Source organism: Ranitomeya imitator, chromosome 9 (assembly GCF_032444005.1).
Source record: "Ranitomeya imitator isolate aRanImi1 chromosome 9, aRanImi1.pri, whole genome shotgun sequence".
NCBI classification, from domain to species: Eukaryota; Metazoa; Chordata; class Amphibia; order Anura; family Dendrobatidae; genus Ranitomeya; species Ranitomeya imitator.
In genome coordinates this window covers 134071342-134215520 of record NC_091290.1, presented here as the reverse complement: position 1 = coordinate 134215520, position 144179 = coordinate 134071342, and the positions used below count along the sequence as shown (strand labels likewise).

At 44.7% G+C, this 144179-nt stretch overlaps 4 protein-coding genes across 4 annotated transcripts; 3 read left to right on the top strand and 1 right to left on the bottom strand.

The window, feature by feature from the left end:
• Window positions 1–37684: 37684 nt before the first annotated feature.
• PSMD7 (proteasome 26S subunit, non-ATPase 7) lies at window positions 37685–46682 on the top strand. Its single transcript, XM_069739100.1, has 7 exons — window positions 37685–37836; window positions 42519–42610; window positions 43567–43659; window positions 43735–43832; window positions 44382–44462; window positions 44758–44849; window positions 45775–46682. The coding sequence occupies exons 1-7, from the start codon at window positions 37763–37765 to the stop codon at window positions 46199–46201; spliced, it is 957 nt and encodes a 318-aa protein (XP_069595201.1). The 5' UTR covers window positions 37685–37762; the 3' UTR covers window positions 46202–46682.
• Window positions 46683–55804: 9122 nt separating this feature from the next.
• On the bottom strand, window positions 55805–102573 carry WWP2 (WW domain containing E3 ubiquitin protein ligase 2). The gene is made up of 22 exons (XM_069739099.1): window positions 102527–102573; window positions 100984–101055; window positions 88286–88411; window positions 88145–88202; window positions 85569–85657; window positions 84442–84634; window positions 79695–79784; window positions 79417–79591; window positions 77239–77293; window positions 71049–71130; window positions 70808–70936; window positions 70556–70640; window positions 68369–68440; window positions 66100–66188; window positions 64720–64879; window positions 64505–64638; window positions 63486–63626; window positions 63272–63392; window positions 63086–63190; window positions 62419–62515; window positions 61865–61937; window positions 55805–61359 (listed from the first exon to the last, which is right to left on the bottom strand). The coding sequence occupies exons 2-22, from the start codon at window positions 101042–101044 to the stop codon at window positions 61260–61262; spliced, it is 2235 nt and encodes a 744-aa protein (XP_069595200.1). The 5' UTR covers window positions 101045–101055; window positions 102527–102573; the 3' UTR covers window positions 55805–61259.
• A 9389-nt stretch (window positions 102574–111962) lies between these two features.
• NOB1 (NIN1 (RPN12) binding protein 1 homolog) lies at window positions 111963–124820 on the top strand. The gene is made up of 9 exons (XM_069739097.1): window positions 111963–112057; window positions 112128–112260; window positions 113249–113382; window positions 119677–119748; window positions 120584–120715; window positions 121622–121870; window positions 122179–122276; window positions 123469–123613; window positions 124260–124820. Exons 1-9 carry the CDS (start codon window positions 111989–111991, stop codon window positions 124527–124529), a joined length of 1302 nt encoding a protein of 433 aa, XP_069595198.1. The 5' UTR covers window positions 111963–111988; the 3' UTR covers window positions 124530–124820.
• Window positions 124821–129258: 4438 nt separating this feature from the next.
• On the top strand, window positions 129259–134244 carry LOC138649015 (NAD(P)H dehydrogenase [quinone] 1-like). The gene is made up of 6 exons (XM_069739093.1): window positions 129259–129352; window positions 129649–129813; window positions 130475–130605; window positions 130891–131007; window positions 131709–131810; window positions 133801–134244. Exons 1-6 carry the CDS (start codon window positions 129346–129348, stop codon window positions 134110–134112), a joined length of 834 nt encoding a protein of 277 aa, XP_069595194.1. The 5' UTR covers window positions 129259–129345; the 3' UTR covers window positions 134113–134244.
• The last annotated feature ends 9935 nt before the right edge of the window (window positions 134245–144179 follow it).

Below are 144179 nucleotides of genomic sequence, written 5' to 3'. Positions count from 1 at the left end.
TTATCTGTTATCTATCTATCTGTTATCTATTATCTATCATTTATCTATTATTTATCATCGATTTATCTATTAAGGTACCGTTACACTAAAAGACTTATCAACGATCACGACCCGAGATACGACCTGGCCGTGATCGTTGGTAAGTCGTTGTGTGGTCGCTGGGGAGCTGTCACACAGACAGCTCTCTCCAGCGACCAACGATCAGGGGAACGACTTCGGCATCGTTGAAACTGTCCTCAACGATGCCGAAGTCCCCGGGTAACCAGGGTAAACATCGAGTTACTAAGCGCAGGGCCACGCTTAGTAACCCGATATTTACCCTGGTTACCATTGTAAAAGTTAAAAAAAAAAAAAAAACACTACATACTTACATTCCGATGTCTGTCACGTCCCCCGGCGTCAGCTTCCCGCACTGACTGTCAGCGCAGGCTGGTTACAATTGAACACATCGCTTGATCGGCGTCACACACGCCGATCCAGCGATGACAGCGGGTGGTCAGCGACCAAAAAAAGGTCCTGATCATTCCCAGCAACCAACGATCTCCCAGCAGGGGCCTGATCATTGGTCACTGTCACACATAACAAGATCATTAGCGGGATCGTTGCTAAGTCACAAAAAGCGTGACGTTGCAACGATATCGTTAACAAAATCGTTATGTGTGAAGGTACCTTTATCTATCACCTATCCATTATCTATTTTCTATCATCTATCTATCATCTGTCTATACATTATCTATCTATCATCTATTTATCTATCAATTATATATCTCTTTTATCTATCTATTATCTGTCATCTATTATCTGTCATCTATCTATTATCTATCTATCTGTTATCTATCTATATCTATCTATCTGTTATCTATCTATCTATTACCCAGTCATATCTATCTGCCTGACTCATATCTCTAATCTATCCGTCCATTCATCCTTGTCCTAATTTTTACCTCAGGGAAAGTTGTTAATATGAGCCAGCAGTGTGAGGGAGCTTACATATCACAGGTTATTCCATTTCTGCACAATCCTGTATCATATTAATATTACTCGCCATTAATGCCCCTTAGGGTATGTTTCCACGTGGAGTATTTTCTGCGGATTGGACGCTGTGTACAGCCGCAGCGTCCAGATGTTACAGCATAGTGGATGGGATTTTATGAAATCCCATTTCCACTATGTGTTCAAAGACGCAGGTGGCAAACCTGCATATACGCACATCAGGCGCGTCTTTATAGACCGCAGCATGTCTATTTATCTTGCGGAGACGCACAGTCTCCACAAGATAAATATCTCAGTCTATGTATAGGATGCGGTGATTCCGCACAGTTCAATGAACGCATGCGGAATCACCGCGCGTACAAAAGCAGGCAGCGCTTTGGATGGAGCGGGTATCTGCTGTGTCCAAAGCGCTGCCTTTACGGAACGTGGAAACATACCCTTAGACCCAAAGAGAAAGGACTTTTACCTCAGACTTTTCCCAAAAGTCAGTCAGAGAAGCCATTACAGCCAGTGACACACACGCATCTGTTCTCTGCTCTGCTCCCTGATGGTCACAATGGCTCCATGGTATCCCAGGCTGATGAGGGCAGGAACAAAATGCCACCAGTCAGCTGTGGGCCACTGCTTTACTTCTCCTGATCATCTGTCTTTATGTGTATCACTAGATTTTACATACTCCCCCTAAAGCGCCCAGTAACTGAATAAATAATCCTATAATCATTATTCTTCATTAATATAACATAATTATGATCCACACAGGTGCACAACCAGGAAATGCAAAATATATGGAAAATAAAGTCGATTTCTGTCACATGTTGCAGTAAAAAATTAAGGACACGACGTGTCTCCGAAAATGGAGAAAAGGCAAAATAAATTTGACACCACTTTTCAGTCACGATTTTGCTTCCATACGTTTACCTCACAGATGGCCGACACAGTATGGGGCCTAGTGTTCTGTATGAAGCAATATATGGTGCTCATTATTCTGCATGGAGCACTATATGGGGCCCAATGTTCTGTATGAAGCAATATATGGTGCTCATTACTCTGCATGGAGCACTATATGGGGCTCATTATTCTGAATGAGCATTATATGGGGCTTATTATTCTGTATGGAGCACTATGTGGTGTCCATGATACTGTATGGAGCAATATATGGAGCTTATTCTGTATGAAGCATTATATGGGGCTCATTATTCTGTATGAAGCATTATATGGGGATCATTATTCTGTTTGAAGCAATATGTGGGGCTCATTATTCTGTATAAAGCATTATATGGGGCTCATTATGCTGTATGGAGCATTATATTGGGCCCAATATTCTGTATGAAGCAATATATAGGGCTCATTATCCTGTATGGAGCAATATATGGGGCTCATTATTCTGTATAAGACACTATGTGGTGCCCATAATACTGTATGGAGCAATATATGGAGCTCATTATTCTGTATGAAGCATTATATGGGACTCATTATGCTGTATGGAGCATTATATTGGGCCCAATATTCTGTACGAAGCAATATATAGGGCTCATTATCCTGCATGGAGCAATATATGGGGCTCATTATTCTGTATAAGACACTATGTGGTGCCCATAATACTGTATGGAGCAATATATGGAGCTCATTATTCTGTATGAAGCAATATATGGGGCTCATTATTCTGTATGAAGCAATATATGGGGCTCATTATTCCGTATGAAGCATTATATGGGACTCATTATGCTGTATGGAGCATTATATTGGGCCCAATATTCTGTACGAAGCAATATATGGAGCGCATTATCCTGTATGGAGCAATATATGGGGCTCATTATTCCGTATAAGGCAATATATGGAGCTCATTATTCTGTATGGAGCACTATGTGGTGCCTATAATATTGTATGAGCAATATATGGGGCACTATATGGGGCTCATTATTCTGTATGAAGCAATATATGGGGCTCATTATTCTGTATGGAGCACTATGTGGTGCCCATACCTATAATACTGTATGGAGCAATATATGGGGCTCATTATTCTGTATGGAGCAATATATGGGGCTCATTATTCTGTGTGGAGAACTATATGGGGGCTCATTATTCTGTATGAAGCAATATATGGAGCTCATTATTCTGAATGGAGCACTATGTGGTGGCTATAATAATACTGTATGGAGCATTATATGGGGCTCATTATTCTGTATGAAGCAATATATGGGGCTCATTATTCTGTATGAAGTATTATATGGGGCTCATTATGCTGTATGGAGCATTATATTGAGCCCAATATTCTGTATGAAGCAATATATGGGGCTCATTATCCTGTATGGAGCAATATATGGGTCTCATTATTCAGTATAAGGCACTATGTGGTGCCCATAATACTGTATGGAGCAATATATGGGGCTCATTATTCTGTATGGAGCACTATGTGGTACCCATAATACTGTATGGAGCACTATATGGGGGCTCATTATTCTGTATGAACCAATATATGGAGCTCATTATTCTGTATGGAGCACTATGTGGTGCCCATACCCATAATACGGTATGGAGCAATATATGGGGCTCATTGTTCTGTATGAAGCACTATATGGGGGCTCATTATTCTGTTTTAAGCAATATATGGAGCTCATTATTCTGTATGGAGCACTATGAGGTGCCTATAATACTGTATGAGCAATATATGGGGCTCATTATTCTGTATGGAGCACTATACAGGGCTCATTATTCTGTATGGAGCACTACATGGGGGCACATTATTCTGTTTTAAGCAATATATGGAGCTCAATATTCTGTATGGAGCACTATGTGGTGCCTATAATACTGTATGAGCAATATATGGGGCTCATTATTCTGTATGGAGCACTATGTGGTGCCCATACCCATAATACTGTATGGAACAATATATGGGGCTCATAATTCTGTATGGAGCAATATATGGGGCTCATTATTCCGTATGAAGCAATATATGGGGCTCATTATTCTGTATGATGCAATATATGGAGCTCATTATTCTGAATGGAGCACTATATGGGGCTCATTATTCCGTATGAAGCAATATATGGGGCTCATTATTCTGTATGGAGCAATATATGGGGCTCATTATTTTGTATGGAGAACTATATGGGGGCTCATTATTCTGTATGATGCAATATATGGAGCTCATTATTCAGAATGGAGCACTATATGGGGCTCATTATTCCGTATGAAGCAATATATGGGGCTCATTATTCTGTATGGAGCAATATATGGGGCTCATTATTTTGTATGGAGCACTATATGGGGGCTCATTATTCTGTATGATGCAATATATGGAGCTCATTATTCAGAATGGAGCACTATATTGGGCTCAGTATTCTGTATGGAACACTATATTGGGGTTCATTATTCTGTATGAAGCAATATATGGAACTCATTATTCTGTACTAGATGGTGGCCCGATTCTAACGCATCGGGTATTCTAGAATATGCATGTCCACGTAGTATATTGCACAGCCCACATAGTAGATTGCCCAGTCACATAGTAGATTGCCCAGTCACATAGTAGATTGCCCAGTCACATAGTATATTGCCCAACCACGTAGTATATTGCCCAGTCACGTAGTATATTGCCCAGCCACGTAGTATATTGCCCAGTCACGTAGTATATTGCCCAACCATGTAGTATATTGCCCAACCACGTAGTATATTGCCCAGCCACGTAGTATATTGCCCAGTCACGTAGTATATTGCCCAGTCACATAGTATATTGCCCAGTCACGTAGTATATTGCCCAGCCACATAGTATATTGCCCAGTCACGTAGTATATTGCCCAACCACATAGTATATTGCCCAGCCACGTAGCAGCCACGCGGTATATAACACAGCCCACGTAGTATACAGGAGTGTGGGCACCATATCCCTGTTAAAAAAAATTATTAAAATAAAAAATACAGTGCCGGCAAAAAAAATCTTTACATTTGCGCAGCAAAAAAAAACTTTACATATAAAATCCACATCATAATTTCACTTTTTAAAAGTGTACACAATGGGGGAGATAATAAAAAACTGTCTAATATTAAAGCTGGATTTGTTGCAAATATAAACCAATCAACGCTCAGTTTTCACTTCTCTGGTAAAGCGAAAGTTGCCCTCTGATTGGTTGCTATGTGCAGCTCAGCCGGTTTTGCTATTTGGCAGTCTTGTAAAGATTTTTTTTGCCGGCACTGTAGTTATATACTCATCCCCTGGGATCCACCGAAGCTCCGGCGATATGCGCGCGGCTGCCGCCATCTTCCGTTCCCAGGATGCATTGCGAAATTACCCACATGATTTAGCGGTCTCGCGAGACCGCTAAGTCTTCTGGGTAATTTCGCAATGCATCGCCGGGAACGGAAGATGGCAGCCGGCGCGAGCGGCTCGTCGGACTACGGAGGGTGAGAATAGCAGGTTTTTTTGTTTTTTTTTACTTTTAACATTACATTTTTTTTACTATTGATGCCGCATAGGCAGCATCAATAGTAAAAAGTTGGGGACACACAGGGTTAATAGCAGCGGTAACGGAGTGCGTTACCCGTGGCATAACACGGTCGGTTACTGCCGGCATTAACCCTGTGTGAGCGGTGACCGGAGGGGAGCATGCGGGCGCCGGGCACTGACTGCGGGGAGTAAGGAGCGGCCATTTTCTTCCGGACTGTGGCTGTTGCTGATTGGTCGCGGCAAAACAGCCACGACCAATCAGCGACTTGGATTTCCATGACAGACAGAGGCCGCGACCAATGAATATCCATGACAGACAGACAGACGGAAGTGACCCTTAGACAATTATATAGTAGATGGAGCACTATGTGGTGCCCATAATAATGTATGGAGCAATATATGGGGCTCATTATTCTGTATGGAGCACTATATGGGGCTCTTTATTTTGTATGGAGCACTATGTGGTGCCCATAATATTGTATGGAGCAAAATATGGGGCTCATTATTCTGTACTAGATGGTGGCCCAATTCTAACACATCGGGTATTCTAGAATATGTATGTAGTTTATATATGAAGTTTTCAGAATAATGCAATTTATACACAGGATTTGGCCGGCTGGGCGTGACCAATTAGTGAAGCGTGGTTCAAATCCTGCGCCAATTCGCGGCCGTACTGCGCCTGTCGCTGATTGTTCGCGGCCCGCCGGGCGTGACCAATCAGTGAAGCCAGGGCCTGCTCCATGTTTTTGAGGGCCCCGGGCGAAAGAGTCTCAGTGGGCCCCCTTCTTTAACACATACCATGATTCATGATGCACAGATACAGCAGAGAAAAATAGCACAGCCACGTAGTATATAACAAAGCCCACGTAGTATATAACACAGCCCATGTAGCATATAACATAGGCCACAAAGTATATAGCACAGCCCACGTAGCATATAGCACAGCCACGTAGTATAAAACACAGCCACGTAGTATATAGCAAAGCCACGTAGTATATAGCACAGCCACGTAGTATATAGCACAGCCACGTAGTATATTGCACATCCACGTAGTTTATAGCACAGCCCACGTAGTATATAACACAGCCACGTAGTATATAACACAGCCACGCAGTATACAGCACAGCCCATGCAGTGTATAGCACAGCTCACGTAGTATATATCACAGCCCACGTAGTATATAGCACAGCCATGTAGTATATAACACTGCCCACGTAGTACATAACACAGCCACATAATATATTGCACAGTCACATAGTATATAGCACAGCCCACACAGTGTACAACACAGCCCACGCAGTGTATAACACAGCCCACGTAGTATATAGCACAGCCCACGCAGTGTATAACACAGCCCATGTAGTATATAGCACAGCCCACGTAGTATATAGCACCGCCCACGCAGTATATAACACAGCACACGTAGTACAAACATAACACAGGCCACGTAGTATATAACACAGCCCATGTAGTATATAACACAGCCACGTAGTATATTGCCCAGCCACGTATATTGCAAAGCCACGTATATTGCACAGCCACATAGTATATAGCACAGCCCACGTAGTATATAGCACAGCCCACGTAGTATATAGCACAGCCCACGTAGTATATAGCACATCTCATGTAGTATATAGCACAGCCCACGTAGTATATAGCACAGCCCACGCCGTATATAACACAGCCACATATTATATAGCACAGCCACGTAATATATTGCACAGCCACATAATATATTGCACAGCCACATAGTATATAACACAGCCACGTAGTATATAACACTGCCCATGTAGTACATAACACAGCCACGTAGTATATAGCAGCCACGTAGTATATAGCACAGCCACGTAGGACATAACACAGCCATGTAGTAAATAGCACAGCTAAGTAGTATATAGCAGCCACGTAGTATGTTGCACATCCATGCAGTATATAGCACAGCCCACGCAGTGTATAACTCAGCCCACGTAGTATATAGCAATGTGGGCACCAAATCCCTGTTAAGAATTAAAATAAAAAAATAGTTATATAACTCGTACTCACCTTCTGGCGGCCCCCGGATACAGGCCAGGCGTTTACCGATGCTCCGCGACGCTCCAGTCACATGTATGCATTGCGGTCTCGCGAGATGATGACGTAGCGATCTCGCTAGACCGCTACATCGTCATCTCGCGAGACTGCAATGCATTCTTAGGACCGCAGCGTATGAGGTGCGGGAAAGGCACCGGTAGGTGAGTATATAATGATTTTTTATTTTTTTAATTATTTTTAACATTAGATCTTTTTACTATTGAATGCTGCGTAGGCATGAGGTTCATTATTCTGTATGAAGCACTATATGAGGCTCATTATTCTGTATGGAACACTATATTGGGGTTCATTATTCTGTATGAAGCAATATATGGAACTCATGATTCTGTATGGAGCACTATGTGGTGCCCATAATACTGTATGGAGCAATATATGGGGCTCATTCTGTATGGAGCACTAAGTGGGGCTAATTATTCTGTATAGAGCACTATGTGGTGCCCATAATACTGTATGGAGCACTATATGGTGCCCATTATTCTGAATGGAGCACTATATGGGGCCCATTATTCTGTATGGAGCACTATATGGGGCCCATTATTCTGTATGGAGCACTATTTGGTGCCCATTATTCTGAATGGAGTACTATATGGGGCCCATTATTCTGTATGGAGCACTATTTGGTGCCCATTATTCTGTATGGAGCACTATATGGGCCTATTATTCTGTATGGAGCATTATATGGGGCTTTTTATTCTGTATGAAGCAATATATGGGGCTCATTATTCTGTATGGAGCACTATATGGGGCTCATTACTGTGTATGGAGCACTATTTGGGGCTCAATATTCTGTATGAAGAAATATATGGGGCTCATTATTCTGTATGGAGCACTATGTGGTGCCCATAATACTGTATGAAGCAATATATCGGGGTTCATTATTCTGTATGAAGCAATACTGTATATGGAACTCATGATTCTGTATAATTATAATAATAATAATAATTTTTATTTATATAGCGCCAACATATTCCGCAGCGCTTTACAAATTATATAGGGGACTTGTACAGAGAATAGACATTACAGCATAACAGAAATACAGTTCAAAACGGATACCAGGAGGAATGAGGGCCCTGCTCGCAAGCTTACAAACTATGAGGAAAAGGGGAGACACGAGAGGTGGATGGTAACAATTGCTTTAGTTATTCGGACCGGCCATAGTGTAAGGCTCAGGTGTTCATGTAAAGCTGCATGAACCAGTTAACTGCCTAAGTATGTAGCAGTACAGACACAGAGGGCTATTAACTGCATAAAGTGAATGAGAACATGATGCGAGGAACCTGATAGTTTTTTTTTTTTTTTTTATAAATAGGCCACACAGGGATTGTTAGGTTAATGCATTGAGGCGGTAGGCCAGTATGGAGCACTATGTGGTGCCCATAATACTGTATGGAGCAATATATGGGGCTCATTCTGTATGGAGCACTAAGTGGGGCTAATTATTCTGTATAGAGCACTATGTGGTGCCCATAATACTGTATGGAGCACTATATGGTGCCCATTATTCTGAATGGAGCACTATATGGGGCCCATTATTCTGTATGGAGCACTATATGGGCCTATTATTCTGTATGGAGCACTATATGGGGCTTTTTATTCTGTATGAAGCAATATATGGGGCTCATTATTCTGTATGGAGCACTATATGGGGCTCATTATTCTGTATGGAGCACTATATGGGACCCATTATTCTGTACAGAGCACTATATGGGGCTCATTATTCTGCCGGCTGCAACCAATCAGTGACGCGGGATTTCCGTTACAGAAAGACAATCAGACGGAAGTGACCCTTAGACGATTATATATATAGATGGAGCAATAAATGGGGCTCATTATTCTGTATGGAGCACTATATGGGGCTCATTATTCTGTATGGAACACTATATTGGGGTTCATTATTCTGTATGAAGCAATATATGGAACTCATGCTTCTGTATGGAGCACTATGTGGTGCCCATAATACTGTATGTAGCACTATATGGGGCCCATTATTCTGTATCGAGCACTATAAGGGGCTGATTATTCTGTATGGAGCACTATTTGGTGCCCATTATTCTGAATGAAGCACTATATGGGGCCCATTATTCTGTATGGAGCACTATATGGGGCCAATTATTCTGAATGGAGCACTATATGGGGCCCATTATTTTGTATGGAGCACTATATGGGGCCCATTATTCTGTATTGAGCACTATATGGGGCCCATTATTCTGTATGAAGCAATATATGGGGTTCATTATTCTGTATGGAGCACTATATGGGGCTCATTATTCTGTATGAAGCAATAAATGGGGCTCATTATTCTGTATGGAGCACTATGTGGTGCCCATAATAATGTATGGAGCAATATATGGGTCTCATTATTCTGTATGGAGCACTATATGGGGCTCATTACTGTGTATGGAGCACTATTTGGGGCTCATTATTCTGTATGAAGAAATATATGGGGCTCATTATTCTGTATGGAGCACTATGTGGTGCCCATAATACTGTATGAAGCAATATATGGGGCTCATGATTCTGTATGGAGCACTATGTGGTGCCCATACCCATAATACTGTATGTAGCACTATATGGGGCCCATTATTCTGTATCGAGCACTATATGGGGCTGATTATTCTGTATGGAGCACTATTTGGTGCCCATTATTCTGAATGAAGCACTATATGGGGCCCATTATTCTGTATGGAGCACTATATGGGGCCAATTATTCTGAATGGAGCACTATATGGGGCCCATTATTTTGTATGTAGCACTATATGGGGCCCATTATTCTGTATGAAGCAATATATGGGGTTTATTATTCTGTATGGAGCATTATATGAGGCTCATTATTCTGTATGGAGCAATATATGGGGCTCATTATTCTATATGGAGCTCATTATTCTGTATGGAGCACTATGTGGTGCCCATAATACTGTATGGAGGACTATACTGTCCGATTTCTGAGCTATTGATATCACTCATGTAATGTAAGAAGTGAAATATTTGGCATTGTACTACACTTATATTTCTCTGCAGTATCTGTGCATCATGAATTATGTGTTAAAGGGGCCACTGAGACTTTTTCGCCCGAGGCCCATGAAAACCTGGAGCCGGCCCAGTATAAAACACCAAACGTTACCAGGGTAGATCTTCACAATGACATTCGGGGGGGAAGGGGGGAGGTAGGAGGGAGTTTAAACCAAAATCATCTTGTGGCTTTAAAGGGTCTTGTTGAGGCTGCATCATTCAATAGCACATACGATAATTGAAGCTCAGTTGTGGCTCAGCAGGAAACCTCCCATATGTGTTCTTGTGTAACTGTTAACAAAGATGCATTACCGGGTGTGGGTGATGAGGTAGAAATCTGATAAGTATGAGCAGAATCTACAGCAATTAGGAGATAAAAACCCAGCCAATGTTATCGAGTCCCAAGCAATAGGAAAAATGTAGCAAGCAGATCCTGTTATCCATCACATGTACGTAGTTTCTTCATTATCACTTGTCACCGGATCCATGAAATTTTCGTATTTTATTCCTCATTACTCTTTATGTATTATGCTTAAGACCATAGGCTACAACTGATATCAAAACATGAAAGCAAAACAGTGTGTTTGTATCAATGGAAAGGACAAAACAATTGCACCAAAAATGCCACCAAGGGTCAGAAAATTGATTACAGCAAGCTCAAAAAGTTAGAAATTGGCTACAACACATTTAAAAACTAAACCCATGTCCTCTCCCCCCTTCAACTATAGACAAAAAGATTGTGCTAACCCTACCTCCAATTCCACCATTGGTTCCCTAGTAGTCACAGCAGCACTGCTTTATTTCTTCAGTAGCCAGAGTCATCTCCCCAATTCTCAATTCATCAATGTAGCACCTTCACCTTTCCAGTAGTCACAGCCAGAGTCGGCTCCAGGTTCATGAGACCTTTTGTTTTAAGGCTTATTTTTGTGGTGCGTGTTGTAGATTTTCTCATTACCAATGTGGGTCTCATACTAGTTTCTGATCATTTTATTCCATTTTTGGGGCGGTTAAATGAAAAATAATAGCAATTCTGAAATTTCAATTTTTTTTTCAGGTTCAATTTTGGTTCCAGTTCGGTTTCGTCACATGGAATAACTATTACACTGCTTGATTAGTTTGGACAGTCACACACTCTACAACACCAAATATACAAAATTTTTAATGTTTTGTATAGTTTAATTACATTCCAAGAAAAGGGGCCTAGCATGAACTGTGAGATCTTTTTATTTAAAATAATATTTTTAATTTTTTTAACTACTTTCTTTACTTGCCCTTATAGGGATTTCAACCAGGGATTACTTGATTCCTTGAACAATACACTGCAATATTGCAGTGTATTATACAAATACCACAGGCTTGGTTGCATAAGTGTACAAACATGGCAGAGAGGAAAGATTTCAGTAGTTCCCGACTGCAATGACCATGCCATCACCATCAATACCCCGGAATTATGATATGTGGGAGCCAATCGGGGTCCCCATTTCCACCTCTTAAATGCAGTGGTCACAATTGACAGCTGCATCTAAAAGGTTAAACTGCTGCGATCAGAGATGTTGGACTCGGGTTCCAGCTGTATAATACAGACTACAACTGCACTTTGTGGAGAGTTTAGATTGCAAAACACAGATATCGTAAATTAAAACCTGGGCAGGGTGGGCCCTCCAGATACCATGGACCCCGTTACTTAACTGGGTTTGGTTTCTGCTTCCGCTGTCTTGTGCACAGCAACAGTCCCTTAGTATTAACAGTTGTTCCTGCCCACTGACTCATGAGTTACAGTAGCACACCTCGGTACCCAGGGCCATATTTGGTGTTCATGCTGCCCTGGGCACTTTTAGTGGTCACACTCCCTACTGATAACATTTTCACGGTGATCTGCTGTGAAGACACTGAGCTTGAACTGCAGTGACCTCATCACTGGCATTTTCCCACGGTCCAGAGGTCACCGCAGATCAGCCCAGCTGGGAGCGTAGCCTCAGTGTATTTTGTAAAATGGGGTCACTTATGGGGTGTTCTACTGTTCTGGCACCTCAGGGTCTCTCCCAGTGGTTCATGGCACCCACAAACCATAATAGTAAAATCCGCAGTATAATATGGGGCTCCTTCCATTTTGAGCTTTGCACTGTGCCTCAAAATTATCAATACAATCTTAAATCACTTATTTTTTCGAACACATTTTGTGAGACAAAAAATTCCTCGGCAGACATATAGTACAGACCAAAAGTTTGGACCCACCTTCTCATTTTAATATTTTTCTGTATTTTCCCGATTATGAAAATTGTACATTCAGACTGAAGGCATCAAAACTATGAATTAACACATGTGGAATTATATATTTAACAAAAAAGTGTGAAACAACTAAAATTATGTCTTATATTCTAGGTTCTTCAAAGTAGCCACCTTTTGCTTTGATGACTGCTTTGCACACTATTGGCATTCTCTTGATGAGCTTCAAGAGGTAGTCACCAGGAATGGTCTTCCAACCATCTTGAAGGAGTTCCCCAAAAAATGGTAAAAATATGAATTTTATTTCAAAGTAAATGTGAAATAAAATTCATATTTTTACCATTTTTTTTTGCAATGGATCCTCTTTGCCCTATGACACAAATTTAGGGTTGTGGAGTCATCACTGTGCCTCAAAAGTAGTTTTCACCCACACATGGGGCATTGGCACACTCAGGAGCAATTGCACAACAATTTTGTCATCCATTTTCTCTTGCTACCTTTGAAAAAATGAAAAATATGGTGCTAAAAGATGATTCTTGTGGAAAAAAATTTGATTTTTAATTTTCTCGGCTCTACTTTATAAACTTATATGAAGCACCTGGGGGTTCAAGGTGCTCATCAAACATCTAGATAAGTCCCATGAGGAGTCCAATTTCCAAAATGGTGTCACTTGTCGGGGGTTTCCACAGTTTAGACACATCAGGGGCTCTCCAAATGCGACATGGGGTCCGCTCTCGATTCCAGCCAATTTTGCATTCAAAACACTTAACAGTGCTGCTTCCCTTCTGAGCTCAGCCGTGCACCCAAACAGTGGTTTTCCTCCACACATGGGGGGTCCATTTTCTCCTGCTACCTTTGTTAAAATAAAAAAATTTGATGCTAAAAGATGACTTTTGTGGAAAAAATTTGATTTTTAATTGTCATGGCTCTACGTTATAAACTTATGTGAAGCGCCTGGGGGTTCAAGGTACGCATCAAACATCTAGATAAGTCCCCTGAGGGGTCTAGTTTCCAAAATGGCATCACTTTTGGGGGGTTTCCACAGTTTAGGCACATCAGAAGCTCTCCAAACGCCACATGGCATCCAATCTTGATTCCAGACAATTTTGTGTTCAAAACATGAAACGGCGCTCCTTCCCTTCCGAGCCCTGCCATGCGCCCAAATAGTGGTTTTCCTCCATACATGGGGTACTCAGGAGAAATTGCACAACAAATATTGTGGTTCTTGTACTCCTGATACCCTTGAGAAAATAAAAAAATTGAGTCTGAATTAAAATTTTTGTGAAAAAAAGTTAAATATTCATGTTTTCCTTCCACATTGCTTCAGTTCAGTTCAGTGTTGTAAAAATAAGAAATCTTTGGTCAACTTTTAACCCTTATAACTTCCTAACAAAAAAATTATGTTTCAAAAATTGTGCTGATGTAAAGTAGACATGTGGGAAATGTTATTTATTAACTATATTGTGTGACATAACGCTTTGATTTAGGGGCATAAAAATTAAAACTTTGAAGATTGTTACATTTTTAAAAATTTTGCCAAATTTACATTTTTTTTCCATAAATAAATACAAGTCATATCAAAGAAATTTTACCACTATCATAAAGTACAATATGTCACGAAAAAAAATATCTCAGAATCACCGGGATCTGTTGAAGCGTTTCAGAGTTATAACCACATGAAGTGACAGTGGTTAGATTTCAAAATTAAGGCCTGGTCATTGACCTACAAAGTGGCATAGTCCTTAAGGGGTTAAAATCAACTTTTGCTAAATGTTTTTTATTTATCTGCAGGAAAAGGAGGATCAATGATCCTTACAGTTAAATTGTTCTCTCTGCATTAAAGGGAAATGTATGGTGTTTTAGATACACTACTACAGGGGTGCAGATGGGGGGCTTCCCAAACTTGTGCCCCTTGGTGATGAGTGCCAGAGGGGGCACAGAGAAGTCACTTTTCATTTGCCTGGGTATTTGGATGTGGCTAGACGCAGAAAAGCTTTCAAAGAAGGTCAAGCTACACTGGCTTATTACGATTTTTCGATTAAAAACAAATGTATGATCTATTGAGCTGAGGGTCCATGTCTATGGGAGAGTCAGAAGGACATGGACCCTCAGCTCAATAGATCATACATTTGTTTTTAATCGAAAAATCGTAATAAGCCAGTGTAGGTTCACTTTAATAAAGCTCCTGCATTGGAACAAGCAGTACTGTGGCACCTGTATGGTCTGCAGTTTCATGATGGCTGGTAACAACAACTTCAAGCATCTGCTTACCATTGTGAAGGGCATACTGGGAGTTGTGTGTGGGGCTGACCTGACATTGCAATTGATTGCTGTACTAAGCTTGGCAATGTATTCATTTACTGATGTAGGTTATGGTGATGTATTACTATACTGATGGTGATTGTGGTGATGTATTACTGTATTGACGGTGGTTCTGGTGATGTATTACTATATTGACAGTGGTTGTGGTGATGTAATACTGTATTGACAGTGGTTGTGGTGATGTAATACTGTATTGACAGTGGTTGTGGTGATGTAATACTGAATTGACGGTGGTTCTGGTGATGTTTTACTACACTGATGGTGGTTCTGGTCATGTATTACAGTATTGACGGTGGTTCTGGTGATATTTCCTGCAATGACAGTAGTTCTGGTGATGTATTACAGTATTGACAGTGGTTCTGGTAATCTACTGTTCTGACGGTGGTTCTGGTGATGTATTACTGTATTGTCAGTGGGTCTGGTGATGTTTTACAGCACTGACAGTGGTTCTAGTGACATATTACAGTATTGGAAGTGGTTGTGGTGATATATTACTGTATTGATGGTGGTTCTGGTGATATTTCCTACACTGACGGTAGTTCTGGTGATGTATTACAGTATTGACGGTGGTTCTGATGCTCTACTGTACTGACAGTGGTTCTGGTGATAAAGTCATGTAGATGTTGTAATCTTAAATTTATGAGACTTGATATAAAAACATTATAAGGTCAGTGTGCTGGAGTAAAAATACAGCTGTCTGAATGTTTGTCAGCTGAACAAGAAGTTGACTAAAGCCCCCATACACTATAGACAGCTGTTCGATTGTTCGGCCGGCAGGTATCTTGCCCTGCTCTCCCATATACAGGATCGCTTACTCTGCCATGTGTTCCTGTGTTCTCTATGAGAGCTGCTGTTGTACATCTCTGGCAGAATAGTATAATTTAAAGAACAAAAGGGTCTACAGTCCAAAAATCGGACATGCTAGATTCTTATCTCCCAATCATTAGTCAGAGCCAGCCATACACATTGGATTGTCAGTGGAACCTATTTATATCGGTGGATTTGGCCAAATTTAGTCTGATGTGTATGGGGGTCTTAACTAGAATCTGAAGGTTATGCGCACTGTCAGGATATGTGCACACATCTTCTTTTAGACATCTGCAAATGCCTAGAGTTTTTCAGACAGAAGTTGCTTTAAGACGCATAGTTGTCATTTTGTTCTGAATTACCTTTTCTTGCTTTTTACTGTTGGTCTTTTCAGACATCTTTTAGCAAACGTTTATTTGTTTTTTTTTTTTTGTTTTATTTAAATAAACTAGTAAGAGGCTTCCAAACAGAAGCCACCAATACAATGGACTGGTCACCACATCTTTTTGCCCCTTTATGCCTTAGGGAACCTAAAATTAATTTACAAAAAAACTCAAAAGGACTGAACATATGAACAGCAAGTTGAAGAATATGAGGTCATTGTTTTTACATATATTTGGCACTTTTTCAGGTGGGTTAAAGAGCATATCTGCTGAAAAAGAAGCCCTTAGTCTGACTGATCAGTAAGGAGCGTACCACTTAGAGTGCCTAGGGCAGCATGAATGCCCCCCGCAACCTGGCGCCCTAGGTTTACTTCCTGCGGATGAAAGATAGTCCATCAGCGGATTGGTGGAGGTGCCTTGGACCTTCACTGATCTGATAGTGATGACCTATCCTAAGGCTGGGGTCACAGGTCTGTATGTTCTCCAGAGTGTGATCTCTTCTCCATCTACTCCATTCTGTTAATCTGCGTAAATCAGACCGCACTTGAACGTCATCTGAGTGCGGTCCGATTTTTTTCCTCGGACCCGTAGACTTCAATAGCCGAGCGCGATTCTATTACCAGAGACAAATCGTCCATGGATGCTGCGATTTTTTTTTCTCAGTCCGAGGAAATAATCAGACATGTGCACAGCCTCATTGTTACATTGGTACAAGTGTGATTAGACATTTTGACTTGAACCAAAACTACTGTTGTCTGCACAGAGCCCTAAGAATAGGTCATCGATATCATAGTTCTGGAAACTTGTTTGTCGTGATTTTCTCCACATTACTGATAATTTTTTTTCCATCAATATTAGTAATATTTACTAACAATAGTAACTTCTATCTGATACATCGGCTACATAGCATTTTTTATTAATACATACAGTAGGAAGGTAGGTAAAGCTGGGATGTAACAGAGAGAAAGGCTTTTAAATGGAAGGAATAGGTCTTGGTTATAGAACAAAAGAACTCATTTTATCACTCAGCTTTACCGCTTTAGAATATAGCTTTTGGAGAGCTGAACCTCATGACAAATGAGAGCCATACCGTGTTTTATTGCCTCTGTAAATCACTGAACTGACAGCAGGTAATAAGAATGCTTTTGAGTGTTTTTTTTAAAGTTTGCTGGAACATATGAAATATCATGTTAGTTTACATTACAATTGGACTTTACCCAGTGTTTACGGCCAAGCCTGGAACGATATTAAACCAGGACACACGACTATATTAATTAGATTTTTTTTTTATTAATATGTCAAAATCTGTACATTTATAAATGACAAAAAAATAACATCAATACAATAACCATCAAACCCATCATCAGATAATTGTCATCAATAGGTCACCTTAATATTGAAAATGGGCCACATAGATCATCAGATGTTCATTTATTAGATATCTATAACATATGGCAGCTAAGGTATAAATAGTTATTTATTTCTTGCAATTAAAAAGGTAGAAATAAACTGATATGAAAAATTACAAATAACAATACTATATACAATATCTGCATACAATACAATATCTATAATCAGAGGCGTAGCTAGGGTTTGGCTCAGGGGGGGGCGAAGCTTCTGAGTGGGCCCTAACCAGGTAACCTTGATTACAACTCGGTGACGCACCCTAATATTGGAGGAGAACCTCAGCAGGTGACCGCGCTGTTACTGAAGATAATCTCTATACAAGACCAACATGGATATTACCGCCATATGGTCAGTGGTAGATACCAGCCCTACAGAACATGTAAGAGATCACAGCAGTTATTGCTAGTGACTTACCGCTGACGTCCTTTCTGATGGAGCCGTTCATTTTTCCCGTCTTTTCCATCTGGTCCAGCTACAACTCGTCTGCAGACAATACAACAAAGACACATTTCACTTCTCATATTCCAGCGCCATCACCATCTATTCCCAACCTGCACAACCTCCTCATCCTGATGATACCCCAATACTGAGCCGCTGCTGCCGTATGTCTCCCTATTACTGCCCCTGATACCCCAATACTGAGCCGCTGCTGCCGTATGTGTCCCTATTACTGCCCCTGATACCCCAATACTGAGCCGCTGCTGCCGTATGTCTCCCTATTACTGCCCCTGATACCCCAATACTGAGCCGCTGCTGCCGTATGTGTCCCTATTACTGCCCCTGATACCCCAATACTGAGCCGCTGCTGCCGTATGTCTCCCTATTACTGCCCCTGATACCCCAATACTGAGCCGCTGCTGCCGTATGTCTCCCTATTACTGCCCCTGATACCCCAATACTGAGCCGCTGCTGCCGTATGTCTCCCTATTACTGCCCCTGATACCCCAATACTGAGCCGCTGCTGCCGTATGTCTCCCTATTACTGCCCCTGATACCCCAATACTGAGCCGCTGCTGCCGTATGTGTCCCTATTACTGCCCCTGATACCCAAATACTGAGCCGCTGCTGCCGTATGTGTCCCTATTACTGCCCCTGATACCCCAATACTGAGCTGTTGCTGCCGTATGTGTTCCTATTACTGCCCCTGATACCCCAATACTGAGCCGCTGCTGCCGTATGTGTCCCTATTACTGCCCCTGATACCCCAATACTGAGCCGCTGCTGCCGTATGTCTCCCTATTACTGCCCCTGATACCCCAATACTGAGCCGCTGCTGCCGTATGTCTCCCTATTACTGCCCCTGATACCCCAATACTGAGCCGCTGCTGCCGTATGTGTCCCTATTACTGCCCTTGATACCCCAATACTGAGCCGCTGCTGCCGTATGTGTCCCTATTACTGCCCCTGATACCCCAATACTGAGCCGCTGCTGCCGTATGTCTCCCTATTACTGCCCCTGATACCCCAATACTGAGCCGCTGCTGCCGTATGTGTCCCTATTACTACACCTGATACCCCAATACTGAGCCGCTGCTGCCGTATGTGTCCCTATTACTGCACCTGATACCCCAATACTGAGCCGCTGCTGCCGTATGTGTCCCTATTACTGCCCCTGATACCCCAATACTGAGCCGCTGCTGCCGTATGTGTCCCTATTACTGCACATGATACCCCAATACTGAGCCGCTGCTGCCGTATGTGTCCCTATTACTGCCCCTGATACCCAAATACTGAGCCGCTGCTGCCGTATGTGTCCCTATTACTGCCCTTGATACCCCAATACTGAGCCGCTGCTGCCGTATGTGTCCCTATTACTGCCCCTGATACCCCAATACTGAGCCGCTGCTGCCGTATGTCTCCCTATTACTGCCCCTGATACCCCAATACTGAGCCGCTGCTGCCGTATGTCTCCCTATTACTGCCCCTGATACCCCAATACTGAGCCGCTGCTGCCGTATGTCTCCCTATTACTGCCCCTGATACCCCAATACTGAGCCGCTGCTGCCGTATGTGTCCCTATTACTGCACCCGATACCCCAATACTGAGCCGCAGCTGCCTTATGTGTCCCTATTACTGCACATGATACCCAATACTGAGCCGCTGCTGCCGTATGTGTCCCTATTACTGCCCCTGATACCCAAATACTGAGCCGCTGCTGCCGTATGTGTCCCTATTACTGCCCCTGATACCCCAATACTGAGCCGCTGCTGCCGTATGTGTCCCTATTACTGCCCCTGATACCCCAATACTGAGCCGCTGCTGCCTTATGTGTCCCTATTACTGCCCCTGATACCCCAATACTGAGCCGCTGCTGCCGTATGTCTCCCTATTACTGCCCCTGATACCCCAATACTGAGCCGCTGCTGCCGTATGTCTCCCTATTACTGCACCTGATACCCCAATACTGAGCCACTGCTGCCGTATGTGTCCCTATTACTGCCCCTGATACCCCAATACTGAGCTACTGCTGCCGTATGTGTCCCTATTACTGCACCTGATACCCCAATACTGAGCCGCTGCTGCCGTATGTGTCCCTATTACTGCACCTGATACCCCAATACTGAGCCGCTGCTGCCGTATGTGTCCCTATTACTGCTCCTGATACCCCAATACTGAGCCGCTGCTGCCGTATGTGTCCCTATTACTGCCCCTGATACCCCAATACTGAGCCGCTGCTGCCGTATGTCTCCCTATTACTGCCCCTGATACCCCAATACTGAGCCGCTGCTGCCGTATGTGACCCTATTACTGCCCCTGATACCCAAATACTGAGCCGCTGCTGCCGTATGTGTCCCTATTACTGCCCCTGATACCCCGATACTGAGCCGCTGCTGCCATATGTGTCCCTATTACTGCACGTGATACCCCAATACTGAGCTGCTGCTGCCGTATGTGTACCTATTACTGCACCTGATACCCCAATACTGAGCCGCTGCTGCCGTATGTGTCCCTATTACTACACCTGATACCCCAATACTGAGCCGCTGCTGCCGTATGTGTCCCTATTACTACACCTGATACCCCAATACTGAGCCGCTGCTGCCGTATGTGTCCCTGTTACTGCACCTGATACCCCAATACTGAGCCGCTGCTGCCGTATGTGTCCCTATTACTACACCTGATACCCCAATACTGAGCCGCTGCTGCCGTATGTGTCCCTATTACTACACCTGATACCCCAATACTGAGCCGCTGCTGCCGTGTGTGTCCCTATTACTGCCCCTGATACCCCAATACTGAGCCGCTGAACCTTGAGTTCCTCTATAACAATAAGTGCCCACTTTACATTTAATAAAGTCTGGAGTCTCCCCCTGTACAGCTCCTCTATACACAGCATGATGCTCTCTTATACACAGTATAATGCACCCACACAGTATACTGACTCCTTAGTAGCCCCCAAACTGGTTGATGGCTCCAACAATGTATAATGACCCCCACACTGTAATCTCCATACTGTATGATGGCCCGCTAGATAGCCTCCATATACAGTAGCATAATGCACCAAATAGTCACAATATAGTATAATGCACTCCCCATAGGCAGACACTGTAATAAGGCAGCACCCCCATATAGGCAGACCCTGTAATAAGGCAGTACCCCCATAGGCAGACCCTGTAATAAGGCAGTACCCCCATAGGCAGACCCTGTAATAAGGCAGTACCCCCATAGGCAGACTCTGTAGTATAAGGCAGCACCTCTATAGGCAGACCCTGTAATAAGGCAGCCCCCATAGTCAGACCCTGTAATAAGGCAGCCCCCATAGTCAGACACTGTAATAAGGCAGCACCCCCATATAGGCAGACCCTGTAATAAGGAAGCCCCCCCATAGTCAGACCCTGTAATAAGGCAGCCCCCATAGTCAGACCCTGTAATAAGGCAGCACCCCATAGTCAGACCCTGTAATAAGGCAGCCCCCATAGTCAGACCCTGTAATAAGGCAGCCCCCATAGTCAGACCCTGTAATAAGGCAGCCCCCATAGTCAGACCCTGTAATAAGGCAGCACCCCATAGTCAGACCATGTAATAAGGCAGCACCCCATAGTCAGACCCTGTAATAAGGCAGCACCCCCATAGTCAAACCCTGTAATAAGGCAGCCCCCATAGTCAGACCCTGTAATAAGGCAGCACCCCCATAGTCAAACCCTGTAATAAGGCAGCCCCCATAGTCAGACCCTGTAATAAGGCAGCACCCCATAGTCAGACCCTGTAATAAGGCAGCACCCCATAGTCAGACCCTGTAATAAGGCAGCCCCCATAGTCAGACCCTGTAATAAGGCAGCCCCCATAGTCAGACCCTGTAATAAGGCAGCCCCCATAGTCAGACCCTGTAATAAGGCAGCCCCCATAGTCAGACCCTGTAATGAGGCAGCACTCCTATAGTCAGACCCTGTAATAAGGCAGCACCCCATAGTCAGACCCTGTAATAAGGCAGCCCCCATAGTCAGACCCTGTAATAAGGCAGCCCCCATAGTCAGACCCTGTAATAAGGCAGCCCCCATAGTCAGACCCTGTAATAAGGCAGCCCCCATAGTCAGACCCTGTAATAAGGCAGCCCCCATAGTCAGACCCTGTAATAAGGCAGCACCCCATAGTCAGACCCTGTAATAAGGCAGCACCCCCATAGTCAAACCCTGTAATAAGGCAGCCCCCATAGTCAGACCCTGTAATAAGGCAGCACCCCCATAGTCAAACCCTGTAATAAGGCAGCCCCCATAGTCAGACCCTGTAATACGGCAGCACCCCATAGTCAGACCCTGTAATAAGGCAGCACCCCATAGTCAGACCCTGTAATAAGGCAGCCCCCATAGTCAGACCCGGTAATGAGGCAGCACCCCCATAGTCAGACCCTGTAATTAGGCAGCACCCCATAGTCAAACCCTGTAATAAGGCAGCCCCCATAGTCAGACCCTGTAATAAGGCAGCACCCCATAGTCAGACCCTGTAATAAGGCAGCACCCCCATAGTCAAACCCTGTAATAAGGCAGCCCCCATAGTCAGACCCTGTAATGAGGCAGCACTCCTATAGTCAGACCCTGTAATAAGGCAGCCCCCATAGTCAGACCCTGTAATAAGGCAGCCCCCATAGTCAGACCCTGTAATAAGGCAGCACCCCATAGTCAGACCCTGTAATAAGGCAGCCCCCATAGTCAGACCCTGTAATAAGGCAGCCCCCATAGTCAGACCCTGTAATAAGGCAGCCCCCATAGTCAGACCCTGTAATAAGGCAGCACCCCATAGTCAAACCCTGTAATAAGGCAGCCCCCATAGTCAGACCCTGTAATAAGTCAGCCCCCATAGTCAGACCCTGTAATGAGGCAGCCCCCCTATAGTCAGACCCTGTAATAAGGCAGCCCCATAGTCAGACCCTGTAATGAGGCAGCCCCCCTATAGTCAGACCCTGTAATAAGGCAGCCCCATAGTCAGACTCCGTAATAAGGCAGCCCCCATAGTCAGACCCTGTAATGAGGTAGCACCCCCATAGTCAGACCCTGTAATGAGGCAGCCCCAGTACAGTCAGACCCTGTAATGAGGCAGCACCCCCATAGTCAGACCCTGTAAAAAGCCAGCCCCCATAGGCAGACCCTGTAATGAGGCAGCACCCCCATAGTCAGACCCTGTAATGAGGCAGCCCCCATAGTCAGACCCTGTAAAAAGGCAGTCCCCATAGGCAGACCCTGCAATAAGGCAGCCCCCCCATAGTCAGACCCTGTAATAAGGCAGCCCCCCCATAGTCAGACCCTGTAATAAGGCACCCTCCCCACAGTCAGACCCTGTAATAAGGCAGCCCCCATAGTCAGACCCTGTAATAAGGCAGCCCCCCCAAAGGCAGACCCTGTAGTATTAGGCAGCACCCATTAAAAAAATAAATAAATACTCACCTCTCTTCTTCCTGGTTCCAGCGCTGCTCCCGTTGATCTCCTGACAGCGGGCGCCGGGCAGTGACGTCATCGCGCCCGCTGTCAGTGTCAGCGACGTCAGACGCCGACACTCACAGGGGGATGACGATTGTGGCCCAAGAGATTGCGGTATGTGTAAGCATTGAACCCATACCGCGATCTCCAACGGAGAAGCTGGGAAGTGGCAGGATATGTTCACCTGTCCCCGTTCCATCGCCGCGTGCAGCTCTGTCTTCTGCGTCGTCTGGCTGTGACGTTCAGGTCAGAGGGCGTGATGACGTGTTTAGTGCATGCCCTCTGCCTGAACAGTCACAGCCAAAAGACCCAGAAGACGGAGCGGCGCGCGACTATGGAACGGGGACACGTAAATATCCCAAGTTCCAGGGGCCTGAGGAAGCGGCGACTCCGGCACCTGACCCCCATAACACGCCGGTGTCCCCGACTGCTCAGGAGCCCGTCACTCGGCACCCAGCGACGAGAGGTGAGTATGTCATTTTTTTAATCGCAGCAGCAGCATACGGGGCATTTTATGCTATGGATCATTTTATGGAGCAGCATACGGGGCATATGGATGGGAGCAGCACATTACAGAATGGGGGCGCAGGATGGGAGCAGCACATTACAGAATGGGGGTGCAGGATGGGAGCAGCACATGACAGACTGGGGGTGCAGGGTGGGAGCAGCACATGACAGAATGGGGGTGCAAGATAGGAGCAGCACATGACAGCATGGGGGCACAGGATGGGAGCAGCACATGACAGGATGGGGGCGCAGGATGGGAGCAGCACATGACAGGATGGGGGCGCAGGATGGGAGCAGCACATGACAGGATGGGGGCGCAAGATGGGAGCAGCACATGACAGGATGGGGAGCAGGATGGGAGAAGCACATGACAGGATGGGGGCGCAGGATGGGAGCACCACATGACAGGATTGGGGCACAGGATGGGAGCACATGACAGGATTGGGGTGCAGGATGGGAGCACATGACAGGATTGGGGCGCAGGAAGAGAGTAGCACATGACAAGATGGAGGCGCACAAAACAGGATGAGGGCGCAGGATGGAGCAGCATATGACAGGTTAGAGACCATATACCAATATAAATGCTCGCCATCCAAGCGTAGAACCAGGTTCAATAGCTAGCGTGTGTGTATATATATATATATATATTTTTTTTTTATATATACATATACACTCTTCAACATTCTAATTGCAACACGAAGAAAAAAATGTTGTGGAGTTATGCAAATCACAGGATGGATTTACATGTTAATATAGAAACTAAGATAAATGGAAACATTTTATTTTATGTAGTGCAGAAATCCCCACACGTATGCACCTTGGCTGCTATTAATGATAGTATTAATGGTCGTCTGAGGAATGTTCTGCCGGCTGAATGCACTTGGGCAAATCATAAAAATCCACTGCTGTCAGCTCATTTTGCAATTATCAATTAATGTCATCCCAGATAAGATCGATGAGAGACAAGTCAGAAGAAGCTGCAGGCCATGGTAGCACACTGATGGCACACAGGCAACATGTGGCCTGGCGTCAAGTGTATATGTGTATGACCAGTACAGACCAAAAGTTTGGACACACCTTCTCATTTAATCCCTCAAGCCCCAAAGGTGATTTGCACGTTAATGACAGGGCCAATTTTTACAATTCTGACCACTGTCCCTTTATGAGGTTATAACTCTGGAACGCTTCAACGAAATTTGTCCTGAGTACGCTGATACCCCATATGTGGGGGGGGGGAACCACCGTTTGGGCACATGGCAGAGCTCGGAAGGGAAGGAGCGCCATCCAGCGGGGAGAACGGATGGACTCTACATGCCTGGTTCCCACCGTGAAGCATGGAGGAGGAGGTGTGATGGTGTGGGGGTGCTTTGCTGGTGACACTGTTGGGGATTTATTCAAAATTGAAGGCATACTGAACCAGCATGGCTACCACAGCATCTTGCAGCGGCATGCTATTCCATCCGGTTTGCGTTTAGTTGGACCATCATTTATTTTTCAACAGGACAATGACCCCAAACACACCTCCAGGCTGTGTAAGAGCTATTTGACCAAGAAGGAGAGTGATGGGGTGCTACGCCAGATGACCTGGCCTCCACAGTCACCAGACCTGAACCCAATCGAGATGGTTTGGGGTGAGCTAGACCGCAGAGTGAAGGCAAAAGGGCCAACAAGTGCTAAGCATCTCTGGGAACTCCTCCAAGATTGTTGGAAGACCATTCCCAGTGACTACCTCTTGAAGCTCATCAAGAGAATGGCAAGAGTGTGCAAAGCAGCAATCAAAGCAAAAGGTGGCTACTTTGAAGAACCTACAATATAAGACATAATTTCATTTGTTTCACACTTTTTTGTTAAGTATATAATTCCACATGTGTTAATTCATAGTTTTGATGCCTTCAGTGTGAATGTACAATTTTCATAGTCATGGAAATACAGAAAAATCTTTAAATGAGAAGGTGTGTCCAAACTATTGGTCTGTACTGTATATATATAAATCTATAATGTAAGGCTGGGAGCATCACTCTGCCTGAAGCCTTTATAGACTGCGCAAGCGCCGGCGCAGTCTGGACCCCACAGAGTGACGCTCCCAGGAGATCGCGGTATGCGTAAGCACTGAACACACACCGCGATCTCCAACGGAGAGGCAGGGACATGGCAGGAGGGTGAGTATAAGCTATATTCACCTGTCTGTCCCGTTTCAGCGCTGAGCGCCGCTCCATCTTCCGGGTCCTCTGCCTGTGACGTTCACAGTTCAGAGGGCGCGATGACGCGCTTAATGCACGCCGCCCTCTGACTGAACAGTCACAGCCAGAGGACCCGGAACACGGAGCGGCACGCAGCGCTGGAACGGGACGGGAGGGGCAGGATGGGTGCAGCACATGTGAGAATCGGGGCGCAGGATGGGTGCAGCACATTACAGAATGGGGGCGCAGGATGGAGCAGTGTTATGATCCGGTGACCTTGGAGCAGCATGAAAGCGTTCACTGGAGTAGGTGGTAACTTTACTGACCGCAAATCCTGATCTTAACACCGCAACTAGAAGTAGCCGTGGGGTGTACCTAACAAACCCTAGACACCTCGTCACAGCCGGAGGACTAGATACCCCTATAGGTAGAAATAGGAATACTACCTTGCCTCAGAGCAGAACCCCAAAGGATAGGCAGCCCCCCACAAATATTGGCTGTGAGTAGGAGAGGAAAGACAAACACAGGCAGAAAACAGGACTTAGCACAAGAGGCCACTCTAGCTAAAATAGGAAAGGATAGGACAGCGTGCTGTGCGGTCAGTATTAAAACCCTTCCAAAAATATCCACAGCAGATTATACAAAAAATTCCTCAATCTAACTAAAGACGTGGAATGTATATCTGCAACTCCAGAGACTCCTATACTCAGAGCAGGAATACAAACAAAAAACAAGCACACAGCTTGTGTGCCAAAGAAAAAGAAATATACACTTATCTTTGCTGAATTGGCAGCTAAGCAGGAGAAGCCAGGCAGAGATCCAACACTTCCCAAGAAACATTGACAACTGGCAAGGACTAAAGAGTCCTGCACACCTAAATACTCCAGTCAGAACTGCAATTAGCAGAAACACCTGTCCAGGACTGCAGCCCAGAGACAACTGCATTACCACCTACAACCACCGGAGGGAGCCCAAAAGCAGAATTCACAACAGAGCAGCACATGTCAGAATGGGGGCACAGGATGGGAGCAGCACATGACAGAATGGGGACGCAGGATGGGTACAGCACATGACAGGATGGGGGCGCAGGATGGAGCAGCACATGACAGGATGGGGGCGCAGGATGGAGCAGCTCATGACAGCATGGGGGCGCAGGATGGAGCAGCACATGACAGGATGGGGACGCAGGATGGAGCAGCACATGACAGGATGGGGACGCAGGATGGAGAAGCACATGACAGGATGGGGACGCAGGATGGAGCAGCACATACCAGGATGGAGACCATATACAGTCATGGCCAAATGTATTGACACCCTTGCAATTCTGTCAAATAATACTCATTTTCTTCCTGAAAATGATTGCAAACAAATTCTTTGGTATTATTATCTTCATTTAATTTGTCTTAAATGAAAAAGCGCAAAAGAGAATGAAGCAAAAAGCAAAACATTGATTATTTCACACAAAACTCCAAAAATGGGCCAGAGAAAAGTATTGCCACCCTCAGCCTAATACTTGGTTGCACAACCTTTAGCCAAAATAACTGCGACCAACCGTTACGGTAACCATCAATGAGTTTCTTACAATGCTCTGCTGGAATTTTAGACCATTCTTCTTTGGCAAACTGCTCCAGGTCCCTGATATTTGAAGGGTGCCTTCTCCAAACTGCCATTTTTAGATCTCTCCAGAGGTATTCTATGGGATTCAGGTCTGGACTCATTGCTGGCCACCTTAGAAGTCTCCAGTGCTTTCTCTCAAACCATTTTCTAGTGCTTTTTGAAGTGTGTTTTGGGTCATTGCCCTGCTGGAAGACCCATGACCTCTGAGGGAGACCCAGCTTTCTCACACTGGGCCCTGCATTATGCTGAAACATTTGTTGGTAGTCTTCAGACTTCATAATGCCATGCACACGGTCAAGTAGTCCAGAGCCAGAGGCAGCAAAGCAACCCCAAAACATCAGGGAACCTCTGCCATGTTTGACTGTAGGGACCGTGTTCTTTTCTTTGAATGCCTCTTTTTTTCTCCTGTAAACTCTATGTTGATGCCTTTGCCCAAAAAGCTCTACTTTTGTCTCATCTGACCAGAGAACATTCTTCCAAAACGTTTTAGGCTTTTTCAGGTAAGTTTTGGCAAACTCCAGCCTGGCTTTTTTATATCTCGGGGTAAGAAGTGGGGTCTTCCTGGGTCTCCTACCATACAGTCCCTTTTCATTCAGACGCCGACGGATAGTACGGTTGACACTGTTGTACCCTCGGACTGCAGGGCAGCTTAAACTTGTTTGGATGTTAGTCGAGGTTCTTTATCCAACATCCGCACAATCTTGCGTTGAAATCTCTTGTCAATTTTTATTTTCCGTCCACATCTAGGGAGGTTAGCCACAGTGTCATGGGCTTTATACTTCTTGATGACACTGCGCACGGTAGACACAGGAACATTCAGGTCTTTGGAGATGGACTTGTAGCCTTGAGGTTGCTCATGCTTCCTCACAATTTGGTTTCTCAAGTCCTCAGACAGTTCTTTGTTCTTCTTTCTTTTCTCCATGCTCAATGTGGTACACACAAGGACACAGGACAGAGGTTGAGTCAACTTTAATCCTTGTCAACTGGCTGCAAGTGTGATTTAGTTATTGCCAACACCTGTTAGGTGCCACAAGTAAGTTACAGGTGCTCTTATTTACACAAATTAGAGAAGCATCACATGATTTTTCGAACAGTGCCAATACTTTTGTCCACCCCCTTTTTTATGTTTGGTGTGGAATTATATCCAATTTGGCTTTAGGACAATTCTTTTTGTGTTTTTTTTATTTAAGACAAATTAAATGAAGATAATACCAAATAATTTGTGATTGCAATCATTTTCAGGAAGAAAATGAGTATTATCTGACAGAATTGCAGGGGTGTCAATACTTTTGGCCATGACTGTACCAATATAAATGCTCGCCACCCGGGCATAGAACGGGTTCAATAGCTAGTATATATATATACTGTAAATAAATATTTATACAGTATATATCTAAACCAGCTGCACTATTGAAAAAAAAAAAGAATAATATATCACAAAACAAGAAATAATATTCATGGCTAAAGTTAAATATTTTAGTATCGCTTCTCACTACAGCATGCAAAATAAATTGCACCTTCTATGCCCGCAGCTGTCATCGTACGCTGGGAGTTGTAGGCCTGCAGTAGATGAAAAGCCAAAAGTTGGTGACCATATCGATGTGCAAGTGAAAACCTTATTACAGATGGTACCTCTGTATACAAATTATATACATGGAAGGAATATGATCTGGGACCAAGTGTATGATTAATTGTCCGAGATATTTAAAATATACATAATGTATAATTACTAGGGAAAATGTAACAATGATGACTTCAGATATACTGTATGGACACTGAATAGAATTTAATTAACCTGAAAAATGCTGATTCTGGTGCCTTCACTATAGCCCCCTCCCATGCACGTGACCCTGACCTGTGACGTGCAATTGCGGCACTGTAATCCCGCGCATGCGCCGTACACTTGCGCGGTTATATCAACCTTATCCGCCCTTCTATGGGAAGAGTCTTCATCGATCATCTGCATAGGTGCCGGCGAGTCTCTGCTACTGCGCAGTGACCAATCTAGTTATATTAGCCAAGTAGGTGTAGTCATCAGGAAAGCGGTTAAGACCACGCCTTCTTGGACTAAAAGACTAGGTCTACATACAAGGAAAACGAAGCAATATCTCAGGAAAACAAAAACAATGCTGGATTAAGGAAAACAGTAACTTATACACCAGGTAAAAAAAGACATAATAAATACATAATTATGGCAAGTGACAGATATTCTTTAAATGTAAAGTTGTATGACGCCCAATAAAATAATTCATATATGGGACTTGTCTGCCAGAGTAAAAGATGGTCTTACTTAGCCGCAATCCACTCCTGCCAATAGGACCCCTCTCTCGTCCAGATGCCCTAATAGAGCAAACAGAATGGGGGAAGAGGGGGATGTAGCTGCAGTTTCTCTACCTTAGTGTATGCAACATTGTTTATGATGTGAGACAGGATGAAAGTAGTTAACATGTACAGATGTCCTTAAATTTTTTTTTTTATGTCCCATCTAATTAAAAAAAATAGTGTTTTAAATGAAAGTATATGAAAAGGGAAACAGAAAAGTAAATGGAGAAGTGTTAAACAAAAAAGCTGAGTTTAAAAAAACAACAAAAAAAAAACAACAACACAAAACCCTTAGTACATATGATAGGCGCTATATCTAGACTCGTTGGGCGCGTGGATTGCTTGGTTACTGGACTACACATCTCCAGCTGCTAAATTAAAGGTGTAACGGAGCAAGTCTGTGGAGTGGAAACACGTGAAGCGTTGTCGACTACAAATATTACTTGCATCACTGGGCTGAAAAATGTAAATGTCACGCAGAATAGCAGTAACAGTTTAGCAAATGCTGGAATTGTGCAAATATCAAGGAATGGAAAAATAAAACTTCTAGGATGGCATCAAGGATCAGAATATCCTCATGATAGGAAATATTTCACCAGGAAATAAGAGAGAAAGCTTATTAATATGATTGTTATTGTGCTTCTCACCATGTAAGTTCACCGCACATCTGTTCTCACGTCTTTAAGGAAACCACTGCTTTACCTATTTGCTGGACTGCGCTACCATAATGGCTACTTGCAAGCAGGACTTTATGAGTACATGAGTAAGCCAAAATTGTTCTGGGAAACGTCTTGTGGACAAATGAGTCCAAGATAGAGCTTTTCGGTAAAACATATTATTCTTCTTCTGTTAACCAAAAATGAAATGAGGCCTACAAAAACACAATACCTACAGTCAAATATGGTGGAGGTTCAAAGATGTTTAACGGTTGTGTTGCAGCCTCTGGCACTGGGTGGCTTGACTGTGTACAAGGCATCATGAAATCTGAAAATTACCAAAGGATTTTGGGTCTCAATATAGTCCCTAGGGTCAGAAATCTGAGTTTGCATCCTACGTCATGGGTCTTTCAGCAGGACAATGACCTGAAACATACTTCAAGAAGCCCCTAGAAATGGATGGAAAAAAAGTGCTGGGGAGTACTGAAGTGGCAGCAGTTAGTCCGGATCTAAATCCTATTGATCACTTGTGCAGAGATCTTAAAATTGCTGCTCGGAGAAGGGGCCCTTCAAATATGAGAGACCTGGAGCAGTTTGCAAAGGAAGACTGCTCCAAAAAGGTGTAAAAAGCTTGTTGATGGTTATAGAGAAGCGATTGATTGCAGTTATTTATTCCAAAGAGTTTACAACCAAATATTAAGTTGAGGGTGGCAATCATTTTGTCCGGCCCAATTTCGGGGTTTGTGTGAAATTATGTCCAATTTGCCATTTTTTTCTCTGGTTTTTTTTGTGCTGTTACAATACACAGAAAGGAAATAAGCGTGTGTTGTGTCATTGCAATAATTTTCTGGGAGAAATACTTCATTTTCTGGGATATATTACAAGATGTAACTCAGGATCAGTAATGTATGTACACAGTGACGTCACCAGCAGAATAGTGAGTGCAGCTCTGGGGTATAATACAGGATGTAACTCAGGATCAGTAATGTAAAGTATGTACACAGTGACTGCACCAGCAGAATAGTGAGTGCAGCTCTGGAGTATAATACAGGATGTAACTCAGGATCAGTAATGTAATGTGTGTACACAGTGACTGCACCAGCAGAATAGTGAGTGCAGCTCTGGGGTATAATACAGGATGTAACTCAGGATCAGTAATGTAATGTATGTACACAGTGACTGCACCAGCAGAATAGTGAGTGCAGCTCTGGGGTATAATACAGGATGTAACTCAGGATCAGTAATGTAAAGTATGTACACAGTGACTGCACCAGCAGAATAGTGAGTGCAGCTCTGGGGTATAATACAGGATGTAACTCAGAATCAGTAATGTAATGTATGTACACAGTGACTGCACCAGCAGAATAGTGAGTGCAGCTCTGGAGTATAATACAGGATGTAACTCAGGATCAGTAATGTAATGTACACAGTGACTGCACCAGCAGAATAGTGAGTGCAGCTCTGGGGTATAATACAGGAGGTGACTCAGGATCAGTAATGTAATGTATGTACACAGTGACTGCACCAGCAGAATAGTGAGTGCAGCTCTGGAGTATAATACAGGATGTAACTCAGGATCAGTAATGTAATGTATGTACACAGTGACTGCACCAGCAGAATAGTGAGTGCAGCTCTGGGGTATAATACAGGATGTAACTCAGGATCAGTAATGTAATGTATGTACACAGTGACTGCACCAGCAGGATAGTGAGTGCAGCTCTGGAGTATAATACAGGATGTAACTCAGGATCAGTAATGTAATGTATGTACACAGTGACTGCACCAGCAGAATAGTGAGCGCAGCTCTGGGGTATAATACAGGAGGTGACCCAGGATCAGTACAGGATAGGTAATGTACTTACAAATTTGCTTAATTTTTAATTTAAAAAAAACTTTATATATAGTGTATGATAGAAAGTGATACATCAAGGTGCTGAAATGTTATTCAAAGACAATTTAGGCTCCGTTTACATCTGAATTGGTTATTTCTGTTGTTCACGTCAAAGAAGAAAATAATATCAGTATCAGATCCCCGACATTTCCTAACTGACCCTCCAATGCAATTGTGAGCTAACTTTTAACAAATATGATCTTAGGGGGAAAAAAATTGAACATATTAGGGTAACGATATAGTAAGGGGGGGGAGGGATTTATCTGTATAACGAGACAGCAAGCCATTAGAACGAGAATGTTTATGAGAGTCTTTAACGTACTTCCTGGCATGCGAAGATAAAAAAAAAATGAAGTTAATCTGCAGTAAAAAGTAAGTAAAGAATTGAAGTTTGATTGCCATACGGAGGGACAAAGGTGAACACAATTTACGGGTACGGGTGTTGCTCATCCATTGTGCTAAATGTGAAATCTTTCAGTGCTACAGTTACTGTCTGACATGATTTAACAACAGTAATTCCTTGTTTAACGATGTCAAAGGTTTTCGGGGAATTGACTGTATTTCACCAACAATATATTTCTTCTTGATTACCAAGTGGTTAAAATGATTTTAAACCAAGACAGCAAAATAAAGCAGTAATAAAATCAATAAAAGGTGCTTAAAACATTCCTCCTATTAGGTAATGGCATTTAAAGTATCCGTAGCTTGTAATAGCACTTAGGGTATGCCCAAAAATCAATGTGCTAAATTACTTATTGAACTAGTTAATTTGAACATTGAGTTTTATACGTATATTGATAAAACAGACAAAAGAGATCGCCCCAGCCCTGCAATTCTCCGATATTAAGAGCGATGACGCCCTCTGCTGGACATCATCATCCCTCACTATCAAATGTGCCGCTTCATTTTCCTTCCTCCACATTTTATTCATGGTTTTTTTTTTTTCTTACATTTAATAAGATTTATACGAGAAAAAAAAAAAATACACAATCTCGAAAAAAATTCTAAATTTACCATTGACACTTCAGTGAGAAGATTTTAAACCTTAACAAGTAGATAAAAAAAAGTTTCAATAAATATTATAAAAAAAAAAAACATTTTCTTTATATTTTGTTGACTAGTTATCCAGTTTTTATAATGGCCAATATGGCCACCGAAACAGATCCCAGAAAATCTGTCACCAAAACGACAATTTTTCTTCCATTATTAATTTGTTTCTGCTGATCGAAAGGAGTCTGAGAAAGTGAGGTAACAAAAGTCACGGTCACATATCTGCATGAAAGGGGTAAAATTGCCTTTTAAAGTGTATTATGTCCAAACAGATCACAAAGATATAGAGAAATCCAGGAACTAGATGTCCTCTTTTTGGTAACGTTATTAGTGTAAAAAAAACACAACGTTAGTGTCCGGTGCTAAACTCCAAAAACGGACTTCTCCCGGAGGTCCGGTGTAATGTTCGGGATTCTGGGAGAACTCCGAGAGGAGAGAGAGACCCAAACTTTTGGAATAAAGTACCAGAATCTGAACTTCCATGGGTCTGCTCATCTCTAATCACAAGCATTTGCCAAAAAAGTGTGACCATTGGGATCCAAATTGCTGGACGCTGTCGCCACCATGCAGGGGACAGTAAGGGTATGTTTCCACGTTCAGGAAACGCTGCGTGTTTGACGCTGTATAGAGACGCAGCGTCAAACACGCAGCGTCCAGATGTTACAGCATAGTGGAGGGGATTTAATGAAATACCGTCTCCACTATGCGTGGTAACACGCATCCGGCGGCTCTGCGATTCCGGACATGCGGCGCGTCTTTTTAGATCGCAGCATGTCCGCTTACCTTGCGGCGTCGCAAGGTATAACACAGGGCCCTTTGTATGGGGTGCGGAGATTCCGGATGTGTGCACTGAACACATCCGGCATCATCGCGTCTCCAGAAGGGGGCGAAGCAAGTTTGCCGCTCCGTCAAAACCGCCGGCCATCCTGAACGTGGACACGTACCCTAACACAGCTCCAGTTAGGTGAATACGGTTGTGTGAAGGCGGCCATACATAGTAAGGTGGCCATAAACATAAGATTCGTTTGTCAGACAGGTTTGTCTTCTAACTTCTCTTACGCATGACGTTTCGGCTATGGGTTTGTGTGTTTTCAACAAGGAGAAAGCTGCTACTAGACTCCTTTATCTTCTCTACTAAAGATTCAGACTCCGAAATGTCAACTTCCTGACCCTTTTCTCACCTAACATCACCTGTCCGGGGAGAGTTGGGAGGCCTCCATACATATCAGCTGATGCTCATCCAATGTGTATGGGGAGCTATTGACCAAAAGCTATTCCTTCTGACTCTCCCATACACATGCACCCTCGGCTCAATAGAGTACGCATGTGTTTTTTTAATAAAAAAAGCCTAATATGCCACTGTAAGACGTCTCTCGTGGTAGCTTTGCTTCCTAAGAGAACAAAGAATCAGGAATGTTGAAATACAACATGCCCTACCCTTCAATATCCTAAAATCTGCCATTGGTGTAGAGTCAGAATTGGAAAGTGGTCAGATCTCATTAGTAGAGGTTTCTGACAAAGCAAATTAATGTTATATGATCACAACGACAACAATTTTCTTATGGTTTCGGCACTTCTTTATACTGGGTATCAAGGTTGTAGCTTGACTTCCCTTGAAAGCTTTTCTGTCTCTGGCCATTTCCAAATACCCTGGCAAATGAAAAGTGACTTTTCTGCACCCCCTCTGGCACTCATCACCAGGGGGCACAAGTTTGGGAAGCCCCCCAGCTGCACCCCTGTAGTAGTGTATCTAAAACACCATACATCTCCCTTTAAGGCAGAGAGAACAATTTAACTGTAAGGATCATTGATCCTCGTTTGCCTGCAGATAAATAAAAATATTGAGCAAAACATTTAGCAAAAGTCGATTTTAAATATATTTTTGTTGGTTTACACTTATAACGGTCTACAAAGTACAGAGTAATAGAATGATCATCACATTCAGGAAAATACAAGACGACGGCTTATCATTATTCAAGCCCAACACAGAACACATATGTCAATAGTACAAGTGATCTTAAGTCAATAGACGTTTACTGCTCCAGCAGACCTTTTTACAATGATTTGTCCTTACCTGAAAGTCTTATCGATTTCCCTGCCGGGCCAGGCCCTTGTTATCATTACCATATTTGAGCTGTAAATAAAAATATACATAAACTACATCAATGCAAAATTAATTACAGCAAATGGTTAGGATGTCAGCTAAACAACTAATTTACCATAACACAGATCTCCACCTCCCTCACCAGCTCCATTTGTGACATAGTCACTTCTCAGAATTGATCCAGTATTGAAGAACAGATACAGTAAATTCAGGGAAGGAAGGAAGGAAGGGAGCAAGGAATAAACTAAAAGAAAATGCTAGATAAATATGAAAGAAGAAAGGAAGAGAGAAAGAAAAAATGGAAGATAGAAGGAAGGAAATAGGTAAAATGATAGATAATTATGAAAGAAAAAAAGGAAAAGAGAAAAAATAGAAAGATAGAAAGAGGAAAGAAAGAGAATGCTAGAAAAAGATTAAAGGAGTGAAGGAATAGATAAAGAAAAAAGGAAAGATAGAAAAGAATAAGAAAGGAAGATGGAAGGAAAGAGATAAAATGATAATGATGAAAGAAAAAAGAAGGAAAAGAGAAAGAGAAAAAATAAAAGGTAGAAAGAGAATGCTAGATAAAGATGAAAGTAATGAAGGAATTGAGAGAGAAAGAAAAAGGAAATAAAAAAATAAGAAAGGAAGATAGAAGGAAAGAGATAAAATGATAGATAATTATGAAAGAAGTAAAGAAGGAAAAGAGAAAAAATAGAAAGAGGAAAGAAAGAGAATGCTAAATAAAGGTGAAAGGACTGAAGGAATAGAGAGAGAAATAAGAAGAAAAGGAAAAAATAAGAAAGGAAGACAGAAGGAAGGAAAGAGAAGGAATAGAGAAAAAATAGAAAAAGAAAGATAAATATGAATGGAAAAGAGGAGTGAAAGAAGGAAAGAAACATTAATACCATAGATAGAAAAGATTAAAAGGAAAGAAGGAGAAAGAAAAAAAAACAATTTATTAGATAGACGCAGTTTGGCTTTCCTGCCCCTCGCCCAATCCAAAAATCATTGCTAAGACAATGGAGGTTGATGATGCGCAGTGCAGCTCCATACATTCATTATGGAAGTGGCAGAACGCAGCCGCGCGCAGGACACATTCAATGTGCTGCAGAATGTGCTGCAGAACAGCTCCTAATCATAGGTCCCACAATGGGAAAACCAAAAAACACAGCTCAGCACACAGCTCCATTGACAAAAAAAAGTTACGAGTCTCGGAAAATGGCGACACCAACCCAAATATTGCTTTACAAAGTTCTGGATTCTTTTCGAGCCACAAAATAAAAAAAAAAGCTAAACAAGTTTGGTATCGGCCACAGTCGTACTGATCTGGAAACCACACTGTCCGGCGACTGTTACCTCACGATGAACGGTGTAAAAACGAACTAAAAAAACAATGGTGGGATTGCGTTTTCATTGATTTTTTTTCATACTTTTTCTGGTAATTAACTCTATCTGTATGATGACAAATACAAACTCTTGGAAGAAGGGGAGAAAAAAAAAAGAGAAAAAAAAGGACAATTTGTCACGTTCTGGTGGCAATAATGTGTGGTGCTGAAGGGATAAGGGCAGGGGTAATGTGTGCTATTCCAGACTTCAGGAAATCTGATTAGAACAGATGAAACGTGACTAGAATTCATCCTGTCAGGAATATATCAGCTCCACCATGAACACACCCTGTGCTAATGTGCTGGAGAGTGACTTCTACACGAGCTGCCTGCACAAACATGGCGACCGCCGCAGGACTGTACAGCGCTTCCGGTGCGCAGTGCACCCTGGGAGTGGTGTCTCCGGAAGTGGTAGGGAGGTGAGGTCAGTTGTGTTTCCGGCCGGTGTGTGAGAGTCATTGTAGCCGGGGAAGATGCCGGAGCTGGCGGTAGATAAGGTCGTGGTGCACCCGCTGGTGCTGCTCAGTGTTGTGGATCATTTCAACAGGTGAGTCCCGTACTTGTGACTGAAAAGCCGCTGAGTCACCGGCCGGGAAGGCCCCAGCACAGGCAGCTAGGCCTGCAGCCGCACAGTGACAGGGCACTTATCCTGTACGCTTACCATGTGCTGGGGATGGACGGATGACTCTGCAGGCACAGGACCTAGGAGAAAGCAGGGCGTGCTGGGACTTGTAGTTCCACAGCTGTTGTGCAGCCTCTGTCCTGGGATTGAGGACCTCTGTGGAGCAATTTTAGCAGCTGTGGTCCTATCATAGGTGACTGCCTGCTGTTAACCCCTTGGTGACAACAAGGGGGTACTTTTGTATATTTATACACTGAGCCATCCACAGCATAGCCCCATTATACACTGAGCCATCCACAGCATAGCCCCATTATACACTGAGCCATCCACAGCATAGCCCCATTATACACTGAGCCATCCACAGCATAGCCCCATTATACACTGAGCCATCCACAGCATAGCCCCATTATACACTGAGCCATCCACAGCATAGCCCCCTTATACACTGAGCCATCCACAGCATAGCCCCATTATACACTGAGCCATCCACAGCATAGCCCCATTATACACTGAGCCATCCACAGCATAACCCCATTATACACTGAGCCATCCACAGCATAACCCCCTTATACACTGAGCCATCCACAGCATAGCCCCATTATACACTGAGCCATCCACAGCATAACCCCATTATACACTGAGCCATCCACAGCATAGCCCCATTATACACTGAGCCATCCACAGCATAACCCCATTATACACTGAGCCATCCACAGCATAACCCCCTTATACACTGAGCCATCCACAGCATAACCCCATTATACACTGAGCCATCCACAGCATAGCCCCATTATACACTGAGCCATCCACAGCATAGCCCCATTATACACTGAGCCATCCACAGCATAACCCCCTTATACACTGAGCCATCCACAGCATAACCCCCTTATACACTGAGCCATCCACAGCATAACCCCCTTATACACTGAGCCATCCACAGCATAACCCCCTTATACACTGAGCCATCCACAGCATAACCCCCTTATACACTGAGCCATCCACAGCATAGCCCCATTATACACTGAGCCATCCACAGCATAGCCCCATTATACACTGAGCCATCCACAGCATAGCCCCATTATACACTGAGCCATCCACAGCATAACCCCATTATACACTGAGCCATCCACAGCATAACCCCCTTATACACTGAGCCATCCACAGCATAGCCCCATTATACACTGAGCCATCCACAGCATAACCCCATTATACACTGAGCCATCCACAGCATAGCCCCATTATACACTGAGCCATCCACAGCATAGCCCCATTATACACTGAGCCATCCACAGCATAGCCCCATTATACACTGAGCCATCCACAGCATAGCCCCATTATACACTGAACCATCCACAGCATAGCCCCATTATACACTGAGCCATCCACAGCATAGCCCCATTATACACTGAGCCATCCACAGCATAGCCCCATTATACACTGAGCCATCCACAGCATAGCCCCATTATACACTGAGCCATCCACAGCATAGCCCCATTATACACTGAGCCATCCACAGCATAGCCCCATTATACACTGAGCCATCCACAGCATAGCCCCATTATACACTGAGCCATCCACAGCATAGCCCCATTATACACTGAGCCATCCACAGCATAGCCCCATTATACACTGAGCCATCCACAGCATAACCCCATTATACACTGAGCCATCCACAGCATAACCCCATTATACACTGAGCCATCCACAGCATAACCCCATTATACACTGAGCCATCCACAGCATAACCCCATTATACACTGAGCCATCCACAGCATAACCCCATTATACACTGAGCCATCCACAGCATAGCCCCATTATACACTGAGCCATCCACAGCATAGCCCCATTATACACTGAGCCATCCACAGCATAGCCCCATTATACACTGAGCCATCCACAGCATAACCCCATTATACACTGAGCCATCCACAGCATAGCCCCATTATACACTGCAATGATATCGCACCGCTCTGAGGATACAAACATTGCAATAAAGAAAAATATATTTTTTTTTGTGTGTCTTTCCTTTGCTATTGGACGATACAAAATATATATAAAATTTGTTTTATTACTTCAGCACAGTATTAACACTTTAAGGATAGATGAGTGTGTGTGGGTGTATTTTCCTTGGGTAACAAAAAATACAAGCTGAAAGCTTTGTTTTTGTAATTATTAAAAATCCTTTTATGCTGGTAAAAAATAGTTACAGGTCCTTCTCAAAAAATTAGCATATAGTGTTAAATTTCATTATTTACCATAATGTAATGATTACAATTAAACTTTCATATATTATAGATTCATTATCCACCAACTGAAATTTGTCAGGTCTTTTATTGTTTTAATACTGATGATTTTGGCATACAACTCCTGATAACCCAAAAAACCTGTCTCAATAAATTAGCATATTTCACCCATCCAATCAAATAAAAGTGTTTTTTAATAACAAACAAAAAAACCAACAAATAATAATGTTCAGTTATGCACTCAATACTTGGTCGGGAATCCTTTGGCAGAAATGACTGCTTCAATGCGGCGTGGCATGGAGGCAATCAGCCTGTGACACTGCTGAGATGTTATGGAGGCCCAGGATGCTTCAATAGCGGCCTTAAGCTCATCCAGAGTGTTGGGTCTTGCGTCTCTCAACTTTCTCTTCACAATATCCCACAGATTCTCTATGGGGTTCAGGTCAGGAGAGTTGGCAGGCCAATTGAGCACAGTAATACCATGGTCAGTAAACCATTTACCAGTGGTTTTGGCACTGTGAGCAGGTGCCAGGTCGTGCTGAAAAATGAAATCTTCATCTCCATAAAGCATTTCAGCCGATGGAAGCATGAAGTGCTCCAAAATCTCCTGATAGCTAGCTGCATTGACCCTGCCCTTGATGAAACACAGTGGACCAACACCAGCAGCTGACATGGCACCCCACACCATCACTGACTGTGGGTACTTGACACTGGACTTCAGGCATTTTGGCATTTCCTTCTCCCCAGTCTTCCTCCAGACTCTGGCACCTTGATTTCCGAATGACATGCAAAATTTGCTTTCATCAGAAAAAAGTACTTGGGACCACTTAGCAACAGTCCAGTGCTGCTTCTCTGTAGCCCAGGTCAGGCGCCTCTGCCGCTGTTTATGGTTCAAAAGTGGCTTTACCTGGGGAATGCGGCACCTGTAGCCCATTTCCTGCACACGCCTGTGCACGGTGGCTCTGGATGTTTCCACACCAGACTCAGTCCACTGCTTCCTCAGGTTCCCCAAGGTCTGGAATCGGTCCTTCTCCACAATCTTCCTCAGGGTCCGGTCTCCTCTTCTTGTTGTACAGCGTTTTCTGCCACATTGTTTCCTTCCAACAGACTTACCATTGAGGTGCCTTTCTGGGTCTTACCCTCTTGCTTGAGGGTGTCAATGATGGCCTTCTTGACATCTGTCAGGTCGCTAGTCTTACCCATGATGGGGGTTTTGAGTAATGAACCAGGCAGGGAGTTTATAAAAGCCTCAGGTATCTTTTGCATGTGTTTAGAGTTAATCAGTTGATTCAGAAGATTAGGGTAATAGGTCGTTTAGAGAACCTTTTCTTGATATGCTAATTTATTGAGACAGGTTTTTTGGGTTATCAGGAGTTGTATGCCAAAATCATCAGTATTAAAACAATAAAAGACCTGACAAATTTCAGTTGGTGGATAATGAATCTATAATATATGAAAGTTTAATTGTAATCATTACATTATGGTAAATAATGAAATGTAACACTATATGCTAATTTTTTGAGAAGGACCTGTATGGCTTTCAGAAGGCAGGGATGGGGAAAAAACAACACATCTTGTTCTGAAGACCAGAACTAGTCCACATCCTCAAGGCGCCGGTCCAGGAATATAATGATGACCTATTGGTGGTGGGCCGAGAGTGACTGTGCCTGTATATTGGGATCATAAAGGTTCATCACCAGATATTTATAGAATGACCAATTAATATGAATATACAACCCCTTTAATATATCTGTTCAGTATCATTGAGGGTCACTATTGGGACATGCCATCACTTTCTGATTGTCGAGGGTCTAACCATTCGCACCGATACTGATCCTCATTATAGAGGACGGTGTTTGCAGTGCCGGTGTTTGCAGTGCCGGTGTTTGCAGTGCCGGTGTTTGCAGTGCCGGTGTTGCAGCGCCGGTGTTGCAGCGCCGGTGTTGCAGTGCCGTGACTTTTCGGTTTTCCCTGCACAGTATTGTCCCGGCCGCCCGCTGTGCAGTAGACTAGAGCTGACACCATTGCTTGAATTGCCCTGTGCTACCGCTCCCAGCACGGTCAGGACCTCTGTAGTGCAGGAAGAAAATGAAGTAGATAACATGATATATCTATTGCTTAGAAACGGATGTAATATCCGAGAGAGATGTCTTCACTTTAGTAGATAACACCCTTTAAATATGGACACGAGGGAGAAGTAAATAAAGGTATACATCCCTATCATGAAGAGGCAGCTTACTCCAAAAACACACACAAATGTAACATACAGAATCTAGCAAATTTTTTTAATGCTTATTGAATAGAAATAATAATTCTTCCCTCCGGTGATGTGCAGTTGTTGATATTTGCATTTTACACTTACAGAATTGGAAAAGTTGGAAACCAGAAGCGAGTGGTCGGTGTCCTGTTGGGGTCTTGGCACAAGAAGATTTTAGATGTTTCTAACAGTTTTGCCGGTAAGAAGCGTCCTGTAATTCTGTTTGTTTTCTTCAACAAGGAAATGAAATAAATAATGCTATCCTATCATGATCGATGTCCTCGTCGTGTGCCTTTTACTTTCACGAGTGCTGCATGTTCAATGATTCCATGTGACGGTGAATGTGGCCACATTGGGGAACAGTACTGACACGTCACTGAACAGGTACAGAGGAGTCCAGGTGAGACCTGGCTGCTAACTTGATTTTTGGGGATTAACACTTTATCACCCATCTACAGGATCACCTGAGGGTTTTAAGGCTCCAATCCCCATCATGAGTGGAGTTGAGATCCGCATGCTTGACCTCCGCTTCATTCATTGTCTATGTGGTTGCTAAGCTCTACGCTTGGTTATTAAGCATGAATGGAGTAGAGGCTGGGCATGCACACCTCTGCACTGGTCAGGACAGAGCTGCAAAGCCCTGCTTTCAGATTTCCAGTACCCCGATCTGTGGGGTCTTAGCGGTCCGACCTCCAGTTACCAGAAATGTATTCGCTACGCTCTAGATAAGGGGATTACTTTGATTTTTCTGTGAATAAGCTGCTAAAAATGGAGACCCTTAAATGGTATGTCATAATACACAGATTGTACTTGCTGACACTGTTCTCATCTAAGGGTGACGCCTTCCACATGGGGCAGAAATTCTGGTGCAAATCCAGTCTAGCAGCCACATCCGTAATGAACGACGTTGCCTCTTGACTGACGGCATGACCCTGCTCCTCTTGATTAGTCAGCTTGGTACACAGTCACTGTTGTGGTTTGATATCGCACCAAACCAGTTAACTAAAAGAATTGCCGCTGATGCCATTGGGTAGGAGGCACTTGACCGTCACCGATGTGGTTTTTGTACTGGATCCTATGAATATATTTAATACTATATTCATACTTACCATTTTGGAAATCCACTGCCTTAACTAAACTTATCTCTTCCCTCAGTTCCATTTGATGAAGATGATAAAGACGACTCTGTGTGGTTTCTGGATCACGACTATCTCGAAAATATGTATGGCATGTTCAAAAAAGTCAATGGTGAGTCCTTCTTTTCACTTTGATGTAGCTGTAACGTCTCTTTGGCTCATAATTATGTCTTAATTCTCTCTTCAGCTCGAGAAAGGATAGTTGGCTGGTACCACACGGGACCCAAGCTGCACAAAAATGACATCGCTATCAACGAGCTGATGAAGAGATACTGTCCAAACTCCGTAAGTTTTTCTTTAATAGTTTGGAAATTGTGTACAGATGCAGCCATATGGAGAGACGCCAGCATTAAAAGTAGGTGGAGAAGCATGCAGTCGTCCTCCCAGACAGAGGAAGGACTTGTGCTCATTGCATCCTGTCCTATGTTGGATAAACTTCCTAAAGAAAACATTGTTGTAATCCCCCTTAGGGCACACTGACGTCTTAAGAGGTAGCAGCCTTATACGAGACAAAACAGATGGCTGCTCTCTCAGACTTAGACAAGCCATTTAGGAGAAATCAGCTGGAGAATCCAAACCGGTCTAGCATCACCGCTGTGGCCAGTTTTTGGCTGTAGGGTTCATCATGGCTGCAGGATAATAACTAAAGACCCATGGGGACCACCGCAGTGTGGGGGGATTTTTAGGGTGAAGCATTATTCTTTATTATTTTATAGCATTTCCTTCTGTTAGGTAATCCCTTACACTCCCAGCCTGCCTTTTTTTTAAATTGTTGCTTGCGTGTGTGTTTTTTTTTTTTTTTTTTTCATTGGATGTTATCTTTGCTACTTCTAGGTTCTTGTGATCATTGATGTGAAGCCAAAAGACCTGGGTCTTCCCACAGAGGCTTATATCTCAGTAGAGGAAGTTCACGATGTAAGTTTTTAATATTGCGCATTTTAGGATACAGTATTAATCTACTCAGTGTTGATATTTGAAGGATCCGTGTTGCTGGTGCCACTTCATCGTTGACATTGACTCTCAGGCTGGTTTGTACTTTCAGGCGCCATAAACTGTCAATGCAAAAACTAGTGCACTGGCAGATACAAACCAGCCAGCAAGGGACTGTTGTGGGACACAAAAAAGAGCAGTACATAGGTTTTCAGATATGCATTGCACAAATATCTATCTTTTTTATTACCCTCTCTAACACTGTAAATTTCTTCCTCAGGATGGTACTCCAACCTCAAAGACATTTGAACATGTGACCAGTGAAATTGGCGCTGAGGAAGCAGAGGAAGTCGGAGTGGAGCACTTGTTACGGTAAGTTGTGTACGATTTTTAGAAGGGTCTTCTTATATCTGACACTGCCTTAATGTTCTATCTGTGTGCCCTGAACTGGGATCGTATGAGTTTCCCCTTGAGATTGGCTCTTGTTATAAATATATAAATCAAATAGAACACATCTTGTCCCCCTCTTTCTCTAGTGATTTAATACGTACGTTTTTTTTAGAATTCACAAGTGACATATTACAAATACTATACTATCAGATATTACATAGCTACTTGCCCCACAATGCGAGCCGCACTCTCGCACACAAATGTCCTCTTTTCAAGATGGTGCAAATCAATTTGCAGGATACAGTCCAATGGCCGCTGGACAGGAGCCCTGCAATCTGCCTCACCCACCAGCATCTGCGGCTCTTCTCTTGGGCCTGGAGTAATGTCACACATGCGTCGTGCCATGACATCGCGCCAGTCCGGCTAATCAAAGAGCGCCAGGTAAATGGCGGCTCCCACAGATCCTGTCCAGCCACAACAGATTATTGGTATGGCCACTTAACAATGTCCTGCAACTTGATTTGAACCAGTTTCCCCCATATGCACAGTTTTGTTATTAATAAGGCAAGCTTTTCTTGCACTCCTGGGGTCCAGCAATTAGTCCCCTGTTGCTGACTTTGCCTCTGTTTGGCTGCAGTGGTTTACAGCGCTACAGCCAGTCGCAGTGTTCTGCAGCTTGCTGTCTATATACACATCAGCTGGCTTAATGATTGGCTGCAGCGCTGTTGACATCATCATTGCAGCCAAACAATGGAGACCTGGGCAGCAGCGGATGCACTACTTTGTTTTCACAATGAACTGTACATAGCAGGAAAGGTTTTCTGATAGTGGAGAACTTTAATATCAAATATGCCAAGGGAGTACGGTCGGCTTAATATGGCAATTTTCCTTGTCTGTTTCCCGGCAGAGACATCAAAGACACTACAGTGGGGACCTTGTCACAGCGTATCACAAATCAGGTACATGGGCTGAAAGGACTGAACTCCAAACTGCTGGATATCAGGAGTTACCTAGAAAAAGTGTCCAGCGGCAAACTGCCCATCAACCACCAGATCATCTACCAGCTCCAGGACGTCTTCAACCTGCTGCCAGACGTAAACCTACAGGAGTTCGTCAAAGCTTTCTACCTAAAGACTAACGACCAGATGCTGGTGGTGTATCTGGCCTCTCTCATCCGCTCAGTGGTCGCCCTTCACAATCTCATCAACAACAAGATCGCCAACAGGGACGCCGAGAAGAAGGAAGGCCAGGAGAAAGAGGAGAACAAGAAGGAGAGGAAAGACGAGAAGGAGAAGACCGACGCCAAGAAAGAGGAAAAGAAAGAAAAGAAATGATTGTTCCTCCTTTGTATTTGTATGTATGCTGGTGGTTGAATAGTAATAAAACAATATACTGCTGACCCAGCTTTCCTGTGTATACTGAGGAAGGGCACCCCGAGTACCTCCATACCCTGCACCCCTTCACTATTTGGCAGGACCCTGTAACCTGCAGCAGTTTATAGTCCACAGATGCCATGACGTTAGATCTGCCGGATATTCAAGGGGTCGTCTGGGTCAGACGCTATAAAAGTAATGGCAGATGGCACTGGATGGCCTCACACCTTGTAACCCGTGTACCTACAGCACACGTTAGATGTGTACAAGGTGCGGGAGCAGACGGCCTTCTGCTCAGTGAGCTTTACTTATAGAGTTTTGCGGAAGTTTCTTTACCCTTGAACATCCTGTCCATCAAGGTAAATTTAGGTCTTTTGGGGGCAATCTGGCTGTAATATCACTCCTTGCAGAAAAAAAAAATTAAAATCTTGTTTTTAAATCATTTGTGTATTGTATTTTATGGAGAAATTGGACTCCTCTGCAATCCTTATAACAGTGCGTATTTAAAGTGCACTTGTCCTTTTACTCCAGAGCTATCGACCATCATAATCTTGCTGTCCTCATCCTCCCAACAACTAAAAACTGCATTTAGCTCCTATACTAACCTGATTTTCATGCTCTGTAGCTTGCCATCCACTCTGTGGACTATTCCTTTTTTTATTCACGATTCTGCCAGCGCTATAAGAGCTGGAATTTCCTTTCCTTTACATCCTAGCACGCATTGTTCTTTACATTTGTGGAACGGTTTGACCTGAACTGAAAACCTGTCTCTTTTACAGACCTGCCCCAAAATTACAAAGCTTCATCCATTCCAATTTTAACGGCCTGAACACAGATTGCATGCATGTGCTTAATGTTATTTTCACAGCCTTCTTTGTGTGTGTTTTGATCCGTCTAAAAAACGTCCTTGAAAAAATGGTCATTGTGGATTTATCACCACCCAGTGCAGTGGTGGACAGAGAGGGTTTCCCTACCAAATTTTCAAGAAGACGGCAAAATTATTTTCAGCCTGCTCAGATATATGACCTACATAAGTATGTATACAACCAAATAATCAGTAGTCATGAACCTAGTAAAGACTAATAAACCTACAGGGAGGATTCACGACAAAAGTATATATTTTTACATATTTATTATAGTAATCAAATAAATACACAATAACATTCTCAACAGGTAATAGATGCAGTGAGTAGCAACCGTACATATCCAAATAAAATACTAAATTAAATTAGCAGCCAGTATTGTGAATATTGCACACAAAAAGGGGGGGGTAGCTGCAAAATCTCTGGCACTGCAATTCTAATGAAATAATGTAAAAATTAATAAAACAGTACCAGATCTGATATTGCACCTATACCCCAATAAAAGTATCATTTATAACAATGCCCGCTGTGCCCAACGCACGTTTCACCGCAGCTTTGACGAGGGACAGACTAAAAGAAAGGAGGGCGTATTTAAAGGTCCATAGAGCCAATGAGAGGGGTTCTACTCATATGTTGCCTGACCTACAAAGATTGTGTCCAGGTTACCATGCATGGTTTCAACACAGCTGACCTCTGGAGCAAATCCTACTTTTATTAGGGTATAGGTGCAATATTATTACTTTTATTAATTTTTATATTTTCATTATAATTGCAGTGCCATAGATTTTGCATCTACCCCCCTTTTTGTGTGCAATATTCACCATACTGGCTGCTAATTTATTAGTTTTTTTTTTTTTTTATTTGGATATGTTATTTGTTGCCGCTCACCACAACTATAATCTGTGTTATTGTATATTTGATTACTATAGTAAATGTAAAAAAAAAAAAAAATACTTTTGTCGTGAATCCTCCATAAAGGTTTATTATGTGAGCTACATTAATTGCATTGGACAGAAAGTTTGCACTTATTTGGTCTTATACCAACTTTTTTTTTTTTTTTTTAAGGCTGCAGTGGTACTTGCTGGTCAACCCCAATGGGTATTTTAGTTTGCAGTACAACATGTGACCACTAGGTGTCAGCCCAGACCAATCACACTGCTCCAGTCCTCATTATACCCCTTTCCTAGTGATTCCCAGCCCTGATGGGAAACAGATGTGCTGCCTAGGATGGTCGGCGACAGGAGCTGTAACCCAGTAGTATTGGCGAGATGAGAAGATGTGATATTTTACAGATCTGATAATGTTTGATTTACAGGAATCCATAGCGGCTGCAGTCATCCAAGAACAAAATAAGTATTTTCTTACTTTTTGGTTTATGTTGGACCTTAAACTGAAGCATTAAATAGTCCCATTGAAATTATAGGGCTGCCTGTGTATTGCAGGGTGCCCGCAGAGCTTGGGCTGCTCTTTGTACTGGCGGTCTGCGCTGGGCCCTGATCTGAGGCCATGGTCATACTACCCTTGTGGCTTCTGCTTATAGGTGCAGACACGACCCCTGGATTCATTGCATGCAGCGCTTATCTTATCACATCTGCCAAGACTGGGATAAAATGAGCGTATTTTACTCGACCTGAAAATTCGGACCGACTGCATATCTCCGACCCTCATATGTACCTATAAGTAGTGGTCAGGAGACCCCCAGTCGGTCAATCTACGAACCGTGACATCTGATCTTGGCCTAACCCAGAGTTTTCTATGATCTCTTATGAAAAAAAAAAAAATTATGCTGTGTACATATTGCATTTTTTTATTTATCGCTGAAACGGCAACATTTTTGCCTGGATTTTGGATAATTGGATCAAAAATACTTATTTTTGCTGTGATGATAGCAAAAAAAAAAAAAGGCCAAATGTGAACTTAGGTTTGACCAAACATCCCTTTAAGGCAGACCTGGGCTAAGTGCGGGCCACATCCGGCTGTCTTGGTGCGGACCGAGAACGCCATGGGGCTGGATACCAGAGGCCCACGGGCTGGACCGTGCCCGCCGTCTCCTTTGGTGGAGATGCCTCCGGCCACTTCCTCCACCAATCAGCATGTGAAACGGCTGACGAGATGGCGTAACTTCACTGCGTCGGCTGTGTACTGCGGAGAGTCAGCGCAGCGGAGGCAGTGAGAGAAGCATGGCGCCAGGGAACGAGACCCAGGTGAGTATGGGGGGTCTTCTTCATGTATATGGGATGTTTGGGTGGGCATGGGGAGGCTATGGGGGTGACATGCAGCTGGGGGGCTCATGCCGCATATGGGGGAGGCTGTGTGGGGCTCATGCCGCATATGGGGGAGGCTGTGTGGGGCTCATGCCGCATATGGGGGAGGCTGTGTGGGGCTCATGCAGCATATGGGGGAGGCCGTGTGGGGCTCATGCAGCATATGGGGGAGGCCGTGTGGGGCTCATGCCGCATATGGGGGAGGCCGTGTGGGGCTCATGCCGCATATGGGGGAGGCCGTGTGGGGCTCATGCAGCATATGGGGGAGGCCGTGTGGGGCTCATGCAGCATATGGGGGAGGCCGTGTGGGGCTCATGCAGCATATGGGGGAGGCCGTGTGAGGCTCATGCCGCATATGGGGGAGGCCGTGTGGGGCTCATGCCGCATATGGGGGAGGCCGTGTGGGGCTCATGCCGCATATGGGGGAGGCTGTGTGGGGCTCATGCCGCACATTGGGGAGGCCGTGTGGGGCTCATGCAGCATATGGGGGGAGGCTGTGTGGGGCTCATGCCGCATATGGGGGAGGCCGTGTGGGGCTCATGCCGCACATTGGGGAGGCCGTGTGGGGCTCATGCCGCACATTGGGGAGGCCGTGTGGGGCTCATGCAGCATATGGGGGGAGGCCGTGTGGGGCTCATGCCGCATATGGGGGAGGCTGTGTGGGGCTCATGCCGCATATGGGGGAGGCCGTGTGGGGCTCATTTAGCATATGGGGGGAGGCCGTGTGGGGCTCATGCAGCATATGGGGGAGGCCGTGTGGGGCTCATGCCGCATATGGGGGAGGCCGTGTGGGGCTCATGCCGCATATGGTGGAGGCTGTGTGGGGGCTCATGCCGCATATGGGGGAGGCTGTGTGGGGGCTCATGCCGCATATGGTGGAGGCTGTGTGGGGGCTCATGCCGCATATGGGGGCTCTTACAATATATAAGGGGCTGTGGGGGGCTCAGCATACTTAATTCTGCTCAATATTAAGTGACAGAATATTAATATAATTGTCAATCATAATTTTTTATAATATATCGATATTAATATTGAGTAGAATTAACTTCTTCCTATTGGTTCAGCCCTCCACAACAGTCACAGTCTCTCATGTGACCCCTCGGGAAAAATAATGGCCCACCCCTGCTTTAAAGGAGTAATGTCTGTGAAATTTAGCATTATTACGTGCATGGCCAATGACAGAGAAGAAAACAATTGCCATATAATTTGTAATGATCTATTAGAAACCGGCAACATCTTCCAGGGTCACATAACACAAGACTGTGCTGCACAGGATAAATCACTGATCGCCATGGGTCTGACTTCCGGGACCCCAGTGATGAGAATGGGGTGCGGCAGAAGAAGCGGATGTGCGCATGTTCAACCTCTCGCTCCATTCATTGTGGACTGCTGGATAAAGCCCAGCACTGTACTCAGACCCCTGTTCTGGGGATCTCTGGAGGTCCCGGCAATCAGTAAAGCTGGGATCACACATTTTTTTGATCCTAAAATGCATCAGTCGTCATCCAGGGACGGATCGTAGAATCGAATGTTGGGATCCACTCCCAGACTGACACATGCAAACAGGCAGGGCATCAATGTTATGGTCTATCAATAGGATGAGGGATAACTTTCAATTGTGAATATACCCTTTACATTGATTTATTTCTCAGAATTTATGCCAATCCTGCTTACCGGACTTGATATTTCGTTTCTATGCTTCCTCCTAGGCCGGAGGTTCGGAGCGCAATGCACCAATCTGCTCCTGACCAAACTCAACAACCTCATATGTGACAATGAGGCTTTCAAGTTGGGGTAAAAAAAAACTCCACAGACTTCTGAATGAGGCTTTTAAGGCTCATTAACATTTCCCTACTGAGTCTGATTGCTAATCAGCTACATACAAGTCCACCAGCGGCCATTTAAATGCCTGACTCCTATGTGCACAGGACGATCATCAAAGAGATCGTTCTGTGCGTATAGAATATCATTATCCTGATCTGAGGACGTTATACTTTGTATGACACACGGCATGCAGGTAGTTAAACTGCTGCCTGGAAAAATGAGCCCCTCCAAACATAAGGGGGTATTGTATTTAAATAAGGACTGTCCAAAAATAAGCCGCCAGGTCCAATAAGCGAGCACTGCATTGGGCACTTACTAATATGGCAGGATGAAGACATTTTCACTACCTGCAAGTTTTCTGAATGAACAGATGCCAGGAAAAAGTAAAAACAGGCCTGGCACTAAAGCGGGCAGCCTGGATCCAGCTCCGAGCATCGACAGTAAAACACCGCCAAACCGAACACAATGGAAATGGCAACGCACTGTTACGCCGGCCGTGCAGGATTGGGGCCATTAAACCCTCCCGGGATATTAGCACGTCGTTACTCTAGAGCGGTGCAGCTACCAGGACACTCTGTAACTTGCACCTTTGCGGACGCCAGCAGAGCCGTCAGGAGCCAAAAATAAAAGTTTCCTTTTCCTCTTGTTTTTGTGGTCAGGTGCTTTCCTGACGTTACTATATTTAGGGATCGGAGGATTTGTTCGATTTCATTGTGTCATATGTTCTGTGTTTTGTCTTTTTTCTATTAATGGTGTGTAGACAGGCCTGGCTGCCCGGAAATCAATCCCTTTGTGTCCTATAAGTCATAATATCTCCACGATTAAAGGGAACTCTAGCAATATAATTTACTAGTTTAATCCGGTTGTACTTAAGGACATTTATTTTCTTTCCCCTTTAATAAATATTTGTACCTTCTCTTTGGTGGGTGATACATGCAACACCCCACTTGCTAAGAGTTGGGGGCACGGAGTTAGCCATTATACTTCTGGAAGAAACAAGCTTGGGAGCAAACTAGTGGGAAGGGGCCAATATCCCCCTGTTGATTGGTAAGGGTTAGCAGGAAGATTAATATTGGTTTTGGGCATGTGGCCAAATTATTTAGTGGTGAAAAATGTTAAAACAGTACCTCCTCCCTAGGTATCTATCATTCACGTTACAAGAACCATCTCCAGGACGTCTCCATTGCTTCCCCCCCATACTCCGGGACTCGCTACGGCAATCATTCAGACCGATTTTGCCCACCCAAAACCTTTACGCTTGGTTCACATCCTTGGTGCAGATTTAACGCTCCGATTTCTAAACAGCGTTTCTGTAACTAAAATTTGCTCATATTTTTCACACTTACTCGGTGGGTGTTCAACCACTAGGATCTGCAAAACAGGACCCTTGAGAATGGAGCGGCCATGAGCATGCCCGACCACCACTCCATTCATCTTCTATAAGACTCCCAGAAAAAGAATGAATACAGCGGTGGTCGAGCACGTGTACTGCCTCTCCATCCTAAAAGTGACGCCTTTTACCGATTGGTGCTGGACCCAGTGGTCGGACCCCCCAGTTATATATATATATATAGGTTACTTACAGCATTTTACCTACTTCCCTTGGGCTGGGTCTTCTCTCCCGCTGCACCAATCTCCAATTTTCTCACTTTATTGTACTTGTTTTCTATCTTATATACTAATATAATGTTATAGACTGTAAATTTACCCTAAATAACCCGTGTCACCCCCTTCCCTGCGCTATTTCCTACGGCGGCCAAGTCCAATAAGATAGATAGGACGCACGTAATTGTGTAACATTAATGAACTGTGAGCAGTAGAAGGGGATTACTGAGTAATACGCATGTCAGAGACTATTAGCACATCACATAGTTGGCACACAGTGCAGGAATGCACAGATCGGAGCGGCGGGGCAGCGTGCGCCTCCTCATAGGACTCTGTATTTAGATCCTTATTAGTCTTAAGACCAAATTCACTTTTTTCCTTAAAAGTAAAAAAAAAAAAAAAAAGGACTTTTGAGTGTAACAAAGAGACCTTGTCCATTTATGAAACCGCCGAGCACTGGCAGAAGAAGCGAGGGGGGTAGGGTGGCCTGCAGAATTTGGCAAGCTACCTTGAGGTTTGCATTAAATTTCTTTTGCAAGATAAATGAGCTGAAGTATATAAAAAGGCTTAGTCTACGGGAACGGGAGGACAGATACGCGGCTAATAACATTATTAGCCCAAATCCAGGATCAGTCCTCCCCAAAGTCCAGTGCTGACGACACTGTTGCTTCTCTGGAGCTATGGAGTCGCATTAGGAGTAATTTTCTAATATCCATCCAATACCGTGGAATCTGCAGGACGTCGGCATCCTTTATGGTGCCGCATGGACCAATTAAAACCCATTTTTTGTTCATCATCTGACTTGATATGCAAGAGGTTTTGATGACAACCAAGGAGGCTTTGCACCCGTCTGTGCATGCACAAAAATGCTGATTATATATATATATATATATATATATATATATATATATATATAAAATCAGCATTTTTATTAATTTACTATTATATTTATTAATTATATAAATATTTAAATATATATATATATACACACACACACACAATATATACTGTATTTATAATTAAATATGAATGCATATACCGTATATGTATCGGAATAGTGTATATATATATATATATATACACACACATATATATATATATACACACACACACATATATATATATATACACACACACACACATATATATATATATACACACACACACATATATATATATATATACACACACACACATATATATATATATATACACACACACACATATATATATATATATATATACACACACACACATATATATATATACACACACACACATATATATATATATACACACACACACACACATATATATATATATATATATATATATATATATATATATATATATACTCAGCTCTTCCATATAAACTTAAAAAGAATCTTAAAACACAAACCTTTATTAAGAAATATGTATTTTTTAAGTTACATTTTTATTTAATTATTTCCATATTTATTTATTTTAAGTCTAGATAGTGGAGCTGAGTTTGTTATTTGGCACAGTTATGATTTCCCCCAGGACTGAAGGTAACTGGTTATCAGTCCCAGTAAACATCTTGGTAAAGCGGTGGTAAATATTGCTTTTTGGTGTAATTTCCCCTCTTGTGCCTGTCTGTGTACGTTCTATAGACGGTGTGGACAGCGCGGCTGGGATCGGGCGTACCTCCTCTCTGCCTGCACACCGTGTCTGGCGTTACACAAGGATGCCATTATGGAAGGTGAGGCGGCCCGTCAATGCCATCCTTGTAAGGTGGCGGACTGTGTATTTGCTCAGGGACAGCTCACATACTCCACATTTCTCCCGTACATGAAAGCATTTCCTGCTTCTCCCAGCTGGCACCAGACACAGCAATAAAGAGAGCAGGAGGGAAGGGCAAAACGGGAGAGATGGAAATCCGACGTCCATTACATACTGCTTTACCCCCCACTACGCAAATCGCACTCATTCTATATATAAACACACGGGAAAATTCCGTTTTAGAAAGGTCCTATCACCATTTTTTGTTTTGTTTAAATCCGCCATATGGACCATTTTATTTAGTGCTACTCTTTCTGGTCTTTACAAGGAGGCGTGGCTAATGGGATCCTCTGGGGCGTGTCTTTAGGGCTAACGGGATCCTCTGGGACGTGTCTTTAGGGCTAACGGGATCCTCTGGGACGTGTCTTTAGGGCTAACGGGATCCTCTGGGACGTGTCTTTAGGGCTAACGGGATCCTCTGGGGTGTGTCTTTAGGGCTAATGGGATCCTCTGGGGCGTGTCTTTATGGCTAACGGGATCCTCTGGGGTGTGTCTTTAGGGATAACGGGATCCTCTGAGGCGTGTCTTTAGGCGCTCTGCATTATTCACTTGTGAGCCACGCCCCTTTTTAAAAGACCATAATTAGCCCTAAATAAAAATAAAGGCCAATATCTCTGGAACCGTATGGCGGATTTAAAAAAAAACAAAAAAAACTGAATACTCGAGATAATAAAGTAGGAACAAAAACTGGACTCTCTTGACCTAACGACAGGTCCTCTTTAATCTATTTCTGGTCTTTATTACAGCTCATCACTCAACTTTTTCAGACTCCAGAATGGCAGAAATGCCCGGTTATGATGAGATATTATAACAAGTGTCTGGTATTGCTGCTGGATTGTAACATAGTAAAAAAAATGGGGTACAAACTGCAATGCAGGCCATGTTGGTGGTCACATCATTTGCTCAGTAAGAGATATTAATGTAAAAAGAAAAAACATGGCTGCTTTCTTCCAAAAACAGCGCCACCCCTTATCTCAGGTTGGGTGCAGAATTACAGCTCATCTCCATTTATTTCAATATATAGCTGTAATACCAGACCCAACCCATGGACTAGGGTGGCGCTGTTTTTGCTGGATGCAGCCATGTTTTTATAATCCGATGTCACCCCTTTAGGTCAGTATTTATCCCCGCCAGCTATGCTGTATTTTTTTTTGTAGATCCCCAGTTTATCCACCATTTCTGAACGTCCATTTATCTACACACACATCTTGTATACAAACGTATGTATTTATTGCACATAAAAGAAAGCGTCATGGGTGCAGATCAGACCTTTATAAATCTCGGGTCATTTTCTCCAAAACTGCTGCAAACTCCCACTCGCTTTATGTTATAGATATATAGGTATATACACAGCGTCATTTCTTATATACACTCTATGTACAATCATCTGTATTTCGCTACAATTTCAGAGAGCGACTAAAAATAAAAAGGGTTAAAAAAAAGTCAGAAATCTATACAGCAGGACTGAGTTGGGGAAGTGTTAGAGCCTTCGTGTCTTCAAGGTTTTCCAAAAGCGAAAAGCAGAGGAGCTGGTTGAATTCTGCAAAAGGGAAACTGCTGGAAACCATAGTCAAGTTGTTGCAATCCTGACATGTCGAAAAGTAGCACAGACTCAAGAACAGATCACAAATATTGCATTTCATTTTTAAATGTTTACGAATGTCTAATACTGCGCAGCTTTAAATATATTTCTGAAAGGTGGAAACCATCAACAAGTAGGTTAGGTTTTTTTTGTTATCTGCATATGAAGGTTGCATGTTTTGTACTATTCCTAAATGAAATGTGGGCACATTAGCTTTACTGAATAAACTTTTCTTATGGTCGGCGCCACACACCTGAAGTTGATGGTATGAGCACGGACCTTGATGTACGCGGCTCTCCAGGCCGTACATCACAATCCATACTCAAACTGATGTGTGATGTCGGCCTAATACCCGCCATATCTTCCAACATTGTACATGTGTCACGCCGTAAGTGGCGATAAAGGGGCAGGACGGCGTATTGGGACCCACAGCTGTCCCTGCCACTATAATGGGGCCCTGGCTTTCCCTTATCTCGGGGGTACCTATGATGGTTAGGAGACCTGAGCCGCCAGCGTATCCCTGTCTCCTGTGCAGGCCCTATCAGTGGCCCCCTCTCCCCCCAAAGGAGGTGGACTGCACCAGTGTAATAATACAACAAAATAACAGAGTATACAGACAAGGTAACAAAGTCTCAAACTCACCAAATGCTCAAACAACCACAGAGGAAACACAGAGAAGGGAAAAGAAGGAGAAAACTAGGAAGGAAAACAGGTTTAACATGCAACCAAAACAGCAGACACCAATCTCTGTAAATAAACCTCCAACACCAACACTACGCTCCTTCAACCTCCAAGCCAGGCAGTAGAACTGATCACTGACAATAGCTGAAGTCAGGACTGGGTCTATATAGAGGATCAGATTACAAAATTCACTTCAGCTGAGAGAGACCCAGCTCTCAGCAATAAGGTTAACTCCTGCACTGCTGGCACAAAGCAGCCAGGTCAGAATACAGGTGAAGAGCTTCTGTTCACTGTGTGTGAACGAGGCCCAGAGCACTGCGGTTCTCTGGAATCTCTCTGTCGCGGTAGCCCCGTGACAACATGTATGCGCTAACGAGCAGGTCTAAATGGAGTATTAAGTTGTATAAATTAGGGGGGAAAAAATGAAAATTAGTTAATACTATCAGATACGTATTAAACAATTTACTAACCTGCTTGCTGATGGTTTCCAGGTATATATATATTTTTTCTACATATTAAAACGTTGGCCAATATGATATAGGATATTTATAAATGAAAGCAATCATCATCTGGGCATTGATACTGCCTGTATATTAAATAAAATGACCATAGGTCTAATGTTAATCATTTTTAAAGGGATATTCCCTTCTTGTACAATAATAGCGTATTCATAAAATATGACATAAATGTATATTAGATATGGATCCCGGTCTTTAGCGCTGACGGTGGCACAAGATAAATGCAGGCACCGCTGGTTGCATCCACACATTTATAGCATCTTATAAATGTACGAGACTCAATGCTGATTGCATCCAATTATAAATATATTACTATAATATCTAGTCTTGCATCCAGTACCTGCCTCAAACTAATGGTGGCGCTGTCTGCGGCTGCTTTATCTGAAGACACAGTGGCAAATTAAGGCTGCGTGCTTGCGGCAATCACAAAGCGGCGGTGCGGAGGTTCACTAGGCGTTGTGCTTCGGATCAAAACCTTGAAATAAAAGTATTTTTTTTATTCTACTATAAAAACAAAGGAAATATTAAGGTGCTGAGAACGGCTGCTAGAACATAAGGACTCAACGTAGCAGGTTCTTAAAGGGGTTTTCCAGGACATAAAAAAAAATGTTAGATTGATAGGGGTCCAGCGCCTTAAGTTTTACAGCCCCTTTATTATTTGCAGCGCTGAACATACATATGTGAGCATGGCGGTGCTTAGCCCAATTCACTCGAAAGTAGGGATGTGCTCCTGTGCCTTTGCAAAAATGGTCGAGGTCCTTAAAATGGTTACTCCCATCTTCATAGATGGGAGTACTGTCGGATCGAGCTTGTAAATACAAACACTTTTGCAATTTACAACTTATTAACTCTTTTATGACTATAGGTATTTTCGTTTCTGCGTTTTCGTTTTTTGCTCCCCTTATTGTTGGTAAAATATTTGAAGGGTTTCTGAGGGATGTTATTCTGGATTATCTCAATGAGAATAACTGTTTAACTCCATATCAGCATGGGTTTATGAGAAATCGCTCCTGTCAAACCAATCTAATCAGTTTTTATGAAGAGGTAAGCTATAGGCTGGACCACGGTGAGTCATTGGACGTGGTATATCTCGATTTTTCCAAAGCGTTTGATACCGTGCCGCACAAGAGGTTGGTACACAAAATGAGAATGCTTGGTCTGGGGGAAAATGTGTGTAAATGGGTTAGTAACTGGCTTAGTGATAGAAAGCAGAGGGTGGTTATAAATGGTATAGTCTCTAACTGGGTCGCTGTGACCAGTGGGGTACCGCAGGGGTCAGTATTGGGACCTGTTCTCTTCAACATATTCATTAATGATCTGGTAGAAGGTTTACACAGTAAAATATCGATATTTGCAGATGATACAAAACTATGTAAAGCAGTTAATACAAGAGAAGATAGTATTCTGCTACAGATGGATCTGGATAAGTTGGAAACTTGGGCTGAAAGGTGGCAGATGAGGTTTAACAATGATAAATGTAAGGTTATACACATGGGAAGAGGGAATCAATATCACCATTACACACTGAACGGGAAACCACTGGGTAAATCTGACAGGGAGAAGGACTTGGGGATCCTAGTTAATGATAAACTTACCTGGAGCAGCCAGTGCCAGGCAGCAGCTGCCAAGGCAAACAGGATCATGGGGTGCATTAAAAGAGGTCTGGATACACATGATGAGAGCATTATACTGCCTCTGTACAAATCCCTAGTTAGACCGCACATGGAGTACTGTGTCCAGTTTTGGGCACCGGTGCTCAGGAAGGATATAATGGAACTAGAGAGAGTACAAAGGAGTGCAACAAAATTAATAAAGGGGATGGGAGAACTACAATACCCAGATAGATTAGCGAAATTAGGATTATTTAGTCTAGAAAAAAGACGACTGAGGGGCGATCTAATAACCATGTATACGTATATAAGGGGACAAGACAAATATCTCGCTGAGGATCTGTTTATACCAAGGAAGGTGACGGGCACAAGGGGGCATTCTTTGTGTCTGGAGGAGAGAAGGTTTTTCCACCAACATAGAAGAGGATTCTTTACTGTTAGGGCAGTGAGAATCTGGAATTGCTTGCCTGAGGAGGTGGTGATGGCGAACTCAGTCGAGGGGTTCAAGAGAGGCCTGGATGTCTTCCTGGAGCAGAACAATATTGTATCATACAATTATTAGGTTCTGTAGAAGGACGTAGATCTGGGGATTTATTATGATGGAATATAGGCTGAACTGGATGGACAAATGTCTTTTTTCGGCCTTACTAACTAGGTTACTATGTTGCTATGTTACTATGTTCTTCCCAGAGCCGTATCTTTTTTTTTATTTTTCGGTCAATATGGCCGTGTAAGGGCTTGTTTTTTGCGGGACGAGTTGTACCTGACGTTTCATTTTGAATGGGGCGATTTGAACTTTTATATTTTTAAAAACATTTTTTTTACTTTTGGCATGCTTCTATAGTCTCCATGGGAAACTAGAAGGTGCCATAAGCTGATCGGCTCTGCTACATACAGGCCAGGCGATAATCAGATCGCCTGTATGTAGCAGAATTGCTGACTTGCTATAAGCGCCGACCACTGGGGGACGTTCATAGTAATCCGGCAGTGACAACCATAGAGGTCTGCAGGAGACATCTGGTTGCCATGCCAACCCATCAATGATCACGTGATGGGGGGTCGCAGATGAGTGGATTTCCGGCACGCTTGCCGGAAGCGTGTGTTAAATGACGCAGAGTTTGACAGCAGCATTTAACAGGTTAACAGCGGCAAGAGGATCGAGATTCCTCTTGCAGCTGTTAACAGCACATGTCAACTGTTCACAACGGCTGACATGTGCCGGAAAAGATGTGGACTCATAGCCGGAGCACACATCAAAGGGAGGGTGTCCCACATTGATGTATTATTACTCCCGGTGTCGGAAAGTGGTTAAAATTTGCAGCAGTTTTTTAGATATTTACACTTTACGGTAGTTTACCGCTCGTTGCCTAGGAGACCTACCACCGCTGCTGTCTAGCTTGTAAGCACTGCGCTGAAGCTGGCCGGTATTAAAAGTTAACAGCGCGCTCCATCGATTATGTCCAGCTTTAAAACAAGGCTTACAAGCTCAACAGAAAAGAGCTTGTAAGAACTGTGCGCAGAACTGTGCGCACGTTCTGCTGTCTAGCAGCAGTGGTCGGTCTCCAAGGCAACAAGTTGTGAACAAATAAATGTTAATATCTCAAACACGGCTTTAAATTTTAAAAAGCAGTAAATTACAAAGTCGTTTGTATTTACAATCCCTATCCAACAATACCCATTTATGAAACCGGGAATAATATTTTAAGACGCGCCATCAATGTCCTAGAAAACCCCCTTTAGGCTGTCTATACACAGAAGACCCACTGTAAACCTCATGTATATAAGGGCCGTCAAACTGTCCCCCCCAATCTTCTCCCATTAATTGGGGGATTTATGTTAGGTGTATGACCCACATGATAAATCATCATCATCGTCCAGATTGCGTCACAGGAAAATCATCGCACTACAGAGTGAAAAAGTAAAAAGGTAGAAAGGCAATTAATTAAAAAAAATGATCGTAGTTTCCTACAGGTTTTGGTTGTCTGCCTCTTCCCTCCAGTCTCAGTGAATGGTCCTGGCATTTCCTTAAAGAGAACCTGCTACAAAAATAAGCACATTTAGGCAAGTTTTTGGGTTCACCCGTTCTCTTAGCATCTTTGGTGTCGTCTAAAAGCACGACCTTTAACCTCATGAGTCTTATGAATAATTGACACCTTTGCGATAATGTGCCCTTGGTGCTTCAGGAAGAAGCCAGGTGGTGGAAAGACTGGACACCGTCAATTTCTTATGAAGCCTGGTGCCGGCGGAGGATTCTTCTTCACACGGTCAAGGATTATTCTTGCCCAAACCCCTCTGTTTCCTCGATGGCAAAAAGCAATTTTTCCTTGAGCTGCTCGTAGCTCTTGTAAGGAGGTAAATCCAATCTATTAAAACTAAAGAGAGAGGCGGAAACAATCAGAGGTATTGTACTTTCATCATTGCCGGCAACCATCCCTACTTTGTGAGAGGCAGTCACGGTCCAAGGAATCAGTAGAAGCGGTCAAAGGGGTTGTCCAGTGAAAGAAAATTCGTGTAGTAGGTGATCACTTACTGATTGGTGCAGACACGCACCGATCGGCAGAAGGGTGCCCAATTATCCCGGGTAGAATTCGGGCAGTGTACATTCTCGATCGCCAAAAAAAGCGGAGCACAGGACCATAGGGAATGAATGGAGTAGCGGTAAGTCATGTGCACTGCCATGCCGCGTTAGACCCCTTCTGACGATCAGCGTGGGTCCCAGCGGTCAGTATGTTAACACCCACCCTACAGATAGGTAATACCTTATTTTCCCTGGACAACCCCTTTAATGAAAGCTAAGGATATTAGACGTGAGTGCATCCTGAATAACAATGATTTGGTCCCACCATTAAAAGTATGATGGCCGTGTTCTTAACTTACCAGGTGTGACTTCGAGGAAGCCAAGTGTCTTTCCCAACCTTGTCAATGCAGAATTTCTGATGTCCATTGCTACCTGTAAAATATAACCAGCATTTTGAAGTCATGGGAAGGTGAGGGAACCTAAAAAAAAAAAGAATGGATCTATCAATAAGACCTTTGTAAAGGTATTCCCTTTATATGCATTTCTAGGATAAGCTGAGGAAGGAAGTGCAGCCACCTTTCCTTCACAGCTATGGAGAGTGCAGACTCCAATAATGAGACAATGGATCACGTTCTCCCAAAAAGTGAAGGTCCTAGAAATTGGGCCCACAACTATCAAGCATTTTGTCATATTCCATGGATGGATATTCTGCTTTAAAATGTGACAAATGCTAGAATGATTCTAATGAACCATAGAACTTCATCCCACTAACAAACACATCAATATCAAACCGTATACGACATAGATGATGGTGGTTGTAGGCTTATGGTATGGGCATTTTAAGGTGCGCCTGGATATCTTCTCAGGTAAACAAAACAGATACGATGATATTATTAGAAAAATGAACACTAACCGATTAGTTCTGAGAATCCTCCTACGGGAAGTCGGCACGTGCCCGTCACAAACTGCAGAAGCCGGATCCGTTTCTCATTGTCCATCTCTTTTACCATCTGCAATGACCAGAAGAACCATGTAAGGATGCTTGAGGGGAACGCGCTTAATCAATGACGTTATAAAAGGGTACAGAGCTGCGATCTCAATGGTCTGTGTGGAATGGATTGTGCTTTCCTAATATGCCACCAGCTGAGGGAGGACTGTATGCTTTACTCATCAGTGGCCACATAGATGGCCTTTTAGGCTAGGTTCACATTGCGTTAATGGGTGTCCGCTAGCGGACTCCGTTACATGGCACAATTGTCGCAATTAGCGCTATGTAACGGATCCTTTAGCGCACCCATTGACTGCAATGTGCTAACGGATCTATAGCGCATCGCTAGCGCATGCCATTTTTGGCATGCGCTAGCGATGTCCCGTTAGTTTCGGATGGACCTCACTAGTGCAGATCGGGTATCTGCGCTAGCGGGATAGCCAAACGCGATCCCTTTTGGGACATTGCGTTAGCGCAATCCGCTAGCGTATGCGCTAAACGGAGTGCCGTAACGCAATGTGAACCTAGTAGTAGTAGTAGTAGTCAATGGCGATCCAAGCAGCTGCCCAGAAAGTCTAGGGAAGCATCCTACCTGCCAGAACCACTGGACTTGTTTGCTGTTCTTGGTGTAGTGCCGGTAGATGGTGTTTTTCTGCCAATCATTCAGATCAATCTCCTGCATCCCACAAAGCATGAGCTGAAACACAGAATAAAAGCTTAAAAACCGGTACAGCCGTCAATGTAATAATACACATAAATCACTAGCCAGATCTCTCACCTCCAGCTCCTTCTCATCGAAGTATCGCAACCATTCCAAAGGAGCAACTTCATTGAAGCCATCTAGAAAAGCGTTGGTCTGCTCCTCCACTCCACGAGTGAATCTCCAGTCGGTAAGAAGCCTGAGTGACAAGAGACATAAGACGTGGTAAATCGCTAGTAAATCGTGCAAACTGGTGACTGATAAAGGAGCAGTAGATTTCCGGCAGACATACGTGATAAATTCTTCCTTGTTCTCCTCCGTCACTCTGATGTTCTCACCACCTTCTTTCAGCTTATGAGAAGTCACCTCCCCTAAGATCTCCATATCTTGTACAAAATAAAGCTCCAAGTCACATTCTTCCAAATTGTTTTCTCTACAGGAAAAAAAAAATGAAAAAGAAAGTCTGGCAATGTAGGTTGCTGATACTAAAAATGCAGGAGATAGTAATAGCAAGATTGTAGCTTATAGGAAAGTGGGGAGAAAAGGAGGACTCATGTGGGCAGCATGAACGGCCACTGGACCGGGCAATAGGTATGAAATCAAAAGGGTATTCCCAACACTTTAAGAGATGGCATATTACTAATACAGATCGTTAGTTTATGATTCTAAGAGAGCCCTACGCTGTGGCGCTGATTTTCCAGCCACCCAACTTTGCAGTGAACGGCGACCTGCCCCATTCATATTGGATAAAAATGGGCTGACGAATAATTTTTCCCAAACTCCATGAATTTTTTTAGTCTCATGATGCAGTCGGTGCAGATCAGAGGCCATAAAAAAAATCAATTTTTAAAAAAAAAATGATTACACTAGTTAATACGCCAGTCAGACCCATTGATTGATCATTTTAGCAAACCTGCCGACGTTGGTTCATTCTGGTGGACATCATTCATTTCACATGACTTTGGACTAGTGTGTATGGGATCCGTAATTCAGCGCTGAAGTTCCTTCATTTTCAGAACCCGTGAGAGACTCAGAGGTCGGACCCCCCACAAATTATGACGCGATTGACATGCCATTACTTTATAGGATGGAAATTCCATTTTAAGACCTTTAATATAATTGGCACCATTGAGACTTGATCTTCACTTATGTCTCAGATGGCCACAGAGGGGATTGTACGAACACATAGGCGATATATGCGAATAGTTTCAGGACACGGCATGTGGTAAAACATGAGAATACACTGGATGGTAGCATATCAGGCCTACGGAGGGCACAGCGATAACATGGTCACTGCTCCTGGGCACTTACTTTATCCACATGATGGAATTGTAGAATTCTGGGTCGATGGATTCTAGGTCTTTCAATGTCGGCTTCTTGTTTAGCATCCTCTTGTAGAACGGTAAAGTGAATCCTGTATCTATGAACTTCCCATGGTAAAGAGCCTGAAGAAGACATTATTGCAGAGTTTAAATTGAAGAGCAGACATGAGACAGCATCACTGCTATCAAGCTTTCCCCACTTACCATAGCTATAAAGCGGCCGATGAATCGGAAGTAGGTGAGGTGGTCGGGGTTGATGGACGAGGCTGGGTTTATCTGTAAGCAGTAGTTATTTTTCCCGGCATACTCAAACAGACAGTACATGGGGTTCAGCACCTCGTGGGACAGCAAGAAGAACCACTCCCTGAAGAAAGACACAGCGGATGTGTGGAGGAAGAGGGAAGGCGGCAAGTATGGAAGACGAACATGGCCGACAATTACTAACTGAATTATCACCCCACTTGTTAATCCATAAAGAGTTGTGGGATCCCGCGAGAACAGACAAAAGGATCAAGGGTGGTCGGCTCCATGTTGAGAGCTTCCCATATCCTGTCCGTGGTTCTACCCTGTGGTAGAACAGCATGACGTAACCTACCATAGGGTAAAACCACTGGGAGGACACAGAGAGAGAGAGGAGCCAGGAGCCAAGGAACCACGGAGGACACAAGAGTCTAAAAGAGTAGGTAGGATGCAAGAATTCAGGTCAAGGCACTAGGTGGATGCAGACATGAGAACCACGGACCAGAAGAAATAACAGCGCATAATAATGTCAAGGTGAAGGACTGAAGGCAGAGAAAACCCAAAAGTACCAAGGAGAAAAACACCTAAAAGGATATAGCTATACATAGCACACAAGTGATGGAAATAGATGCACAAATACATATATATGTGACCACAGGTCCAACTGCACTGCACGATTATTGTTCCCAGGAAGACTGTTCGCTATAATCGTGCAGTGTAAACAGGCTGCAACGCTGGTTTGTCGGGTGAAATGATCTTTTGGTTTGCACTAAAGAGCGTGATTTTTGGCAGTGCTGCGTCCTGTGTAAAAAGAACCTGCGCTGACGAGAAAAATGTCAGCCTACGCACACTGAATCATCTGTTATTGATCATTCAGGGCACAACTGAAGCTCGGCCGCCTGTGTCAACAGGACATTAAATCATTAAATGACCACCGACTGGAAAATAATTACCACCGTAAAATCAGGAAAGGTTAATGACCTACTAGTCTATGTCATGCCCCCCCCACCTACAGTTGTTGAGGCAGCTATGATACCCACACAGTCTCATGAAAAGTACTATTAATTATAATATGACTTGTGTAGTGGACTCCTCGGGCCACAAATGGATCAGTAACTGTATCCTCAAGGCATTACATGCATCTCTCCACTCCCAATATAAGGTCACAAAGTGGAGGGACCCATGCAATAGTAATGGTGTTCATCAATTACTTCTAGTGGCGCAAACACATACAGTAGAGAAGGTATGGTCTCCTTATAACATGATACATAAGCTTGCAGGTACTACAGCTATATGTCAGATTACATAGAGTAGTGCACATTACAATCTTTAATCTCCACTAACCTGGCGATTCCTCCATAGTCCAAACCTTCCTCTCCACGCATTATGATGTACAGACGGCGTCGGAGATCGTATGGCTTCATGTTCATGATCTAAGGTAATGATCACACCAGTAAAATTATTATACCACAGGTCAATGGCTTTTCTCCACTAGCCGTACACCTTATACAGTTGTCAGGCAAACATTTGTCCAGCCGATAACCCCCATTCCTGATAAATATGCAAGCCTGGCCGTGCATGCAAGCACAAGGAGAGAGGAGGAAGGCGATGTCGAATACCTCTGGTGGCAGCTTATTTCCTAGCTCTGTGTCTCTCCCAGTAATATAGGCTGGAAGTGAGGTCTATGCCTCTCGCTCCCAGTAATATAGGCTGGATGTGAGGTCTATGCCTCTCTCTCCCAGTAATATAGGCTGGATGTGAGGTCTGTGTCTCTCCCAGTAATATAGGCTGGATGTGAGCTCTGTGTCTCTCCCAGTAATATAGGCTGGATGTGAGGTCTATGCCTCTCGCTCCCAGTAATATAGGCTGGATGTGAGGTCTATGCCTCTCTCTCCCAGTAATATAGGCTGGATGTGAGGTCTGTGTCTCTCCCAGTAATATAGGCTGGATGTGAGCTCTGTGTCTCTCCCAGTAATATAGGCTGGATGTGAGGTCTATGCCTCTCTCTCCCAGTAATATAGGCTGGATGTGAGGTCTATGCCTCTCTCTCCCAGTAATATAGGCTGAATGGGAGCTCTATGTTTCTCTTTCGCAGTAGCATATGCTGGATGTGAGGTCTATGCCTCTCTCTCCCAGTAATATAGGCTGGATGTGAGGTCTATGCCTCTCTCTCCCAGTAATATAGGCTGGATGTGAGGTCTGTGTCTCTCCCAGTAATATAGGCTGGATGTGAGCTCTGTGTCTCTCCCAGTAATATAGGCTGGATGTGAGGTCTATGCCTCTCGCTCCCAGTAATATAGGCTGGATGTGAGGTCTATGCCTCTCTCTCCCAGTAATATAGGCTGGATGTGAGGTCTGTGTCTCTCCCAGTAATATAGGCTGGATGTGAGCTCTGTGTCTCTCCCAGTAATATAGGCTGGATGTGAGGTCTATGCCTCTCTCTCCCAGTAATATAGGCTGGATGTGAGGTCTATGCCTCTCTCTCCCAGTAATATAGGCTGAATGGGAGCTCTATGTTTCTCTTTCGCAGTAGCATATGCTGGATGTGAGGTCTATGCCTCTCTCTCCCAGTAATATAGGCTGGATGTGAGGTCTATGCCTCTCTCTCCCAGTAATGTAGGCTGAATGGGAGCTCTATGTTTCTCTTTCGCAGTAGCATATGCTGGATGTGAGGTCTATGCCTCTCTCTCCCAGTAATATAGGCTCAAAGTGAAGTCTATGCATCACTCTCCCAGTAATATAGGCTGAATGTGAGGTCTGTTTCTCTTTCGCAGCAGCATATGCGGGATGAGACGTCTATGCCTCTCTCTCCCAGTAATATAGGCTGGATGCGAGTTGTGTTTGTCTCTTCGTGTAATATAGGTTGGATATGAACTGTGTGTATGCCCAGGGTACTGCTGTCTATTTAGCTCATTTATCAGCACAGTTTCTACAGCTTTGACCCCTCTCCACACTTTGAAAATCTGTTTACAGTGGTATATGAATGCTAACATAAAAAAATTATCTAATATCTGCTGTTGGGGAAGTGAATGGGTACACACATTAGATAAAGGTCAGTCTGGCAGAAATGGATGGGTTCAACATAATCCATTGTGCATCATGGGGTTGTCTGACTAAATATATTTAACCAGTCCATCCTCCAATAACAGAGGTCTTGGCTTCCTAGGAGAGCCAATGGTTTACCTCCATAAGAACTTTGGGGTGTAGCTGTAGGTACACCTAGGAGATAACGTTGGTGACTCCATTGGTTCACAATGATATAATCGCACTATAATTTAACACTTACATTGCTGCAATCATAGGCGGGATATAGCTAGCATGGGAGGAGATAACCTTTTTTGTGTAAATTTTTTAGTGGCACGGCCTATACCCCATAGTCTTCCTTTGTCCTCCACCCCCCACAAAACAAAAAAAACAAAACATATGAGAGCTACAGATCCATCCCGTTAGGTTTGCACTGTGAGCCAAGAGCTTCAGCCAACGTGTCTGGGTGGGTCTGGTTACAACATGACCCTGATGCATGAAATACTGAGCCTGTGCTCCATAGACTACATTTCACAGATGGTATGGTTAAATCACCTCCTTTGTATATTGTCATATTGTCTCATGTTACCTGCTGGAAGGAGTCCTCGAATAACGTCTGCCGGGATACACTGATCTTCACGTGGCTCGGGAGTGTGTTTGACTAAAGATAATGAACACAATATGAAATTAAAGGCTATGGACACCTTTGACATGGAAAAAAATAGTTTTTACATATGGTTGTTACTGTCAGATGATACAATTGCGCTAAGTTTAACGGTGCAATTTTCATTCCTTCAATCGAATGTATCATATACCCTGATGTATCTGTGTGTCTCTCCCAGTAATATAGGCTGGATGTGAGGTCTGTGTGTCTCTCTCAGTAATATAGGCTGGATGTGAGGTCTGTGTGTCTCTCCCAGTAATATAGGCTGGATGTCAGATCTGTGTCTCTCCCAGTAATATAGGCTGGATGTGAGGTCTGTGTGTCTCTCTCAGTAATACAGGCTGGATGTGAGATCTGTGTGTCTCTCCCAGTAATATAGGCTGGATGTGAGGTCTGTGTGTCTCTCTCAGTAATATAGGCTGGATGTGAGGTCTGTGTGTCTCTCCCAATAATATAGGCTGGATGTGAGGTCTGTGTGTCTCTCCCAGTAATATAGGCTGGATGTGAGATCTGTGTGTCTCTCCCAATAATATAGGCTGGATGTGAGATATGTGTATATCCCCCAGTAATATAGGCTGTATGTGAGGTCTGTGTGTGTCTCCCAGTAACATAGGCTGGATGTGAGCTCTGTGTGTCTCTCCCTGTAATATAGGCTGGATGTGAGGTATGTGTCACTCCCAGTAATATAGGCTGGATGTGAGATCTGTGTGTATCTCCCAGTAATATAGGCTGGATGTGAGATATGTGTGTCTCTCCCAGTAATATAGGCTGGATGTGAGGCCTGTGTGTCTCTCTCAGTAATACAGGCTGGATGTGAGATCTGTGTCTCTCCCAGTAGTATAGGCTGGATGTGAGGTCTGTGTGTCTCTCTCAGTAATATAGACTGGATGTGAGGTCTGTGTGTCTCTCCCAGTAATATAGGCTGGATGTCAGATCTGTGTCTCTCCCAGTAATATAGGCTGGATGTGAGGTCTGTGTGTCTCTCTCAGTAATACAGGCTGGATGTGAGATCTGTGTGTCTTTCCCAGTAATATAGGCTGGATGTGAGGTCTGTGTGTCTCTCTCAGTAATATAGGCTGGATGTGAGGTCTGTGTGTCTCTCCCAATAATATAGGTTGGATGTGAGGTCTGTGTGTCTCTCCCAGTAATATAGGCTGGATGTGAGATCTGTGTGTCTCTCCCAATAATATAGGCTGGATGTGAGATATGTGTATATCCCCCAGTAATATAGGCTGTATGTGAGGTCTGTGTGTGTCTCCGAGTAACATAGGCTGGATGTGAGCTCTGTGTGTCTCTCCCTGTAATATAGGGTGGATGTGAGATGTGTGTCTCTCCCAGTAATATAGGCTGGATGTGAGGTCTGTGTGTCTCTCCCAGTAATATAGGCTGGATGTGAGGTCTGTGTGTCTCTCCCAGTAATATAGGCTGGATGTGAGGTATGTGTCTCTCCCAGTAATATAGGCTGGATGTGAGTTCTGTGTGTCTCTCCCTGTAATATAGGCTGGATGTGAGTTCTGTGCATTTCTTACCATAATATAGGCTGGATATAAAGTTTGGGTCTAGGGTACTGTTGTCTATTGAGCTCATTTATCACCACAGCTTCTAATCTCCACCATGCACATTCTTTCTTATTTATGGCCTATTTTTCTATGCCCTCCCTAAGAGTGTAGAAGCTTTGTCCCCTCTCTGGACTTCGGAAATTGTTTTACAATCATCTCACTGCTGCTATCTCTAACACTGAGCACGGGAAGGGTGAGAAGAGAGAGACATCATGGATTTGCAAAATTTTTGCAGCACATTCAGCTAGATGACAGATGCTCTGCAGCAGCAAAATTTTAGATAAAAATGAATAATATTTAATATCTTAATTTTGTAATTAGGAAGCAAATGAACAATAAAAAAATACCTCTGCATGAAGGCGTACGTAGCCCTTAAAGGCCGTGTTCATATTCATATAACATATCTAGTATAATGACTATAGTACAAATATGGAAAAGTGGTTAAGAAAAATAAGTGGGTGACATTTACTAGGGCATGGGAAAAGGGTTAGGAAATTTGTGGGTCATTGACAGCTGCATGGAATTTTCACAAGGCGTCATTTGAAAAACTCACATGGCACAAAAATCGGAACTGATGGTACTTCCAGCGGAAACTTCGGCTTCTATCGTACGCTCCTGGCGAGCCTCCTGGTTTGACCCTGTGAGAGATCATTTTAGGTCATGAATTTAATCAGGGGGCCCACATACACATTAGACTGTCAGGCGAAACCTATTGGGTACCACCGACAATAGTCTAATGTGTGGGGGGCCTTTACTAGGATATTGGCTTTGCCTTGTGATATCAGGACAAGCGTCTTACACCTACCCAGAGTCAAAACCAGGTCTCGGATCCTTGAAGGTTGTGGCACGATTATTATGATCTACGAAGTATCTGATGCCTTCATTCGTATACTTCATTTCCCACCCTGGAGGAAGCGCTGGTTCCTGTATCATACTGGAGAGGAGATGAAGACGGGTCAGCTCACAGATGCTCCTACACTAACACATGGTGCACCCCAAGTCACCGTCCTACTACGACCATAGCTCCAGGGCCTCCATGTCCTCACCCTTGAGTCCGTGGGTCTTCCCATTGCGTGATACGCGTGTTGTGATTCACGTAATACACTCGCCCGTTATCTTGTCTCTTCTCTGAAAGAGAAAGGAGAGTGAGAACGACATTTATTGCATCATTAAGAAACTTTTTTTTTAAACTTTAGGAATGAAAAGTCGTGAACTGGAAATGTGACAACAGGTATCGCCAAGTACGTCATGCACAATCTGTCAAATAGGAGATGACGAAAGCGTTAAACTTTTTGCAAAAATTTCCATAAATTTTTTTATTGGTCCTTTAATTTCTTGCAGATAGTTGGGGGTCCGGCTGCAGAGACCTCCCCCCTGAAAAGACTACTACTACTACCACACAAAGCAGAGTACGCATGCAATAGAAAGTCAAATGGTCCGATTCATTAGCGCATTTGCCTCTTTTTTTTTTTATTTGCCCCTTTAAATCTATTTCATATGTGTTCGATTGCTTTTCTTTTTTAACTGTTTACCATTGTCGACTTGGTTTGAGGTTTCCAGATTTTTGCGGCTTTTTTTTTTTTTTTTTTTTTTTTAATCCCCAAAACTTTTGCACACAAATGTACTCTGGTCACTCCCTCCCGACTGATTTTACATGTTTCAAATTTTTTATGCAAATTCTGTGACATTTCATTGGAAGCTTTTTTGACTTTGTGCAAAAAAAAAACCTCATTAACCGTGTGCACCATTTTTTAAGAATTTGGAGGAAAAAAAATAAAAACATCAAATATAACAAGATAAAATAAAAAAAAAGTTAATTTGGGGGGGAAAAAACCCAAAACGCAACTGATGAATCGGGACTAAAGACTTTCTGTGCACTGTGCTCTCTTGCCTCAGCTGTCTTTTGAGCCCCCAGGATCCGGACCCCATTCAAAACAATTGGAAATTAAAAGGCAAAAAAATATATATATAAATATTTGCAAAAAAAAATAAAAATAAAAAGATTAGTTACTTTTTCTTTATATGGGATATAATCAATTATGTGTCAAAATGTTTAATACTAATTAAAGCACGGTTCTCTAAGAGAGCGATATTAGTGCACAACGTGACCAGATTAGACCGGTCATATCAGCGGAGAAGACAACCCCCGCTAGATATTAAAGGAAACCTGTTGGCGGGTTTATACATGTAGAAGTAGAGGTATGTCCCCCATTTCTCTTTTTAAAGGGATCTGATGTGCCAGCCATGAGAATTTTAAAGTAAAAGTTATAAGCAAACCTTGTTGTAAGTGCACTGGGAGTGTCAATGCACTTTAAAGGCACAGTCTAAGTGCACTGACACTCCCCCAGTGCACTTGCATCATGATTTGTATATTGTTTCTATATTGTTTGTTAGCTCATTACTGTAGAATAAACATACATCCAAAGATGTGGAAAGCAATGGAAAAAAAAAATCAGACAAAATCTTAAAACTGACTACAATGGTATGTCCTGCAAACGGCTACATCTCTACAGTCAGTCTTACATATATATTTCTACCAGCTCACTCACACGACAGTAGTTTCGGCCCAAGTGTCGTCTATGAAAAATAAAATGGACAGATGTACATTTTGCCTTAGATCAGGCATATTGAATCCCAACATGTCTGATCTTTGCCATCCCTGGCTTATTGGGGTACAGCCAAAATATTTTAGCTTCTACTAGACTAAGACACATAAAAAAAAAAAAAAAATTCTCCATCCTCTAACCGAGCATGGTGGGATGTTGGGAGTTGCAGTCTCAGAGCAATGGATTGCAGGCCACCGTGGTGAATCGATGGCGGGCGGAATCATGACACAGAACGCAGTTTGCGTCCAAGTTTTTGCTAATTGCACACCATTATGTCAGTTTTGCTGACCTCACTCTTGCTATATATAAGTACCAATAATCTGCCAACCAGACATGGCATCTTCCCCGCTAATTTCCCCAGAGGTGGACGCGGTGGTGTAATCTGGTCGTTCAGTCCCGCCGGGCAGATGCATAAACAAGCACAGGACTGATTTCATCACTGGTCTTGGCCGGATTCTCCAGGCTTTACTGTATGAAGTTATGGGCTCCGGGGGACCAGCTGCTCGTCATAGAACACCTATATAAACCCCCGAAGGCCGCAATAACATATTTTTGGTAAGGTCTATCGAACGTATCACACAGCTCCACTGTTCTTCAGCACGGCCATGGCTTCCTGTGCAGGGCTCCTGCGCTCCCGCCTCAGACAGAGCCGCCTTATTAAGGCAGGCGCTGAGTGTCGACGTTCTCAAGAGGGAAAGCTTAATGTTGGCCCGGGCTCAAACAGAAGCCGCCATGATGCTGCCGCCGAAACCCAGTCACACTGGCAAATCCTACAGGTCTTAACGTCTGAGCGTACCGCACCATAAGAGGAGATCAAAGCCCGTATCTGGGGGCATCTCTGGTAGACAGCTCCCCCGCCATCTAGAATCATAGGATTTAGGCGGAATGAAAAAATCCCGGTGGAATTACTTCCATGTGTGGTGAGATCTCATGGAAAATTCCCAAAACGAGTCAGAAACTAGGAAGTATTTGAGTGGGCATAAAAATAGGCACATATTATATATTATAGCTAAATAATGTGGAGACATAAAAGACAGATAGGTAGCGGGAACGAACGATAGTGAGAAAACGAGAGGGCGACACAACGAGCGGGCAACACATCGAGCGGGTGACACAACGAGCGGGCGACACAACGAGCGGGCGACAATGACATAAGGAGCGAGCGACACACCGAGCGGGCGACACAACGAGCGAGAGACACAACGAGCGAGAGACACAACGAGCGAGAGACACAACGAGCGAGAGACACAACGAGCGAGCGACACAACGAGCAGGGGACAAAACGAGCAGGCGACAACAACATAACGAACGATAGATAGGAGATTGAGAGAGCGATAAAGAGAGTGAGTTAGGCTAGGTCCACATTGCGTTAGGGCAATCCGTTTAACGGATCTGTTTGTAGGCAGCACTAACGCAATGTAACGGACACGTCAACGCACCCATAGACTTCTATTAGTGTAACGGATCCTATCGCATGTCAAAATCGTCATGCTTTTGCAATGGTCCGTTGTGACGCACCTTCCAAAGCAGACTAACGCGTCTTCGCATCTGGTACGGCGAACGCACAGTGAATGGAAGCGTTCGTTCTGCATAGAACTCTATTGCAAACGCAGGCAGACACAATTCAACCTAACGCAGCCACATGCGTTACCGCGATGGCAAAAATAAGACAATTTTGGGCTCATTTTTAGCACAATCCGTTTAACGGATCCGAGCGAGCGAGAGAGAGAGAAAGAGAGAGAGTGAGAAAGAGAGTGAGAGAGAGAGAGAGTGAGAGAAAGAGTGAGAGAGAGAGAGAGAGAGTGAGAGAGATAGAAAGTGAGAGAGAGAGAGAGAGAGAGAGAGTGATTGAGGGAGAGTGAGAGACAGAGTGAGAGAGTGAGAGACAGTGAGAGAGAGTGAGAGAGAGAGAGAGAGAGAGAGTGAGAGAGAGAGTGAGAGAGAGTGAGAGACAGAGTGAGAGAGTGAGAGACAGTGAGAGAGAGTGAGAGAGAGAGAGAGAGAGAGAGTGAGAGAGAGAGAGAGAGAGAGACAGAGTGAGAGAGTGAGAGACAGTGAGAGAGAGTGAGAGAGAGAGAGAGAGAGTGAGAGACAGTGAGAGAGAGTGAGAGAGAGAGAGAGAGAGAGTGAGAGAGAGAGAGAGAGAGTGAGAGAGAGTGAGAGACAGAGTGAGAGAGTGAGAGACAGTGAGAGACAGTGAGAGAGAGTGAGAGAGAGAGAGAGAGAGTGAGAGAGAGAGAGAGTGAGAGAGAGTGAGAGACAGAGTGAGAGAGTGAGAGACAGTGAGAGAGAGTGAGAGAGAGAGAGAGAGAGAGAGAGTGAGAGAGAGAGAGAGAGAGTGAGAGAGAGTGAGAGACAGAGTGAGAGAGTGAGAGACAGTGAGAGAGAGTGAGAGAGAGAGTGAGAGAGAGAGAGAGAGTGAGAGACAGTGAGAGAGAGTGAGAGAGAGTGAGAGAGAAAGTGAGAGAGAGTGATTGAGGGAGAGAGAGATTGAGAGAGAGAGAGAGAGAGAGAGTGATTGAGGGAGAGAGAGTGATTGAGGGAGAGTGAGAGAGAGAGAAAGTGAGAGAGTGATTGAGAGAGAGTGAGAGACAGAGAGAGAGCGAGAGAGAGAGCGATAGAAAGTGAGTGAGAGAGAGAGAGAGAGAGAAAGTGAGAGCAATAGAAAGTGAGAGAGAGAGAGAAAGTGAGAGAGATAGAAAGTGAGAGAGATAGAAAGTGAGAGAGAGAGTGAGAGACAGAGTTCTCTGTAGAGCGCTGCAGAGAGGATATATAGCTATAGATAACAGACATATCTGCCGGCAGATCGCATTCTCTGTTATGTTGGAGCAACACTGTAATGAAGGACAGATACTTCTTGAGGATGGGAGAACTAGTAACGACAAAGTACCGGACACATTTTGTTGCCACTAAATAAAAAATGTAAAAAACTGAATATCCATCTCTGTGACACAAGAGAGTCTGATGACTGGAAGTTCTCCATTTTCTGGTCACACACACATTATTTCACCATGAAATGGTTTTCCCCTGGATGATTTGCTCTTGCAGTATATCCGGAGCATCACTCCCATCGTTCATGTGCCAAACGCAAAGGATTGTGTGGATGTAAATGTAACTGAATATCACGGTCTATATGGAAGCAATGACGGGGCTGGAAAAGAAGCGGCCGCACCCAGGACAGCAAATAACGCCACGGGGACTCCAGGCTGTCCAGTGTCCTAGCTCTACATCTCCAAAATCCACAACCAAGAGCACGAAAATACCCGAAGGAACAAAACATCCATCAAGGTGCAAACCTGATACAATGTATTCACACTATGCAAACTTTTATGTAAAATATAAGTCAGAAAAACAGGCTCCACATTTATTAACATATGGCAGCAAAAAGACGGGCAATCTTTGCAACAAAGCGCCCGAGCAGTGGATAGCGCCACTTTTTTGGGCGCTGTATTTAAAAAAAAAATAAATATTGAGTTGATAATTAGGAATGCTGATAAAAGATGCAGATGAGCCGCGCGCCTCCTCAGCGCCTCGTTCCTTTTTTCACTTTAGAGCAGGTGCAGGTTGAACTGCGGCCAAGGAATAAACAATTACTTTGAGTGCAGCTGCGCCTCGGGGTCCTGCTTAAAAGGACTCAGACAGGACCAAAATGTTTCTAAACTTTTACATAACTCCGCTCCGGAGCTTTTTGGCAGCAGATCGTCCTTCTGTGCACAGCAATTACCTTTTATCAGTTTTCCAAAGTACAAAACCGCGGCCGCTCTCTCTCGAGCACGTGCCAAGCTGCTTGTTCGGAAGCTGCATCTTCCCTTCTGATTTAAGGGCTCTTTGTCATATGGTACATTGAGGCTTTCCTCACAATCGCAGGTTCTAAGTGCACGTACAGTCTATACATACGTGCACCTTATAGGAATGCAAATGTACGTACTCTAAGGAAGGGGTGCCAGCTTTGGTTTTTGCTACAGACTGAACAGCAATTGCACATATATTCTTAAAAGACGTGGGATATGGAAAATTCCACTCTAGTAAGAAAAGTTCCTAAATTAAGTCACTTACGCCCCCCCTGGAGCAATGCCCGCCCCTACACTTCTGGTACAACACACACCCTCAAGAGAGGGCTGGAAAAAAAAGAGGGAAAGGAAAGTGATTTTATTTTAATTTTCCTGTTAAACAGTGAAACGGTAGGGGTCCGAATCCAGAGACACCCGCTGATCCTTCATATTACAGAGCGGAAGTGCTCGGCTTATCCTCGGGCGCCAGCAGATCCACTCTGCCCCTTGTTTGGACAATATATGGGGGGTCCTAGGACCCTAGCAACACTATTAAACAGGAATGGTCAAAAAAAAAAAAAGAAAAATCTTTAAAACCTTAGTTACTCTTTGGTTTGGTCCAATTCATGTGTTGGCGCTATATAAATAATTTTATTATCATAAATTATTATTATTATTATAACTTTTTATCTTTTGGTGCAACCCATGTTGTAAATGGTTTTTTTTAGGGGAAAAAAAAAAAAGATCTAAGCGACATTGGTGTTTCACTGGCGTTCCAATTCCCAAATCCTCTTGCGGGATATTTCACTAGTAATCGCTCAGATTTTTGACGAGCCAAAAAAAAGTGTGTAATCACTTACCCCATCCATTGGGTAGAGGTCCAAGTGGGTCATTGTCCGGAGCGGAGGCTGGAGACTGCAAACAGAGAGACAGCAAGGTAGAGAGTGAGGAAAGGCAGACAGGTAAGTGGGCAGGTGGCGGGACGGGGCGACCACGACGGAGGTGCCATGTGCTCTGCAGACCTCCCCAGCTGGACTCGTGTCCGACTTGCTCTCAAACCAGTGGGGAAAATATTGCAGAGGCCTTTCAAATGAAATCATTCCCACAAGCCACCAGTAAACGCCCAGCTCTTCCCGGCTTTTGGGCTCGGATCCTGGCCCCCCTTCCAAGCAGAGCCCCTCTCACCTCCTCCCCGCCCAACCAAGCCCGTCCTTTGGCAGAGCTGGTGTTTAAGAGTAGCCCAAACTGAAGAAATATTCAGCAACTTATAGGCACAGGCTGCTCCCCCCTTCCTCTAGATCCTGGCGTACAATGCACCTTTCTTTTTCGGCAGTGAGGGGATGCTTAGAAGGAAGGAGGAGGTGTGTAAGGGGGGTGTGAAATTGCTGGGAGGTGCAGTGGGGGCGTGTGGATCGCTAATGTTTATATAGCTCCCCCTATGACCGGCTCAGAAGACCCCGGGGAATCAGGACTGGGCTCCACTGTGGGGAGTTTGGTATCAACCTCCTGAATGGATTCCGTAGAAATACAAGAACAGTTGTGAAAACACATGTAATGTCTATGCGCATTCTTATTCCGATGAAACAGGGAATTGTTGCACCTTTCTATAGCCTGGGGATGAAAAAGAAAAATCTCTGTATGGAGCATGTGTTCAGAACACGTGTCACATAGCCAGCATTTATCGCCAGCAATTCAGGGGGAAAAAATGTATATATATATAATTATAATATATAATTTTTTTTGCTAAACATCCTCTAAATGGGGCTTCCAAAGAGAGTTCCCAAAAGTGGACATTTCCTTCAACTCAGTAAAATTTAGGTAGCCCTCTGTATAAGGAGTTAGGCAAACATATATGTGTTCATACACATATTATATATATATATATATATATACACAAAGGACAAAGGCGTGTAGACTGAGCGCTGTATGTAGGTATATATTTATATTGATAGCCCCTTTTTTAGGGCATTTATCAAAAAAGGGAGTACAAATGAAAGAAAAGGTCAATCTTCCAAACCATTTCTAACTACAGTAATTTGGTGACCGCTATGTTCATATCTGCGTTAATAATTGAGTTTTACTGTCCCATGAAAGAAGTTCTCTAGAAGGCAGATCTGTCACCAACGGACCCCCTATTGACTATAATGGGGTCAGACAGGTTTCTGCTGGTGTTACGCTTTGTATGTCCACTAGAAGTGCTAAAGGAAAAAATAAAACATGCATATTAAGCATGATGTATATATTGGCGGTCCTTCTATTGAGTCACTGTTCGTAACCCACAGAGTATATATATATATATATATATATATATATATATATATATATATATATATATATTTATTTTTTTATCTCCTAGGAACAATGATTGGCACCTGATCACCGGGACAGGTGGTGGTTGGGGGGTCTGCAAAAGGACCCATCCGAATCAGCTGTACAAAGAGCAAGTTAAAAAAAAAAAAAAGGAGAAACTTCACACGTCCAGCATGTTGGGTGGGTGAAACCGGACTTTGTGATTCCCAATATTTTTTTCCCCTAATGGAACTACTGGTAGATACCATTGACTTTATAGACTGGTGGGTAGAGTAGTGCAGTAGATTAAGTTACTGTACCTATCAAAAACAATGGAAACCTGATATAATAGAGGCTAATGAGTACAGAAATGTCAATGTTGACATTTTTCTAAGATGATGTGTGAACAATGCAATGGTGGAATGTGGAGATAACCCAGTGTGAACAGAGTCTTATTATTGAAACTTTGCATGTCAGAGTGGGGACAGACCACTGGGACTCCTATTGATTCCATAACAGGGATTTTTGGGTACTCACCGTATAATCCCTTTCTCCGAGCCACTCATTGGAGGACACCACAGGACCATGGGCGCTATGCTGCTACCTCCTAGTAGTAGCAGCATAACACCCATGATCCTGTGTCCCCTAATGAGGCGAAGGAGAAAACGGGACTTTCTAACTATTTGATAAACATTCGGCACTACAGGTAGCTGGGTCATCCATATTGGGCGACTTCCACCCCCACTCACCTGGTATAGGTAGCGTTGGCTAAGCTGTTGCATTGCCCCCTGTAGCTGGTTCCTCTGAGTCTGCCACTGTTCATAATTGCGGACATATTCAGCGGTGGGCCTCTGCCACGTGGTTGTGCGAGTGTTATGGTCCACGTAGTAGTATCTACCCCGATTATCCACCCTCTTCTCCCATCTACAAAGAAATGATGGTCAATATATAAAACAAGCACATTATATAAATATATATATATATTGGATGTGAACCGAGCAATTTCCTGGGAGTGGTGGGCTCTTACCCAGGAGGTAGAGGTCTCTCCCAAGTGGTGGTCTTTGTGTTATGGTCCACATAATACACTCGGCCATTGCTCAATTGTCTCTGTTCCCATCTAAATAGGAATGTAAAAAAAAAGGGAAAAAAAATGGAAGCTATGAAGGTGATAGGATCGAGTCTGCATTTTGGAACTGACCCCATAGTGAGGAAATACCATGCTGTCATTTTTTTGTTCTTTCCTTTATGGCCCATTAGTCAGTGAAAGACCCAAATCTATCATGGACCCCCTTTAATTATCTGTTAACAGTGCATTGCTGTGCTGTGTGTATTGTGGGGGCTTTTTTTTTTCTTTTTCATGACATAGAAAAATGTGTTCAATGATTTTCACGTTATTTGTCAGGGTCCGGGGCCACCTGCAAAATAAAAACAGGAATATTGCCAAAGTGAGAGTAACCTGGTGGCTGGAAATGGTGTCATACCCGGGCCTGTATCACATCCAGTAAAACTGGCAGCGACATCTGAGCCGTGCCACGACCCGGCCGGACAGTCTGCAAGCTCTATGTCTACTTGGCAGCGGCTTTCGGGTTTGATTAATGTACTTTTGGCCTCCTATACCGTTACCGGGACAGGTACTGCATTAATGTGTTGCTTTGAAGTGGAAAAAAAAAAATCCAAAACAGCACAGGGTTTACAAACATATGGTGCACCCGGCGGGCGGGACGCTCTGCACACACGGCTCTTCTCTCTGGAAGCTGCCGGGGGTTGTGCTGTCGTGTGGGCACAGCAGTAGAGTCAGGGCACAAGGCTTCGATTACTCTGCCAAGGAGCCTCTGTTAACTGCAGGAGGAAACCGCTGCCTCTGCGCCAGAGCGACAGACAGAGCGTCTTTGTAAGAGACAGAAAAATGAATGGCAGCCAAGTGAGCAGAAGAAAAGAAAAACGTTGCCCACAGTGCACTCATAATGTGCCGCTCGCTGCCTCCAGGGTGCAGCACAGAACATGCAATCAACAACATGCACCCCCCCAAAAAAAATGAAGCAAGGAGGTAGGCAATAAAAATGGCTGCTAAGGAGCCAATGTTTGCCTTTCCATTCCTCCTAGTCTTTCCGTCTGTGAGCTCCACATTACCCGTCCACCTTCTGCCTGGCTCATCTCACACGTCTGGGTCTATGTTCTAGGACTTTTGGCCAAGGACATTCATGTGACTGACACATTATTATATACCTACGCTGCCCTTGAGACAAAATAACCAGACTATTTTTTGGTCTATTGGCTTCAACATGGCCGCCCTATATATTTTTTTTTTTGTGAGTTGTCCTGAATCATTGGTATAACAAGGAATATTAATGCCGAGATGTATTTTAGAGGACAGGGTTGCACTTACGAGCGCTGGAGAGAACTATGCTAGGGCACATCGCTCGGGGTCTCGGTTGCCCCCTCCAAACCTTGTGGAAGTGATGAGCGGCATAACTAACTTGCTTCATGCAATGGCAAACTAGAGCCCAGTGCAAGTCCTCAACATCTGCTGCAAACCTATATACCCCATTGGACCCAAATGCAATCCCGATGGCTGCCACAGGGGGCACTAAGGCACACAGAACATGATGACAGCCAATAATCCCTTTAATGCTCCCATGAGGGGTGCCATCCGGTTTTGTAGGGCTCATTTAGTTGTAGGGGGGCTGCCTCGGGGGGGGCACTAAGGCACACAGAACATGGCAACCAATAATCCCTTTAATACTCCCTTGAGGGATGCCATCCGCCTTTCATAGGGCTCATTTAGTTGTCCGTTTTTTTGCATACGAGAGCTAGCCGTGTTTTTCAAGTTTTCCTTTAAAGGGTTGATTTCCATTTTCATGAACGGATATTGTAGGATAGCCCTTGTAAATACAAGCAATTTTGCAATTTTCCGCTTGTTAAAATTTTCAACGGTTGTTGAGATATTAACACTTTTCTTTTTGTTTACAGCTTGTTTCCTAGGAGACCGACCATCGCCGTTAGACAGTAGAACATGTACAGGGCTTACAGGCTCTTTTCTATTGAGGTTGTAAGCACTGCTTTGAAGCTGACAAGGATCGCTGGAGTCTCTTAATCCCATCCAACTTCAGTGCAGAGTTTACAAGTGAGACAGTAGAGGTGGTCGGTCTCCTAGGCAACGAGTGGTAAACATAAGAAAAGTGTTAATATTTCAAGAACGGCTGTAAATTTTAATAAGCAGTAAATTGCAAAGTTGCTTGTATTTACAAGGACTAGAAGATGAGATGATAACCCTTTAAAGGGATTTTCCACATTTAGTGTTTGACCTCTATCGGCCACAAATGCTCTGGTTTCTGTGTATTGGTTGCGGCGGTGACATCCGAACTGCAGACAATCACTGACTTTGGCGGCTCCACTTATACTGATGGCACAAGCCACTGAAGTCAGTGATCGGCTACAGAGGTGAAGTCTGCTGCAGCCAATGGTGGAGGGGGAGAGAGCAGGTGCTGGACCTGGGGAGGGTGACTCAGTGGTGGCTGATGAAGTCCTTAAACCCTGAGAAGTGGAAAACCCCTTTAAAAACTGATGTTACAAAGAAAGGATAATTAATAATATGACGAATGAGAAAAAACTAATTTTATTTAGAGAAAAGCTCTACGAAATAAACTAAAAAAAAAATCCCTTTAATGCCCAAATATTAGATGGCACGTTTATGCATTAATTAAAAAAATTAAAATAAAATTGTCATAATTACTTTATTTGCTTCGGGTGAGTCATTATAAAATCAAAAGTGCTGTGGATTAGACAGGGGTGGAAAGAGATGATTTGCATAGCTCCGCCTACTGCAGAGGATTCTGGGTAAACCTGCTATTCTTTGTATTATGCTGCTTGCAAGTACTTTCCGTTTCAGGAAAGCATCCACTATGTATTTCCTTTAAGTAGAGGGCTTTTCGGTCTCTTTCGTCCCGCTACATTTAGCCCAACTTGGGTCTCTCCCTAAGGTGGCTAGCATGTATATAAAATCAAAGTAAATTATATTTGCCCTTGAAGCATCCTATGCTCGGCGTAAAAAGGGCCGACCCCCGAGCCCTAAATCGCATAATGGGGGTTTTCACAGTTGATGCAGAAGTTTTCCAGGAGTTTTGGGCAGGAAAAGCCGCGCGTGGAGAACAGAGCCCCTTTACACAGAACACATAAAGAGCCTGTGAGAGCGCAACCCTAATTACCTGTGACTGACACTGCTCCCAGCCTCTGACCTCACCGCCCAAACAAACAAGCGCTCCCCGAGACGCTAATTAACCCCTCTTTGTACAAAAGACAGCGCCCTTGTCACACAAACAAACACCCACGGTACAAAGACCCACTGAGCAGCAAAGTCCTGACCCCCTTGTGCAAGTCCGAGAGTCATAAGAAGCCAATAAACTGCCCTGGAGCTCTTGTGGAACTAGAAGTCCCAGCAGAGAACTGCAGTGAATAAAGATGCCCATAGCTAGTAGTAATAATGGTGGTCCTATGTGACGTCATTGTCTGGTGGGATATCTACATATAGATCTCGCCCAGGATCAGGAGCCGTGGATGAGCGGGAGTAAATCATCAAACTTTACTCACCAATAGCGCCCCCTATGGTCAGATCTCGGGAGCCTTTTTTTTAACATTTTCATTAGTTATGGACACTTTTTTTCTTTTACAGAAATGCATGTATTTTTGGCTAAGAATACTTTTTACATTGAAAAATGTTGCCCAATTTTAACAGGTACATTGCCGGATAATGAATGAGTTCTCTAAGAATCTGTCAGCGAGCTCGTTCTGACGGGGAGTGCGCCACTCTTTTTATCTGTCTTTGGTTGCAGCCAAAACTACATGCAATGACATCCATGTCCATTAAGTAATGAGCGAGAAATCGTTTCCGTCTAAGTGGTCTACTAGAGCATCGGTCATAGGGTCCGCCATTGGGCAGTAATTCTAGATTTGGGAGACTTCACACACCATTTATTATCTGGCCAAGAAATACCGAATTTGGTCTTTAGTAGCCAATGCAGGGACATCATGGAGGAACGGAAGAAGGTATGGTGGCCGACAGCTGACTGATGGAGCTGTTAGAGGCCTATAAAGCAAGTTGCACAACCAAAAATATATGCAATTGGTGCACAACTTGCCGTTTTGTGCGATTTGGCTCTGACTTACATACAGTTTAGGATTTGCAACACCTATTAGACAATTAAAAAAAAAAAAAAAAAATGACGAAGGTGAACAGATTTTGCATAGACTTCAGTAAAAGCAGCTTGCATAGTCAAGTGCAACTAAAATCCAGCACGTTTGGATTACTTGTGACGTCATTTGCAATCCTACATTGTGTCCTTCATGACCTGCGGCCAAAGTCATTGTGTGGTCCTACTCCTTAGGTGTGTTAGGGTCACCCCCGTAAGTGAGGTCATTACAAACGTCAGTGATGGGGTGCTGCACAACACCTCATAATGCGGAGGAATTGCTTTTTGGTGGTAGTAGTTTGTCTCAGTGGTAGTAGTAGGTCTCAGGTTAAAACGAAATGGTAGGTTTTAAAACAGTGGTATACAAGAGGGTGGAGAAGTACAAAGCGCCCCCCATCTCCAGCGAGGTGTATGTGACTGCACCGGATTGTCCCATGCACACAAACAGGCCGCCTCTGTGTCAGGAGAAAGACGCCTTTCACGCAAACACATAATGAAGCATTCAGGGCTGGTGACCGCTGTGGACTGCACTCTCCTGTACACATTGCAACTGGCAGAAGAACATCCAAGTAACTGCACCTTTCTTACCCAGATGGCAAACCGTCTGAAGACGGGGTGGCAGCGCTAGACAACAATGACTGAGTCTCCGATGACTCTACGGTCGCCCCGGGTGGTGGCCCTAAACCAGGGGAAGGTGTGGAACTGCTGATGCTGCTCGTCAAGGCGCTTCCTACCAAGGTCACAGTGTTTGACCCAAACGTGTGGTCATGATCGCCGTTCACTGGAAAGAAAATTAAAAAAAACAGTTTGGATTCAGGTGTATAAAATCAGATTCAGCTAAATGCACTTTAATAATTATACGATAACAGAAAAGTCTACAACTTTTTTAAGTGTTTAGTATTTCAAAACCTCAACTTTGCAAACCTTCTGCTTAGAAACTGAAGTATTATAAGGGGTTGTCCAAGCTTGGGGCCCAAGTCTGCATTCGCACTATGTGACTGCAGACTTTTATATCCTCATAGCACGTAGTGTACTCGCTGTCAGGATTCTCCAATGCAGACATGTGATTTTCATACATGCTGACTAGACTTGTAAGACCTCGCTCAATACAAGAGAACTGAGCGAGGATGGACAAGTCTAGTCCGATTGTGGCCGGAGGCATGCAAATTGCATATGTCTTCGCTTGCTCCCGCAGTCGGCACTGGAGAACCCTAACAGAGTGCACAAGTCTGTAGTCACAAATAGCGACTGAAGACTTGAGCCTCAAGCCTGGACAACCCATTTAACAATCTTCTATCAGCTTAAAGGGGATGTCCAGCCACATAGATTGATAGATCGCGGGGATATGAGACCCGGCACCCTCCACCGATCATCTGTTATTTGCCCCATCAATATGTGTAACCAGACAACACCTTTAAAAGTCTGTAAATACTGGTGCATGGGAACAGTTAGGGACTGAGCGATCGCCAGTATGATTGTTCTCTCCCCAAGCCGCATGTTACCAGCAGTGCACCCAGTTTACACCGGGCAATGTGCCACCGATAGCGATGATTTATTCGCCGGCATTAACGATCTGATCACCTGACCAAAGAGGTATTTTCCTCGTTCGTTGGATGGTCCACTACACATTTCCAGGATAATAAGGAATGATGGCCAATCATATATTCATTGAAACGCACCATCTTTTGCTCACCCACAGCGTCACTTACACTCACCAATCACAGTGACGTCGTCCGTCTCAGTTTGGCTTTTACCCGGCTGCCTGGAACCGTTCTCAGCCGTTTGAGGATGAGAACTATAGTCCCTACAAAATAAAATAGAAAAAAATGTTCAAAATTGGCCATTAGAAATGAGACAAAAATCACAGAAAAAGCGGAGTTACAGGCTGCATTATAGTCAGAGCTGAATTCACAATCAGTATGCCTTCAGAGCTGAAATCTCCTAATGCTCCTTACTGGTTATGTTTTGCAATCTGGGTCATGTATAATTCACACTGTGATTAGGATTAGCTGCAAATCCAGATGCAACCTATGTAAAAAAAAAAAAAAAGAGTGGCGCTGTTTTTTGGAAAATAATGCGATCCGGGACCGATTACCCAGCCGGTCAGTTCTCGTCTTATTTGATTACTTACATTGAATGAGCAAATGTCAGCTCTTCTGTCAAAAGTCATTGATCCAAAGTTTACAATATGCCATTAAAATGTGTTTCTTCAAAGGGAGGAAGGACCTGGAATATCCAGGGCATGAGGATGCTACTGGGAGTGTGCGCTCATTATAACTGTGTGGATTCTCAGCAGGCTTTTTAGTAAGTAGGTGAAAGAACCAATGACCCCATCAGTGGCACCACACAGACACAATCCCATGAGACATTCAGCAGGGCAGTGCGAAATAAGGGAGAGGACGACACGTGACGTGGAGACAAAGACAGCACTGCAGCGAGCGGGCAAAAAAAATAATAAAATAGATGGAATTACCGGAGGTGCTATGGAAAAAGTGATGGCATTTTATATAAATTAAATATCTGCTCAGCCCAAGAAAAGAATCCCAGGCCATGCTTACTAGGAAAAAATGAGAACGCCGTGTCCCCGGTACGTTACAGAAGGACTATTCTACTGTGATCCCCGGCTTCACATGTGCAACGCAAGAGATCATCGCTCAGATCTACTGTATATAGAGGTGCTATCAGTCATTGTACAGGAGGAGGTGAGCTGTGACATCACCTATTGTGAATGGTGGATCCTGTGTTATCTACTGTATATATAGATGTTATCAGTCACTGTACAGGAGGAGGTGAGCTGTGACATCACCTATTGTGAATGGTGGATCCTGTGTTATCTACTGTATATATAGATGTTATCAGTCACTGTACAGGAGGAGGAAGTGAGCTGTGACATCACCTATTGTGAATGGTGGATCCTGTGTTGTCTACTGTATATAGAGGTGTTATCAGTCATTGTACAGGAGGAGGAGGTGAGCTGTGACATCAACTATTGTGAATGGTGGATCCTGTGTTGTCTACTGTATATAGAGGTGTTATCAGTCATTGTACAGGAGGAGGAGGTGAGCTGTGACATCACCTATTGTGAATGGTGGATCCTGTGTTATCTACTGTATATAGAGGTGTTATCAGTCATTGTACATGAAAAGAAGGTGAGCTGTGACATCACCTATTGTGAATGGTGGATCCTGTGTTATCTACTGTATATATAGATGTTATCAGTCACTGTACAGGAGGAGGAGGTGAGCTGTGACCTCACCTATTGTGAATGGTGGATCCTGTGTTATATACTGTATATAGAGGTGTTATCAGTCATTGTACAGGAGGAGGAGGTGAGCTGTGACATCACCTATTGTGAATGGTGGATCCTGTGTTATCTACTGTATATAGAGGTGTTATCAGTCATTATACAGAAGGAGGAGGTGAGCTGTGACATCACCTATTGTGAATGGTGGATCCTGTGTTATTACTGTATATAGGTATTATCAGTCATTGTACAGGAGGAGGTGAGCTGTGACATCACCTATTGTGAATGGTGGTTCCTGTGCTATCTACTGTATATAGAGGTGTTATCAGTCACTGTACAGGAGGAGGTGAGCTGTGACATCACCTATTGTGAATGGTGGATTCTGTGTTATATACTGTATATAGAGGTGTTACCAGTCATTGTACAGGAGGAGGAGGTGAGCTGTGACATCACCTATTGTGATTGGTGGATCCTGTGTTATCTACTGTATATAGAGGTGTTATTAGTCATTGTACAGGAGGAGGAGGTGAGCTGTGACATCACCTATTGTGAATGGTGGATCCTGTGTTATCTACTGTATATAGAGGTGTTATCAGTCACTGTACAGGAGGAGGTGAGCTGTGACATCACCTATTGTGAATGGTGGATTCTGTTTTATCTACTGTATATAGAGGTGTTATCAGTCATTGTACAGGAGGAGGAGGAAGTGAGCTGTGATATCACCTATTGTACAGGAGCAAAAGGAGGTTTAATATGTAAAATCTTTATAAGCAGTGTGTATTTTCATAAAGCTCTGAAACTTTTATTATGTGTTGGTCACAAATTCCTGTGCATTTCACGATTTCTGCTTGCTGTCAAGGGATATAACTATTCTCTGTGCAAAAGTAAATCTGGCGTGGAAAAGGTTAAGTATGAAAAGAATGAAGAAGAAGTCTCTATGTAGCTGCTGTTTATACAGGTTCATACAATACAGTCATTCTGATAGAGAGATGTATACGGGGGCCGTACAATGTATGCAGTGAAATACATGTAAGTGGGTGTACAAACCTGACTTTGTCTAGAGCAAAGTGACCATTCTCAAATATCATCTCAGAGTCTGTGGCTTCTGTAAGGTAAAAACCAGACACGGTCAGAGGGTAAGAGAGATTAACAAGTGCCGCGATTCATTTCCACAGGAGCTGCACTCACCGTCCTCAGTGGGCGATCCGGGCTCAGCACAGGGCTTATCCCAGCCGGGGTCCTCGCTGCTGTCTGCGCCGCTGCTGCTCTGTTCTGTAGGGGTCTCTATGTTCAGCAGCAACGGGGTATTTTTCACTGGAAGTCAGAGCAGATGTCATAAAGAGTTATACTCCAAAAATCAAATATATACCCAGGGGCTGTAGCCGTTCTTGGAGAGTGCAACCATTTACCATACAGCAACCTCTTTAGATCTACAGGCCAGTCGATATACATCCAGCAGCCACAAGAGAGGAAAGAAGACAGAGACGGTATTGTACCACGTACGTCTTCTCGATTTCTGGATACACCGCACTCAATGACTAATGATTGCCATGTATTAAGTGATCAGAAAAGGGATCATGCCGCTTACTGCTCCAGTCCTGCTGACCCATATCAGATCCACACTTCTCACGAGTCGGGATTTACCCTGTAACTGGGGCCGATAGGTGCCACTTACAGGGAAATAATGAAACAAAACACCAAAAAAATGTTCTGATGTAATACCAAAATAAATGCTAAAACACTACCAACACTTTCCCAGACCACATAAGTAGCACTGCCCTGATGACACACGAAAAAAAATTGATATGTCTCCTACATAATAATAACCGGACACAGGAACGCAATGAATAAATGTATAAATAATATTGCATAAAAAATTCGATTAAAATAATAAATGTAAAAAAATAATAGATAAATGAAAATATACACGCTTAGATGCTTTTTTTCTTATCTTACAGTTTGCCCTTATAACGCAAAAAAAAAAAAATATTATATATATATATATATATATATATATATACACACACATACATACATATATATACACACACACACTAGATGGTGGCCCGATTCTAACGCATTGGGTATTCTAGAATATGCATGTCCACGTAGTATATTGCCCAGCCACGTAGTATATTGCCCAGTCACGTACTATATTGCACAGCGACGGAGTATACAGCACAGAGCCACGTAGTATATTGCCCAGTCACGTAGTATATTGCCCAGTCACGTAGTATTTTGCCCAGTCACGTAGTATATTGCCCAGCCACGTAGTATATTGCACAGCGACGGAGTATACAGCACAGCCACGTAGTATATTGCCCAGCTACGTAGTATATTGCCCAGCCACGTAGTATATTGCCCAGTCACGTAGTATATTGCCCAGTCACGTAGTATATTGCCCAGTCACGTAGTATATTGCCCAGTCACGTAGTATATTGCCCAGCTACGTAGTATATTGCCCAGCCACGTAGTATATTGCCCAGTCACGTAGTATATTGCCCAGTCACGTAGTATATTGCCCAGTCACGTAGTATATTGCCCAGCCACGTAGTATATTGCCCAGTTACGTAGTATATTGCCCAGTCACGTAGTATATTGCCCAGTCACGTAGTATATTGCCCAGTCACGTAGTATATTGCCCAGCTACGTAGTATATTGCCCAGTCACGTAGTATATTGCCCAGCCACGTAGTATATTGCCCAGTTACGTAGTATATTGCCCAGTTACGTAGTATATTGCCCAGTCACGTAGTATATTGCCCAGTCACGTAGTATATTGCCCAGTCACGTAGTATATTGGCCAGTCACGTAGTATATTGCCCAGCCACGTAGTATACTGCCCAGCCACGTAGTATACTGCCCAGTCACGTACTATATTGCACAGCGACGGAGTATACAGCACAGCCACGTAGTATATTGCCCAGCTACGTAGTATATTGCCCAGCCACGTAGTATATTGCCCAGTCACGTAGTATATTGCACAGCGACGGAGTATATTGCACAGCGACGGAGTATACAGCACAGAGCCATGTAGTATACAGACATAAAATAAAAAATAAACATATACTCACCCTCCGTTGAAGTCCTGGCCCTGCGTGCGGTGCACCCGGCAGCTTCTGGTCCCAGGGTTGGTATGGGCGCAGGACCTGTGATGACGTCGCGGTCACATGACCGTGACGTCATGGCAGGTCCTTGCCGCACACCATCTTTGCCACCGGAACCTGCCGCTTTCATGGACTGGTCACGGGAGCGTCACGAGGAGCGGGAAAGGCGCCGGAATGTGAGTATATAATAATTTTTTTTTTTAATTATTATTTTTAAACATTAGATCTTTTTACTATTGATGCTGCATAGGCAGCATCAATAGTAAAAAAGTTGGTCACACAGGGTTAATAGCAGCGTTAATGGAGTGCGTTACACCGCGGCATAATGTGGTCTGTTAGCGCTGCCATTAACGCTGTATGAGTGTTGACTGGAGGGGAGTATGGAGCGGGCACTGACTGCGGGGAGGAAGCCCGTCGCTGATTGGTCATGGGCGTTTTGCCACGACCAGTCAGCGACTTGGATTCCATGACAGACAAGAGGCCGAGACCAATGAATATCTGTGACAGAAAGACAACAGAAAGACAGACAGAAAGACAGACAGAAAGACGGAAGTGACCCACATATATACATATATATATATATCATAAAAATAAATCCCAGGCACAAGAAAATATATTATAGCTTTCAAACCGCATTTATGAAAGCAAAGGTGTACCTGGTCTTTGTGAGGGGAAGGTGACCTGGTCTTAAAGTTTACATGTGGCAATAGTGGTTTGGCTATATAGGCCCTTTCCCCCCAATTAAAATGATACCCTTTTTATAGAGATCTGATGCGCCATTGATGAGAAATCTAAACTAGCAGTCACATGTCATTCAGACAGAAAGTGCCCTGGGGCGTGTCAATGCAGAAGCAGAGCAGGTGCACTGACACGCCCCCAGTGCACTGACACGCCCCCAGGTGCACTGGCACGCCCCCAGGTGCACTGACACGCCCCCAGGTGCACTGACACGCCCCCAGGTGCACTGACACGCCCCCAGGTGCACTGACACGCCCCCAGGTGCACTGACACGTCCCCAGGTGCACTGACACACCCCAGGTGCACTGACACGCCCCCAGGTGCACTGACACGCCCCCAGGTGCACTGACACGCCCCCAGGTGCACTGACACGCCCCCAGGTGCACTGACACGCCCCCAGGTGCACTGACACGCCCCCAGGTGCACTGACACGCCCCCAGGTGCACTGACACGCCCCCAGGTGCACTGACACGCCCCCAGGTGCACTGACACGCCCCCAGGTGCACTGACACGTCCCCAGGTGCACTGACACGTCCCCAGGTGCACTGACACGTCCCCAGGTGCACTGACACGTCCCCAGGTGCACTGACACGCCCCCAGGTGCACTGACACGCCCCCAGGTGCACTGACACGCCCCCAGGTGCACTGACACGCCCCCAGGTGCACTGACACGCCCCCAGGTGCACTGACACGCCCCCAGTGCACGTCCTGTCTGATTGGCATGTGGCTTCTACATTAGATTTCTCATGATTGCCTCATCGGATTATTACAAAAAAGGTATCATTTTAATTGGGGGAGCAAGAGCCTACCACACTGCCATGTATAAAAACAAGCTGATAAGTTCCCTTTAACAACAAAAGTCAATATACATTACAATAAATAACTAATTTGGAAGCTAAATAAAAGGTGTTTCCCAGACCTGCAAGTTTGCTCAAAGCCCCCCTATCCCTAAACCTGTGAGAAGACCGCAGAAACATCATTGTGGAGTTTGTATATCCTTTCACTTATGGTTCGGTTTTGTTACACAATAAAAAAAAAAAACTCTGCAACTTTGCATATTCTTTGTATCACTGGCTGAATTTTAAGATCTCTGCTTGCTTTCTTATTTACATTCAGCAGGTGAAAACAACAGATAATAGGCCTGAACAAGTTTACAGCCTCCGGACACAAACAAGTCTGATTCCATTCACTGACAGCAAACAGAGATCTTGATCTAAACTGAAAAGCATTTTCGGAAACTTGCAGAACTTCTCGAGACATAAAGATCGAGCTGCACTGATGTAAATGGGGATGTCCATTTTTTTTTTACTTCGTGTTTACTTGCTTGGAAACAATCCCCAGTGATGCAATGCAGCAGAACCCACCACGGTGCCAACGTACCACCCACGTGGGCATCTTTACCGCTGCCTCTCTTCTTTGAAATCTGAGTCCGAAAAAAAAAAAAGCCATTACTTTTGGAAGAATGTACGGGTGATCGCCAAAATGTGAAGCATGTCAGACGTGTGACATTACGGAGGGGCAAGCGTGACTTTCACGTGTGAGCGTGCACACACCAGTGAGATGATGGGGGGGGGATCGATAAGGATATAGGAGCATAGTGCTGGCATTGTACGGCTTTTTGGGGTGTATCGGGTGGCCGTGAATGGCCCTTTTTTACATTAGACGCTCACACAGAACTCATTGTGCTGTACGCTCCCCTCCGCTAATGACACTAATGACTTGGAGGAAGTGGGTCTGCTTGGAGCAGACTCCCCCCCTGCTTTTACAAGGTATATCAAATTGGGGGAATTAACCCTCCTCCCCCTCGCCCCCTCACACACACCTCTCTGTTTCTGAAGTTAAATAAACACATGCCTTGGAGAAGGGGCGCAGGACACAGAGGGGTATTCTGTGCCCCCTCCTGGCACACAGCGATGCTCTGTAACCACCAGATCGCTGCTGTTTGTGAACCTCTCCCTGCATACAGAATGAAAGCCAATTATATATATATAGGGGTTTTTTTGGGAGGGGTGGAACAGCTACTGGAAGGGGGTGGAGGGGGCGAATAAAGATTTCCTATCCCTGGCCTGGGTTAACCCCTTCATTGCTTACAATGTGGGGGTGTCAGCCTCCTCAAGGCACTAAGCAGCTGCCCCCTACTTCTGACACCCAATTTTAACGTTGCCCCCCTGCGTCTGGTTTATAACGTCAACATCAAGGAAATCCCCCCAAAGAAGCTTGTAAAACATTTTATATCTTAGAGGATTATGTGTGCCACCCAAAAAATGCAGATGGCGGCAAGCAAAAAAAACGCTCCGGTAACGCAAATGACCGGCAGGGGCTCATGATGCCGACCCATACTCTGCTGCTTCTTCTGGGAGTTGTGGTTCTACAACTAGCTGGAGGGACAGGAGGAGAACAAGAGATCAAGGCAGCACTTGCGAACTTTCGCCAATCTTGATGTAGTGGTACCACACCACTCCCAACAGGCTGCTCATTTTCAAACGTGGGATCTACTCACCAATTCCTAAGTTGCTCGCTATCTGCTATGGATTCTGTCGCAAATCTGCAGCCAAATTTGCAAGATTTTCCTGCAGAATTGATGCAGATTCCGCCCTAAAATCAGCAATAAAAAAAAAAAATCAGCTGCAAACTAAGGATTTAAAAGGCCGGCTCCTGCATGGATTTTTTTTTGGATGAAATGTGGTAAACACTCATCCTCTTTGGGGGCATTTGGTCCTGGCAGGACGCCGGGTCGGTCCGCAGCCCATGTCATGTGTTTGATTGCAAGTCAAGCCATTACCTCCTGCAATGGACTCATCTAATAGACTGGGAAGACATCCTAAAACTAAACATTTGCCCCGGAAAATGGCATTTTAATCACCGATTAATGAATTAGGAGTGAAAATCTGGAATCTGGAAAAGTGGGACCTGAAACTTGCCAGCTCCCTGCGGAGATGTCGTTATCACGTCTATAACCCCCCTCATACGAGCCCCCCAGGAATTTGACATGAGCCCGTGAACGCTGGGTGTCCCTGGCTGACTCACTGCAGTAACCTCAGGCTACCTGGAGAGGGCTAACACAAGCCACTATTGTGTGACTGTAATATCCAGCTTCATAATGAACAAAAAGTGCAGTGTGTGAGTGAATGTGTAAACCTGAATATTCAGCCATCGGCGGCTTCCGTGTGCCAGCGCGTAACCCCAATGTGTGTCATCCCCCTCCTACTATTACAGGCTCCCTGTGTCCCGACACAAAAAGGTACAATTGACATGGATTCCAGGCATCAGAAATCCTCCATCCCTCCTGTTCAATATTTCGTCATCTTTTTTTTTTCATTTTTTATTTTTTGCAAGAGGCAATGGCGGCCGCTGGCGGCGAAACTGCACCCTACATTTACTGCAGCTTCAAACTTGATTCTTGGGAAGGGTTCATGTCGGGTCTTGATATGTGCCAACCCACTGGAGGTAGATGCCAGGCCACTATGGTGGGATGTGCCGGGCACAGACAGTCGTTTTTTGCATTTTCTCCTCGACCATTCAATCATCTGACAGTTATCTCTCCTACTCTTCTGCCCCAATATACAGTGGGTACAGAGAGTATTCAGACCCCTTTACGTTATTCACTCTTTGTTTCATTGCAGCCATTTGGTAAATTCAAAAATCTTGTAGAATGTAGAATTTTTTGCTAATTTAATAAAAAAGAAAAACTGAAATATCACGTGGTTATAAGTATTCAGACCCTTTGCTCAGACACTCATATTTAAGTCACATGCTATTTCCTTGTGATCCTCCTTGTGAAGGTTTTACTCCTTCATTGGAGTCCAGCTCTGTTAATTAAACTGATAGGACTTGATTTGGAGCGGCGCACAACTGTCTATATAAGACCTCACAGCTCACAGTGCATGTCAGACTAAATGGGAATCATGAGGTCAAAGGAACTGGCCAAGGAGCTCAGACACAGAATTGTGGCAAGGCCCAGATCTGGTCAAGGTTATAACAGAATTTCTCCAGTATTCAAGGTTCCTAAGAGCACAATGGCCTCCATGATCCTTAAATGGAAGAATGGGACCACCAGAAGTCTTCCTAGACCTGGCCGTCCAGCCAAACTGAGCAATCGTGGGAGAAGAGCCTTGGTGAGAGGTAAAGAAGAACCCCAAGATCACTGTGGCTGAGCTCCAGAGATGCAGTAGAGAGATGGGAGAAAGTTCCACAAAGTCAACTATCACTGCAGCCTCCACCAGTCGGGCCTTTATGGCACAGTGGCCCAATGGAAGCCTCTCCTCAGTGCAAGACATATGAAAGCCCTCATAGAGTTTGCTAAAAAAAAAAACACATGAAGGACTCCCAGACTATAAGAAATAAGATTCTCTGGTCTGATGAGACGAAGATAGACCTGATCTGGTGATCATTCTAAGCAGTATGTGTGGAGAAAACCAGGCACTGCTCATCACCTGCCCAACACAATCCCAACAGTGAAACATGATGGCAGCATCCTACTATGGGGGTGTTTTTCAGCTGCAGGGACAGGACGACTGGATGTCATTGAAGGAAACATAAATGCCGCCACGTACAGAGATTTCCTGGATGAAAACCTCTTCCAGAGTGCTCTGGACCTCAGACTCGGCCGAAGGGTTACCTTCCAACAAGACAAGGACCCTAAGCACACAGCTAAAATAACATAAGAGTGACTTCAGAACAACTCTGTGACCATTCTTGACTGGCCCAGCCAGAGCCCTGACCTAAACCCAATTGAGCATCTCTGGAGAGACCTGAAAATGGCCGTCCACTGTTGTGAATTCTGTTATCGAACTCCCTCCTGTGGTCATGAATGGTACTTCGGCAAGTTCTGTCCATGGACTCCCTCTGGTGGCTGTGAGTGGAGCTGCTGGTTCTGAGGTTCCTTCCACAGGTGACCTAGTTTATCCTTTGGCTGGCTGCTCTATTTAACTCCACTCAGATCGTTACTCCATGCCAGCTGTCAATGTTCTAGTACTGGTTCAGTTCGCTCTTGGATCTTTCTGGTGACCTGTCTACTCCAGCAGAAGCTAAGTCCCTGCTAGTTTATTTGTCGTTCATTGTTTTCTTGTCCAGCTTGCTATCATGATTTTGCCTTGCTAGCTGGAATCTCTGGGATGCAGAGTGGCACCTCCGCACCGTGAGTCAGTGCGGGGGTCTTTTTGCACACTCTGCGTGGTCTTTTTGTAGTTCTTTGTGCTGACCGCAAAGATACCTTTTCTATCCTCAGTCTGTTTAGTAAGTCTGGCCTCCCTTTGCTGAAACTTGTTTCATTCCTGTGTTTGTGACTTTCATCTTAACTCACAGTCAATATTTGTGGGGGGCTTCCTTTACCTTTGGGGAATTTCTCTGAGGCAAGGTAGGCTTTATTTCCTTTCTCTAGGGGTAGTTAGCTCTTAGGCTGTGAAGAGGCGTCTAGGTCATGTTAGGTACGCTCCACGGCTATTTCTAGTTGTGTGATAGGATTAGGGGTTGCGGTCAGCAGAGTTCCCACTTCCCAGAGCTTGTCCTGTGTTAGTTTAACCATCAGGTCATTCCGTGTACTCCTAACCACCAGGTCCATAACAGTCCACTAACATTCACCATCCATCCTGACGGAACTGGAGAGGATCTGCAAGGAAGAATGGCAGAGGATCCCCAAATCCAGGGGTGAAAAACTTGTTGCATCATTCCCAAGAAGACTCGTGGCTGTACAAGCTCAAAAGGTGCTTCTACTCAATACTGAGCAAAGGGGCTGAATACTTATAACCAAGTGATATTTCAGTTTTTCTTTTTTAATAAATTTGCAAAAATTACTACATTTCTGTTTTTTCAGTGAAGATGGGGTGCAGAGTGTACAGTAATGAGGAAAAATGAACTTTCTTGAATTCACCAAATGGCTGCAATGAAACAAAGAGTAAAAAATGTAAAGTGGTGTGAATACTTTCGGCACCCATTGTACATGCAAGCTCTGCAGAGCATGCATGGATTCTGGATGTATTTCCTTTTTTGCCGCTGACAGGAGCTGGAGGAAAAACCTGAGTGTGACCTTGCTCCCTGTTACACCCAACTGCACAGACAGGTTAATGTGAGCAGTTGTTCTTTAGGTTTTTGCGTTATACAGCCCGCATCTGCCTCTTGCAACAAAAAAAAAAACCATACAAAGAACAAAATCCTGATGAGAACGAAAACAAGCTGTGTGCATGAGACTTCTGAAATCTCATAAACTTCGCTGGTACTGTAAAACGCAGCTGAAAATTCGCATTAAAAAAAAACGCCGCAAAAACGCCTAGTGTGAACGTAGCCCAACAGCTAGCTCCTGAACACTGCTGTTAAATATTAACCCTTTAAATGCAACTGTCTAAGTGTCAGCGGCATTTAAAGCGAGCGACCCTGCTCCGGCGTCCGTTTCGAGCACCCATAGGTGCCAATGAGTTAACCGACACAGTATCGGGGGTCTACGGAAGGTCTCCATCACCGCCATGTCGGTGCTACCTGTGAAGACCTGCCATAGTCTGGACTTCATTGGAGATCGCGATTTGTACTATCTAATCAAAAAGCTGTGATGGTATAAAAAGCAAGCAATAGCAAATTCAGGCTAAAAATAAATAAATAAAGGTTGTAAATGAACAAAAAAAATAACATGATGTATAATTTACCATCTTTTTTTTATGACATTTTAATCATCTGGATGGAGTCTGAGCCGCAGCTAAAGACGTTCCATGAACGGTTTAATCAATTTCATCCTACCATCAACTTGACACTCAACTACTCCTGCACTGAAATTAACTTTCTGGACACCATCATTAAGCTGCAGAACAATGAAAGAGAGACATCCCTGTATCAGAAGCCAATCGACTGTCCAACATACCTTAAATGGGACAGTTTCCATCCAAAACACATAAAAAACTCTATTGTCTACAGCCAAGCCATCAGATACAATCGTATTTGTTCCAACCCAATGGATAGAGATGAACGCCTTGGTCGCCTCAGAAAGACCTTTTTGAATCAGGGCTACCATCCAAGAATAACTGAAAACCAGATCACAAGAGCCACCAGAATATCAAGGAATCACCTGCTACATTACAAAGCTAAAGAAGAAAATAACCGGGTACCTCTAGTAGTTACCTACAATCCAAATCTGGAGGTGCTAAGGGGAGCTGCACGGAAACTACAACCTTTACTGCAAAAAGATGCCAACTACAATCCATTTTTCCAGACCCCCCATTACTGTGTTTTAGACAGCCCCCAAATCTAAGAAGCATCACTGTCAAAAGCTCCCTGTCCTCTCCAACAGCTGCAGGTACCTTTCCTTGCAACCAGAAAAAAAATGTAAAACCTGTCCATTTATAATGACCACGGACAAGATAAAGATCCCCAATTCACATCAGGACTACAAGAAACCAGGTACTTTCAGCTGTGTCACTTCTAATGTGGTGTACCTAATTATTTGTACTAAATGTCCAACTGGGGGTCTGTATGTAGGGGAGACAGGGCAGAAACTGAGAACAAGGATGAACTCTCATCGCCATACAATAAGAGAAAAAAGAATGGATCTACCTGTGGCAATACATTTCTGTCTCCCAAATCATAACATTATGGACATGAAATTACTTGTGCTAAAAAGGAGCTTCAAATCCTAGAGAGACAGAAGAGTCTGGGAATATAAGCTGATGACGACCTTTGACACTCTCAGTGCAGGAATGAATGTGTTGCATGGATTTATGTCTTTTTACATCAACTAAGGAACTTGCCCCTCAAACCATATGGGGTCATCACAACAGAAACCCTAAACACAGGACAATAAAACAATCCTTATCTAAGAATTGGCCCAATATTTATGGACATAACTGTTTATCACCCATGGTAATTCTGCTTCATGTCACCTGTCTTACCATGTTTTTTCCCCTTTTTTTCCTATACTATGTTGTGCATAAATATGTGATTCTTCAGAATTTGTTTTAGTCTTTGCCTGATGAAGAGACCTGTGTAGTCTGGAGAGCTTGCAATTTGTTACCATCTTTTCAGTTAGCCATTAAAAAGGTATCAACCACTGAGGACTCTCAATTCTACATATTTTTCTATCTACTGGCTAACACGGTACCAAGATATATTTCTTTCCTGCATCTTTTTTTTTGAGCAGTGGAGGACCACCAAACCTCCCACAAAAAATTTGGATAAAATGCCATGAAAACGTAGTTTGTATTCCAACATGGTACCACTTGAAGAAAAAAAAAAAATAGGGTCTTACAGCTCCCATGGATGGAAAAATAAAAAAGTTATGGGTCTCAGAAAACAGCGACACAAACCAAATTTTATTGGCACTTGTTACTATTACGGTGACAAGTGCCACATATGTGGAATCTAAAGCATCTGCTTAATGTAAACGTCCATTAATTGCTTTCTTCTAATCCAAGATATGTCATCAATTTAGGATCTGATGATTTCGGAATTCTAGTAACCCAACAGATCCGGCAAACAAGATGGCTTCAGCAGGGATTTTTTTCTAGATTTTGACTCCCCATTGAAATGATCATTCAAGTAAAAATGGCTGGTTGCAATACTGTGCAGGAAAACATAAAAAGGGGAGCAGTGCTAGATCAGTTCAGGGACCCCTTCTTTCTCAGGATTTTCTGGAGGTCATAAAGATAAACCATCAGCTTATAACAGTAGGAGTAGCCCTTTAAATTCCTGCTGCAAAGTAACAAACGTAAAAGCAAGAACAGTCGTGCAGTAGAGTTACCAGTCAACAAGTGGCATTTCCATTTTGAAAATTTGGTAATGAGCTTTAGTTATATCCAGTATTATATCCCAGAGCTGCACTCACTATTCTGCTGGTGCAGTCACTGTGTACATACATTACATTACTTATCCGCAGTTACATCCTGTATTATACCCCAGAGCTGCGCTCACTATTCTGCTGGTGCAGTCACTGTGTACATACATTACATTACTGATCCTGAGTTACATCCTGTATTATACCCCAGAGCTGCACTCACTATTCTGCTGGTGCAGTCACTGTGTACATACATTACATTACTTATCCGCAGTTACATCCTGTATTATACCCCAGAGCTGCACTCACTATTCTGCTGGTGCAGTCACTGTGTACATACATTACATTACTGATCCTGAGTTACATCCTGTATTATACCCCAGAGCTGCACTCACTATTCTGCTGGTGCAGTCACTGTGTACATACATTACATTACTTATCCGCAGTTACATCCTGTATTATACCCCAGAGCTGCACTCACTATTCTGCTGGTGCAGTCACTGTGTACATACATTACATTACTGATCCTGAGTTACATTCTGTATTATACCCCAGAGCTGCACTCACTATTCTGCTGGTGCAGTCACTGTGTACATACATTACATTACTGATCCTGAGTTACATCCTGTATTATACCCCAGAGCTGCACTCACTATTCTGCTGGTGCAGTCACTGTGTACATACACTACATTACTGATCCTGAGTTACATCCTGTATTATACTCCAGAGCTGCACTCACTATTCTGCTGGTGCAGTCACTGTGTACATACATTACATTACTGATACTGAGTTACATCCTGTATTATACCCCAGAGCTGCACTCACTATTCTGCTGGTGCAATCACTGTGTACATACATTACATTACTGATCCTGATTTACATCCTGTATTATACTCCAGAGCTGCACTCACTATTCTGCTGGTGCAGTCACTGTGTACATACATTACTGATCCTGAGTTACATCCTGTATTATACCCCAGAGCTGCACTCACTATTCTGCTGGTGCAGTCACTGTGTACATACATTACATTACTGATCCTGAGTTACATCCTGTATTATACTCCAGAGCTGCGCTCACTATTCTGCTGGTGCAGTCAGTGTACATACATTACATTACTGATCCTGAGTTACATCCTGTATTATACTCCAGAGCTGCGCTCACTATTCTGCTGGTGCAGTCCCTGTGTACATACGTTATATTATCCTGCCTGGGTTATGCCCACAATGAGATACCGTGTGCCAGACTATCATACGGCTACAATCCCATAGTGCAGCTACGTATAATTTTACCTTTCAGATTAAGGTGCATTTTCTGGCCATCGCTCGCCTGTCCTGAGCCTGCAGAAGCCATATTAATCCTTCCTGCAGAATAAATCAGAATTAGACTGTAGTATGATGGTGTCAGAGGAGCAGCGATATTTCCCAGACATAAGTCGCCTCACATCTAATGGCTGCTATGACTCCGATCTACCAGACCACATGCATTTGTCATGAGCTACAACCCTCACTATCAGGATCAAGTTTACAGCATCAAGAAAACAATACTTAGAAGAAAGAATGCCAGGAAGATGAGATAGAAGGTTCTGATTGGTGGAGCCAGAGGTGCCTGAAGCTCTAATGAAAAGTCAGAAACATGGACTACAATGACCAGGTCGCATGTCAGAGGGGGCTTTGACCCCTTCCCTGCTGGGGCCCGGGTGTGACTGCTACCTCTGCCCTTATATAAGGTCCTTACATTGTTATACTGCTTAAGTCAATAGAAATCGATTTTTGCTACTTATGACCCTACAGAGTGAGGAAAGCTAAATCTCCGGTGACCACATCAGGCTGGCTAGTCCACAGAGGAGCGGAGGATTCCTGCAGGTAGGAGGCAGCTTTCAGGGCTCCTGACGAGCAGATGGACCTTGGTCCTGCTGCGACTGCAACGTAGGGAGACCTGGAATCGGCTTGATTGAAGCTGAGGTGCATATACTCGACCTCGGCTCCATTCATTGTCCATGGGATGAGTACAGTGGCAGTCCAATAGACAATGAATGGAGCATTCGCCGCGGGGGCTCTGCAGGACACCATTTTTGGGATCGGTTGGGGGTCCCAGAGGTCAGACCTCCCATAAATCAGTATGGTTTCCCCTATAATAAGGAGAGGGTATAATTTCCCATCCATCGATTATCCCTCCCTGTAAGCTGTAATCAGACATTTACCAGTAAAAATGGGATATTCCCATCACGGAGAAGAAATTGCATCTTTGCAAATAGTTTTCTCTTGAGATTTTAGCCTGTGTAATTAAAGGGGTTTTCCAGTTTAGGGGGAAAAAAAAAAAAAAAACATTTCCCGGCTGCAGATTGTTGTCACAAAACAGCCTGTGCTTTCCTCCTCCTCCCCAGGTCTGGCGCAGAGTGTCCCCTGCTCCCCATATGTGCAGCGCTGGCATCACATCAACAGCGCTGCAGCCAATCAGTGAGCTCAGCAGCTCATATGTCAACTCACGTCGTGCTGACCGATTGGCTGCAGCGCTGTCAGTGGCAGAGACTCCGCACAGGACACAGAGGTCAGACACCACAATGATGGTAACTCCTCTATAACCTGCTGCCGAGTTTCCAGACCACCGCCTCCCCAACCTTAGTGAAGCCCAGTCTAAAAGTTGCTGTGGGACTACAAATCCCAGCAATCCAGGTGGTAAAGCATTACACAAATATTCCTGGTCACGCCTGGCACAAATAATTCCCTCACTTCCTGCCTAACATAACTCACGTCCCCCCTTTTCTTCAGTATATGGTCACTAAGCCCCCTTTAATTCGCCATTAACCCCCTCCTGGACCTGTGTTGACATTACCTGCCTTCTTTACTTCCGCCTCCTGCACTTTCGATCACGTGACCATCGGCTCTCTCAGCTGACCCGGAAGTATGTGTGGCAGTACACCGGAAATACAGCCGCTAGCCGACCGTTCCGCGTCGCCATGTTGAGTGGGGCGGAAGTTTGGGTTCTGCATTAATTATAGTCCCCTCCTCTGCTCTGTGAGTGTATGAAGTGGATAGCACTAACTTATTGCTGTCTGCACTCTGCGTTTATCATATAAATGCCCCATGATTTGTACCAAAATGTCCAGAAAAGCTGGGTGTCCACCAATTCTACCACTGGGCTAGTGACAGAGCCAGTCAGGCTTGTAGGATGGTTACCAAAGGATGAAAAGTAGATTTGGGGGCTCTTTGTCTCCTCCCTCCCATATAGTTGCTGTGTCTTGTGATTTGTGACTGCTGCAGCTTAGGCCGGCTTCACACTCAGCGTATGAAAATACGGTCCGTATATTACGGCCGTAATACGCTGAAAAGTCCCGAAAATAGTGGTCCGTAGCTCCTCCGTAGGCAGGGTGTGTCAGCGTTTTTTGCGCATGGCATCCTCTGTATGTAATCCGTATGGCATCCGTACTGCGTGGTTTTCTCGCAGGCTTGCAAAACCAACATACCGCTATAGAAATGATCCATGTGTCCCAAAGAGAAAAATATATATATATATACTGTCTATATATATATATATATATATATATATATATATATATATATATATATATGTCAGTAGACACATATATGTATATATATTAATATTTATTCCAGCGCTAGACAGCTTGAAAGCCGGTAATTCAATTACCGGCTTTTTCTTTCTCCTTCCTAAAACCCGACATGATTTGAGACATGGTTTACATACAGTAAACCATGTCTTCTCTCCATTTTTTTTGCATAATCCACACTACTAATGTCAGTAGTGTGTATCTGCAAAATTTGGCCGTTCTAGCTCTTAAAATAAAGGGTTAAATGGCGGAAAAAATTGGCGTGGGCTCCCGTGCAATTTTCTCCGCCAGAGTAGTAAAGCCAGTGACTGAGGGCAGATATTAATAGCCTGGAGAGGGTCCACGGTTATTGGCCCCCCCTGGCTAAAAATATCTGCCCCCAGCCACCCCAGAAAAGGCACATCTGGAAGATGCGCCTATTCTGGCACTTGGCCACTCTCTTCCCATTCCCGTGTAGCTCCCAGGCTTTCTAGGTAAGTTCCCACGATCTATGAAAAGCCAGCAGAGGGCGCCTCACCGCAAATGAAGCTAAATATAGATCATTGATCTATATTTAGACTCATTCTCCGGGGTTTTGCAGCAAGGAGTAGCATTGCATTAGCAAAGCTCCTTGCTGCAAAATGTTTTAACCCCTTCAGAAGGATTTACATCGTTGGACGTTACAGATCTGCGGAGGGTAAGTATATTGTTGGTTTATTATGTTTTTTTACTTACAGAACGAGGGTCTTCAGTGACTGAATTGGGCGTAGAATAAAATACTCCAACAACCATTGTTTTTATTTCATTAAAATAATTTTAAATAATGTGTTTGTGTTTTATTTAACCCTTTACTACAATTGGATTAATAATGGATAGGTGTCATAATTGACGCCTCTCCATTATTAATTAGGCTTAATGTCACCTTACAATAGCAAGGTGGCATTAACCCTTCATTACCCCATATCCCACCGCTACACGGGAATGGGAAGAGAGTGGCCAAGTGCCAGAATAGGCGCATCTTCCAGATGTGCCTTTTCTGGGGTGGCTGGGGGCAGGAGTTTTTAGCCAGGGGGGGGGGCCAATAACCGTGGACCCTCTCCAGGCTATTAATATCTGCCCTCAGTCACTGGCTTTACTACTCTGGCAGAGAAAATTGTGCGGGAGCCCACGCCAATTTTTTCCGCCATTTAACCCTTTATTTTAAGAGCTAGAACGGCCAAATTTTGCAGATACACACTACTGACATTAGTAGTGTGGAATCTGCAAAAAAATGGAGAGAAGACATGGTTTACTGTATGTAAACCATGTCTCAAATCATGTCGGCTTTTAGGAAGGAGAAGGAAAAAGCCGGCAATTGAATTACCCGCTTTCAAGCTGTATAGCGCTGGAATAAATATTAATATATATACATATATGTGTCTCACTGACACATATATATATATATATATATATATATATATACCTATTCTATGTGTACACATTTATTCTACCTATTGGACTGTAAGCTGTTAGTGTGATTTTACTGTACACCGCACTGAATTACCGGCTTTTCTCTCTAACAGCGCTGCGTATTTCTCGCACGTCACACTGCTGGTCCGTGTGTAATCCGTATTTTTCACGCTTCCATAGACTTTCATTGGCGTATTTCTTGCGCAGAATGGTGACAAACGCAGCATGCTGCGATTTTGTACGGCCGTAGAAATCAGATCAGTAAACGGATCAGTAAAATACAGCAGATAGGAGCAGGGGCATAGAGAATAATTGTGCCGTATTTTTTGCGAGTTTTACGGACGTAGTTTCTGCGCTCTTACGTCCGTAAAACTCGCAAGTGTGAAGCCGGCCTTATACTGTTCTCCTGCTTCTCTCCATCACCACTGAACCCAGTGATCGTCTGCAGCGGTCATTTAAACTGTAATTTTATACCCAATATTGTGCAATATTCCATAGAAAAGAAAACAACTTACTGATCAGTGGGATTCCAAGAATAGGAGTTTGGAACGTGGTTCTGTCTTAAATGGTGCGGAAGTGCCGCCTCAGCTCCAGTCATTGACTATGGGTCTGATGGAACTACATGAGGACACCACTCCGCTAATTCCGGCAATCCTATGAACAATGAGTAGAGTGGAGATCGGCCATGTGCACCTACGCTCCATTTAAAATTGGGGTCTGCAAAGCCCAGTCTCTAGGTTCCAGAGCCTTGCTCTCGAGTTTACTGGGGGTCCAACCACTAAACGATAACCATCTTCAGAATTAGCCTTTATTTGCTGTTTATAGTAAAGGTGTAACAAGATCCACGTGTATTGGGACCGTTCTGGTTCCTGCTTCAGGACATCATTGTGTTTTTACTGTCCTGCATGAGTCTAGTTACATTTTTCTGTATTTTTTACAAGCGAGCCGGGTCATGAATCACCCAGTTTTCATTCATATGTGTCTAGGTTCATTTATTAGAAATTATATGTATTAAGAAAAAAAATATGGCATGTTCACTCACGAGCGATATTACAATACAGGGAGAGGATATGGAGCACAATCACACGACAGTTGCATTCTTAGGCCGGGGTTCCTCACATCACACTTGCAGGTGTGACCCCGGCCTTAGTCTAGGGCAGTGGTACCATCCCCAACCTTTTTGACCTAGAGAGCCACATTCAGCACTGAGAGCGGGTCGCGAGCAACATCCTACTCCTGTCCCCCTCAACGTAGTGTCAACCGAAGCCCCCAATACGGGTATAATGATAACCAAAGCTTTTTGACAGAAATCATTCCAAAGCAGTATACTGAGATCCAGGGGTTCCCACAATGCCCCAATTCATTATTCTCCCATCAAGGATTTCCAACACACAGTCTGACCCAGCTTCAAGAACGTTCTCTATCGGGCAATATCATCCTCCATACCTAAAACATCTCTAAACCCCTAGTATGTGTGCATCCGGATCTGCTCATCTGTGCAGGGCTACTCAAAAATTCACCATTTTGAGATGTGCTCCTCATACCTGTTTGCTAGACCTGGAACTAATGCACCAAGCTGGCGAGCCACAATTCATGGGACCGCAAGCTACATGTGGCTCCCGAGTTACAGGTTGGGGACCCCTGGTCTAGGGCTATACAGCTACTTTAAATTTGGATCTAAAAATTGTCAAGGTGGTCACATTTTGGCACAAACATACTGCGACTGTCACCAATAATCCAAACCTACTGGACTTTTAGTTACTTGCGACTTTGACTTGCTTATATAAAGTCTGCGATTTAGTGGGTTTTGCTGTTTTATTTTTTTTTTTCAGCCAAAACACAACTCAAAAATAGTTGCAGACAAACTGCACATACATTTTGGTCATGGGACAGTTTTTAACCCCTTCACCCCAAAGCCTGTTTTCACCTAAGTGACCGGGCCAATTTTTACAATTCTGACCACTGTCACTTTATGAGGTCATAACTCTGAAATGCTTCAACGGATCTTGGTGATTCTGACATTGTTTTCTCGTGACATATTGTACTTCATGATAGTGGTAAAACTTCTTCGATATGACTTGCATTTATTTGTGAAAAAAAAAAAAATTTGTCGGAAATTATGAAAATTTAGCAATTTTCAAACTCTTAGTTTTTATGCCCTTAAATTAGAGAGCTATATCACATAATATAGTTAATAAACAACATTTCCCACATGTCTGCTTTACATCAGCACAATTTTGGAAACATAATTTTTTTTTGTTAGGACGTTATAAGGGTTAAAAGTTGACCAGCGATTTCTAATTTTTGCAACAAAATTTGCAAAACCATTTTTTTACGGACCACCTCACACTTGAAGATACTTTGAGGGGTCTATATGACAGAAAATGCCCAAAAGTGACACCATTCTAAAAACTGAACCCCTCAAGGTACTCAAAACCACATTCAAAAAGATTATTACCCCTTCAGGTGCTTCACAGAAATTTTTTGAATGTTTAAAAAATTGAACATTTAACTTTTTTTTCACAAAATTTTTACTTCAGGTCCAATTTGTTTCATTTTACCAAGGGTAACAGGAGAAATTGGACCACAAAAGTCGTTGTACAATTTGTCCTGAGTACGCCGATACCCCATATGTGGGGGTAAACCACTGTTTGGGCACATGGCAGAGCTCGGAAGGGAAGGAGCGCCATTTGACTTTTCAATGCAAGATTTGCTGGAATTGAGATCGGAGCCCATGTCACGATTGGAGAGCCCCTGATGTGCCTAAACAGTGGAAACCCCCACAAGTGACACCATTTTGGAAAGTAGACCCCCTAAGGAACTAATCTAGATGTGTGGTGAGCACTTTGAACCTCCAAGTGCTTCACAGAAGTTTATAATGTAGAGCCGTAAAAAAAAATTTATATTAATTTTCACAAAAAATGATCTTTTTGCCCCAAATTTTTTATTTTCCCAAGGGTAACAGGATAAATTGGACCCCAAAAGTTGTTGTGCAATTTGTCCTGAGTACGCCGATACTTCATATATGGGGATAAACCACTGTTTGAGCGCATGGCAGAGCTCGGAAGGGAAGGAGTGCCATTTGACTTTTCAATGCAAAATTGGCTGGAATTGAGATCGGACGCCATGTTGCATTTGGAGAGCCCCTGACGTGCCTTAACAGTGGAAACCCCCCACAAGTGACCCCATTTTGGAAAGAAGACCCCCTAAGGAACTTATCTAGATGTGTGGTGAGCACTTTTAACCCCCAATTGTTTCACTAAAGTTTAGAATGTAGCATTGTGAAAATTAAAAAATCATTTTTTCTTTCCACAAAATGATGTTTTAGCCCGCAATTTTTTTTTCCCAAGGGTAACAGGAGAAATTGGACCACAAATGTTATTGTCCAATTTGTCCTGAGTACGCTGATACCCCACATGTGGGGGGGAACCACCGTTTGAGTGCATGGCAGAGCTCGGAAGGGAAGGAGCACCGTTTGAAATGCAGACTTAGATGGATTGGTCTGCAGGCGTCATGTTGCATTTGCAGAGCCCTTGATGTACCTAAACAGTAGAAACCCCCCACAAGTGACCTCATATTGGAAACTAGACCTCCCAAGGAACTTATCTAGATGTGTTGTGAGAGCTTTGAACCAACAAGTGTTTCACTACAGTTTATAACGCAGAGCCGTGAAAATAAAAAATATTTTTTTTTCCACGAAAATGATATTTTATCCCCTATGTTTTAATTTTCCCAAGGGTAACAGGACAAATTGGACCCCAAAAGTTGTTGTCCAACTTGTCCTGAGAACGCTGATACCCCATATGTTGGGGGGAACCACTGTTTGGGCACACAGGAGAACTCGGAATGGAAGGAGCCCTGTTTTACTTTTTCAAAGCAGAATTGGCTGGAATTGAGATCTGACGCCATGTCACGTTTGGAGAGCCCCTGATGTGCCTAAACAGTGGAAACCCCCAATTATAACTGAAACCCTAATCCAAACACACACCTAACCCCAACCCTAACCCTAGCCCTAACCCTAGCCCTAACCCTAGCCCTAACCCTAGTCCTAACCCTAGCCCTAATGGGAAAATGGAAATAAATACATTTTTTTACATTTTATTATTTTTCCGTAAGTAAGGGGGTGATGAAGGGGGGTTTGATTTACTTTTATAGCGAGTTTTTTAGCGGATTTTTATGATTGGCAGCCGTCACACACTAAAAGACGCTTTTTATTGCAAAAAATAGTTTTTGCATCACCACATTTTGAGAGCTATAATTTATCCATATTTTGGCCCACAGAGTCATGTGAGATCTTATTTTTTGCGGGACGAGTTGACGTTTTTATTAGTAACATTTTCGGGCAGATGACATTTTTTGATCGCTTTTTATTCCGATTTTTGTGAGGCGGAATGAACAAAAACCAGCAATTCCTGAATTTCTTTTAGGGGGGGGCGTTTATATCGTTCCACGTGTGGTAAAATGGATAAAGCAGTTTTATTCTTCGGGTCAGTACGATTACAGCGATACCTCATTTATGTATTTTTTTTTTATGTTTTGGCGCTTTTACACAATAAAAACTATTTTATATAAAAAAATAATTGTTTTTGCATCGCATTATTCTGAGAGCTATAACTTTTTTATTTTTCTGCTGATGCTATATGGCGGCTTTTTTTTTGCGGGACAAAATGACGTTTTCAGCGGTACCATGGTTATTTATATCCGTCATTTTGATCGCGTGTTATTCCACTTTTTGTTCGCCTGTATGATAATAAAGCAATGTTTTTTTGTTTTTTTTTGCGGTGTTCACTGAAGGGGTTAACTAGTGGGGTAGTTTTATAGAGCGGGTCGTTACGGACGCGGCGATACCAAATATGTGTACAATTATTGTTTTTTTTTTGTTTTTTTACATAAATAAATGGATTTATTGGGAAATGTTTTTTTTTTTTATGTGGGGATTTTTTTTTTTTTTTACACATTCTATTTTTTTTTTTTTTACTCTCTAACATTGTCCCAGGGTGGGACATCTCTGTATTAGATCAGATCGTTGATCTGACACTGTGCATAGCACACTGTCAGATCAACGATCTGACAGGCAGCTTAGCTGGCTCGCCGGCTAGCCAGGTCACTTCATGACCCGGAAGGAGTCCGGCGGCCATCTTGGATCCGGGGACTCCTTCCGGGTCACCGGAGCAACGCGATCTCATTGCGTTGCTCCGGTGGGAGAGCGCAGGGAGCCCCCGTCCCTGCGCGATCCCCCTCTATGCCGCTGTCACTACTGACAGCGGCATCAGAGGGGCTAAATGCCCGCGATCGCGCCGATCGTGGGCATTGCTGCGGGGTGTCAGCTGTCATATACAGCTGACACCCGCACCCGATCACCGCGGCGTTCAGCGCGAGACCGCGGTGATCGGTGCGCCGTACTAGTACTGCTGCTGGCACAAATGCAGTGCCGGCAGCGCAGTACTAGTACGGCGCATGGCGCGAAGGGGTTAAAGGAACTTGGCAGGAGGTTGTTCCAAACATCTTGGAGACCAAGACCCCAGATCTTCTGTAGATGAGACTTGTACGGATCTTTCTGTCTCTTCATGTGATCCTAGACTGGATGAAGTGAGATCAAGGCTCTGCGCGGAGCCGGATCATCACTTTCAGGACTCATCGTTCTACTTTACACTTAATATTATTCTTAATATCATTGGCTGGATGTTTGGAGTTGTTGTCCAGCTGACGCCTCCATGAAGGTATTACATATCATGGGTAAGGATCTGCCCATACTTCCTGCCTGTATCGCAAGTTCAGGTCCTTTAGGAGGACTAAAATATACAGATAGATAGATAGATAGATAGATAGATAGATAGAGTAAATCATCCCATTTCTCAATTAAAAAAATAAATAAATAAATAAATAATAAACCACAACATTTTGTATCAACGTCTTGGTAAAAGTCTATAAAATAATCAGTAGATACAAAGAAAAAACTGAAAAAAAAAATCCCAGTTGCCTTTTTGGGGGTCTCCATAGCTCCCCAATTTAAAAAAAATGCAATAAACAGCAATCAATGTGTTATATACACCCAAAAGGGGTATCATTAAAAAATAACAACTCACCAAAAAAAAACAAAAAAAAACAAGCACCATATAGCTCCATTGACAGAAAATTTAAAAAGTTACTAGTTTTACATAATGGCACAAGCCAAATACCTTTTTTTTTTTTTAGTTAGGCTATGTGCACACGTTGCGGATTTACTGCGGAACCGCAGCGTTTTTTTTCCGTGCAGAAACGCTGCAGATCCGCACTGTGATGTACAGTACAATGTAAATCAATGGGAAAATAAAAATGCTGTGCTAATGGTGCGGAAAATTCCGCACGGAATCCGCAGCAGATTAAAAAAAGAAGCATGTCAATTCTTTGTGCGTTTCTGCAGCGTTTCTGCACCCATTCCATTATAGGAAAACGCAGGGGTAAAAATGCATGAAATCCGCAACAAAAACACACAAAATCAGCATACAAAATCCGCTTTAAAAAAACGCGCAGATCTTGACCTGCGTTTTCTGCCAAGAGATGCAGAATCCGCCCAGAAAATTCCACAGGGAAATCCGCAATGTGTGCACATACCCTTAAAGTTGTGAATTTTTTTAACCACTAAAATATAAAAATACAAATTTGGTATCACCATACTGACCAGAAGAATCTTGTCAACAGGTAATTTTTACCATATGAATTCCATAAAAATTCATACCCCCAGACCACCCTCAACAAAACAAAAAATTGAGAAATTGTGGGGGTGTTTTTCACTATTTCGCCTCACTTTCAGTTTGGTTCACATTTTTTTCACATATTTATATGGTAAAATGAATTGAGTATTATTCAAAACTACAACTTCCTGCAATAAACGGTTAAAATTAAAAAAAAAAAAAAAAAAATTGTGGCTCTTAATAAAAGGGGAGTAAAAAATATCTAAAAAAGGAAAATAGGCTTCATCCTAAATAATGGAACTAAACTATGAACAATCAGTAATAATATTAGTAATTAGTATTATTATTACTACTGTCATTATTATCATCATCATTGTCATAATTACTGTTATTTTTATCATTATTATCAACATTAATATGTATGATTATTATGTGAAATGTTAATTGAAATATTAAAAATCATATGATAATAATTTATTATTATTATTATTATTATTAGTACTGGAATCCTATTACAGCCTGTAGTACTTTCTCGTGACCGGCAGATGGCGACAACACAGCAGTCCCATAAGCAGCAGAACGCTTCTCGCTCTCTGATTGGCTGGACAGCAGGCTCACCGTATAAACATGGCGTCGTCCAGGGTGCTGCACGTTGTGGCGGATTCCGGTGCGTTTTTGAGAAATGCCGCATTGCAGGTGAGCGGAGCGGATACCGGAGAGGCGGTGCCGGGTCTGTAGGCTGTGATTAACCCTCTCGTGTCTGCAGGAGATCGGGCTGCACGTCTACACTGTGCGGGACGTGGTGACCGAGATCAGGGACAAGCCGACCCGGAGGCGCCTGGCTGTGCTGCCCTACGAGCTGCTGTTCAGAGAGCCCACACCTGAGAGCATCCAGCTGGGTAAGGAGAACCCCGGGGTACTACAAGTCCCAGGAGTGCGCAGTGCATGACTATAATCATCGATACACACCACCAATCTGCTTCTTAAAGCCTGTATGTGGAGCTGTACTTAACTACAAGTCCCAGCATGCACTGGTGTGTGTCTATGCTGGGAGTTGTAGTCCTTGCAGTGGATATGTAGGGGGCAGGGTAGCTCCTGAGACCTGCCAGGTTGGGTATGCCATGGCCGTGCTCTCGGTGATGGCATGGAGGCCGTAATAATGAGATCCATTCACTTTATTTTCCATTAGGGATGCATAATTTAACTTGTTTCTGGGAATGCGAGATGTGTGCTGGAATCTGTACATTTAAAGGGGTTGTCCAGGATGAAAACAACCAGACTGCTTTCTATCAAACGCCACAACCCCTGACCTTGTGTTGTCCTTTATTGCAGCTCCTCCCCATCGATGTGAATGGAATTTTGCTGCAATACCTCTCACAACACCTGGTCAGAGGTGGCGCTGTTTCTGACAGCAAGCAGGCATGTTCTGTAATCCTGCACCAGCCCTTTATGTGGCCTATACACTTTAGGTATCTTCTGAAATCGTACACCGGTGCCTGGCAGCGGCTTGTCTCCTTTAATAGCAAAAGGATCGGACATGTTGAAATTTAACTTGCCCGACCCTTCTCTCCCTCTACATCTGAGGAGCGTCTAGACAGATATTTGGTGATCATGTCAAATATGACCATTGTTAAATGTGTTGGGGACGTTTGTTTTTTTTTCTAACTGTATTTTGGTTCAATAAACATTTTTGCAATTGGGTTTAATTAAAAATGTTGCACCGTTTGCCTCCCCTAATCTTTGTATGGCACTGTCTACTGCTGGCTGTAGAATGAGTCCACTGAGAATCCTTCAGTCAGCTCGCAATGCTCGGTGACCTGTTTTGATAATGTGGTTATTATATGTATATTGTGGTAATCAGCAGATATTTGCCTCTTTCTTCCTCAGTGACCGATTTCTCTAAGAAGACCGGAGATTATGTCAGCCTCTCGGCCACGGACATCAAGGTCCTCGCTCTCGCCTATCAGCTTGAGGTTGAACATGTTGGGGCAGAGCATATTAAAAAAGAGCCAACACGGAAGGTGGGTAATCGGCTGCCTGCAATTTTCCAGAGACCCCCATTTGAGTACCACTTACATAGGTAGGGCTAGTACTGATAGACTACAGCTGGCTCACAGTTACATTTCGGATACATATGAATATTTTGGCTTTGTGCACATGGGAGTTTTTTTTTTTTTTCTCTCCTCCGCTTTATTGGGGGGACACAGGATCATGGGGGTTATGCTGCTGCCACTGGGCGGCTGCACATGAGACAGCAGCACCCTCCCTAATCTCCCTCTGGGGGCATTACGTTGAGACGCCTCAGGTAGGGCCTGTACCGGCAGCACTCTGAAGCTCCCAGCATGGGCCAGCACACTGCGCCTGCATCCAGGGACCCCAGCCCAGCTGCGGGCTCCTGTCGGGGCCGGGGGTAGTGCAGGCAGGCATGGCACAATAGAGACACAGGGCGCCCTGTCTCTGCGGCAGAACCAGCTCTATACTGCCTCACAGGACCCCCTTTCCTCTTATAGCCCCACCGCTATCCTGCCTTTAACTCCGGGGGTTGTCCTGTTCAGATCCAACCCCTCCCGGACTTCTGCACCAGCCTGGAGCCTTTCTGGGCATCAGGCATCTAATTTAGGCCGTGGCTTCGGCCTAGCTGAAGCCGCCGCCTCCTGCCTGCCCCCCGGATGACAAATATGACACTCTACAGTATCATATAGGGTGGTGGATCGAGACAGAAAGGGCACGTTTTCTACACAGCCCTGCCACCTTTTTCAGCTCTCCGCCCCCTTCTCCCCTTTCCTCATCTTCTCTGCTGCCATTTCTGCTGCAGGACAAAGATTAACCCTGCATCTCCCGGTCAGCAGGACCAGGCCAGCCAGTCTCCGGGGGGCACAGGACTGTGGATCTTCGGCACTGGACCTAGGGGCAAACTGGTGGGGTAAGATTACAGCTGCGTTTCTTACTCGGTTGTGAATCCATATTCCCTATAAGGTTCCTCTGCATAGCCAGATCTTCTGCACTATGCCGGCCAGGCAGGACTGTTATTATGCATTCTGCACAGCCTGCAGGACCGCTCTCCCCAGTGGTAGCACGTACCCGCACTGCCAGGACTGCATCCAGACTACTGTGTCAGAGCCCCAAGAAGCCCCTTCCAATGCTTCGGTGCCTAATGCCACGCCGGAATGGGTCACTCAGATGTCGCAATCTATGACGCAGTCTATAGATAACCTAACCTCCACATTGCTTCTGGCTCTGCAGAGTCATGCCTCGGCTATGACCACTACCCAGCAAAGAGAGAGCTTGACTCAAAAACGGGACGATCTGGCACATCCATATCTAGGTCAGGACGCAAGCGGACCCATAGGTCAAGTCCATGTGCGTCATCCCATAGCACACGGTCATCCCCTTCTAGGGAGAGACACCGTAGTTCCAGGTCATCTAGACCGTCCCCTTCCAGGGGCAGACAATGCAGATCTCCGCAATCCCCGACCAGAGAAGGCCTCCGCCCCAGCTCACCCAGCAGGGGACGCCTCAGTGATACAGAGGATTCGGAAGGCATCTGTGACTCCGACTCAGACATGGAAACGGAGGGGTCCCTGATTCCATTCCCCCCTAGCAATACAGCGCTAGTTGAGGACATAATCTCTTCCATCCATCGGGTGCTGGACATTTCTGATCCGCCACCAGAGGCCCGAGAACACAAGATTTCCTTTGAAGGAGCTCTGAAGTTGCCTAAGGTTTTCTCTAACCACCCAGAATTTAAGGCGATCCTTAAAAAGCCACTCTTACAGCCTGAGAAAAAATTCGCTAATCGCAAATATCTGGAGGCAAGGTACCCCTTCCCACAGAAGGATACCAAGGAATGGACAGATCCACCCGAAATGGACCCCCCGATCTCTAGACTAGCAGCACAGACTTTCCTTTCACTGCCAGATAGCTCAACCCTCAGGGATGCAGCAGACCGGCAGGTAGAATGCATGGCTTGTTCGATATTCGAGGCTGCAGGGGCATCCCTGGCTCCCGCGTTCGCTTCAGTTTGGGCTGCCAAGGCCCTTCTGGCCTGGGCCAAAAATGTACAAGCTGGCCTCCAAGCATCCGCTCCTGAGCTGTTGGACCAAGCGGTTCAAATAGCAGTTGTAGCAGATTACATGCTTCATGCAGCTCTGGATTCAGCAAGGGGCGTAGTGGGGATAGCATCAAACGCCATCACAATTCAGCGTATCCCCTGGCTGCGGGAATGGAAAGCGGACGCAGCCTCAAAGAAGTCCCTCACGCACCTCCCCTACCTCAGTGGGCGACTTTTTGGTGAACAGTTAGACACGATGATATCCAACGCCACCGGGGGTAAGAGTACCTCTCTTCCCCAACTGAAACCCAAATGCACTTACAAGAAGCGTAACCAAACCCGATTCCAATCCTTTCGGAATTCTTCGGGCTGGTCCGTCTCGCGTCCAGCACAAAATCGTAACCGTTCCCCACGCAGGGACAACTCACGGTCGACGCAAAGGTCGGACAAGACCTGGCAGTCAAAAGCAGGCCAGTCTAAGCCCAGAGGAGGAAAATCTCAGACTTTCTCCTCATCATTATAAAATAAACCCGGCACTCAACTTATGGTGAATCTCTTGGGATTTATTAACAAGAGAGAAGATAAACGTTTCGGCCAATATTGGCCTTCCTCAGTAACGTACTGCCAATAGGAGCGGTGAAAGGTGAGGCAGTGAAATTCTGCCAGTGCTGTGAGTTCAGGAAGTAGAAGCAGGCTCACAGGGTCCGACCAAAACAGGGTCTGGAATAGCGTGGGTGGCCTGAGAGGAGCTGTGGAACAGATTAGTCCATGCAACGCGGTGTCCACCGCTTGTAGGGTAGTGCTTACGGTTCTTTTTCCCATAAGTTTCTCCTCATCATGACCCACGGACTCCGGAAGACACCACACCCGTAGCCGGCCGACTTTTGTAGTGTCTTCCAGATACAAGATGGAGTTCACCTCCTACCCACCGGACCGATTCTTCCTCTCTGTCTTCCCCCCCCCCCCCCAAAACCACCGGCCAAAGCTCGTGCCTTCCGACAAGCGGTCTCGTCATAGTCATAGTACCGGTCCCCACGGCCAAGCGCTTCCGAGGGTTCTACTCCAATCTATTCGTAGTCCCCAAGAAAGGAGGCAGTGCACGGCCCATACTGGATCTAAAACAATTCAACAAATATGTACGGGTCCGTCACTTCCGCATGCAGTCTCTTCGGTCCATCATAGCGTCCATGGAGAAGGGAGAATCTCGCCTCCATAGACATACAAGACGCATACCTGCATATACCGATTGCACCTGCCCATCAGAGATTTCTCAGGTTTGCTATCAACCAGGACCACTACCAGTTCGTGGCTCTCCCATTCGGACTCGTCACGGCTCCCAGAGTGTTTACTAAGGTGATGGCAGCCACCATGGACGTCCTGCACTCCAGAGGCATAGTAGTGGTTCCATACCTGGACGATCTACTCATCAAGGCTCCCACCTTAAAGGACTGCGAGCTCAGCGTCTCAATTACAATCGACACTCAATCGCATGGGCTGGTTAGTCAACCTACAAAGTCATCTCCAACCCCGAGTCAGTCTCTGACCTTCCTGGGAATGCTATACAACACCTCCAGGGGTCTAGTGCTCCTCCCCAAGGACAAGGCACTGGCTCTCCACCTAGGAATTCGCACCCTCCTCCACAAACCCCCCTCGATCTCTCTGGTTTGCCATGAGAGTCCTCGGCCGGAATGGGGGCGGCAATAGAAGCGGTCCCATTTGCCCAGTTTCACCTCAGGCCTCTCCAACTAGCCATCCTCAAGTCCTGGGACTAGAACCCCTTCTTTCTCGACAGGGAGTTCCGTCGTCAACCAAGAAGTTCCTGCATTGGTGGCTCAAGCCAACCTCGCTAGCAAAGGGTAAATCCTTTCTCACAGGTCAATGGAAGGTTCTGACCACTGATGCGAGCCTGACTGGCTGGGGTGCGATGCACCTACACCACAGGGCAAGTGGTCCCCAGTGGAAGTGACCATGCCCATCAATATCCTGGAAATTCGTGCCATCCTCCTGGCATTGAGGGCCTTTCATCACTTACTGGCAGCTTCTCACATCAGAATACAGTCGGACAATGCCCTGGCTGTTGCATATGTGAATCACCAAGGGGGAACCCGCAGTACCCAGGTGATGCGAGAAGTGTCACACATCCTCCACTGGGCGGAGGACACAGGGCTGGTTCTCTCGGCAGTCCACATTCCGGGTGTGGACAACTGGGAAGCAGACTTCCTCAGCCAACAAGGAACAGACTCAGGAGAGTGGTCTCTCCATCCCGAAATTTTTCGCCAGATCTGCCATCGCTGGGGGACCCCGGATGTGGAGCTAATGGCATCCCACTTCAATGCCAAGGTCTCCAACTTCATGGCCAGAACACACAATCTGCAGTCGCTCGGAGCAGACGCTCTGGTTCAGGACTGGACCCAGTTCCTGCTACTGTACATTGTTCCACCTCTCGCCCTGATATCCAGGGTGGTGAGGAAGATTAAGCAAGAAGGAGTTCCAACCATCCTAATCGCACCGGACTGGCCCAGACGTACATGGTACACCAACATCGTACAACTTACAGCAGACGCCCCCTGGCGCCTCCCCGACCGCCTGGATCTTCTATCACAAGGCCCGTTCTACCACCAGAACTCGGCCCTCAATTTGACGGTGTGGCCCTTGAGACCTGGGTTCTAACCCAGGCATGGCTCTCGCCGGACGTCATTAGGACCATGATCAGGGCACGAAAGCCAGCCTCTGCCAAGATTTATTACCGTACCTGGAAAGCTTTCTTTACCTGGTCCGAATCTTGTGGCCAGACCCCACTCCCTTATTCCCTCCCCAAACTACTTGGTTTTCTCCAATCTGGTCTGGAGGCCAGGCTGTCCCTGGGTTCACTTAAAAGCCAGGTGTCAGCCCTCTCAGTGCTTTTTCAAAGGCGCATTGCTACCAAGCCGCAAGTAAGGACATTTCTTCAGGGGGTTTTCCCGATCGGTTCCCCCCCTACAGATGACCACTAGAAATGTGAGACCTCAACCTGATCCTGACAGCATTGCAGGAACCACCCTTCGAACCCCTTAAGGAGGTCCCACTCCGCCTTCTATCCCAGAAGGTGATTTTCCTGGTGGCAATCACCTCGCTACGCAGGGTGTCTGAACTGACAGCACTCTCCTGCAGACGGCCCTTTCTGGCTTTTCAGCAGGACAAGGTAGTCCTCCATACGCTCCCATCCTTCCTTCCGAAGGTTGTGTCCAACTTCCACATCAATGAGGAAATTTCTCTGCCTTCCCTTTGTCCGGTTCATAGAATGGAGAAGGCTCTGCATACGCTTGACCTTGTCAGGGCATTGCGTATATATGTGTCTAGGACTGCGTTTTTCCGGAGGTCTGATTCTCTTTTCCTTCTTCCGGAAGGCGACCGCAAGGGTCTGCCAGCTTCCAAAGCTACCCTTTCCAGGTGGATCAAATCCACCATACAAGAGGCCTACCGCCTTAAGAATTCTCCTCTTCCAGCTGGTATTACGGCACACTCTACACGGGCGGTAGGGGCCTCCTGGGCCATTCGGCACCAGGCTTCGGCACAACAAGTGTGTAAGGTGGCCACTTGGACTAGCCTACACACGTTTACTAAACACTACAGGGTTCATACCCAGTCCTCAGCGGACGCGTGCCTGGGTAGATGTGTTCTGCAGGCGGCAGTGCCCCAAGTGTAGGGGCCTGTCTGCACAATATTTGTCCATTGCTTCCCACCCAGGGACTGCTTTGGGACGTTCCATGGTCCTGTGTCCCCCAATGAGGCGACAGAGTTAAGGAGATTTTTGTGTACTCACAGTAAAATCTCTTTCTCTTAGCCTCTAATTGGGGGACACGGCTCCCACCCTGTTGCTCTTCCGGGCCGTTGTTACTGTCTAGTTCTCATATTTTTTGCTTGAGTTCATACATAGTTGCATTCTTATAGGCATGGTTATGTTATTCATGTTACGTTCCTTCTACTGCTTTTGCACAAAACTGGAGAAGGCTGACGCCGTCCAAGGGTGTATACTGCAGAGGAGGAGCCACGGTTAATCTTTTTCAGATTATGCATAGTGTTGCCTCCTAGTCGACAGCAGCATAACACCCATGGTCCTGTGTCCCCCAATTAGAGGCTAAGAGATTTTACGGTGAGTACACAAAAATCTCCTTTTATCCCACCAGGAGTAGCTTTTAGGGTTGTGTGGTTTTTTGTTTTTTTTTGGGTTTTTTTTTTATATTTTTTTTCCTCTCACATCTTAATTAAGATCTTTGTATTTTAGGCCTCTGTCAGCACTACCGCGAAACACCCAGAGGCTCCTGTCAATGTTGCTGGTTTCCATTTTCCTTCTAAGGTAACTTTTTTTTTTTTTTGTGCATGGGTTTTCTACAGTAGAATGGACATGATTGCCTAAGAAGTAAATCCTTCTACCCCGCTGATTGCTAGAAGAAGGGGCTTTTGTCAGTATTGCGGGAACTTTGGTTTTTCTCAATCAAATGAAATTGGCCAGCAACTGTCTCAACAAATTAGACCTGAGGGAAGAGCCGGTTGAGGATCACAATGCTCAGATTGGTTGTCCGCTCTCCAAACCTTAGTGTGAGGGCTGCATTGAAACACACGCTGTCACACTCAGGTCGGTGAGAGCCGACGGCCAGTCTAACCCTTGTGTCGCAGTCCTCGTCAGTGTTAAATGGCCGTCAGAGAAGGGTCAAACGTTGGCCGTACCCTTGAGGTTGACCAGCTCTAATGTGTACGGCGACCACTGACTTTTCCCCAACAGACTTGGGGGAGACAAGTATCTGGAATGAGCAATTTCGGACTGCCGAGCCCCTTTTGTTCTTTTGAGAGAAACTGCCGCCAGAAGTGTATGGCAGCGTCTTACACAGAGCTAGTGCTTCTGTGTATGGAGGAGTCGGGGGAAGATCTAAAGTGTATGGGGTCTTGACTATGCTTTTCTCAAAGAAGGAAATTGGCCAACGATTTGACATGAAAACCACTTGGTCCTAGTGAACGGTGGGGTTGAACCTCCTTTCCTCTTTCGCTCATGTAACAAGCTAGACATTTCTTCCAATTTGGTAAATTTCCTGTAATTTTACCTTGTGACATAGGAGCGCTATGTGTATTACATGAGCGTCGCCCCCCTCTTGTGTGATCTGATGGTCCAGTAATGGTATAGCCTCAATCTCTAGTCCGCAGGTAATAAAGACTCGCTGAAGACACAGATGACCGAAGTCTGCGCAGAGGAGAACGAAGAATATAATTCCTTTTTCTTCTGGCGGAGCCCCCTGCCGAGCATCGAGGACGATCTGCTGGAGTTAATGGTGTGTGTGTCATAAAATGCCTTAAATCAATTTTATTCAATATGCGTTAAAATAGAACAAGAAGCAATATAACCTTAATATTCCAATCTCACCAAGTGACACAATTACATCTTTTAGTATTTTGCTATATCTGCCTAGCCTCGGAGGTTGGCACCCTGAAGGATCAACAATAAGTGGCGCCCCCGCTCATCGGTGGCTGTCCCCATACAGCCCCTGAGAGAGATGTCTATCATGGCATGTAAAAATTTGGGCACCCTTTTAAGATTTGTTTGATCACATAACTTTGACCAAGATTTCAAACCTTAATTAGCCTGTCAGGATTATGGCTTGTTCATTATCATAGTTAGGAAAGGCCGGGTGATTAAAAATTTCCCAGCTTTATAAAAACCCAGCCTCCTCTAACCTTGTGCCCAAAAAAACAGCAGCCATGGGTTCTTCTAAGCCGCTGCCTAGCACTCTGAAAATGGTTGAAGGCCAGAAAGCAGGAGAAGGCTATAAGAAGATGGCAAAATGTTTTCAAGTTGCCCTTTCCTTATTTCGAAATGTCATTAAGAAATGGTAGTTATCAGCAACAGTGGAGGTCAAGATAATGTCTGGAAGACCAAGCAAAATTTCAGTGAGAGCTGATCGTAGGATTGCTAGAGAGGCAAATCCGAACCCTCCCGCTTGACTGAAAAAGACCTTAAAATAAATGTATCAGTGTCTGGAGTTGTGGTACATTGTTGTACTGTTTGGAGACACAAATGTGGCTCCATCTGTCTACATTTTTATACTTGTCTGTAATCCACGAATCCAGTATTTGTGCATTGCTGTCGGATCGTGGCCACAGGTGCAGGACATTTCTACGTGGCTTTAGTCGTACGCTATAAATAAAAGCTAACAATAAATCCATGTTTGCCTTTGCAGAATGGCCAGTTAGTGTCTGTGACTACAAGTCCAAAGGAAGCTTCTGTGCCTGGTGACCTGGACCACGGTGTGGATAAATCGGACGAGGATGAAGAAGGAAAAGATGATGATGATGATGAGGAGGAGGATGATGATGGGGGAGGCTGGATTACTCCCAGTAACATCAAACAAATCCAGCAGGACATGGGCTGCCGGGAGGCTCCAGCTAACGTGGTAGTCGGATGCCTGACCACGGACTTTGCCATGCAGGTAGCACAGCAGCGTGGGCCAAGTACGCACCTGACAAATGCCAGGCGGTAGCTAAACGACTAGTTGTTATCAATGATTCTTGTATGAAAAACAAAACAACAACAGATCCTGCTAATTTTGAATGAGCCCCACTAATAACGGGGGGAAATTATCTAATAGGTGGCATCTTAGCCTGTCGGAGCTGTGTCCCTGGAGATAAGTGGTTGGCGTCTCTTTTCACTTAGAACAAGATGTTAGATTTGTTTCCTCGTATTCCGATTCATGACATTGTCCTCACTTTGTTTTTTTGTTTTTTTTCCTGCCCGCAGAACGTGCTCATACAGATGGGGCTGCACGTGCTCTCCGTGGACGGCATGCTGATCCGCCAGACCAGGAGCTACATTCTGCGATGTCACGGCTGCTTCAAGTGAGTGGATGTGATCTTGGTACAGTTTACTGTTCCTGCCTTGTGAACATTATTGCCCAGTATACAGACACCTGTCATCCAAAGTATATGTGTGTGTGCATATGTGTATATATATATATATATATATATCTCTATCCCCGATTCTAACGCATCGGGTATTCTAGAATATGCATGCCCACGTAGTATATTGCCCAGCCACGTAGTATATTGCCCAGCCACGTATGTCACAGGTTAAAAAATAAACATACTCGCCTAATGATCCGAGGGCCCCTTGTAGTTTAACATACTCACCATTCTGGTCGCTGCTCCTCAGCGTCCCGTCTCTCCGCCTCCTGGGAAGCTGTGCAGATGGGCGCGCGGCTGCTGCCATTTTGCATTCCCAGGATGCATTGCGAAAATACCCAGATGACTTAGCGCTCTCGCGAGACCGCTAGGTCTTCTGGGTAATTTTGTGATGCATCTCTGGGTAAGGAAGATGGCTGTAGGCGCGAGCGGCTCAGCGGACAACGGAGGGTGAGTATAGCAGGTTTTTCGTGGTTTTTTTTTTTTTACTATTGATGCTGCATAGGCAGCATCAATAGTAGAAGGTTGGGGACACACAGCACAGGGTTAATAGCGGCGGTAACGGAATGTGTTAACCGCGGCATAACGCGGTCCATTACCGCCGGCATTAACCCTGTGTTAGCGGTGACCGGAGGGGAGTATGCGGGCATCGGCCACTGACTGCGGGGAGTAAGGAGCGGCCATTTTCTTCCGGACTGTGCCCATCGCAGATTGGTCGCGGCAGCCATGACAGGCAGCTGGCAAGACCAATTAGCGAATAAATAACCGTGACAGAAAGACAGACAGAAGAGACCCTTAGTCAATAGTGTGTGTCTGTGTGTGTGGGAATATATATATAGCGCAGCGCAGTGGATAGCACTGCAGCCTTGCAGCGCTGGGGTCCTGGGTTCTAATCCCACCCAGGACAACATCTGCAAAGAGTTTGTATGTTCTCTCCGTGTTTGCGTGGGTTTCCTCCGGGCACTCCGGTTTCCTCCCACATTCCAAAGACGTACAGATAGGGATTCTAGATTGTGAGCCCAATCGGGGACAGTGATGCTAATGTGTGCAAACTGTAAAGCGCTGCGGAATATGTTAGCGCTATATAAAAATAGAGATATATATATATATATATATAAACTTATTTCAGGACGACAGCAGACGTGACCAAGTTGTTCTGTCCCAACTGTGGCAATAAGACCCTGAAGAAGATTGCTGTGTCTGTAAATGAAGATGGCGGCCTCCACATGCATTTCTCCCGAAACCCCAAAGTATTCAACACCCGTGGGATGCGGGTAAGGCATGAATGTATTTATCTAAAAGGATGTAGAACAAGTGCCTGCGTTCATCGTTTTGCTCTTTTGTCTTTTACCTGTTTAATAACTTTTTAGTGCCAAAGTGTCGCACTTATGTTATGCAAAATTTGTCCCAAAATATCTGGTATACATAAAATTGCTCCAAATTTGTGACATTAAAATTAAAGCACAATTTAAAAAAGAAAAAAAAAAATGTGATTGCAAAAATGAGTCTGGGCCTATGTACTGGCATATCCTGTAAGTTTTCTATAGAGTAGGCTTACAGCTTTGCTAGAGTGTTTTTTTTTTTTTTTTTTTTTTTTTTTTTCTTAGTTAATGATTATTCTGGTTTTGACACTATAGCAGAAAGCTATAAAATGTGAATGCATGCTGTAAATATCCTATTTTATATTGAGATCAGTACCGTGTATGATGATGGGGCAGCCTCGGTATGTTATTTTGTAGGCATTTTTTTTTTTTTTTTTTGCTGTTCCACAAGTGACCACCAGGTGGCATTGCCGTGATCACTATAGAATAGTGCAGCTGTTGATACTTTCTGCCATTATCCCTGACTTGTATCAATGCACAGCTCAAGTCCCGCTGGTCGGCTTCATGTCCTCACTGTCCTTCTTCTGTCTCCCTGCAGTACTCCTTGCCGGCCCCACAAGGTGGCAAGCACGCCTCCAACCCCCAACTAGTGGGCGACCAGAAATTCCCCCAGCAGCGCCTCTCCAACAAGGCGAGATCCAAAACGGACGTCTTCAACCCGGATTACATCGCCGGAGCCTCGCCATTCGTAGAAAACGACATTTACAGCCGAGCCGCTAATCTAAACATCAGAGATGGAGCAATAGGGGCCGGGCGAAAGAGGGTGAACCCCAACGCCCCCCGGAAAAAAGGAGTGACGAAGAGATGAGAGGAGAGGGAAGACACTTATTCAGAACGTGCCTTACGTCAGCCATGGAGGGGACATACTGCTCGGCGAAGAAATACTTATGGACGGAGAGTAGAGGGGGGGAAAAAAGTCTCCAAGGGGCCGAAGTTACAAGACTTTATGGTGGCATTTACTCTGCTGCCAAACAAACATTGGTCTCCGGCTCTGTTCTCCTTTGGGACTAAAAAAATTGAAGGATTCTAAATCCTGACGTGTTCCGGAATTAAGTCTGGAAATGCTTCTGTGTGTTTGATAATAAAAATAATAATTTTAGGTAACATGGACTACATTCTAATAAAATTTACGTTGAGCGTTGTGTAATGTAGAAACAACTTGCTTACCTTGAATTTATTTTTTACTTAAAATGATCTGTACTCCTCTCTGATCTCCTCCATGTTTTGTGGAAGCTGCACATAGCTGAAGGAGTGCTCCAGGCTTGTCATATTGGTGATCTGTGCTTAGAATGGGGTCACACAAGCATCTTCTCTCATCCTAATGAATCAGGCTGATTTTTTTTTTTTTTTTTTTTTTCTAGGGTGGAGGAAATGGTTTTGTGTAGTCCGTGAAAAATCGGACTGCACTCGGATGTCATCCGAGTGCAGTCCACTGGTTAATACAGACTTATTGTTTTGCACAGCTTGAGTGTGCTCTGAAATAGTCGGATCCCACTCTGGCATCCTGCGATTCTCTTTCTTTGACAAAGTTAAAAAGTGAACACGTTCACATCCCGATAATAGTAATATTTGGCTCGCACTTAGACTATGTTTTGGTAAATTTGACCTGGAAATGGTCATGTGCATGGCCGCTTGGGGTAGGTCAGCAGTGGCAGATCGGTGGACTCCTACGCTGGGCAGTCCCTCTGATGAGCTGTTTTCCGCTCTGGTGCAGATCAGATGTAAGAAGAGAATGGAGCGGAGCCGCACTGTCCTTGCCCTGGATGTTGCAAATCTGCTCCAATTCACTTCCATAGGAGCCAAGTTCTCCCCATCATCCAGTATCTCTGTTTCAGGCGTTGGACCCCCAGTATCATGTTATTGATGTCGCTGACTTATCCTTAGGATAGGTTATGATAAGCCTGGAATTCTCCAGTGCGGAAGCCCCCTCCAGAGGCCAAGATGTCAGCAAATGTATGCCTGCTCATTAAATAGTGCCTGCATTGCAGAAACTGAATTGTGCCTTCTCATTTTTATTTTTGGCCTTGTTAGGGGTCGGTTGCATGCGTGATCTTAGGAGTAGCTGGGAAACTTTTTCTTATAACTTTCACCATTGTCATTTGGTTTTGGAGCCGTCTTCTTGGTCAGAGAGTGGAATAAGCGGAGCCGAGAAGTGTTCAGCAAGTATGGGAAGGGCGGAGGACGTAAGAGCCCGTCGCGGGGAATGAGGATGTGACAGTCACAGTGACTCGGCACGAGGCTGAATCTCGGCGGACCGGCTATTCCTGCGTCTGTTCTATCTTTAACCCTTAGGAGGCAGCGTCTCACGCTCTGAATGTGGAAAAGCTGAGTCACCGTGCGTCCGAAATCTGCACTGAGAACCGTCCTCTGTGCACAAAAAGCCGCATTAGGCTATGTTCAGATTAGCGTTTCCCGACGCTGCGTCGGGAAACGCAGCGGCGACGCACGCGTTATGCGCCCCTATGTTTAACATGGGGGACGCATGCGTTTTTCTTGTTGCGTTTTCTGACACGTGCGTTGTTTTTGACGCTAGCGTCGGACGCAAGAAAATGCAACAAGTTGCATTTTTCTTGCGTCCGATTTTCGTCGCAAAATGCAGCGTTTTCGCACGCGCGCGTTTTTTCGTGCATCGTGCGTTGCGTCACTGACGCAGCGGCGCGCAACGCTAATCTGAACGTAGCCTCACAGGGGTCTCGGCTCTGGACCACCTGACTATAAAATAATCAAAGGATAGCCCGGATCACCTAGTGACCCAAATTCAAAATGCAGCAGCGCCTCCGCAGGGCAAATGAAGCATTACACGATCAGTGCAGTACACAAATGGATCCGCGGCTTCAGGGTTATACCGCCCTTGGGTCTTTGCATAGAACTTTCTTTTCTTTCTCGATCCATACTCTTGTAGTCCGCTCCATACGTGAAGTGCTCACATTTCCCTGGCCGTGGTCTGCGGACTGTGGAGGCAGAAATGCCGCCATAATGAGAATCGCGTGAGTGAGTGATTGATGTCTTCATTGAGGCATCGGGTTTGGTTACGTTGTGGCGCGGTGCCAGGTTGGCGCACACCCTCCTAGATGCTTCTTTCCGTTACTTATTCATTCAGAGCCAATGCGTTACTGAGCTGTAAATTATTAAGTAACTTCCCATAGAAGTGTAAGGGGAGCGCCATTCACAGCATGTTCTGGAGACGGGTGCCACCCCTGGGACTGGCAAGCTCTACTGAGAGCGGATTCTCCATTTGCGGGAATTATGCGTTTGCTGACCTGTTAGTGATGGCGACTGATCCTCTTGAACTAATACAATTGTGCCTGTTTAAGGGGTTGATTGACAAAAGATTTTTCATGGGATTTCACATCTAAATAAATTCAAGTTACTAATACATTTTAATTTTGTAAGCTTCAGTGATAATGGATTTTAACTTCCCGTTGCATGTGTCCATGACAGAAGGGGGCTGGCTTCTTTCATTACCTAAGCAGACCCTTTTTATTGCAGCTCATATACATATAAGGGGGGCTGGCTCAGTTCATCAAGGTAAGCCAGACCCTTTTTTTTTCATTGCAATTGTTATACAGAGAAGGGGGCTTGCTCAGTTCATTAGCTAAACCTGACCCTTTTTATTGCAAATGATATACAGAGAAGGGGCTGGCTTAGTTGATTAGCTAAGCCAGACCCTTTTTATTGCAGCTCCCATACAGAGAAGGGGGCTTGCACAGTTTATTAGCTAAGCCAGACCCTTTTTATTGCAGATCATATACAGAAAAGGGGGCTGGCTCAGTTCATTAGCTAAGCCAGACCCTTTTTATTGCAGCTGATAATCAGGGAAGGGGCTTGCTTAGTTCCCTGGCTAAGCCAGATCCTTTTTAATGCAGCTCATATATAGAGATGGGGGCTTGGGCAGTTCATTAGCTAAACCAGAACCTTTTTATTGCAGCTCATATACAGGCAGTTCATTAGCTAAGCCAGACACTTTTTATTTCAACTCCTATACAGAGAAGGGGGCTTGCTCAGTTCATTAGCTAAGCCAGACCCTTTTTTATTGCAGCTCATATATAGAGAAGGGGGGCTGGCTCAGTTCATTAGCTAAGCCAGACCCTTTTCTATTGCAGCTGATAATCAGGGAAGGGGCTTGCTCAGTTCCCTGGCTAAGCCAGACCCTTTTTAATGCAGCTCATATACAGAGATGGGGGCTTGGGCAGTTCATTAGCTAAGCCAGACCCTTTTTATTGCAAATGATATACAGAGAAGGGGCTGGCTCAGTTCATTAGATAAGCCAGACCCTTTTTATTGCAAATGATATACAGAGAAGGGGCTGGCTCAGTTCATTAGCTAAGCCAGACCCTTTTTATTGCAAATGATATACAGAGAAGGGGCTGGCTCAGTTCATTAGATAAGCCAGACCCTTTTTATTGCAAATGATATACAGAGAAGGGGCTGGCTCAGTTCATTAGATAAGCCAGACCCTTTTTATTGCAAATGATATACAGAGAAGGGGCTGGCTCAGTTCATTAGATAAGCCAGACCCTTTTTTGTGTATTGCAGCTGATATGCAGAGAAGTGGGTTGGCTCAGTTCATTAGCTAAGTCACACCCTATTTTATTGCAGCTGATAGATACAAAAAGGGGGGTGGACAGAGTTAATTAGCTAAACCAGACCCTTTTTTATTGTAGCTGATAGATACAGAGAAAGGGGCAGGCTGGCTGGCTCATTTCATTAGTTAGGCCACATGCTTTTTTTATTGCAGGTTATGCGAAGACAGAGAATGGGCCTGCCTGCCTGGCTCGGTTCATTACCTAAGCCAGTTCCTTCTCCGTGGTAGCTGATACAGAGACAGAGAAGGGGGCTGGCTTTCATGTTCAATTCAATAACTAAGCCGGTTACTTTTTGTATATTGCAGCAGAAACCGAGAAGGGAGCTGGCTACCCGAATTAGTTCATTAGCTAAGCCAGCACCTTTTTATTACATCTGATGTAGAGACAGTGAAGGGGGCTGGCTTTGCTTACACTCTGAACCAGCCGACATGAAGACACTTCCTGCCACTGTAGTTTACCATCGCAACTGACAACAGAAGCCCCAACTTCTGGGACCACATGAGGGAAAATGAAATTGGGCAATCTATACACCGTAGTTTTTTGAAGACTTAAATATTTTAGTAAGTTTAATTAATTTAATTAAAAACCCACTAACGAACTTTTTCTATTGGTGGAAAACCCCTTTAATCTTATTGTATAAAGTCTAAAGTGATAGATAGTTTTTGGAAAACCTACTGTGGATTTTTTGCATTTTTTTTTTACTAATTCTCGTTCCTCTCTGCTATTCCCCGTGCACATAATGATGATATAATTTCCCATTAGTTATTTTTCAATATTTACACCTTGAGGAATCTGCAGGGTTATGGGCTGGGGTCTATTCTGTCACTGTAGCAGAGGCGGGATGTTTTCATTATTTGTTATTTGCCCTTGTCACGGCGACAGCTCCCTCCGGCACGACAAGTCAGTCCACCTACTCTATAAAATCACCGGATTCTCCCAATGATCTGCAGTTCTACTGCGCACGTCAATAAGGCGATATCAACTGAGCAAAGGTGAATCCTTCTCTTCTGGTTCAGACGAGGACAGTAAAAGGACGCCATGTCAGGTGAGGCTCCGCTGTGTCCCCCAGGAGGGTGCACCTTGCTCATTTTATGATATTAAGTGTAAAATTTAATATCCAAGGGGTCCTTTAAGGGCTGCTCTGCCCAGTTTTGCCAGTTTCCTTTATATAATTTTACGTTATGTATAAGAGAATTACTCAAACTGCAATTCCCTAACATGTTATTACTATGTGATTGGCAACATATTAGGGATTCGTTAGTCAAGTAATTCCAAATGAGTGGCTTGGAAGGGGAGTCAAAACTTACAAAATGACTTCTTTATGCGTTCTGCTATATACAGGCAAAACCGCACTGATTGTATTAGCTCACCAGGAACGGACATCTTTTAACTATGCCATGAAAGAAGCAACTAAGGCGGCTCTAGAGAAGAATGGATGGACGGTCCTTGTGTCTGATCTTTATGAGATGAAGTTTAACTCTGTCCTGTCACGAGATGATATCACAGGTAAAACTTATAATCAGTCCTTAAAGGGGGTCTGTCACTTGCTATAAATATGTAATTATCTTACATTATCTAAATTAAACAGTTCTCCTGAATCCGGCGTTGTTTTCGTTTTCTTGCTGTGACCCTCCATTCCTGAGATATGGCCCCTTCTTCCCTGAAGATAAATCAAGTCCTTTTATCGAAGTGGGCGTGGTCATCACTTCTTCCTGGTCACAACCACGCCCACTTAGCTAACAAGCCTAGATTTATATACAGGGAAGAAGGGGCCATATCTCAGGAATGGAGAGGCGTAGGAACAAAGGAAAAACAGTGCTGGATTCAGGAGAACAGCGGAATATAGACTAGGTTAAAAAAATTAAAAAAATTACACATATAAGCCAATTGGTCACTCCTCTTTAAAGGGATTATCCAGTATAAGAAAAAGTAATCTGTGTTCCAGAAACATTGCCACTGGTGTACATGGGTAATATTTTGAATTGAAGCTAATTCCCAGATCCCAAGATTGGGCTTTATAGAAAACTAGAGGCTCTCCGGCTGGCATGCTGGGAATTGTAGTTCTACAATAGCTAGAGAGACACAGATTGGCGGCTACTCTTACTAACCATACATTTCTGCAGTAATGTGATATAGGCCATTTATAACCAATCCTGCTACAATACAGGTAGCCCCAATGAGCCGAATAATTTCAAATATGGCGCAGAGATGCTGATAGCGTGGCAGGAGGGACGCCTCGCCAGTGACATAAAGGAAGAGCAGAAGAAGGTGGAGAAAGCTCATCTTGTGATCTTTCAGGTAAGTAATAAAATACTTAGCTAAACCCAAAATTTGAGTCCAGAGGCTGCAATCTGTGTTACCATATGTCACCCAGAGGGTGCGATTACAAACAAAAAATAAAATCTATATTGCACAAAACACTTTTAAATCCATGTTTTATGCCCATTACATGGTCTGAAGAGTGGTGCATGACATTAGCATTCTCTTTTTGGTATTTCGGGCTCTCCTCCATAGCTGTTGCAGAGACAGAAGGGGGCTGGCTTTGCCTTAAATTTAAAGTGATTTTATATTTTTCCTCCCCAGTTCCCGTTGTACTGGTTCGGGATGCCCGCCTTAATGAAGGGTTGGGTGGAGCGAGTCTTCTCTATGGGGTTTGCATACAGCTATCAAGCTTTCTATTCTGAAGGAGGGCCATTCAAGGTAAACCGACCTCATTGACTTTTATATCTGAGCCGTCATACACAAGAGTCACACATGTACAAAATGTATCTGCTATATACTGTGAAAGTTCATATCCCCTTAAAGGGAGTGTATCAGCACAAAATGACTGTTCAAACGAAGCACAACACCTTGTAGGGGGCATAGTCCTAATTTTTAACAAAAAAAAGTACTTTTAGGCCCCAATTTACCATGTGCATTTTTTTAACCTAACTTTTTTTTTGTTTTGTTTTGTTCGGAGTTTTATTTTTCTTTGCCACATTTGCCAGAAATGGTTCCTTATTCATATATGATAATTAGCTACCCTGTGCACCCTGGGTGTGGCCAAACAGGTCAGTTCACCAATCCAACCATTGGCAACTTTTGGTGCTAAAATAAATAAACAAAAAAAAATATTAAAAGTAAAATGAGCATTTTTCATTTTGCTCCAAATTCACGAACTGCGTGCACATCTTTTTTAAGAATTTGGTGCAAAAATACATCAGTAAATTCAAGGTAGAAAAAAAAATACTTTGATGGGGCCCAATCCATCATTTATGACTTATGTTGAATATTAGATTTTCTGGATTATCAGACACCAGATTTAATGGATATGTATTCTGTAATCTCTTCCGACAGCTGTAATATCAGATTCTGGGGAAAAATCTTAACGAATTTGTGATTTAATTCATTTTTTTTTTAAGAATAAGAAAGCCCTGTTATCCTTCACCACTGGGGGCCCTGGGGCAATGTCGTCACCCCGCGGCATTAATGGAGACATCAATATTTTCCTGTGGCCTTTGCAGGTATGTTATCTGTGATATTTGCCCTTTTCATGTGCGGCGGTCACAAGGACGGTGCAGCCTACAAATACAAGACCCACTATGGGTAACAATAGGAATGGAGAGCAGAAGAATAATTAACTCCAGGAGGGATCACCAGCCACGTGTGGTTCCCAGCCACCATTAATGCAGCTCTCCATATGGATGACATGTAGGAAGGAGGAATATTCTATGATTACTCTTCTTCCTATGTGAACTGCACCAAGATACAAGCAAACAATGAATACATGGAATATAAGCAGCCAATAGTGTAACTAGAGTCCGATGGGACCTGGTGCAAAATTTGGACCTGCCTGTTGGTCAGATGTATAAGCCCTTGTAGCTTTCTAGAATCTATAAAAACATGCCTATTTGCCGCCCATGTAATAATGTCCCCCGTCCAGTCTTCTTCCTGTAATAATGTCCCACGTCCCATCCTGAATTAATGTTTCCTGTCCTGAGTCCCTTCCTGTAATAATGCCCCCTCCCCATCCTATAACAATGTCCTCCATCCTGGTCCCCTTCTTGTAATAATGTCCCCCATCCTTGGCCTCTTCCAGTAATAATGTCCCCCTCCTGACCCCTTCTTATAATAATGCTCCCTCCAGCGTGGACCCTTTCCAGTAATAATGTCCCCTCATTCCTCTCCAGCAACTGACTTTAGCATGTCGGCATGATGTCACTGCCATGCGCTGTTCATGATGTTAAAGGTGACGTCTGGTTGGCCTGCAGGACATTGGCAGGCCCCGACTCTCACACAGGACCAGTTGCTGTGCCACTCTTAGTGACTTATAAAATTGAGCACAAATTGGCCAATTTATGTGTGCCCACCAGCCATGACAAGGTGACCTTTTCTTTGATCGGATCTAAACCTTTTTTCATCAGACATCCTTCTCCAAAGCTTCTTGTTTGATGAAAGCAGCCAGTGAGGCTATGTGCACACGTTGCGGATTGGTCTGTGGATTTTTCCGCACTGTTTTTGCAAAATCCACAGGTAAACCGCACTGTGGATTACCCGCGGATTTACCCCGTTTTTTGTGCGGATTCCACCTGTGGTTTTACACCTGCGGATTCCTATTGAGGAGCAGGTGTAAACCACTGCGGAATCCACACAAAGTTGACATGCTGCGGAAAAAACAACGCTGTGTTTCCGTGCATTTAATCCCGCAGCATGGGCACTGCGGATTCTGTTTTCCATACCTTTACATGGTATTGTACAACGCATGGAAAACAGCTGCAGATCCGCAGCAAAATCCGCAACGTGTGCACATAGCCTAAGGGGCAGACATTCAACCAATGCGACGTTAACCTGTGAAACCCTCCTTCGCGAGTTCCCACATTGCACACATAGGAGTAAGGCAGGAATTAAACGGTGGCACAGGTCGCACGATGAAATATCGCTACATTTTTTTCTGCTGCACTAAAATATGCACTGGCCGTGTGCTCTGATCATCGGAGTCGTCTTAAACTTTTTTTTATGCATTTTTAGTTTGGATTTGTTGGGGGTGTTTTTGTTATTATTTTATATGCCTTTTATTTTACGTAATATTATTTTATTATTTTACATATTTGTAGGTGCAGAAATGCTTGGATTCATCATTTCCCAAATGCAATTGCAACTTCACATGTGTTTTTTAAGGCTGGGTTCACATTGCGTTATGGCAATCCGTTAACGCTGCCATTAACCTTTAAAATCGGGCATATCGCCAAAGCGTGCCATAATGGGCATGCGCTAGCGATGTGCCGTCATTCTGTGACAGACCCTCGGACGCGGGCTGCAGCGTTTCTGGGTCCGTCACCGCTATTGCAGATAGAGCATCTGCGCGGTCGCATAATGCGATCTTTTTCGGCACTTGCGTTAACGCAGTCCATTTAATGCATGCCTTGAACGGACTGCAGTAACGCAATGTGAACCCAGCCTAAGAAGGGTTTTTCACTTTGAACTTTTTCCCTTTTTTTTTTTTTTCATTTGCAGAATGGAATTTTGAATTTCTGTGGATTTAAAGTCCTGGAACCTCAGATCTCATTCGCCGTGGCACACATAACTCAGGAAGCTCGCGTGGAGATACTTAAGAACTGGGAGAAGCGACTGGAGACAATTTGGGATGAAAAGCCCATCAGGTACCTTCCCGTTCAGGACTTTGAGGGTTTGTCTGGTGGATTTGTCCTGAAGAAGGAAGTGGAGGAGGCCAGAGCGGCTGAGAAGTATAGCCCAACCGTGGGGCAACACCTGGGCAAACCTCTGCCACCTGACAGCCAGGTGAAGGCTGACTGTGTCAGGTTATGAACGACTGCTTGTAAAGTGTAATGCTGAGGCTTCTTCATCCATGCCAGGATCTTATCTGGTCACTATGACACGGTTCGAAGTATCATCCAAGGGTCAATTTGGAAATATATATATATGACCAAAGTTATTCAATCGGGCTGTTCGGATGACTGTTTTTTCTTTTCACATGGACCAAATGTAAGCGTGAAATAAAAAAAAAAAAAATAGCAGCATGCACTAGTGTCTTCTGGATTTTGGACCAGACTTGATTATTCAAGTCTATGGTGCGCCAAAAATAAAATTGGATTCCATATGGAATGGAGGATACAGATCCTCTCCTCCTTTGGCATCAAAGACCTCAACCTATCCTGGATCTCCTCGTACCTTTCCAACCCCATATTCAGCGTCTCCCACTCCCACACTACCTCCTAATCCCACCCTCTCTCTGTTGGAGTCCCCCAAGGCTCTATTCTAGGACGCCTACTCTTCTCAATCTATACACTCTGCCTAGAACAACTCATAAAGTCCCATGGATTCCAGTACCACCTTTATACTGATGACACTCAGATCTACCTCTCTGGCCCAGACGTCACCGCTCTGCTGTCCAGAATCCCGGAGTGTATATCAGCCATATCCTCCTCCTTCTCCTCTCGCTTCCTCAAACTCAATGTGGACAAATCTGAACTCATCATCTTTCCTCCATGCCATAGATCTTCCTTACCTGACCTATCTATCGCAATCAACGACATAATGCTTTCCCCTGTACCGGAAGTCCGCTGCCTCAGAGTAACCTTCGACTCTGCCCTGTCCTTCAAACCGCACATCCAAGCTCTTTCCACCTCATGTCGCCTCCAGCTCCAAAATATCTCCAGAATCCGTCCTTTCCTCAACCGTCAATCTACTAAAATGCTTGTGCACGCCCTCATCATCTTCCGCCTTGACTACTGCAACATCCTTTTCTGCGGCTTTCCTGCTAACACCCTTGCACCTCTCCAGTCCATCTTTAACTCTGCTGCCCGACTAATTCATCTCTCTCCTCGCTACTCCTCCGCTTCCCCCCTCTGCAAATCTCTTCACTGGCTCCCATTCTCTCAGTGTATCCAGTTCAAATTGCTAATACTGACCTACAAAGCCATCCATAACCTGTCTCCTCCATATATCTCTGAACTAATCTCCCGATATCTTCCCTCACGCAATCTCCTGTCCTCCCAAGACCTCCTTCTCTCCACACTTATTCGCTCCTCACCCAACCGCCTCCAAGACTTCTCCAGAATATCCCCCATCCTCTGGAATTCTCTGCCCCAACATGTCCGACTATCAACCACATTCGGATCCTTCAGACAGAACCTGAAAACCCACCTCTTCAGGAAAGCCTACAGCCTGCACTCACCCCGCTGCCTCCTCACCAATACCGTAGCTACCGCCTCATCACTACCGAAGCTACCGCCTCACCAACACCGGAGCTTCTACAACCCTCAACCTACAGTCTCCTTCCCCACCATCCTGTAGAATGTAAGCCCCCAAGGGCAGGGTCCTCTCCCCTCTGTATCAGTCTGTCATTGTTAGTTTGCTTACTGTAAGTGATATCTGTAATTTGTATGTAACCCATACTCATGTACAGCACCATGGAATCAATGGTGCTATGTAAATAAATAATAATAATAAATAATATGGATCAACCGTACACTGGGGAAAAATAGTTGTGCAAGTTCTCACACTTAAAAAGATGAGAGAGGCCTGTAATTGACATCATAGGTAGACCACAACTATGAGAGTCAACATGAGAAAACAAATCAAGAAAATCACCTTGTCTAATTTGGCAAGATTTATTTTGCAAATTATGGTGGAAAATAAGTATTTGGTCACCTAAAAATATGCAAGCTTTCTGGCTCTCACAGACCTGTAACTTCTTCTTTAAGAGGCTCCTCTGGCCTCCACTGATTACCTGTAGTAATGGCTAATGGCACCTGGCCACTGTGCTGACAGACACAACTACCTTTCTTGCCACAGCTCGCATTGATGTGCCATCTTGGCTGAGCTACACCACCTGAGCAACTTCTGTGGGTTGTAGACACCGCCTCATGCTACTGTACAGTACATCTAAGGGTGAGAACAATAACAAAATGCAAAAGTGACTAAAACAACAGTCAAAAAGGATGAGAACAGAGAAATGGTCTGTGGTCACCCCCTGCAGAACCACTCCTTTATGGGGGCTGTCTTCCTAATTTATCTGTTCCATTGAAAAACAGCAGGAGAAATTGATTCACAATCATTGCTGCTTCACAACAGGTCAGACTGATTTCACAGAAGTGTGATTGACTTGGAGTTACACTGTGTTGTTTAAGTGTTCACTGTATATTTTTGAGCAGTGATATATGTCGCCCATTCTGCCACTGTTCTTTAACCCCTTACCGGCATCGGACGTACTATACCGTCCGATGCCGGCTCCCCTGCTTTGATGCAGGGCTCCGCAGTGAGCCCGCATCAAAGCCGGGACATGTCAGCTGTTTTGAACAGCTGACATGTGCCCGTAATAGGCGCGAGCAGAATCGCGATCTGCCCGCACCTATTAACTAGTTAAATGCCGCTGTCAAACGCAGACAGCGGCATTTAACTACCGCTTCCGGCCGGGGCGGCCGGAAATGACGTCATGGCCGACCCCCGTCACATGATCGGGGGTCGGCGATGCGTCGCCATTGTAACCATAGAGGTCCCTGAGACCTCTATGGTTACTGATCGCCGGTGGCTGTGAGCGCCACCCTGTGGTCGGCGCTCACAGCACACCTCCATTTCTGCTACATAGCAGTGATCAGCAGATCGCTGCTATGTAGCAGAGGCGATCGAGTTGTGCCTGCTTCTAGCCTCTCATGGAGGCTATTGAAGCATGGCAAAAGTAAAAAAAAAAAAGTTTAAAAAAATGTGAAAAAAATAAAAAAAACATAAAAGTTTAAATCACCCCCCTTTCGCCCCAATCAAAATAAATCAATAAAAAAAATATAAAATCTACGCATATTTGGTATCGCCGCGCTCAGAATCACCCGATCTATCAATTAAAAAAAAGTATTAACCTGATCGCTAAACAGCGTAGCGGGAAAAAAATTCGAAACGCCAGAATTACGTTTTTTTGGTCGCCGCGACATTGCATTAAAATGCAATAACGGGCGATCAAAAGAACGTATCTGCACCGAAATGCTATCATTAAAAACGTCATCTCGGCATGCAAAAAATAAGCCCTCAACCGACCCCAGATCATGAAAAATGGAGACGCTACGAGTATCGGAAAATGGCGCAATTTTTTTTTTTTTTTTTAGCAAAGTTTGGAATTTTTTTTCACAACTTAGATAAAAAATAACCTAGTCATGTTTGGTGTCTATGAACTCGTACTGACCTGGAGAATCATAACGGAAGGTCATTTTTAGCATCTAGTAAACCTAGCAAAAAAGCCAAACAAAAAAACAATGTGGGATTGCACTTTTTTTGCAATTTCACCGCACTTGGAATTTTTTTCCCGTTTTCTAGTACACGACATGCTAAAACCAATGATGTCGTTCAAAAGTACAACTCGTCCCGCAAAAAATAAGCCCTCACATGGCCAAATTGACGGAAAAATAAAAAAGTTATGGCTCTGGGAAGGAGGGGAGCGAAAAACGAACACGGAAATACGAAAAATCCCCCGGTCATGAAGGGGTTAATGTATAGAAAAAAAAACCCATTATACTCACCTTCCCTCTGCTCCCCCGCCACATGGCATCTTCTTCTTCTGAAGCCGCCAGCTGACTTCAGTGTGCAAGAATCGGGAGCGCATGACGTCACCTCAATCCACTCCCAGTCACGTGCACACCGATGTAAGCTGCATGCCCCTGATTGGCCGTCACCGTGTATTGCTGTGCACGGACTCCGCGGATCTCTGTGCCGCACTTCAGCTGAATGTACGTCTCCAATAGATACGGTAGTAGCCCCCATACTTACCTCTGCACATCCCCACATATTTTCCCTATTTACCTGTATATAACTCTTATGTCGTTAATCCCTATACAGGCCTCTACATAGGTAATTATTATTATTTTGTTATAAACTATATACCTTTGTCTGATAATCCTATATTCCATCTTCTTATATATTTGTAGCTGACTATACATTGGGTAATGGCTCTGCTCATGTAGCACAGATTCTTCATGGGCTATTCTCCGTGTGTCTAATATGCAATAACTCTATATGCTCATGAGATTGCTTTCTATGTATTTGGCTTAGCTGGCAGCACATCATCAAGCGAGTTGTTTCTTATTTGTTTTTCGATGTTCATTCTTAGCATTTATTTGCATTAGTTCTAGGCTTTTGTTCTGATCACCTTCACACTGTAAACCGTCACTTCCCGGAATCCATGTTGATGCTTTCCCTTTGCTTATGTCATTGGGGAAGACCACATTTGGTCAGGTTCTCGTCAGTCTTTTTTTAAATGTTTTAAATTTTCCATGGCTTTTCTTTTTTTGTTTTTTTTTTTGTTAGATTTCAATAAACTATTTGATTAGGTGATCCATAGCTCCCGTCCGTACCGGATACAGTGGGACAGTCTCGATTTTGAGACCCTGACCCACTGCCACGGCCAGAATCTACTTGTCCCGCTCTGTAGTGAGAAGTAGCCACCATGCCGACCTTTGGTTACAAGCCACACCCCATACAGCTTCTGACCAAGCCCCTTTATCTACAGGCCACGCCCAATATAGCTTCTGACCACACCCATCTGGCTACAGGTTACATCCCATCCAGCTTCTGACCACGCCCCCTCTATCTCCCCTTCCTACCTATGAACCTTACATGTGAGCAGTCATGCACCTGCGGATCACCCGCGGACACTGACATGAGGCGCATTTTGAAGACCTCAGCATGTAAATTCCTCTGGCGGAGATGCTAGTCTCCGCAAGAAAAATTAGACCACTATAATCTGTAGTGAACGCGGAGGTGGGAGGTGGAGCCGCATATTCATCACTGTAATAAGCGGCACCACGTGACCGCTCATACAGGAAGAGCTGCGACACTGAGAGGAAGCATCGAGGGAGCTGGGTAAGTATTTTAATGCCAGCGGGCGGGCGCACAGGGAAAGGGAGGGGGGAGATTACCGGGAACTTTATTTTTAACAAAAAAAAATGATTTTTCATTCCTTCGCTTCAGCGAACGCTGCTGGAGAGAAGAAATGAATGGGGCTTCAGCACCACAAGCTGGGGGGACAGCGCTTACTGTAGCGCTGTCTCCTGCCCGGCACACAAACTGCACACGGACAGCATCTGTGTGCGGTACGTGTTTTACACGGACCCATTGACTTTAATGGGTCTGTGTGATCCGTGCACTCCCACGAACACTGACATGTCTCCGTGTTTTTCAAACGGACACACAGTCCGTGAAAACACGCTGACATATGCAGAGACACATTGATTTTAATGTGTCTACGTGAGTGAGTGTCTCTGGTACGTGAGGAAACTGTCACCTCACATACCGGAGCCACTGATGTGTTAAACCGGCCTAAGGCCAGTCTCACACGTCCAGATAATTCCGGTACCGGAAAAAGCCTGGACCCGTCGAAGCACCTGCTGTGCGAAACGGCCGTCGTCCAAGCTCCAACACCGCACCCTCCTGCTTACCTGATGTTGTAACGGATTTTTATCTGTTTATGTTTTCCATTAAAATTCACGCTTTCCACTGCTGAATTGGGGTGAGTGCCGCATATTTTCTTTCCTATGTGTTAATAATGGATAGGTGTCATAATTGACCCCTCTCCATTATTAATCTGGTTTAATGTCACCTTACAATAGCAAGGTGACATTAACCCTTCACTACCCCATATCCCACCACTACACGGAAATGGGAAGAGAGTGGCAAAGTGCCGGAATAGGCACATCTTCCAGATGTGCCTTTTCTGGGGTGGCTGGGGGCAGATGTTTTTAGCCAGGGAGGGGGGGCAATAACCATGGTCCCTCTCCAGGCTATTAATATCTGCCCTCAGTCACTGGCTTTCCCACTCTGGCGGAGAAAATTGCGCGGGAGCCCACGCCAATTTTTTCCGCGATTTAACCCTTTAATTTAATAGCTAGAGCCACCAAATTTAACATACAGACACTTCTTCCATTACTAAAGAGAAATATGTAATAAAAGAAGGGATATAAGATGGTTTACTGTATGTAAACCATGTCTCATATCATGTCGGGTTTCAGAAGGAGATAGCAAAAGCCGGCAATTGAATTACCGGCTTTTCTGCAATCTAGCGCTGTATGATATATATATATACAGTGGGGCAAAAAAGTATTTAGTCAGTCAGCAATAGTGCAAGTTCCACCACTTAAAAAGATGAGAGGCGTCTGTAATTTACATCATAGGTAGACCTCAACTATGGGAGACAAACTGAGAAAAAAAAATCCAGAAAATCACATTGTCTGTTTTTTTAACATTTTATTTGCATATTATGGTGGAAAATAAGTATTTGGTCAGAAACAAACAATCAATATTTCCTACTCTCACAGACCTGTAACTTCTTCTTTAAGAGTCTCCTCGTTCCTCCACTCATTACCTGTAGTAATGGCACCTGTTTAAACTTGTTATCAGTATAAAAAGACACCTGTGCACACCCTCAAACAGTCTGACTCCAAACTCCACTATGGTGAAGAACAAAGAGCTGTCAAAGGACACCAGAAACAAAATTGTAGCCCTGCACCAGGCTGGGAAGACTGAATCTGCAATAGACAACCAGCTTGGAGTGAAGAAATCAACAGTGGGAGCAATAATTAGAAAATGGAAGACATACAAGACCACTGATAATCTCCCTCGATCTGGGGCTCCACGCAAAATCCCACCCCGTGGGGTCAGAATGATCACAAGAACGGTGAGCAAAAATCCCAGAACCACGCGGGGGGACCTAGTGAATGAACTGCAGAGAGCTGGGACCAATGTAACAAGGCCTACCATACGTAACACACTACGCCACCATGGACTCAGATCCTGCAGTGCCAGACGTGTCCCACTGCTTAAGCCAGTACATGTCCGGGCCCGTCTGAAGTTTGCTAGAGAGCATTTGGATTATCCAGAGGAGTTTTGGGAGAATGTCCTATGGTCTGATGAAACCAAACTGGAACTGTTTGATAGAAACACAACTTGTCGTGTTTGGAGGAAAAAGAATACTGAGTTGCATCCATCAAACACCATACCTACTGTAAAGCATGGTGGTGGCAACATCATGCTTTGGGGCTGTTTCTCTGCAAAGGGGCCAGGACGACTGATCCGGGTACATGAAAGAATGAATGGGGCCATGTATCGTGAGATTTTGAGTGCAAACCTCCTTCCATCAGCAAGGGCATTGAAGATGAAACGTGGCTGGGTCTTTCAACATGACTATGATCCAAAGCACACCGCCAGGGCAACGAAGGAGTGGCTTCGTAAGAAGCATTTCAAGGTCCTGGAGTGGCCTAGCCAGTCTCCAGATCTCAACCCTATGGAAAACCTTTGGAGGGAGTTGAAAGTCCGTGTTGCCAAGCGAAAAGCCAAAAACATCACTGCTCTAGAGGAGATCTGCATGGAGGAATGGGCCAACATACCAACAACAGTGTGTGGCAACCTTGTGAAGACTTACAGAAAACGTTTGACCTCTGTCATTGCCAACAAAGGATATATTACAAAGTATTGAGATGAAATTTTGTTTCTGACCAAATACTTATTTTCCACCATAATATGCAAATAAAATGTTAAAAAAACAGACAATGTGATTTTCTGGATTTTTTTTTCTCAGTTTGTCTCCCATAGTTGAGGTCTACCTATGATGTAAATTACAGACGCCCAGGGCCGCCATCAGGGCATTACAGCCGTGACTGGCGTAAGGGGCCCGGTGAGCAGAGGGGGCCCGCATCGGGCCCCCTCTTACCTGCTCACCGGGCCCCTACCGGCAGCCGCAGGCTGAACCGGGCCCTTAGCGGCGGCCGGCGCTGCAGCTGTACGCTATTGACATGCGGGCCCGCGCCCGCACGTCAATAGTTAACAGCCGCCAGCCGCAGTGTGCAGGTCGCCGGCGTCTGACGTCATTGTCAGTCGCCGGCGAGTGCACAGTGCAGCTGCGTGGAGAGATCAGGAGCGCGGCAGGTAAGTAGAACTTTTTTTTTTTTCTATTAAGAGCGGCGATCGGGGGGGGGGGGGGGTGTTTGGGCAGAAGGCAGCTGGACACAGGGGGCAGTAAAGCTGGACACAGGGGGGCAGAAGGCAGCTGGACACAGGGGGGCAGAAGGCAGCTGGACACAGAGGGGGCAGAAGGCAGCTGGACACAGGGGGGCAGTAAAGCTGGACACAGGGGGGCAGAAGGCAGCTGGACACAGAGGGGGCAGAAGGCAGCTGGACACAGGGGGGCAGAAGGCAGCTGGACACAGAGGGGGCAGAAGGCAGCTGGACACGGGGGCAGAAGGCAGCTGGACACAGGGGGGCAGAAGGCAGCTGGACACAGAGGGGGCAGAAGGCAGCTGGACACAGGGGGGCAGTAAAGCTGGACACAGGGGGGCAGAAGGCAGCTGGACACAGAGGGGGCAGAAGGCAGCTGGACACAGGGGGACAGAAGGCAGCTGGACACAGAGGGGGCAGAAGGCAGCTGGACACAGGGGGGCAGAAGGCAGCTGGACACAGAGGGGGCAGAAGGCAGCTGGACACAGAGGGGGCAGAAGGCAGCTGGACACAGGGGGGCAGAAGGCAGCTGGACACAGGGGGGCAGAAGGCAGCTGGACACAGAGGGGGCAGAAGACAGCTGGACACAGGGGGGCAGTAAAGCTGGACACAGGGGGGCAGAAGGCAGCTGGACACAGAGGGGGCAGAAGGCAGCTGGACACAGGGGGGCAGAAGGCAGCTGGACACAGGGGGGCAGAAGGCAGCTGGACACAGAGGGGGCAGAAGGCAGCTGGACACAGGGGGGCAGTAAAGCTGGACACAGGGGGGCAGTAAAGCTGGACACGGGGGCAGAAGGCAGCTGGACACAGAGGGGGCAGAAGGCAGCTGGACACAGAGGGGGCAGAAGGCAGCTGGACACAGGGGGGCAGAAGGCAGCTGGACACAGAGGGGGCAGAAGGCAGCTGGACACAGAGGGGGCAGAAGGCAGCTGGACACAGGGGGGCAGTAAAGCTGGACACGGGGGCAGAAGGCAGCTGGACACAGAGGGGGCAGAAGGCAGCTGGACACAGGGGGACAGAAGGCAGCTGGACACAGAGGGGGCAGAAGGCAGCTGGACACAGGGGGGCAGAAGGCAGCTGGACACAGATGGGGCAGAAGGCAGCTGGACACAGAGGGGGCAGAAGGCAGCTGGACACAGGGGGGCAGAAGGCAGCTGGACACGGGGGCAGAAGGCAGCTGGACACAGAGGGGGCAGAAGGCAGCTGGACACAGGGGGGCAGAAGGCAGCTGGACACAGAGGGGGCAGAAGGCAGCTGGACACAGGGGGGCAGAAGGCAGCTGGACACAGGGGGGCAGAAGGCAGCTGGACACAGAGGGGGCAGAAGGCAGCTGGACACGGGGGCAGTAAAGCTGGACACAGGGGGGCAGAAGGCAGCTGGACACAGAGGGGGCAGAAGGCAGCTGGACACAGGGGGGCAGAAGGCAGCTGGACACAGGGGGGGCAGAAGGCAGCTGGACACAGGGGGGCAGAAGGCAGCTGGACACAGAGGGGGCAGAAGGCAGCTGGACACAGAGGGGGCAGAAGGCAGCTGGACACGGGGGCAGAAGGCCGCTGGACACGGGGGCAGAAGGCCTCTGGACACAGGGGGGCAGAAGGCCGCTGGACACAGGGGGGCAGTAAAGCTGGACACAGAGGGGGCAGAAGGCAGCTGGACACAGAGGGGGCAGAAGGCAGCTGGACACGGGGGCAGAAGGCCGCTGGACACGGGGGGGCAGTAAAGCTGGACACAGAGGGGGCAGAAGGCAGCTGGACACAGGGGGGCAGAAGGCAGCTGGACACAGAGGGGGCAGAAGGCAGCTGGACACAGGGGGGCAGAAGGCAGCTGGACACAGAGGGGGCAGAAGGCAGCTGGACACAGGGGGGCAGAAGGCAGCTGGACACAGAGGGGGCAGAAGGCAGC

What these genes read in the sequence shown, in the direction of transcription:
- PSMD7 (XM_069739100.1), top strand. Translation starts at nt 37,763, where the DNA reads ATGCCGGAGCTGGCGGTAGATAAGGTCGTGGTGCACCCGCTGGTGCTG. An exon ending in CAGTAGAGGAAGTTCACGAT is followed by an intron (nt 44,463 to 44,757) that starts GTAAGTTTTTAA and finishes TTTCTTCCTCAG; the next exon opens with GATGGTACTCCAACCTCAAA. An exon ending in GGAGTGGAGCACTTGTTACG is followed by an intron (nt 44,850 to 45,774) that starts GTAAGTTGTGTA and finishes GTTTCCCGGCAG; the next exon opens with AGACATCAAAGACACTACAG.
- WWP2 (XM_069739099.1), bottom strand. Translation starts at nt 101,044, where the DNA reads ATGGCTTCTGCAGGCTCAGGACAGGCGAGCGATGGCCAGAAAATGCAC. An exon ending in CGGATCGCCCACTGAGGACG is followed by an intron (nt 88,203 to 88,285) that starts GTGAGTGCAGCT and finishes TTTACCTTACAG; the next exon opens with AAGCCACAGACTCTGAGATG. An exon ending in TCGAGGACTCCTTCCAGCAG is followed by an intron (nt 66,189 to 68,368) that starts GTAACATGAGAC and finishes TCATTACCTTAG; the next exon opens with ATCATGAACATGAAGCCATA.
- NOB1 (XM_069739097.1), top strand. Translation starts at nt 111,989, where the DNA reads ATGGCGTCGTCCAGGGTGCTGCACGTTGTGGCGGATTCCGGTGCGTTT. An exon ending in AAAAAGAGCCAACACGGAAG is followed by an intron (nt 113,383 to 119,676) that starts GTGGGTAATCGG and finishes TTTGTATTTTAG; the next exon opens with GCCTCTGTCAGCACTACCGC. An exon ending in CCACGGACTTTGCCATGCAG is followed by an intron (nt 121,871 to 122,178) that starts GTAGCACAGCAG and finishes TCCTGCCCGCAG; the next exon opens with AACGTGCTCATACAGATGGG.
- LOC138649015 (XM_069739093.1), top strand. An exon ending in CTCATCTTGTGATCTTTCAG is followed by an intron (nt 130,606 to 130,890) that starts GTAAGTAATAAA and finishes TTTCCTCCCCAG; the next exon opens with TTCCCGTTGTACTGGTTCGG. An exon ending in CTGAAGGAGGGCCATTCAAG is followed by an intron (nt 131,008 to 131,708) that starts GTAAACCGACCT and finishes TTTTTTTTTAAG; the next exon opens with AATAAGAAAGCCCTGTTATC.